General features: G+C 42.6%; 3 protein-coding genes across 5 annotated transcripts; 2 read left to right on the forward strand and 1 right to left on the reverse strand.

Moving 5' to 3' along the window:
- Positions 1-26,204: 26,204 nt before the first annotated feature.
- LOC147628300 (uncharacterized) lies at positions 26,205-83,153 on the forward strand. Of its 3 annotated transcripts, none has more exons than XM_086814134.1 (9): positions 26,205-26,412; positions 29,466-29,571; positions 29,828-29,908; positions 52,328-52,480; positions 52,902-53,006; positions 53,170-53,280; positions 57,081-57,269; positions 81,824-81,937; positions 82,090-83,153. In XM_086814134.1, the coding sequence occupies exons 1-9, from the start codon at positions 26,312-26,314 to the stop codon at positions 82,654-82,656; spliced, it is 1,527 nt and encodes a 508-aa protein (XP_086670260.1). In that variant the 5' UTR covers positions 26,205-26,311; the 3' UTR covers positions 82,657-83,153. The 3 variants fall into 3 exon arrangements, with proteins under 3 accessions (XP_086670260.1, XP_086670262.1, XP_086670261.1); XM_086814135.1 differs by lacking the exon at positions 26,205-26,412 and adding an exon at positions 26,601-26,789; XM_086814136.1 differs by lacking the exon at positions 53,170-53,280.
- A 3,691-nt stretch (positions 83,154-86,844) lies between these two features.
- LOC147628301 (extradiol ring-cleavage dioxygenase-like) lies at positions 86,845-88,796 on the forward strand. The gene is made up of 4 exons (XM_086813398.1): positions 86,845-86,972; positions 87,095-87,324; positions 87,793-88,163; positions 88,369-88,796. The coding sequence occupies exons 1-4, from the start codon at positions 86,933-86,935 to the stop codon at positions 88,553-88,555; spliced, it is 828 nt and encodes a 275-aa protein (XP_086669524.1). The 5' UTR covers positions 86,845-86,932; the 3' UTR covers positions 88,556-88,796.
- A 21,692-nt stretch (positions 88,797-110,488) lies between these two features.
- Positions 110,489-111,436, reverse strand: LOC147628302 (protein EXORDIUM-like 4). Its single transcript, XM_086813031.1, has one exon. It carries the CDS (start codon positions 111,434-111,436, stop codon positions 110,489-110,491), a length of 948 nt encoding a protein of 315 aa, XP_086669157.1.
- Positions 111,437-144,179: the final 32,743 nt, after the last annotated feature.

Consider the following 144,179-nt stretch of genomic DNA (forward strand, 5'->3'; position numbering starts at 1 on the left):
TGCGCTCTGACTGTCAGTGAAGATGGTGGTGGCAGTTGGCTGCCCAACACCCAAATCAGCCATAAGGCGTCTGAGCCACACACACTCAACCGTAGCTGTGAAAGCTGCCCTGTACTCAGCTTCACAACTAGAAGTGGCCACAGTAGGCTGCTTCTTGCTCAACCATGATATGCATGAGCTTCCAAGCATGAAGCAAAAACCACTCGTGGACACGCGTGTGTCATAACAACCAGCCCAGTCAGAATCTGAAAAAGCATGTAAATCTGGCGGCAATGATCCCCCCTTGGGATAAAACAACCCAAGATGCCGAGTACCACTCAAATAGCGAAAGATACGCTTCACTGCCTGCCAATGCTTAATGCCTGGGCTATGCATAAATCTGCTCACCTGTGAGACTGCAAACTGAATGTCTGGCCTCGTAATGCATACATAAATGAGGCAACCAACAGCTGTCTGATAGAGTGTGACATCAAAGTGATCTCCAGCATCATGAAGACTCAACTTCAAACCTGTCTCCATTGGAGTAGCAATAGGCTTGCAGTCTTCAAGGCCAAATCTCCGTAACAATGTTTCAATATACTTTGTCTGACACAAAGCAATACCTCCATCACACTGCTTAAATTGTATCCCCAAATAATGATGCAAATGCCCCAAATCTGACATCTCAAAAGAGGCATTCAAATCAGGCTTAAAATCAGCAATATGACTCTCATTTGGTCCTGTGAGCAGCATGTCATCGACATAGAGAGCAATGATTAGATGTACACCATCCACACGTTTAACATACAAAGTGCTTTCTGTTGGACTATTCTGAAACCCATGTGCAGTCAAATATGCATGTATTTTTTCATACCAAGCTCGTGGAGCTTGCTTTAAACCATATAAAGCCTTTTTTAATCTGCACACTTTGTTTTCCTGCCCTCTTTGAACAAAACCACGAGGCTGCGATACATACACCTCCTCATGCAAATCTCCATTTAAGAACGCAGTCTTTATGTCCAGCTGATGTACATTCCAACCATTATGAGCTGCTAATGCACAGATGCTACGAACAGTGGTCATACGACATGTGGGAGCAAAAGTCTCATCAAAATCAATGCCCTTCTCTTGAGCATAACCTTTTGCAACAAGCCTAGCCTTATGGCGATCCACTGTGCCATCAGGCTTACGCTTCAATTTGTATACCCATTTAGTGCCAATGGCCTTCTTGCCAGGGGGCAAGTCACATAAAGACCATGTACTATTCTTCATAATAGCATCGTATTCTGCTTGCATAGCAGCCATCCAATTTTCTGAACTTTGTGCCTCATCAAATGAAACAGGCTCACTTTCATCGCACATACTAGAAACAGCCAATGCATAACAATCTGACGCATAAGAGGCACCATGAGAGCCAGAACGAGTGCGACTAGACAAAGGGGCATCCAACTTGCTGTCACGCAAAGTCTGCACCAGCCATCTAGGCATGTTTCTAGAGCCCTCAATCTCTTGTCTCTCATCCTCAAGTGCATCATGCACATCTGCATCAGATATAGGCTGATCTGTGCCATCATTTAAAACCTGCATAGGCTGAAAAACTGCCTCATGAGGTATTGCACTTGACTGTGCACCACTGAAAAGAGGCAACAATGTATCATAGACATCACGTGAGCTGATATCTGTCTCCTTAGTACATGAAACCAAGGGCTGAACTGCATCTTCCACAAATACAACATCACGGCTAACCAAAATGCGCTTTGTCTGTGGATGATACAAACGATAGCCTTTGCTCTCAGCACTATATCCAACAAAAATACATTTGACAGCTTTGTCATCCAATTTTCTGCGATGTTGCACAGGCACTAATGCATATGCCAGGCAACCAAAAACACGTAAATGGCCAACAGATGGCTTGCGGCCATGCCAAGCCTCATATGGAGTGACAACCTGTAATGCTTTGGTGGGACACCTGTTTAGTACATAAGTGGCACACATGACAGCCTCAAGCCAAAAACCATGTGGTAGACTTTGACTCTTAACCATACATCTTGCCATTTCCATGAGAGACCTGTTTTTTCTCTCAGCCACACCATTTTGCTGTGGTGTATACGGCACTGTACATTGGTGTTTTATCCCACGCTCAGCCAGAAATGCATTAAATTCTGAAGACATATACTCCCCCCCTCAATCTGAACGGAGGGTGCCCATGTTACTTTCTGACACATTTTCAGCCATAACCAAAAACTGTTTGAAGCACAAAAACACTTCGGACTTTGCCTTCAAAGGATATACCCATGCATGCCTGGTAAAATCATCAATGAAAGTCACGAAGTAAAGGTAGTTTCCAAATGATGGAGTTTGCATGGGACCACAAACATCACTGTGAACAAGCTGTAATCTGCGTTCAGCTCTCACTGATCCATCTTTGGGAAAGGAAGCACGCTGCATTTTACCCAATATGCAGCCCTCACAAACATGCTTGACAGGTGCCTCAAGCTTAGGCAAAGAAGACACCATTTCAGATTTCTGCAGGCGCAGCAAACTTGCAAAATTCAGATGACCAAAACGTGCATGCCACAGTTTTGCATTTGAAATAGCCTGCGTATCCATAATAGCACATGCTGAATCCTCTACACATTTGCCATCCATATTGAGCTTATACAGCCCTCGACATAGTGAACCAGATGCTACAATGATGTCACCACAAGAGAGATCATGAACAGTACATCTGTCATCCACAAATTTTACAACCAAACCTGTTTTGGCAAATGCGGAAACTGACAGCAGATTCTTTTTGATCCCTGGCACATACAATGCATCAAAAAGTGTAAAGGTGTTGCCATTTGCAACATTCAGCACAATCTGTCCAACTCCTTTAACGGGATAAGAGGAGTTATTGGCACAAGTGACAGTATTCCCTGTGGGAGCAGACTCAAGGAAAGTGAATAAACTGCGCTGCGAGGTGATATGCTTAGTGGCACCACTGTCAAAGTACCATACATCTGAATCTACTGCAGACATACATGTGTCATGCAAAGATGGGTCATAACTGCACTGCGCATTGAATGCCCATTCTGTATCTAGAACAACATTAGCAGATTCATTGTTAGAAGGAGAGGCATCTGCAACAGCCATACCAGCCTCTTTCTTCTTAGCCTCTTTCGCAGCCAGCTTAGGACACGCTTTGATGACATGATCATTTCCCTTACAGTACTTGCAAAATGTTTTCTGTTTGTCACCCTTCTTCTCATCTTTGTCTTCCTTCTTTGGTTGCGCAGCATTTGCAGATTTCTGCTTACTAGAAGAAAAGCCAGCTTTACCTTTCCCGCTTCTCTGACCAGCAACGAAAGCTTGATCTGCGACACGCATAATATTCCTGTTTTGCCTTGACTGGTCTTCTTGCAGCAAAACAGAAACTAACTCCTCAAATGATAAGGCATTGGGATTGCCTTTCATCATCAAGCGAAGAGTGGAAGCAAAACCCTGATAAGAATCTGGTAGACCATTCAAAACAGTCTGCACAAGTGAACTGTCTGACAGGATTTCATCTGCAGAAATGAGCTGCTCTTTGAAATCCTTGATCTTTGTCAAAAAGCTATCCATAGAATCACCTTCGTTCATATGCTCACTCTCCAACTGTTTTCGGAGATAAGCAACACGAGCCTCATTTCTTGCCTGATACAATGTGGCAAGTACATCCCAAGCATCCTTAGAAGTCCTGCAGGAGCGAATATGTGGGATAATGGTACGTTTGACAGACAGCGCAATCAAGGCATGAGCCTGCGCATCTCTACCATCCCAACGAATCTGCTCTGCTGAAAGTGGTGGTTCTCGAACAGCTGCTACAGCACTTGTGCCTGCACCATCATCAACAGTACCTGTTTCTGATGTGTTTGCAGCATTCCCAGCCACAATAGGACGTGCATCAATACCCTGCACAATGTTCCATAACCCCTTTGCTACCAATACATGTCGCATCATATATGCCCACAATGGATAGTTGGTGCCATCCAACTTATCCTCAGCAGCCAACATGCGGAATACATCATTGTTGTCAGCCATGGCCAATGACTGTACTACTAGATGTAAATGCTGTCTGTAAGAGGTAAACCTGTATAAAATCGACCTGTGCTATGTAGCACAGCCCAAAACAGACGAATGGGCACCAGTCCTGCAGATTTTAATCTTGACAGAAAATCTGCACAGTAGGACGATTTTGCCTGCGCAGTACTTGGAATGCAAAAACGGAGGGCGAAATGACTTCAGATCAAAATTCTGAAATGACCTAAGCCCTACGGGCTCTCCCACGGCATATACTAACCTGCAGACGCTCGTGAAACCTCGTCGCAATCGGAGGAGATGAAGCGGCAGGTGCCGGTGATGCTGCCCGGGAGGAGGAAGCCTGCTCTGATACCAATTGTTGGAATTAGGGTTGCAGGAATGCACACACAACTTCAAGAAGATGAGGAAGCTTGAGCACAACACAGTAGTGTATTATGAGTGCCAAAAATGAAAGATCACAAGCCCTAGAAGATAATGGGCGTATATACAATGCACGGGGGAAAAAACCTCCTAGTGAGGGAAAAAGTGCCCCGGCGGTCCTAAGTGTGTTCACACACATCACTACTATAATATGGTAACAGAAAGCTAAGATTTAATCAATGTTTGAATGGGATTAAGAGATTGCCATGCATTGCTTGTTCTCTTGATTAGTGTAGTGGGTTTAAGGGATTGAGAGATTGATTGAGGTGTTGAATGGTTGAATCATCAAGTGGTGGTTCGTGTATGTGAGCTCTCCCACAAGGGATAAGCCTTCATGCACTAATCGGGTCGAGTCCTCGGATTGACATTGTGTTTCTCAACACATTTGTTGATCGGTAGTACTCTATGAGCACTATATTGCACGGTAGAGAGAACCGCTCTTCAATGGCGCCGCTGATGGGGAAACTAGTGCCTACATTAGTTGAGCACCATACACACACTACCACTCCTTGTTAAGCTCCAATTGGTTGCAAAACTGTTGGATAGGAGAGCAGGCATGGCAACACTCATCATTGAAATTTGTATGCTTCTTTGCATAGAGATGTGTGTGCAGTGTTGAATTTTTGAGTCCTTTTAAGAAGAGAGAAATTAATCGACTCTGGGTTGGGCTTTTCATCTTCTGGGCAACGATTAATGTACTACTTCATCCTATTTACACAGTCTCTAACACTCTCAGTCTCGCCTTGCTTGAAAGAGTAGATGTTTGCTACTGTGTCATGCTGAATCCCCATCAAGGAAAAAGCAGCAATGAATCTCTCTTCCAAAACTCGTAAAGAAGATTTGTCTGAAGCCTCTAGTGCGCCTAAAACCAAGCAAGGGCCTTTCCCCCTCAAGAGTGAGCCCAAATCCTTCAATTTGCGTATGCTTGTCAGTCACTTGCTCAGCTCGAACTACTTGCCTAAATGCTGCTACATGGTCATATGGATCTCCCGACCCTTCGTACTTCTTTACCAGTTTCTGAAGAGTTGATGGCCTTACTCGTCTTGAATACTCATCATCGGGCCTACGGCCTCTCACTCTCAGTGGGTCCTCTCTTTGGTAAGGTGGTCCATATGCATCCCAAATTGGTGTGGGTCCCCTATTGCCTGCCTCACCAACCCCCTCCAAAGATCTTCTTACCCGCATTTCAGGAGGTGCATTTATGGGAGGCCGAGTTTGCTCCCCTACCCTCCGATTGTCATAGTGAGAGAAACGTTGTTGTGGTGTGATCTGTGGTTGCACTTTTGGTGTAGGATAATATCTTGGTGCTAGAGTTGGGCTACTTGCAGTGGTCCACTTTGATGTTGAGGGTCCCTCTCTAGTGAACTCTTGTAGGGGAGGAGCAACAGTTTCTCCAAGAAAGGCTGTCTCTCTCCTGGTTTAGCTGTATTAGTTGAGAACACTTCTATGAATAATGGTTGTCCTCTCCACGTGAGCTCACAAATCTCCTTCCAATCTAAGGTTCGGTATTCATTGGCCCATTTATCAACGATTCGGTTCTTGTATCCTGCAAGCTTCTCGACTACCACCACAAGTGCTAGAGGAAGATCTAGCTCTGGCAATCGCGTTGTGGCATAATATCCTTCTAAAGAGTCCTTATAGACCTCTTGAAGTGGGTCATCCTGAAAGACCTTTGTCACTGGAATTTGTCGTACAAACTCCCATTGGTTCTCAGCCCCCTGATCCATTTTGCTCTTGCCTTTCCTGTCCCTTTCCAAAAGTAAATCATCTATGGATGGCTCTATGGATGGCTTTGAGGACTGGGCATTGGATGGTCGAGGCATGTCCGACTCAATGAGCCAATCATCTCTAGACTCCCTTGCTCCGGAAGGCTTCGATAAGTCTAGGAGCTCACTCTTAGAGAGTCCTCCTAATTTGTCTACATTCTCTGGATGATAGGTGACTTCGTAGTGAACACCATCTCCGCCCATGTACATGTTACCCTGGTCATTGACTAGAGGTGCTCTATCAAGCTCTGAGAAAAAGTCTGCAATCTTAACGAGATACTGTTGTTGTGGATCCCTAAAGATCTCACCTCCTTGAGCATTCGTGTAGACATATTAAAGTCTCACATTGAGTGGTAACCCCATGATGTCAGCTTCAAATGGATTAAAAGATCTTGTGGGTGTCCTATTTGGGGCTAAGGGATGACTATTTGACGGCCCTAGATTGTCCATAGACAATGAGCTAGTTGTCCTGGAAAGGGTATCAGATTGGGATTCGAAAAAGGTTTCAGCAATATCTGCCAAATTTCCTACCGATTGGGTCCCACTTTCCTGCGTAGGTACTCTAGAAGGTGCCCTAGACCCTATGGCAGTGTCTATATGATGTCCCGACCGCAAGTGCATAAGGTCAAATTTTAAGGTTGTTTTTTTTTTCTACCAAAAATTTTCAAGTTGGCTCAAACTTTGCCAAAACCCATTTTGAACCCCCTCGAACACATTAGGCCAAAAAAATAGCGTATTTTTTCAGGATCAAAAATCGCCTAAAAATTTACCAATTTTCCATAATGAACTCACTATGGGAAAATGGTTCCGGGACCAAAATTTCGATGAATGATGGGATCCTCTCGAAAAGTTAGAAAACCTCCCAATTTTTTGCGCTAGAAAATGAAAAATTTTCCAGACTCTTTTTTTTGCACCCCTTTATCTGGTGCGGTGGCGGTCTTTATGGTGCAGTGTGTGGGTCTCTCCGCGCGGTGCGCTGTTCACACACAGGCGCCCTCTTTTATTATTATTATTTTTTTCCTTTTTTGAAGTGCGTGTGCAGTGAACTCAATGCATGTGCAGCTATGAGATTTGCAGCGAATTCAATGTGTGTGCAGCTGTGAGATTTGCAACGAATTCGAAATGTTCAATCTTCATGTGTGTGTATAGATTTCAGTTTCTCTATAGGTGCAGGTTTAACAAAGAACTAAAATGCCCAAAATTATAGATGCAAAAAACTAAACTAAGCTAAGAACAGAAAATAAAACGAACATGCAAAAAATTGAAACTGTAAAAATTATCCTCAAACAGAATGACAGAAATGCAAAACAGGCCTCTCTCTTTCGCACACAAATTGAAATTGGCAGGCTTAGCGCCTACCTCCAATCCTTCCCGTGTATTGAATCCTTGTCCTGACATCAAGGAAGAAGTGTAGCTAGCCAATCACACTCAAATTGCAAGACAATTAAAGAGAATTTAACAACAGATTAGTCTTAAATAAGTACCAAAATTAGTCCCACTTCCTTTCCCAAAGATGGATCAGTGAGAGCTGAACGCAGATTGCAGCTTGTTCACAGTGATGTTTGTGGTCCCATGCAAACTCCATCATTTGGAAACTACCTTTACTTCGTGACTTTCATTGATGATTTTACCAGGCATGCATGGGTATATCCTTTGAAGGCAAAGTCCGAAGTGTTTTTGTGCTTCAAACAGTTTTTGGTTATGGCTGAAAATGTGTCAGAAAGTAAGATGGGCACCCTCCGTTCAGATCGAGGGGGGGAGTATATGTCTTCAGAATTTAATGCATTTCTGGCTGAGCGTGAGATAAAACACCAATGTACAGTGCCGTATACACCACAGCAAAATGGTGTGGCTGAGAGAAAAAACAGGTCTCTCATGGAAATGGCAAGATGTATGGTTAAGAGTCAAAGTCTACCACATGGTTTTTGGCTTGAGGCTGTCATGTGTGCCACTTATGTACTAAACAGGTGTCCCACCAAAGCATTACAGGTTGTCACTCCATATGAGGCTTGGCATAGCCGCAAGCCATCTGTTGGCCATTTACGTGTTTTTGGTTGCCTGGCATATGCATTAGTGCCTGTGCAACATCGCAGAAAATTGGATGACAAAGTTGTCAAATGTATTTTTGTTGGATATAGTGCTGAGAGCAAAGGCTATCGTTTGTATCATCCACAGACAAAGCGCATTTTGGTTAGCCGTGATGTTGTATTTGTGGAAGATGCAGTTCAGCCCTTGGTTTCATGTACTAAGGAGACAGATATCAGCTCACGTGATGTCTATGATACATTGTTGCCTCTTTTCAGTGGTGCACAGTCAAGTGCAATACCTCATGAGGCAGTTTTTCAGCCTATGCAGGTTTTAAATGATGGCACAGATCAGCCTATATCTGATGCAGATGTGCATGATGCACTTGAGGATGAGAGACAAGAGATTGAGGGCTCTAGGAACATGCCTAGATGGCTGGTGCAGACTTTGCGTGACAGCAAGTTGGATGCCCCTTTGTCTAGTCGCACTCGTTCTGGCTCTCATGGTGCCTCTTATGCGTCAGATTGTTATGCATTGGCTGTTTCTAGTATGTGCGATGAAAGTGAGCCTGTTTCATTTGATGATGCACAAAGTTCAGAAAATTGGATGGCTGCTATGCAAGCAGAATACGATGCTATTATGAAGAATAGTACATGGTCTTTATGTGACTTGCCCCCTGGCAAGAAGGCCATTGGCACTAAGTGGGTATACAAATTGAAGCGTAAGCCTGATGGCACAGTGGATCGCCATAAGGCTAGGCTTGTTGCAAAAGGTTATGCTCAAGAGAAGGGCATTGATTTTGATGAGACTTTTGCTCCCACATGTCGTATGACCACTGTTCGTAGCATCTGTGCATTAGCAGCTCATAATGGTTGGAATGTACATCAGCTGGACATAAAGACTGCGTTCTTAAATGGAGATTTGCATGAGGAGGTGTATGTATCGCAGCCTCGTGGTTTTGTTCAAAGAGGGCAGGAAAACAAAGTGTGCAGGTTAAAAAAGGCTTTATATGGTTTAAAGCAAGCTCCACGAGCTTGGTATGAAAAAATACATGCATATTTGACTGCACATGGGTTTAAGAATAGTCCAACAGAAAGCACTTTGTATGTTAAACGTGTGGATGGTGTACATCTAATCATTGCTCTCTATGTCGATGACATGCTGCTCACAGGACCAAATGAGAGTCATATTGCTGATTTTAAGGCTGATTTGAATGCCTCTTTTGAGATGTCAGATTTGGGACATTTGCATCATTATTTGGGGATACAATTTAAGCAGTGTGATGGAGGAATTGCTTTGTGTCAGACAAAGTATATTGAAACATTGTTGCGGAGATTTGGCCTTGAAGACTGCAAGCCTATTGCTACTCCAATGGAGACAGGTTTGAAGTTGAGTCTTCATGATGCTGGAGATCACTTTGATGTCACACTCTATCAGACAGCTGTTGGTTGCCTCATTTATGTATGCATTACGAGGCCAGACATTCAGTTTGCAGTCTCACAGGTGAGCAGATTTATGCATAGCCCAGGCATTAAGCATTGGCAGGCAGTGAAGCGTATCTTTCGCTATTTGAGTGGTACTCGGCATCTTGGGTTGTTTTATCCCAAGGGGGGATCATTGCCGCCAGATTTACATGTTTTTTCAGATTCTGACTGGGCTGGATGTTATGACACACGCGTGTCCACGAGTGGTTTTTGCTTCATGCTTGGAAGCTCATGCATATCATGGTTGAGCAAGAAGCAGCCTACTGTGGCCACTTCTAGTTGTGAAGCTGAGTACAGGGCAGCTTTCACAGCTACGGTTGAGTGTGTGTGGCTCAGACGCCTTATGGCTGATTTGGGTGTTGGGCAGCCATCTGCCACCACCATCTTCACTGACAGTCAGAGCGCATTGGCAGTTGCGCAGAACCCAGTGTTCCATGCTCGTACGAAGCACATTGAGGTGCACTACCATTATGTCAGGGAGAGACTCTCTGCAGGAGAGATCAGTTTGGCTTATGTGCCAACACAGGATAACCTTGCAGACCTTTTCACAAAGGCTCTGCCTCGTGAGAAGTTCGAAGCTTTTCGCAAAGCTTTGGGCTTACTCCCTTTTGTGGATTCGTCCACATAGCTAGACACTTCCCTATACATGAGTGCTAGCTCTTGTTCACCGCATCACTCCAGGGGGGATTTGTTACCATATTATAGTAGTGATGTGTGTGAACACACTTAGGACCGCCGGGGCACTTTTTCCCTCACTAGGAGGTTTTTTCCCCCGTGCATTGTATATACGCCCATTATCTTCTAGGGCTTGTTATCTTTCATTTTTGGCACTCATAATACACTACTGTGTTGTGCTCAAGCTTCCTCATCTTCTTGAAGTTGTGTGTGCATTCCTGCAACCCTAATTCCAACATGGATCAGCCTTTGGAGTTGCCATAGTAGTAAAAGTGATTCAAAGAGAAAGCAAGAGATGGCAAGGAGAGGAAAAAAGAAAGTAAAAAGAAAAGAGAGGGAAAACTTGTGTCATGCCCTATGCGAAAGAGAGAAGTATGATATGGATTCAAATATTTGAAATAAGCTTATTTTAGAAAACGTGTGTACTAAAGTAGTCAAGATCGCCTCCAAGAATAGGTGAATTAAAGACACTATAGATACATGATGGATGGCATATTAAAGACACTCTTCTCTAAATATAGGTAAAATAGATGCATTTAATACAACTATTTATCTCTACTATTTTAGTTAAATCACTTTGATTAAGAAAGTCAATCCAATCCTTACGTGGCCCTTTTTTTCCATTTTTTATCCTAATGGTTGGAGAGCCCATGTCCTTCTACTACCTCCTTGTAGGGCCTCCTCATAGGGAAGATCTAGGCTGGTCTCACTCACCCATGCTACGACTCTCCAAGTGATGGTGCACACCCCTTGTGGCCCCCTAAATAAGGACCTAGCTATGGGCGACTAGTTGTGGAAGGTGGAACAAATTGTAGAGACTCCTTGGCTGTTCTATCCTACTAAGAATCCCATCCAAGCATGGTGTCCTCTAGAAAATCCCAATCCACTCTATCATGTAGGCTTTCTCAGAGTTGAGTAGTGGCACTATCATATCCTCCTATCTTGGATACGTTATCCAAGATCCTCCTATCTTGGATACGTTATCCAAGATCCTCCTATCTTGGATAAACCATGTTTATGTGTCATGAAACAAATTTTGGAGGTGAGGCTAAAGGTGATGTGGCTAATGGCTTTGGCAAGGACTTTGCAGGCATTACTAAGAAGGGTAATGGGAACCACTGACATACCTCCAAATGGTCACCAGCCTCCTTGGGAATCAAATGAATGAAACCCTCTGGCATGCATACATGTATCATGATCTCATTGAAGGAAGACGGAAATCGGTAGGAAACTTGCCATGAATGGCAAGGCCCGAAGAGCATAACTTAGATCCTATCTCGTAAGGGGAGATCTCAAGAAACTCTGACAACTAGGGCAGACCACCTTGCATGCTCTCTCTCTCTCTCTCTCTCTCTCTCTCTCTCTCTCTATATATATATATATATATATATATATATATATATATATATATATATATATATATATATATATATAGCTAAGAGAATCCCTTTGGGGGGATCTAACTCAATAGAACCATCTAGTTTCCTCAGCCCCATCTTGATGGTGGGTGAGGACTTGTAATCTTGAAAAAATCTTGCATGACCTTGTCTCCTACTTGGAAAGATACAGGGGCATGATACTTGAACTCCATGCTCCTCTCCTTAATCGACATATCTTCATGCTATGGGCTATCTTCATATGTGACTAACCACGAGCTATCTAAGGTTTGGTCTTGAAGTCTTTGAATAGAGGCTAGGGTGCTCAAAATGCAATGAGTCTTGGGCTGAGTGAATTGATCTCTCTAAGCCCCAAGTCTAGATCTAATGTAGTTGACCCTTGCCTGAAGGTGATGGTGTCCCAAATCTCTACTATCTGTGTGCATTTGTGTGCTAATGTGGGTGTCCTAGACCAACCTCTATGGGATGTGCCAACACTTTGCTTTTGTCTCTCTAGCTACTAGGGCTACTCTAAGAAGGAGGACAAGGATGTGGTCTGAAAGTATGGTTCCTGTAATGATGCCAATCATGCCCCCCTACAAGCTCACTCATCCACATAAAATCTATCAATGCAAGAGAGGTTTGTTCTATACATCCTCCTATCTATGACTTGGAAAAGCAAAAGCCCACGTGGGTGCATCCAAACTCTAGGTCCTAGGGATTCTTTCCTCTCTCATGGTGGGAATCAGTTACTCTGTGGGCAGAGCTCCCTAGCATAGTAGTGTCCACTACCCTCTCTATCCTTTTAGGTCCTCTAGCATGTTCAACCACCCTCTCATGCACCAAAAATATACATGGGGTAGCTCTTAATGTATCTAGAAATCTGTCTACCCCGCCTCCCTATAGGGGGAAAATATTTAGGAGGCCCATCTCATCCTCCCCAATCCTAATGAACACCTACTTAGCTCTCCTCTGGAACAACAGTGCCTAAGTCCATAAATGATGACACCCACTGCTTGTTGTGTGACAGATGCAAACACCCCCTTGGTTTCCCTTAGGACCAAAAAGTGAGCAACCAAAAGGTGTGGCTATATCTTGGCAAGACTTTCTTGCTTATACAAGTACATCCTACAAGAGGTGGTGCTTATACAGGTACATCCTATAAAAGGTGGCTATATCTTGGCAAGACTTTCTTGCGTATACAGGTACATCCTACAAAGGGAAAAAGGATGTCTAACTGAGCCTCTTATCACAACTCTCTATAGCTCCTACAAAAGGACACCTCCCCACCCATCCCGTGAATGCTCCCCAAGATACTATATACATGGCCATGGATGGGGGGGAATAAGGCCTATTCATCAGCACACCCTCTGCATGGAGGGGGTCTTTGGGGATGTTTTAGAGGGTCTTTGGGGATGGATGGCTATATATCTACGACCGAGAAGGCAAGCTAAGTGAGTCCTAATCTAGCCTTCCATGAAGACCCACTCATCTCTTGGCCTTACTATATGCATACTTGGGGCTCCACTAATCATAGTAGGGGTAGTGATAAGTTAGTGTAAGGGGTATTGCCATTGACAAATGTAGAAAGACAATCATGACCACCTCTAGACTCAAGGAGGCATGTGATCCAAGCCAGTGCCCTGACCCTCCTAGCTCTATGTGTGCGATAGAGTACAGCAATTAGTGATTGACTATATCACTTAGTAATCCACCTCCAACATGGAGGGAGAGAGAGATAGCTTGAGAGTGGATATCAAAGGATGTCATCTCACATTACCACCTACTACCGAGGGTGACACTGAGGGGAGGAGGAGAAGGCCACTATGTGCATTGGTGTCAACCAGGGGTAGCACATTGAGTCTGGTAGAAGATCACACAGAGTTAGAGAGGAGCCAAAGTCTTTGAGAACTTACTTAAATCCATAGTGAGCATCAAAAGAGGCTAAGATCAATCCACCGGTGTGGTAAGACAGCCAACAAGTGTCATCTCCATTGGGTGAGAGAACTGGTACACACACAAAGCTAGGAAATGAGAATAAACAAGGCAGGCAAAGAGTGGGGGAGGAAAGGAAGGAAGATGGTAGGGAGAAGGAGCTAGGCGTTTGACTGAGACCCCTTGACTGAGACCCCAGAGAGGGCGAAAAATACTTGGGTACAGTGTAATTGCACCTTACAATTTTAAAAAAACCTTAAAAATTAACATTTAAAGGTATAAATACGTGTAAATTTTGAGAGGTTATAGAACAAAAACCTTCAAAATTTTAAAAATCTTTATTAATAATTTTTTAGATTTGTAGGTGAAGGTTTTGTAAGTTTTGGAAAAATAATTTTTTTCGAGCACAAGGGGCCTCAAGGGTAGGAGGGGATAGGGGGATCCCTAATCAACAACGTCATGGAGAGGAATCTTGAATCTCTTGTAGGGTGGGTGGGAACACTAGGTGGAACTAGTCCTATGATAAATGCTCATAGAAGAAATAAAGATATGTGTTCCTGTCCTCTATGCCTCTTGTGCTGGAACGAGGATCCTTCCTTGTGGTCTGACATGGATACAACATATTGTATGCCCGGTATGCCAAATAGATTTACAAGTGAGGGGTGCGTTATGTCCTTTCCATATGTATAGAAGGATACAATTAACTTTAGGGCTCTTGTTACTTCTTCTTTTTTCCATTTTATTCTACACCATCTAAGTCACAATGGGAAAATTACATGTCTTTCATGGAAGTCATGGTGGGGAGGATCCAGAGGCTTACCTTTGTGAGTTTAAAAGAGCTTACATTAGTAATGGGGATAGGAAGTCTATAGAATGGGTAGAACTGGGTAGAATTATTACCTTCATTTTTAGAGGGAAGGGATCTTCAGTGGTGGATAGAAGAGCAAGAGAAAGAAGTGGAAGTGGAAGAAGTGTTAAGTGATTGGAATAAGGTAAGTGTAGCCTTATTGGATAAATTCTTATTTAAGGAGAAGTATGATCAATTGCTTATTGAGGTCTCACATCTTTCTCAAAGTGACTGGAATAAGGTAAGTGTAGCCTTATTGGATGTATTCTTACCTAAGGAGAAGTATGATCAACTGCTTATTGAGGTCTCACATCTTTCTCAAAGCGTTGATTCTATGCAGGGTTATGGTGAATGGACCACTAAGTTCAGAGAGCACACATTGAATGTCATTTTCACAAAGATGGGGTCAAGAAAGACTCATCAATCATGGTAGGGATTGATGGGTTGATCTTGTGGCAATTCATCTTTAGATTGAAGCCTAGGTTATAAAAATGGTTAAGCATTAAGGTGATAAATACCTAGCTGGGGCCTTGAAGGTAGCCCTACCTTAGGAATCAAGTCTTGAGGAGGAGGATGTAGATCAACCAAAGCCTCATAAGTTATTTTTTATTTTGCCTACACCAATAATGTCATGCCATTGGATTTTCAAAGGGAAACATGTGATAGTTAAGTGGATGGTAATGTTATGGATGCCTTGGTTGTTGGTTTTATTGATGTGGTTGATACAAAAGAAGAAGGAGGTCACTTTGAATATGGTTCTATGGCTATCTATTAGAGGAGAATATTGAGGTGGTTCAAGAAGAATGTCAAGTATAGATGTTGATGTAGCAAGTGAAGCAACTTGGGACATCAATGTGTTTTATGAAGATCATAGTTATATGATTTAATGCAAGCAGTATTGATGACATGATGTGGACATTGAATGTGGTTCTATAACTATTCGTTAGAGGAGAATATTGAGGTGGTTCAAGAATAATGTCAAGTACAAGATGTTGAAGTAGCACGTGAAGCTACTTGGGACATTGTGTTGTATGGAGATCATGGTTATATGATTTAACGTAAGCAGTTTTAATGACATGTGGTAATGAAGGCTTTACTACAAATTTTCCAAAAGAGGTATGCTTGGAACAAGAATTGTCAACAAGTGCTTGCATTGATGTGAATTTGTTTTTCTTATGATGTCTTTGGTATTAATGGTAATGTTGTGGAAATTCTAGAACAAATCTATGGTAGTGATGAAAAATGTGGTGCCCTTAATCATGTTACAAGTGACAAAGGTTTGAAGGTGACACTTGCTTTATTAATGATATGATTAGAGTTTTTGACTCTTGCCTTAACAAGTAGATTTGTATATGTAAAAGGTATTCATGAGGATGGTGGTATTGATGATTATAGTTCTTGTGATAATGCTATTGGAAAAGACCATATGATGTCGACCTCATTGTGGATGATTGTGAAAATTTTGATAGAAGCATGATAATGTACGTTTTTATGATGAGCGCACACTATGGAAGTTGTGTGATGACATATCAAAGATGATGTGTTCTCCCATGATGAAGACGTCTAGAAAAAATGATGAATTCTCTTGGGATGGTATTTATATTGATAAAGATCACATGGATGTTATTGTCAATTTGTTTAAGGGTGTGATAAGCTTTCAGGGTTAGTTTAATGAATGGAGGCTTAAAGATGAGCAAGGGATACATTTTCTATCGATGTCTAGAGATTCTTACTTCAATAATGTAGTTCAAAGGACCTAGAGGATACTTCAAAAAGGGAATGGCTTACATGAGGGATCTTAATGCTAATTGGAAAAGAATACAATACATGGTCTTGCAGTCGACATAGTTCCATTTTGGTCCGAGGGAGATGTAATACCAAAAATTTCATATGATTAAAGATTCTTTATTATAATGAATAATATATGTGTGGTGATTATCCATGTGTAGGACCCATCATTTGGTATGCTAATAATGTTTTACTAAGAAGCAAAGATTATGTGAATACTTTCTCACTTAAGGTTTTAAGGGCATTTTGGGAAGCTTATATGAGCAGCTAGCCGATTATTGGCGGCATCTTGGTGAATTATCCTCAATGGCTTTATGATTTTTTAGCTCTAAATATCTTGTTTTACATGAAGGATTCCAAGGATTTATATGTAATATTATATATTGGGTGTGAGAATAATTGGAGTGTTCGTTATGCATACCATGTATATGATTTATAAATACATTAGTATGGGTTATAGTGCTAAATGTATATAAAATTAGTGATGAGTCATAAGGTAGGAGTGGGACTTATATCAATATGACAAAGTAATTCTAGTAAAATAAGATGCATAACACATGCCAAGCTTGTGGGGGCATGTGGAGGAGTGTGAAAGTATGCATAAGAGAAGAATCCTTCTAGAAGTCCTATGTGGACTAAGGAGATATTCGACATGTGTACTTGAGGGGACTTTGTGTGGGATCACGGTGGCATTGAGCCTATCTTCCAAGAAGTTAACAAGTTTTTGAATTAAGAAATCAAGAAGGCATATGTTAAAATTACGTTAGCCAAAAAGGACATGTGATAGTAGCATCCGTGCTCACGTAATCCAAAGTTGAATGCTTCTTCTATCTTTGAATGTAATTTTTGAGAAGAGCGTGAAAATTATTCTATATATAAGGAGAATTCTTCTATACAAGGATCTTACTCATTTATAAGGCATACTATAAATACTGCGTATATAGTAGCATATTACTGTATCTCATAAGCCACAGAGTTTCCCTAGATGCTAGAGCTACCCTCACTCTTGTAGGTTATTACTTTCCTACTTGAAATTCTAGTTTCTTTGGGTCTTGATGGGTGATGTTCTAACTTAGTAAGCTTGTCTACATATATGATGAGACTCATGCTTGTGTCAATGTTCTCCCTTATTGTCTACTCACATTACCTCTTCTACCATGTGTCTAATTGAGTCTTTTTTTATCACTTTTCATTATACTTCAACAATTGTGCACCCAATAAGGTCTTAAATAAGTAGCCCTAGCATTTAGATTGGTGATATAGTATGAAGACACCTCACTAGGTTGGCATTGTCCACTCTAGGTTGGCATTGTCCACTCTAGGCAAGGTTGACAAGCTAGTGTCACATGCTTGTTCAATAACCACACCCACATCTTCTTCTCCAAGAACTTCAAATCTCACTTCCTTAAAGGGATAGACCAAGAGAATAACTCTAGTGTCAATTCAAATGGTTTTGTCCTTGGACCATAGCAAAACACTTCTTTCCCTCTAGCTATCTCGCTAGCTTGTTTTGTCATCACGTTCCATGGTTATCTTAAAAAAAAATTGGTGCTTTTAGTGTCCTGCATATCCTTTGTAAGCATTATTTATCCCACTTGGACAATACCCCTAATCATTTCACATATCCGAAATGGCAAGGCCACATCCCTAGTAAAGCATTTTACTATCAGAAATGCTATTGATTCCTTGTCAAAGGTGATGAAATTTTGCAAGAATTTTTGAAGAAGTTAGAGCATATATATGCTAACTTCTAGCTTAATGCTTTTACCAAAGAAGGTGCGGAAATGGTAAACCTTCTTAGATCTTACTACGGGTTAAACCCCTTGTTCACTTCTATCCCTAATATTCTTGTTACCTCACCCCAAGGGTCTATTTTTGGAGAAGCAGCTATCAAAAAATTCTAGGAACAACTCTCTTCTACTTCTGATTTAGTTTTTTCTAATTTGGTCCCTAAGGTTGCCATTTCCTTCCCCTTTCCCCCTTCTAAGCTCATTGAAGTTGAAGGCAACGAACCCTATTATTGATCACCCACCATATTTGGCTAATGGGTAGTAAGAGCCTAGTTGCACCTTTACCCCCTCTGAGGCTTGGGTAACTCTAGCAAAAACATTGGAGGATCGCAAAGCTAATACCCTAGCTGGAACTCAACTTTTTTCTAAATGTGATTTTATCAAAGCCCCTTTTACTATGAGGGACGTGGATACATCCAAATGCACTTCTTCGAGAGGTATTTTCGGACGGACTAAGGGTTTAATGTCTATCCAAGATGGTGCGGAATACTGCAACACTACTATTTTGGAATGTCTTTTGCCCTTATCTCAAATGTTCTTGCAGAATATTGGATAGGGACTCCAAATGCGAGTTAGCCATTTTACGGTTGACCATGTTGTTTGGTACTGGCTACACCATCTACATTCTCTTTTTCCTAATCTACTTGAGCCTCTCTGTATGACTCTTCTCTATTCTTAGTTGAATAGCCAAGCCCTCAACTGTGTTATTTCTCATATTACTTCTCTCTTCTTTAGGAGCTTTATGTTGGATACTCTTAAAGAACTTAATGAAGGCAAACCTGATACTATGCTCACTTCACATTCTAGTTTTCAAGGTAGTAAAATTATACTTTCTCTTCTGCAACCTTCTTCTAATGATCCTACTTCTAAGAGAATTTTTTCTTCATCTCTTGTATTGGATGTTACTCATAGTGGGTCATTCACTAGCTTGTTAACACCTCCTTCTAGTAGTTTTAAGAAAAGTAAGCCCAGATTTTTTAATGGAAGAAACATTGGTATGACCCTGCTCATTTCTCTTTTAATGATATGTAGTGGAAGGAAATTTCTCTCAAATACTCTCTCTGATCACTCCAAGATCTTTGTGCATTGTCTTTTTGCCAACAAACTTTTGATTATGTACATCCTCTTGGCATTATCAACAAGGTTTGTTGCTCGATTAAACCCCACTTAGATTTATCCATATTTGCTTTAGAATGGAAATACTGTAGTAGCTTGAGAACTATTATATTAAATAATAATTTCTTGAGAACTAATGAAACCATAACTTGTAATTTTTTAAGTAGCGATTTGAGTCCCTTTTGTATGGAATTTAAAAATTTTGGAAAATATGTATATACTACTAATATATCTATAGTAAAGAATCAATATTTGAAAAAACTTATGAGTTCTGGTCTTAACCACAACCCTCTTAACCCTTTGAATGTACATGTAGCAATTGGTGCTTTACTGGAATTATGGATCAAAGTTTAACCTCACTTGCTTTTGACTCCAAAGGAAAGTCTTGAAATTGGAAAATAGATTCCTCATGTATTTTACAATAAATGCATGGATCTAAAAGATTTAAGGTTTAATAACAAAGAATTCTCATGGTTGAACTCTGATTTGGAACATGACATTGACGATTTAAATCATCAATTTCTTATTGTTGGGCTAGATAAGTTTTCTAATACCCCTAAACACTTAGCTAGAATCGTTGGCTTAGATAGATTAATGAGTGCTGATTTTTATAAAGTTAGTAACTTCCCTCTTGATTTTTCTCATATTCTAACCAATAAATTAGAAGATTTGAAGTACACCTCTCTCAACCCTCGATTTCCAATATTATTTCCCACTCCTTCGGTATATATGGATGATATTCTTTCAGTTAACAATGAACTTTTTGAATCCTTTTTGCGTGAAATTCACCCTTTAGACATTATCCGCATTGAAAACACCGGTCATACCTTTCTCCCTCCGGAAAATAAAACTTTTTATACTAATGTTACGTATTTGAACCTTAATATTAAGTTACTTCCGCCATTTGTTGGTGACTTTGAAATTAAATACTCCTAGAAAAAAAGATACATTACATGTAAAGAAAAAAAGTAACACAGACCTTTCAAGAATTGCAGTAACATGATACTTGGTAATCTTCACTTAATCATCTATGTATCCTCTCACACTTTTTTGGCAATTAAATCTATATTGAGCTAATTTAAAATTTTGAAAATAATGGCTTCACACGAAGAGAAATATTGACTTGTATTACGAGTTATCTATTGTATGATTATTTTATTGGTTCGAGAGTCGACTTCAAGCTGATCAAAGAATTAGTGAGGTAGAAGGTCCACACAGGGACCTTCTACCTCGCACCTTGTACTACTTGGACCTAGGATACGGGTGGGCGCACACACAATTACTATGTGTGGTGTGTGGCTTCCACTGAAGGATACTATCATGGTTCCCTTGGACATCTTGTAATAGCTAGTATACTCCTTGCTGGACACCTTGTAATTTGGCTATTTGAATGGATTTATGTTATCCTTTGGAGGTATTGATGCTTTGCAAAGTCCCTTTTTCTCTTTTTTTTTTATAAAACTAGTGCAAAAGAAATATTTAAATCTTTCCTCTGCACTTTTTAGAGTTACTTAAGTGCTTAATGGAATCAGTGCAAGCAGTGTTCTAGAAATGGTACGTTTGATTTGGCTTAGAACTTGTTCAATTTGAGAAAATGCATGTTCAAACTTGTGTAAGGAGGAGAATAAAACCCTTTCAAAATTATGGATCTTTAGTTATATTTATAAAATTTATACATTAAAAATCCTTCTCAAATATGAATACTTAATTTTCAATTCAAATTGTAAAGGTTTTATTTCTAGGTTCAATTAAAATTTATTTCCCAAACTATGGTCATAAATGGGCTCATATTTACATGGACATTGGTTCTTATGGTTAGACTTTTAGTCTAAACTCTTTTTAAGCACCTATTTTAATAGTAAATTATTCATGCTTATGCATATAAAAATAGAGTTTCTGTCCTCTTTTGTCGTGCATGGGTAAATGCATTATGCGCTTCTGTTTCGGGTACGCATGTGGGTAAAGCTGCTCCGTTTTCTGTTTCGCTACATGTTGCATATACTCAATTGGGGTGTCAGCTATTCAAGTGAGCTTTAATGAAGATGCAGGCTTTTCTGTTTATCTCTGCTGGGGCTGAACATGATTTCTGGCTATCTCTTATATCTATAGTGCTTGCTTCTATATAAAGAGAGCTTGCTTGGGCATTCTATACACACATCAATCTCTGAGTATGGGTATCTCAATGTTATTCAACATATAAGGCATACAATTTCTCTACTGAAGGGCTTCAAACCTCCTAATGGGCTTCGCTACTTGCACACATGGCCACTCTTGCATTAGCTACCCGAGAGCAACCACCATTGTCAAAGCAAGTTAGTTTTCTTGTTTTTCTATTCGTATTATCTATTTTTTTGGCCTCATCCTTATGATGCTAATACGATTCAGAGTAACAATCTTCTTTAGATTATTACTTTGTTGTCTATTATGGGCTTGCTCACCCAATATGATATACATGTTGTAGCATATTTGTAGGATTGAAAGATTTTTAAGTGGAACATATATTCAAAAATTGTTATTCTTCTAAACATGATTAATTTACAAACCAAGGCTTTGGTTCTTGTATAATTTTACTAACTAATTGCTAGCAACACTAACCCTTTTTGAGAGCTAGCTATATGAGCATACTTGTGTCTACCCAAAGTCTCCAGAGGAGCAATGACAGAAACTCCATACCATTGGTATTGATACCATAACCCGATCTTGGCGCCCTGACGACGTGATCAGGGAGGTCATGGTGGTAAAATAGTGCTTATCACGTATGCTCACAGTGATGAGACTGAAAGAGTAGATATGGACTCCCTACTCTTCAGCTTTTTGCTCTTTTGTTAGCAAATGTCCATGTGTTTGGTTCTATAATATATGGATGTTTGCTACAACTTTTTTCTACATTTTTGTTGGCTTTCGCAATTGGCATATAATATTTTTCATTAATGAAGGTTTTATCTCTTGATGTTAGTTAAAGTTACTATCAAATGGTTTACTTTGACTTATTGATTACAAGAGTAAGTGTCACAAATTAAAATGTGAAGGTTAAGTATAGATGTTCTAGTTTAGATCGGCAATAGGGTATTTAGGATTCAAACACACACACACACACACACACACACACACACACACACACACACACACACACATACATACATACCTTGGTCTAGTCTCATCATTTAAGGGATCTTGGGGTCTCTTCTTAATGACACTAAGGTTTTTTTTTTGTGTTTTGCATGCCAAGGTAGGGATCTAAGGCTAATGTGTGTTCAAGATCTTGGGAGTGTAGGGTTTTCCCCTTCTAAGCTAAGTTCAAGGCCAAAAAGATCAAAACTATGTAGTAGAAAAACTTTTTAAGAGGTCCCCCACCTAAGTATGTGCCTTTATGGGCTTTAAGTGTCACGCTAGGGGTTACCTAAGCTTAATGTATGTCCAAGATCTTGGGAGCGTAGGGTTTTCCCCTTCTAAGATAAGCTCAAGCCAAAAATAGCAAAACTATGTAGTTGGAAAACTATGTAGTTGGAAAACTTCCCAAGAGGTCTCCCATTTAAGTATTGTTCCCGGCCAATTCCCCATTAATTGTGTAGTTTTGAAAGGATGGCATCAACTCAAGGCATGTATACCTTCAAGTAAAAGCTTAGAGAAAGACTTTGAGGTGGTTTTTTTTTATAAAGAAGACAACTCACTTTGCTCACTCAAGAGTTAGGGGGGAGAAACGTTTGCCTTGCCTCCACAAAATCCCATTTTTGGGGGGTGTTTATAGATATTCAAAGGGTGATTCATGTGATATTTTTTGAGTTTCTCTTCATTCCCACCTTGTTCCTAAAGCCTTAAAGGACTTCAAAAAGGGGGTTTTTTCATCTAAGCTAACTTAACTATCTAAATTAAGAAAAGCATACTAACCTAGTCTTTAATCTCTCTCTCTCTCTCTCTCTCTCTCTCTCTCTCTCTCTCTCTCTCTCTCTCTCTCTCTCTCTCTCTCTTTGTGTATGATCTCCTTCAATCTTGACTATGTGCACAACGGTGATGGCCTTCCTCTTTGTCATAAGCTTTGTCATAAGTGGCAGTGTCCCGACGGGCAAGGTAAGGCCTCTCTCTCTCTCTCTCTCTCTCTCTCTCTCTCTCTCTCTCTCTCTATTTGTGTATGATCTCCTTCAATCTTGACTATGTGCACAACGGTGATGGCCTTCCTCTTTGTCATAAGTGGCAGTGTCCCGACGGGCAAGGTAAGGCCTCTCTCTCTCTCTCTCTCTTTCTCTCTCAGCTTCATCTCTCTCTCTCTCTCTCTCTCTCTCTCTCTCTCTCTCTCTCTCTTCTCTCTCTTTCTCTCTCAGCTTCATCTCTCCCTCTCGGCTCCCTCTCTGTCTCTCTATTAATAATTAATACTAAGTTTATTAATACAAATATATTAAGAGTAAAAATAATTATTATTAGGACTAATCACTTTATTATTAATATCATATCAATTTTAATATGATAACTTTAAATCTCACTTAAATAATTAAACATATAAAATAATTAACACTTTGTTGCATTATGCTTAATACACATATGCTTTAAAGTATTTTACTTACTTGTTAAACTCCTTATTCTGCTTTGTTGTGTTATCCTTTGTTGCAAATAGTTCCCAATATAGAATGGGGTATGTCTTCCCTCTTGGGAACATGGAGAGAGAATTCAAATTTGTAATTTTGGGAGAAAGATTCAAGATTTTAAAATTTGGGAGAAAGATTCAAATTTAAAAAATTTAGGGGGAAGGTTAGAATTCAAATTTTGGGGGGGAATCTCTAGGCATTGAGGAAAGATTTAGAGTACCGATTAGAGGATTTTGGCCTCAATGCTTATAGATTTAGACTCAAGTCCAAATCTATTCTAGATTAGATGGCACAGTACACACCAAGGCAAGAGGAGTAGCTTGGGATACCATTATTATTCCTAAGGAAGGGAGGATTAAACATCACATTGATCCTCAGGTGCGGTGTAAGGCTTTGCTTTGTAAGCTGATTGTTAGAGGAATTCTTCTTGGCAGTGAGCCTTGGAAGGACTTTCTTTTGTAGCAGATTACAAGGTGGTGATTGGAATTATAATCCACATTTTTATTTTTTTCTTTTGTAGCAGATTACAAGGTGGTGATTGGAATTATAATCCACATTTTTTTTAGATGTAGAGCACCGACCACCTTTTTTTGCCTTCAGTGAGATCTCTTTTGTGAGCCTAGGATTGCATGAGGAGTTTCTTGGTTCATATACCTCCGTGGTGAGTTGAGGAGGAATCCCATTGTGTGGAAAGACTTGATTTCATATGAGTATGGTAGACCTCTTGAGGCAACCATGCATATATCTACTGGGTTACCTCCACAACTCTTTTCCCCATACTGTTAGATTGGAAGAGGCTTAAGAGCCACACAGAGGATGAGAGAATGCTTCGCACACATCACTTGAGGGAACTAATTAGAGGATTATGCTGATTGATGTACCCAAGCATTGGATCATAGGGAACTTCGTGGAAGGGCCTCATCACTCATGGTTTGGGGTGTTTTCACGGAAGGGTACCCCTTTGGGTCATGTGCCTTCCCACTTCGGGTGAGGTCGATGTACCAGTTTTTTACTCTATTTAGGATAGATGGTTCTTATAGAGAAGCCTTGGGCAGGATATCTTTGAGGGTCTGATGGTCCCCGGTCAGTGAGAGTAGTGGGCAAAGCAGGGAAGAACTTTCATATTGATCCCCCTCAAGGGATGATTACATATTCTTGAAGCCTCTAGCTACCTAGTTAGTAAGAGTGGAGGGATGCTTTTAGCCCCATGAAAAGCATGCCCTTCTTTAGTTACACTATGCAGAATGCCAGGCACTTGGCTTTGGGACACATCTAGAGAGTCCCTAGTCTTAGGCCTCAATGGGAGGCTTATGGGATCACCCTTGACATTCAAAGAGATTTTTAATGGAGGTTGTGGCACTTGCACAAGGAAACAAAGATTTCCTCTTTTATTTGGCTTTCTCTACATTGTGGTCTTAGTAGCAATCAGTTGTTGGTGCTTGCACAGCTTGCCCGATATGCACAGGAGTTACAGAGAGACAATCTACCATTACTTATGGGAGTGCATGGAGGCACAAAGGCTTTGGATTACCATGCACACCTTTTTGGAAGGATGAGGAAGGATGCCTACACAGTCAGGTCTTAAACTTAGGTTTTAGGGGAACAATAAAGATACGATCATGAGGATTAGCGAGGGAGTGGGTTGATGGTGCCACCTTCAAGACCTCCTAGAGTCAGGCTACGTATCACCAGCACAGAGGTTGGACATTGCATGGGAGATCAACATCACAACGTGTCACATTGATAGGCTAGATGCATTAAGAACATGGAGAGCACTTTGTTTTATGATACACAATGTATTTGTAGGATTTGGTGTGACATTATCCACATGCTCATGGCCTCTTGCCGCCTGCATGCCTTATCATTACTTTTTTTATGTTTGTTTTCTTTATTGTTTTTTCATTCTACCCCATTTGTTTCTCTCACTATGCATCTGCACTACACCTTCGATTTGCAAGCTACTCAAGGGCTGCCGAGAGAAAGTGTGGTGAGCTCACGAGAGAGTGGGATAATGGCATCTTTTTCACTACCACTCATTTGGGACCTTACTAGCAGCACAAGGTGCCATATTGATTGAGATTTCCCCCCTACTTGATGTGAAGTCTCCCGTTTTGTAAAAGTTTTCATACTTAATGAAAGTCTCTTGTTCAAAAAAATCCTACATTGTTAATTTTATATTTTCCTCAAACATTGGGCACCTATTTTGATAGGGTCAAAAATTGAAACAAGGTGAGGAGTTCATTATTTAATACAAAAATGAAACAAGGCTAGGAGTTGATTAAAGTAAAATGTTAGACTTAAGCTCGTTGGTTTAAGGGACGTAATGGGGTGGCGTGTGACTCTTCAAACACAGCGGCAGAGAAGCTTTCGTCATCGTGGGCTCTGATGCGACCATGGGTTCTATCGTCAAGTAACATTTTTCTAGGGCTTTTTTAACGCGTGTTGGAAGCTGATGCTGCTGCACGCCAATGGCGAAAGCGAACGTTGCCCAGGAAGTCGTCTCTGTGATGCAGAAAATCGCCCATGTGACTGATGAAAAGGATGATAGCCGAGGCACCAGCATCTACACGTGAGTGACCTTCTTTGCTTTTTGCTTTTTCGCTTTTATGCCTTTTTGTTGCGTTACGTACATGCTTAGATTGCGCTGCAGTTCGTTTACATGATGATATGCCACTGCATGAGACACCAGATACATGTAGGATTAATTAAAGTTATCTGCCTTAATCTCTTTTACCATTCACATTCATGATTCTCGAGGGGGGCTTTTGGTCGCTTCAATTCAGCCATGACTAGTAACCTTGTGGGATATACCAAGATTCTCCAGAGTATCTTGACTACAAGGATGTTAAAGAGCCGATGAGTCTGCAACATTCTTGATGAAATTGGTGGTTTTAAGCTTCAACCTCATCTCTCCAACTATATCTCCATTTGGCGCATGATTAGACAGTACGGCCATGCTATCTTCTTGACCTAAATCTCTTCGAATTCTGCCAACCTGTTCAAGGAGGCATTTTCTTTGAGCTTCTTGTAGTTTTCTCTTCTTTTGAGGGTTGTAGTATGCATTCGACATATGCCTTTTTTAAAACTAGTAGAAGGAGCTTTTATTGGGAAAAAAGAGAGCAGAGGACAAAGGTTGTTTCAGAATGGAAGTGACAATAGGTTCATTCCGTAAGTACCACACTGGAACATTTGTGAAAGCCACTCGAATGAAGCCAAATGAAGACACTACATACTGTCATACCCTAGCTTTTGTAAGGTGTAGGAGGATTTCTGTGTTTTTTGCAAACGTTGGTTATCTACTTGCCCTTGTGAACTGGCAATTGAGGCAACCAGATACAAGCCCAGTAGACTCGCTTCTCTCGAGCACACTTCACTGATTTCCTCCTGCATCTTGCTTAGCTGAGTTGCCATGTATGCCTGCATGTCTGCCTTCCACCTATCCACTCCTCTTGCATGGAGGCACGCAACTCATGCCCAAGGTCATCACTATCCTTGTTCTCCCCGAGTTTCTTTTGTAGGTGCTCAATGTCAGTATCCTGCATTTTGCATACTTCTCTCATGGTGGTTAGGCATGTTTTGATATGGGGGTAGTCGATCTTCTGTGAGCTCGCCCAAATCGAGCTGTATTTCCTCTCCTTCTCACCTCTAGTCCTTGTTGCCGGCAAGCTGTCCATGTTGGACTGAAGGGGTCCCCCTTATGTTGCTGCCTTGGGGGCCTGAGCAAGGGTGGGCGGGCAGAGAGAGAAGCGAAGAGAAAGGGGGCGAAGAGAGAGAAGGCGGGTGGGAAGAGAGAAGGGAGCACAGAGAGAGAAGTGAAGCAGGTGGGGAGAGAGAAGGGAGTGCAGAGAGAGAAGCGAAGAGAAGGGAGCGAAGAGAGAGAAGGCGGGTGCGCAGAGAGAGAAGCGAAGAGAAAGGGGGCGAAGAGAGAGAAGGCGGGTGTGCAGAGAGAGAAGGCGGGAGGGAAGAGAGAAGGGAGCGCAGAGAGAGAAGGCGGGTGGGGAGAGAGAAGGGAGCGCAGAGAGAAGCGAAGCGGGTGGGGAGAGAGAAGGGAGCGCAGAGAGAGAAGCGAAGAGAAAGGGGGCAAAGAGAGAGAAGGCGGTCATCTGAGATCTGATGCACATATTGCCCTATCTCAATCCGCAGCTGGTGTGATGAGGTCCGAATCTGTCCAATGGCACAACGTATCCCATGTGATAGGTGTACATCTATGTATGCTGGGCGGGTGATAAAACCATCTCATGAGAGGTACAGAAAATGGCTCTTGTAATGAGCCATTTTCATGCCTAAGGGCTCAAGGGGAATAGTCCATGTCCTCTCTGTGTCCACTCTGGCGATATCCATCCTAATCATGCAGTTCTGCTCTAAGCGGGTGAGATCGATCCAAGTTGTACTGGAAAGGTGGGGGTGCCTCTATCCGCAAACCATGTAGGTCAAACCATGATCTCATCTGAGTATACCAGCAATGAGTATCTCCATCCTCTGCCAATTGTATGGATGAGGTCAATGCCAATCGGGAGTACCTCTGCTGAGGGAGCTCCCATAGCCACTGTAAAAAGGTAACTGCCTGGAATAGGGCCTTAGTCACTACTGGTGCGGCACCCAACTCAACTCGAACAATCTCGTGTGGTAGCGGTGATTTGCTCCGAATCACGCGGGCAGTCATCATAATCAGTGGTCTCTCCATATGCCTCCATCCCTCATCCGTCCCTCTCTGAGATCTGTGATGTATGTTGGGCCCCCAAATTGGAGCTCCATACAGGAGGGTCAGTGTGACAAGTGTATCAAATAGCCACAATTTGGTGCGCGGATCCTAAAACTGTATGTGTGCACACTGCCTCTCAAGCTCCCCCAAGGTTGCATGCCCTCGAGCTAATCTAGCTGCTGCTGCCTCCTTCAGGGAGAAGCGTGGTCCTGTTAAGGTAACTCCCAAATAGACATATGACCTGACGTACTCAACCGGCTCCCCTCGGAAAGTGAAGTGATACTCTGATCTCGTCACCCATGCCTATGTGGTGTTATGTGATCCAAGGTAGTAAATCCTCTCCTGGGGCCTGTCCCTGTGCTCGGTGACCATGCCTCTCTGCCCAGCGGCTCAGCTCCGACTCTAATATAGAGCCATATAGTTTGGCCAAGTAATGACCAATCATGATCGTCTTGTAGTTACCTGGTACCATGAGGTCCCCACTCTTAAAGAGTGGTACAATGGTATGCTCTGTCCAATTTGCCGGGAAACCCTCACCACTCCTCCAGATCCTCTGGTACCTTCCACTGTGCGTGGCTGAGGGCAGAACACTGATTCCCATCTATAACCGTGCACGTCAAGAAGCCTCTTGTTTGTGGATCGATGGGTCTCCATATACATAGCAATATCATTGTGCTTGAAAGTATCCTCAAAGTACAAAAGAAAACAAAGACTAGAGCTATGAGATGGGAATGTCAAATCCGAGCCATATGATACAAAGTGGGACCATCATTATCATTCAACCTATGGAGCTAACCCCCCGCGGTAGGGGGAGGGGACCATCAAGGAGGGAGGGGAGGGGGGAAGAGAGAGAGAGAGAGAGAGAGAGAGAGAGAGAGAGAGAGAGAGAGGCTTGACTAAGAGCTTATTTGAAAATGTAGTGAGGAGCAGAAAACTGCTTTGGAGGAAGCCAGAAGCTGCATAGAGAGGCTTTTGACAGAATACAATCAAGTTCAACTTGATCGGGATGTGATTCAACATGAAGCAGTAAGATTTTCAGTGTTTCTATAAACACGGGAAGGACAATTTTGTGTGTTGTGGAGATAGTCAAGTTTCATGAAGATGTGGGTCTTGTATAAACAAACTTTAATGTTTCTTTGATCACACATGAGAAGAGTGCATAGGTTGAAAAAAGATCTTTATATAGCAAGTCAAGCAACTTGCATGTAGCGAGGTCATTCATAATGCTTTGGTAGTTCTTTAATAGTATGTATGCTGGGCATATGTGTGTTTTTCAAAACAGTTTGCCACCACAGAGTTTTATGAGGAAGAACTTCGAAACAAGAAGGAATACATACATGAGCTTGAGCTGAATCTCGAACAGGTGAAAGTTTTTTTTTTTTTTTTTTGAGAGAGATTATACTTATGTGCGAGGGTTCATTGACAGGCCAAACTGTTACCACTCTATGTTGGCACAATAATGGTGTGGGAGTAATAGGAGTTAAGAAGGTTGGACAGTGTCATCTTTTGGAGCTTTGCTTGTGCTATGCTTTTAAATGCTCTCTTTTTAAAAAAAATTACTTTTTTGAAAGATGATTTAGCTGAAGTGAGTGAAATGTGTGCTATCAATGACTTGATTGATTTTTTCCATGATGTTTTTAGTCCCAAGCCCCACCTTGAACCTTGCAGCAGGTGTAATTTACTGAACCTGACTAAATGCTAGAATGTAGTGTTTTCAGGTTCACGGTGCCCTACTTGAATTTAGGGTTTGTACTATGCAATACCCACACAAGGGATTAACACAAAGTTGAGATGATTAGCATTAAGCTATACTCTCACAAGATTATGCACCTTGAGCAAGACTAATGAAACACTAAGCAATACTAATCAAAGAGTTACGCATATTTGAGAACAAGCATAATGGAGTTTGACACAAGGTATTCACGAAGTAAATACACAGCTACTATCCATGATTCACTTTACCTCCCTTCATTATCTTCACCTCCCTACATCAAGGGATGTGTGGCTTGATTCTAGGAGATGCCAGCTACACTTTAACCAAGATGCCTTTGACTATTACAAGGCTTTTAACCTTAGACTCACCACCTAGACTAAGGTTCACGTAGACTCATGTGTTCCACACATGGATACACAATAACACATGGATGTTAGATCATATAGGCTTTTCAACAGCCCTTAAAACATCAAACAAATTTCCTCACAGACTCACAAGGCCAAATTATCTTAAGTAGGGATTCATGTTGTGTTGCCTGGATAGGATGTGATCTGATATATGGAAATTGAGGTGAAGGTCTTGGGAAATTTTAAACATAACGAATCTCTTAAGCATGTGCAATCCTATGCCATATGAAGTCTTACTTCAATCCTCAAGAAGGATCTAGTTTTCAAAAGCACCAAGAAATCAAGGACTCTTATCTTCATACCTACTCCCTTGGAGTATTGTTGCACCTAAAGAAGGGGAGACATCTTACCTCCACATGTATTCCCTTGTGTCCATTGCACTTGTAAGGGATTGCCTTTGGCACATGCAGCCTTATTGATGATTTAATTCTTGATTGCTAAGTGGGGTTTATTGTCAGAGTAGAAGAAAAATGTTGGTTTGTTGTCTTCCAGAATCCAGGGTGCAGGTTTGCAATCCAGCTCTGCCCGTCTTTGCTGCTCCATCAGCCTACTCAAGGACTTCACAAACACAGCTTTTCTTCTGACCACGTGAGCCAGGCTACGTTGTCCAGTTTCTAGCCGCTAAAGCAGTCCAGCGTAGCAAAGTGCTGGCTTCTACGCATGCAAATCACTCCAGTGCTCTCCTTCAGCGTAGCAACCACATGCTAAAAGTTATATGTCTAGGGTGGCTCATATCAAATGATTGATTCCATAATTGAGGTCACTAATTAAGGCAACCAGATACCTAAGAGATTAAGCAATTAAAGTAGCCAAATCACAAAAATAATAAAGCGCTCATTGCTTATCAAACTCTTAATACAAATCAAGTTCAACCACACCATAATATAGCTCTATTAAGCTTACAAGCACCACACAATGATGCCACAAAGTAAAAAAATATCCAAGAAAAGATCCTTCCATTAGTTACCAAAAATGGAGCCGAATCAGCTAAGTACATGACCTAGTCTCAATCATAGAAGACGAGAAAAACAATAGGGGACACAGAGGTGCTATTCCTCACTGGCTGGCTGCTCTCGAAGGAAGGCTAACTCATACAATGGGGGGAACAACCAAACATGTGGCGTGTAATGCCAAGTAACCTTGCTGTCTTTGACCCTAAGGAAAGGACCGCTACTCCAAATCCGCAAAAAAGCCTCTCGGCGCTTTTGCCTAAGCTCAAAGCCGCCTCGAAGCTTCTCCCACTGGCCGCGGAGGGTGTGCATGATGTCCGTTGTCACCATTTGGTCCCTTCAGCAGTCTTGACTAGTGTTTCACACACTGAACAGAGCCAAGGTGCGAACGGGGATTTTCCACAGAAGAAAGCTAGAGCATTTTACTGGCATGGTTTGGCTTGAAAGATGGCCATACAGCATGAGCAGCATGGGATTTTATTCATCAAAGTGACTTATAATATTTATAAGTCGGTGTGTTCACATGTCATTAAAGACAGGCTGGACATATTATTATTTTGGGCATGGAAAGGTGGACAAGGAGGCGCCTAGATGAAACTTGGCCAATAAGCTTTGGAAAAGCATAAAGTTGATATTTTTGGGCTAAAACTCGAGTACAAGCCAAGAAAAGCTAAAAAGTTGATATTTTTGGCAAGATAAGCTATTTTGGGCAAAAAGAGGAAAGCACTTCAATTATAGCTAGTCGACTTCATTAAAGGGGCTCGCTCTCTCTTTTTTGGGCATGCGCATCCACTTTCGGCCATGTGCAGTCTCCCTCTCTCTCTCTCTACGCTGGTCAGCAGCCATACAGTACTCTTCTCTCTCCTTCACCCTCTTGCGCTGGCTGTACAAGGTACAGCTCTCTCACTCTCCGTTGGACAGGCCGTACAGTGCTGCAGAGTGCTTTCTCTCTTCTCTCTCCACTAGCTGGCCAGAGATTACAGCCACTGTATTACAGCCGCCGTCAGAAGGCTGTCCATACTGTCATATAGAGGCTGCATCAGCCCACATGTGTGAAAACACACGGCAGATTTGGGGCTGTTTTTCCGGGACTGTTTTGGAGAAATATGGGGCTCATTTGAGAGCTCTTCTGGGGTTGATTTATGGCTCTATTTTGGGGCTGTTTTGGCATGGAGTTCGGGGCTGTTTTGCGCTCCGTTCCGGGCTGTTTCGTGGAGCTGAATTCATGGGACTGTTTTGAGACAGTTTTTGGATGGCTTTTGGTGCCGTGTTTATATCTTGGCTCTAAATTGAGATCTGGGCAAGAGTTGTGCTGATGCTTTGTGGGAAATCTGGTGTTGATTGCACCCGCACCTTGGTATCTTGTAAAAGCTTGTCTATCAATAAAGAAGTTCATACGGGGGGCCGGCCATTCCGGCTCAATGTGGTGTCTTTATGTTATATGGTTCTTCTGTTGTATTATCATGCTCTGTTTGGTATTTGAAGTGTTGTTCTATTATTATCGTTCCGGGTGTCCCCCCGCCCTACTTGTGACAGTGGTATTAGAGCATAGGCTTTCTCAGAAGCAAGAGGCTTCCTTCCAACAATGAGAAAGAGAAAAGATCAGAAGTGGGGACTACACTGACCCCAACAGTTTTGCTATTGAGCTTATGGAAGCAGTCATGAACATGAGCAGTAGACAGATTTTATCCTCAGAATATGGAGTTGGTTTTATGTGCTCGTGTTCAGCACTCTTTCCATATAGACTATAGTGGATTATAAATCAAGCTTACGAGCAAGCTATATGGAGCTATATCTCAAGATGCCTTATATATATACTAAGGAGATATTTCAATTTGTTGCAAGTGTTTCTGGACGCTTAACCCTTGTATGCCTGTACAAGGAGAATTGTGTGTTGTTTGTTTGCCTTGAACTATTTTAGGTAAACAATATGGCTGAAAAGCCTGGTTTACATGGTTTTTCATATGGACATGACCAAGGACTATGGACTGAGTTTTTGGTTCCTTTTTGCTCGGATGGAGTATGTTTTTGGCTCCCTTTATTTGGGATGCAATGGATTTCTAGAATATATCTTATGAATCGAGGATTTATCTATGGATTTCTTTTATCGGCCGAAATGCCTGTAAAACTATTGGTAGTCGAAATGCCTATAAAACTATTGGCGGCCGAAATGCCTGTAAAAACTATCTGTCGCGGACATGCTGATGGAGAACTAGGATATTTATGCCTGTGGCTTATTCTCATCTTATCTTCTACACTTGAGCCCACCTCTCCTTCCAGGTCTATGATCGGGATACCACCACGGAGTGCACGTGGTAGAGTACACTTGAGCACACCTCTCCTCCTAGGTGTGTGGTCGGAGTACCAACACGGAGTGCATGTGGTAAGAGTGAACTTGAGCCCATCTCTCCTCCAAACTGTATGTTATGAGGACCGACATGGAGTGCATGTGGTAGAGTGGACATGACACCTTCTTTTGGCTGGGGACTTATGTCTGCGTCTAGATTCACTCATGAAAGGGTGGTAGCCCTGGTGAGTGATGACGTGAACTCATGGAAGGGTGGTAACCCTGGTGAGTATTCTCGGCACTCATGGAAGGGTGGTAGCCTTGGTGAGTGAAGTCTCGTGGAAGGGGAAACCCTGGCGAGCATGTTTATTCATGGAAGAGTGGTAACCGTGGTGAGTGAATTTATTCTGTGAACTCATGGAAGGGTCGTAACCCTGGTGAGTGTCGCATGAACTCATGGAAGGGCAGTTTTCCTAGTGAGTAAAGCCTCGTGGAAGGGGAAACCCTGGCGAGCATGTATGATTTCATGGAAGGGTTGTTGCCCTAGTGAACCATATGGCTTAGACATGTGTATGGATCATAGGGGTGGTTCCCTTATATAGTCCAATGGCATGGCAAGATGTTTTGTGGCTATGTACGCTCCTCCTTTATTTTTTTTATTTTTTATTTTTTGCAAGATAGAGACTTCTATTAAGAATGAAAAAGACATACAAAAGTCACGGTTGTAAGCCGGAAAAGAATAGAATCACCCCAATATGTAAGGTGATTTCAACCACCACTGAGGAGCATCATGATGCCATTGTTGAAATATACAAGTGAATAGGGTGTGTGCGGGAACAAGCCCTTAGCAAGAGGCTGTAAAAGAGAATCTATAAATGTGAGAGAAGCTGTGAAAAGGTGAGAAGTATCCACTGGGAGAAAATAAAGGGTAGCATGAGAAGATTTAGGAGGTGTGGAGATATTCTGGGAAGAGGTGGAGAGAATCAAGCAAAAGAGGTGGAGTGAATCAAGGAGAGATCAGTGGGATTAGATGCTTGGATGTAAACTCTATAAATTGAGGCATTGGCCTAATGAGAATTTGCTGGTTTTTGATTATCCATGCCTACATTAAGCTATCAGTTAATTGCTCACTAATCACATCTTAATTATCGTCTAATCTCTTTTCTAATGATGTTGATTCTAGCATTTGATCCACCATAGCTCATCACATCGCTGCAAATTCAACGTGGTATCAGAGCCTAGCCTAGAATCCATCAAATTTATGAGCCCATTATCTTGCTAATCACCTAGCTAATCAAAATTAGTAGATAATCAAGTTTTACCTCTTCTTTTCAAAGAGCTTCTGTACCCCCAGCTGGTGGAGGGGCTGGATCTCCCTCCAGGCTTAACAAAAGCCTTCAAGACTTTAGCCACAAGCCTCATGCTCCAGCCCATTCAAGCGATTCGCCAAACCGCCTTCTACAACTGCCAATTTTCGCGAATTCGCCGGTTCCTTTTTTCTGAAGAAGATTTGAGATCTTGTCTGCACCAGAAGACTCAACCTCCTGCTGGTGTCGAGACCGGATGGCCGCGATCTCTCTGTGGTGTAGCCGTGGTGTCTGGTAGCCGGCTAGTCTGGGTCGTCGCCTAGCTCGAATCTCCTCCGCTCTCGCTGAGATGTCACTCCCAATGTATGTGGCTGGGCTACTGGTGCCAATCTCTGGAAGAAGTCAGTCAACTGGGACTGTCTTCCTCCGCTATGATGTGCGGGTGTCTGAAGTAAGATCTCCCTGTGTCTCTGTAGTGCTAGTAGTAGTCTGCCTAGCTGTCTCTCGTCCGATCTCTCCCAGATCTGTCTAAGTGATGTGGTCCCTCTAAAAACCTCAGGATAGCATGCCCTGATCTCCTGCAAAGCACCACACTGGCAAACAAAATGCTCCTCTGTCTCTACCCCCTGTCTGGCATAATCTGCAAATGCGCTCTGCTCGAGGGATGCGTGCTGCTCTCCCAGTCTCGATCTCTAGTTGGTGTGATGAGACCCTTAGTCTCCCAATGGCTACTCTGGCTCCATGTGATAAGTGGACCTCCACGTATCGTGGTCGTTGGATGAAGCCGTCTGTGGAGGTGCTCAAGAAGTGGTCTCTGTAGTAGAGCATCTTCGTCGGGAGTGGCTGACTGGGAGATAGCCAAGTCTCCTGTATGTGGCCCTGCCAAATGTCATGTCTCATGACTGTTCCTCTCTGTCTGAGAGAGGCGTCTGTGTGGTGCAGCTAGGTCATACTGTAAGGGTGGTAATCTGTCAATATCAATCCTGTGTGATGATATCCACTGTACCACCTGGGAGTACCATGACCAGGTATGTCCCTCCTCAGCAAGCTGTCTGGATGCCTCAAAAGCAGCCCGAAATACCCGATTTAGTGGGAGCTCCCGCATCCTGTGTATAAAAGATATAGTCTGGAACATGGCCTCTACTAACATAGGTGGTACAGCAAACTCCGCTCGAAGGATATCATGTGGTACTGAAGGTTTGCTGTGGATCATCCGTGAGAGCATCAAAATCTGAGGGCGCTCTATCTGTGTCCATGAGGATGTAGCCAAACATGGTGCCCATACTGTTGCTGCATGCATCAATGCTGGAGTAACTAGTGTATCAAATAGCCACCCCTTAGTATGGGGCTCCTGGAAGTGTGCCTGGTGACACTGGCGTTCCAAAATTGCTAGTGCTGCGTACCCTCGTGTCACTCTGTCTCTTGTCTCTGGCTGCCTGTGCCATAGAGAACCCTGATGAGCTGGTACATGTGACCCCAAGGTATACATATGAGCCCACCACCTCTACCTGTCCCCGAGCTAGTGTAAGGATAGTCTGGCATCTGACTGCTGCTGCTGATGTATGAAAGACCATAACCTTGGTTTTCCCAAGGTTCACTGTGAGTCCTCGCTCCGCACAGAAAGTATTCAGAGCCTGTAGATGCCTTTGTAGCCCTGTTCGAGTAAACAACACAAGAATGATATCATCAGCATATAATAGAATGTGTACAGTCGTACCTGAGATGTCAATCCCAGAGCCTCCTCCGTGTATGATGTAGTCTGCTACCTCATCGATGTATAAGCCAAAGAGTGTCGGGGAGAGAGGGCAGCCCTGCTTCACACCAATGGTGCTGGCAATCATATCTGATAGTCCCCCTGGGCATCTAACTCGTCCAAACACTTGCTCATATAATCTGTAAATCCCCCACATCATGTCGGGGGGTATGCGCGGTGTCTTCAAGGGGTGGAAGAGGCGCTCTCTCGAGACTGTGTCGAAGGCTTTGCGGAAGTCCACAAAACAGCAATAGAGTCTCTGTCTCCGTGCCCGAGTTTGGTCAATCAGGCATCTCAGGGTGAAAATGTGATCAATAGTAGAGAAGGCTCGCCGAAAACCTGCCTGACCAGGGGCACGAAGCCCCTCCCTCTCAGCGTGTGTGCTCAATTCTGCCTCCAGGATAGCCCCATAGAGTTTGGCCAAGGTATGACCAATCATGATAGTCCTGTAATTACCGGGGTCCAACATGTCCCCAGCTTTGTGGACCGGTACAATAGTGTGCATCGTCCACTCAGCCGGGAAACCTTCTACCAGAGCCCTGTTAAAGAGGTAAGCAATAAAAGGAGAGAGTGTGTCATTTGCATAAATGAAATGCTCACCCTGTAAGCCGGTGTGATCCTCAGCTCTCCCATGTTGGAATCTATGTATAGCTCGAGATACCATATCGATAGTAAAGAAAACAGATGAGGTCGGTGGAGTCTCGGTGGGGCGAGGGATGAGTGGCTGGTGCGGAACATCATAAAGCCCTTCTGCATAACTCTGCCAGTGTTGAGGATCAGTAATCGGGGTGGGGGGGCATGGCTCTCTGAGTCGTCGCCAAGCAGTGGCTGCATCTTTGCTCATGAGCATGTGGGAGATGTCCCAGTATTGAGCCTCCTCATATGTGCGTCGATTACGGCGTGTAAGAGACCGCATCTGTCTACTGGCCTGCTGCTGTGTTATGTACCCTTTCGCTATCTGGGCTCGGAGATGTCAATGAAGCTCTCTGCACTCATTATCATACCATCTATTCTAGGGCATGTCCCCGGATCTAGGTGGCTTCCCTGTCTGGAGATGGTGTGGAAAGCTGTGGCTAGCTGCTGTGTGCAGTATGTGTGAAAGCTGGGCCGTCAGTACATCGATGGGTGCTGTAGGGTCCATACCAAAGAGGCCATCATGTACTTTTGAATCATAAACGTCTGCAAGCTCCCGGGTAAAGTGGAAGATGGTACGAGATGCCTGAGTGGTCGAGGGTGGCAGATCAAGAGAGCTCCTAAGAGAAAAAGCCAAATAAGTATGGTCAGCACCAATGGGGCATGTAGGGATAGTGAAAGAGTCTATCAGGTCTGTGCTCTCCCGCGAGCCCAATATGTAGTCCACAGTGCTGCTGCCTCCTGATGATGGGAAACATGTGAGTCTTCCCGATTCTGGCCATTGTGACATCCCGTTATAAATAACGAGATGGTGTCTAGCTCCCAGGTCCAGAAGGTGTTGCCCATAACCTGTACTGTCTGGCCCACTGTCCTCTGACATCCTCATGGTCCCTGCATCTACATCGTCTAGTGCCTCTAGGATGAGGGGATCTGTGAAGTCGAATGATTCACACTATCGATTCTGTGTGCGTGCATTGAAGTCCCCCATCAGGAGAACCTCCCCCATGGTCGAATAGTGTAGGATATCTGCGGATAGAGTGGCGTATGGAGACTCACTAGGAAGGGCCCCTCTCTCCTCTCCTCCTCCAATCTGGTCCTCCATGTGACCTGTGTTGAATCTCGACCCCTTCAGCGGGAAGTAGCATGTTGCCAAGTAAACTGTTCTCACCTCTGAGAGCTGTAGGCTAATCCACATGTAGCGTGCCTTTGGGTCTCTCGACACCACCCTGATACGCTGGTGTAGTGCTCGTCTGAATAGTATAGCGATTCCACCTGAGCCTCTGGAAGTGCCCTGTCGCATCCCTTGTCTATACACTGATTCCCACTGGTACCCTGCTACCCGTTGGTAGGCCTCTCTCTGGGCTTTCATGTGTCTCTGTCAGAAACATGGTGTCCCGGTTCTCCATAACCTCCTCTAGTCTACCTGGATGTGTCCATAGAGCCCCATTGAAGTTCCAAACTGCTGCATATATCTCCTTGTGCTTCTTGATAATTTCCTGTGTCCCATAGGCCATATGGCACTATGCCACCATCTTGCCCTCTATGTATACATGGCCGTCTCTGTAATGTGCCTTTTTCCCTTCAGCACGTGCTGCTTTAATTTGTTGCATGCATGATTTCCTATGTTGTCTCTGCATCCAAGTTAGGTCATCATCAAAGTAGATGGGGTCCCCTGGTAGGTTTCTCAGAATAACTCTCTATCTCATGAAGGTTTGCCTGCTCACTTCGTCTGCGAACTGTAGCACTAGGGCTTTACTTTGGGTGGGGTCCTTGGGTGGGGCTGTCCTCCATATCTTGGTGAATGGAAGTGGTGCATCCTCCGCATGGCCTATTTTTATGCATAAGTTTCGGCCGTCCGCCTCAGGGGTGCACCCCTCTGTCTCTGGAATACTTGTCACGCGTATGTTCAGGCGACGGATTCTCCTAATCTTCTCTTCATCTAGTGTGGATTGGACCATGTGTGTGTCCTCTTGTACTTCTTTCTTAATGTTTTTTTTTTACCACTTCCACCCATCCTTCTCTTACTGCTTCCATCTTGCCCTCCAGGGTTTTGGTAATCGTCTAGGTGAGCTCCTCCTTCATGGCTTCTTTGTCTGCCTCGAGGATTTCCCCTTCTTCTGGGCAAAAGCACGTGCTGCTGCCCAGCCCAGCCTGCCAGCCTTCCCATGAGCCAAAAGCGCTCCTGTGTGTATAGCTGCAGCCAACTCTAGCCAGAGAGAGCCCACGTGCTGTTCAGCCCTACCCTTCTTGCAGCCCACGAGTCGCCGAAAAGAGAGAGTCAAAGCTCCTGCATGTGCAGCTTCAGCCGGCGCTTCCAAGACAGAAAAGCACATTTTTTTTGCAGCCCGACTTCTCCAAAAAAAATGGTCTCCCCCAAAAATAATGTAACCCCTCCAAGGGGCCACGATTTCCATCCAAGGGGTCCTTTGTTTTTAAAGGTTATTACAACCTTTGTCCCCTCCCCCCACATGGGTTATGAAAGGGACTTTAATAATACCTTGAGTCCTCTTTGACCCCAAGTATGAACACTTGACAAATGTCCTACACACTGTCCGCCATGTTTCCATGCACACTTGCATAATGTCAAGAGAAAAATACAGGGCCGTAACATAACCCCCTCTTGAAAAATGGCAAGTGTCCTCGATTGCACGCAACGGCACAGTAAGGCATCCATCGAGCAGCGATGCCTCATATAACAAAAGCAATCGCCCTCAAGTGCATCTGGGTGATGGAACAATCATCCTGCACAATATGGCTATGCTCTCGTGTCAAAGTGACATGAGACTCTTGCTTGTTCCATAAGAACCTGCAGCAAAAGTCTAAAACCAAGTGGAAACACATAACCATGCGTCATTCCACATATGACACACACATCCATTCGCAAGCAATATGCTCCTCAAGATGCTTTACCCACTCTAAAGTAACAGGCTAAGGCCCATGGCTTGCATTCAAATAATACATCCACTATGTACTTTCCACGTATGTCCTTCCTGATGCTTTACCCATTCATTATATGGCCATCCCGCAGGACCCACAACATAGTGGTACACCATGAACATAGTAAAGTACCTGATGTATCATACCAACATACATTACTCACAAAACAGAATCCGGAGTATTCCCGATGTATTCTCAAGGGTACCAGGATCCAATGGCACCAGAATATAATAATACCTCAGAAAGTGTATGAATACATGCACAAATAGAGTTCGATCCATATATCCATGAACCAAACCAACTCTAGGCCTGCTCGCAAGACTCATGCCCTCCATAGAGTCTCGAAGTGTTAGCTCAGGTTGCTACAAACTTTGAGCACAACTAAACCATGCCATTCCAAAGGAGACCAGCTCCACAAATAGCATCATCTCAATATCCAATTGACCAATCTTGTGGTCAAGAATAGCCAGAACCATATGACAAAGATCAATGTTGCAATCTTCCTCAGTCATACCTTAGTTCCAAAGGCAAAAACCATCTTTGTTAACCATAGATGTAGACAAAGTTATCCATAGTTGCAGTTATAGTTCATGGCGCGGCCGACTGTGAACCATACCCAACTTTACCATCTCATGTGACTGGTACACAATATCATAGAAGTCCCATAAGCAGATGTACTGTTAGCTGTCAGTACCTTCGCCAAGCGACCTCTAGATGACATCCGAGTCTATCTGTAAGAAGGGAGCGGAGGTGCTACCCCCCTCTTGAGCATAAGGCAATGCTCCAGACCCCAGCTCTGCTGAACCTGAATGAGCCGTAGCAAGAGTCGGCTCTAACTCAAAGGCATCAAGATAAAGTTGCAATCCTTGAGGTGAATCTGCTAAGTCACCCTCCTCGATCCACTTTGCATCCATCGGTGAATAGTTCTTGAACTTCACAGGATAGCAAGCCTCATGTGATACATCCTCAAGCACATCCCCTCCGAAAGGTCTAAGTAGTCTCACATGAAATGCATTGTGAATCCTCTAGTGATCTAGTAGCTTCTAACGATAGGCCACCTCACCAATCTTTTCCAAAACTTGCTTGCACCCTACCCCAAATGGTAAGAGCAAGTCCCTAATTAAGCATAGTAGACCACCACTGCAAAACATAGAAAGAAACTGCCTTCCGAACCCATGAAGCCTCCGTGAAGATACTACCAATGTCAAACTGTCGAAAGCCATAGCCTTCAACCCATCTTTTGCTCCATAACACTTCAACTGCTTCTTGTTCCTGGCCGGCTACTTCTTGTCCTTGGTGTCTTTTCTCCTGAGCCTCATCTTTAACTTTTTCTCTTCACCTCATACAAGCAAAGACACACAATCCTGCACTGCCTCCTACACTTCCTTTTCACTTTCCACATGTTGAAGCTTTTGATGCGACTCTCATGAGACAACCACGAGCTCGCTCCCTTAGGAAAGTTGGCAATGGAACCTTGTAAACCGGCCTCGGCCTTCAGACAAACCCAAAGGGCGGTGCAAAACAAATTGGGACACAACACTTCCAACACCTTTGAAGACCTAGAAAAGGAAAACAAACAGGGGGAGCTAGAGTGCTCCTGCAAACAGCACACGAACACCAATTGACCCCAAAACGCAGTGGCGCCCCTTGCGGTATTTCTTTAATAGATTATAAGAGCTTTGATTACAGTAAGGCTAGAAACTCAGCGGTCACAGTAGAACTACTGAAGCGTGCAAAGACCTTGCATCATGGCTTCTTGTTCACTCGGCATCCACAAACAATTCCAGCTATTGTTCACATCAAAAGACTCTTTCACATGAGTCCTGCATACAGAAGCTTTCCCCTCAATCAAGGCTTCCACAACCATCCATAGGCTCTCACCCCATGGACAACATCACACCCTGACACATCCAGTGCTCCTGCATCACAACAAAGACTCCAAACTGTTTCCCAAAAGAGAACTCGCGTCACAGCATAGCATACCATACAGTCGACACACGTGTACCATCCCTCTCTGCCTTCCAAGGGTACTATCCATCTCATTCATGGATTCCCCGACGCTTGTCCAATCAGCAGAAAGGTTGTACCAAACATGTGTCCATTCCTATAACCACTGCCTACATGTGACCTATCTCCTGGAGAAACCAAAAACATGTTTCCTCGAGAAACCTACGACCTGTTTCCACATGAAACCCTTAGGTTTGTTTCCCCTTGAAACCTTTGTCTTGTTTCCACACACAACCATACGGAGCACCATCCAAAGACAGTGCCAACACGGCGCACACACAAAGGAGAGAGTTCTCACTGAATATGTCTAGCGGTAATTCTGCCTCGAAACTGAGATACATAGATATGCCCAAGACTGCAAGTCCCTCTGTTCCTTTCAAGCAGGAAGAAAGCAATCTGCCCCATGAACATGCACCCATGCGAGCTTGCATCACTTCCATGCCAAGAAACACATCCAAGTGACCCTGTACTTGCAGCCAGAAACCCATGCTTACAACTGTACTTGCAGCCAACCAAAACAGCCCATAAACAGTTTCAAAACAGTCCTCTGGTCCTCTTGAAGTTCTGCCCGCCCCTCTTCCAAACGAGAGAGAGAGAGAGAGAGAGAGAGAGAAATGAAACGAAATGAAATGATATATTAACGTCTCTAAGAGGCCATAGTGGCCTATGAGACCAAAACTGAGAGTACATCTGAAGTTGGTGTCTCATCAAAGAGAACAACTAAATGCGACTAAAAAGTACAATAAACTGATTGTCCTACAGTTATAAGAATAGAACTGTAAGACTCCGAGATGATACTGAGTAGAAAATACTCACAGAGAGAGAGAGAGAGAGAGAGAGAGAGAGAGAGAGAGAAGCCTGCACCCCCCTTCCAAAGGAGAGAGAAAACACAGTTCAGCCCGTCAACCCCTCCAAGACACGTGTGAAGCTCCAGTCCTGTCCGCCAGCCTTTTCTAGGCAAGAGAGAGAGAGAGAGAGAGAGAGAGAGAGAGAGAGAGAGAGAGAGAAAGAAAGAAAGAAAGATTTTATTAACATCTTCCAAAAGACCAAACTCGGCCTATGAGACAGATCAGTGTACCTGTGTGGGGTATCCTCTATCATCCCAACAAAATGAAAAAGTACTGAACTAAAAAGCTGAATCTGGGTGTGCAATAAGTACAATGAGTGGGGGAGGGGATGGAGCTCTACTACTAGGAGAATGCAAAGCTATATGCATGGAGTATACAATCATGATATGCAACCTAGCTAGCTCCATCCTGTACCATACTGGGGGTATAAAATGGTATGCATCAATGAAGGGGGTGTCCACAGCTCCGTGAAGAACATGCCTGGGTCTGCTCTGAAGCGTGCCAGTCGCTCCGCACCCTCTCTGTGAAACTGAGCTTTGATCTCTGTCATTTCTCTCTGGTATAGGCGTGGTGTCTGAAAGCTAGGTGTCCTCTGTCTCCTGCGGGCTCTGAGTGTCTCTGCTCTCTGGAGAGTAATTCCGTGCTGTGTAGAGCAAAAGCACGTGCTACAGCCCAGCCCAGCCCGCCAGCCTTCCCACGAGCCAAAAGCACTCCTGTGTGTATAGCTACAGCTGATCCTAGCCAGAGAGAGCCCACGTGCTGTTCAGCCCTACCCTTCTTGCAGCCCATGAGTCACCAAAAAGACAAAGTCAAAGCTCCTGCGCATGCAGCTTTAGCCGGCGCTTCCAAGAGAGAAAAGCACGCTTTTGCTGCAGCCCGACTTCTCCAAAAAAAAGGGTCTCCCCCAAAAATAACATTACCCCTCCAAGGGGCCGTGATTTCCATCCAAGGAGTCCTTTGTTTTTAAAGGTTATTACAACCTTTGTCCCCTCCCCCCACATGGATTAGGAAAGGGACTTTAATAATACCTTGAGTCCTCTTTGACCCCAAGTATGAACACTTGACAAATGTCCTGCATACTATCGACCATGTTTCCGTGCACACTTGCATAATATCAAGAGAAAAACATAGGGCCGTAAAAGCACTTGGCAAGGTCTGAAGCCACTTAAGTTCTTGGTGGTCTATTTTGACTGTGAAAACATGTCCATAAAAGAAATGCTTCCAATGTTTGAGCGTTGTGATCACACCCAAAAGCTCTCTGTTCATAAACCGAATAATTCCTTTCGGCGACATCCAACTTTCTACTATAGTTGGCCATGGGTCTATTGTCCTGCTGAAGAACATCACCTATGGCTACATTACTGGCATCGGTAATGACCTCGAAAGGTTCATCCCAAGATGCTAACTTGAAAACAGACGCTTCTGAGGCTGCTTTCTAGAGTTCACGGAATGCATCAAGTGTATTGCCTATAACTGTGACTTTTTGTCTACGAGCTTTCACCCCCTTGAGCAAGTCGGTGAGAGGTGCTACAAGGTTGGAAAACTGGTGAACATGCGACGCCTGGCAAAGACCTACGACTAAACGGATCTCTTGGGCAGTCTTAGGAATGTCCCAATCTAAGATCTCTTGAACCTTTGAGGGGTCCAATCGAATCCTGGTGGAACCAATGATGTAGCCCAAGGATTGAACCTCTGTAACGCACCAATGATGTAGCCCAGGGCCTATTGTCCTGTTGAATAACAGTACCTATGGCTACATTACTAGCATCGGTAATGACCTCGAAAGGTTCATCCCAAGATGCTAACTTGAAAACATACGCTTTTGAGGTTGCTTTCTAGAGTTCACGGAATGCATCAAGTGCCTTGCCTATAATTGTGACTTTTTGTCTACAAGCTTTCATCCCCTTGAGCAAGTCGGTGAGAGGTGCTACAAGGTTGGAAAACTGGTGAACATGCGAAGCCTGGCGAAGACCTACGACTAAACGGATCTCTTGGGCGGTCTTAGGAATGTCCCAATCTAAGATCTCTTGAACGTTTGAGGAGTCCAATCGAATCCTGGTGGAACCAATGATGTAGCCCAAGGATTGAACCTTTGTAACACGCCGAAGATAGAATTTTTGGCGTTTATGTAGAGCCCATTATCTCACAAAAGTTGCAAGACTTTCTCCACACCTTTCTCATGCTGCTCGGCGCAGTGGCTGAGAATATAAGTATGTCATCAAGAAATATGAAAACATACTTACCAATGAGGACTGCGAAAATCCTGGACATCATTTTATTGAAGGTTGCGGGTGCGTTGGTAAGCCCAAAGGGCATGACTACGAACTCGTACCACGCTCTATCCTAAAAGTTGTTTTTGAAATGTCAGCTTCAAAAATGCCTTTTGAGAAATGTGGGTGCGGAGACCAAGTATAAACACGTCCACATCCAAATGATAGGACATTAATGTATAGCTCATTTTGGTAGCCAACTGGGGAGAGATGGTGTCCTCAGAACTGCCCATGTCAAATAGGACTGCACATGTCCTCAGAACTGCCCATGTCAAATAGGACTACACATTGGCGGCCCTTGGCAGAGCCATAAGCTCGGTATGGCGATATATGAATGCACCCGATGTTTTCCTCCCCGCCTTTCCGGAATCCACGCCCCGCACAAAGTATGTTCCAAGAGGACAAGAGACAAGTATATTGATGATGCCTCTCTTCTTCCGGTCACTCCATCCGTCGGAGAGGATGCTACACCCATACTTGGACCATGCCGCCCGCACCGGATTGAGAGATCTATCGATTCTCTCCCTCTCATCCACAAGCCTCTTCGTGCGCATGTCATGATAGGAGACGCTGGTCCATCCTTCACATGGGCCCACATTTGCAATGGCTTTCACCATTGACTTCCATTGATCTACCTTGAGCACATGGAATGAGAGATTGCACTCAATAATGGTGCGTGCAATCTCTATATCCGCTAGCCGTTGCCGTTCTCGGAGATGTGATAGAGAAGAAGAGAACCCCCCGGTGGCTTGGGCTAGAGTGGCTTGCCTCATGGGAGACTCAAGCCTTTGTCTCTTTGAGGAGGCGGAGGCGGCACCGATGGAGGTGGCGGGGGAGGATGTATCACAAGGCGGGGAAATGACCTCATCATCCGCCCTTGAGCTTCTACCACTGTCATAGTGAGCACCCAATCCACCCTTGATCTTGTTGTAGATCTCATCGGGGGGGGACTTCCTTGCATGGCGCAACTTGCCCCCCCACCTTTCCAACATGTTGGAGAAGCCTAGTAACTCCACTTGTGTATTGTTTGCCACAATACTTACAAGTCCACCTATATGACTTGGACTTTCCATCGGCTTTCTCTACATGGATAGCATGCACATTGAAGGCTTCATTCTTCTCCCTTGTCATTGTAATAGAGAGAGAGAAGTTAGAAGATTCAAGAGATGGATAGGCTTGAGAGAGAGAGAGAGAGAGAAAGAAAGAAAGAAAGAAAGAAAGTTATATTAACGTCCACGGGAGGCCGAATCCGACCTATGGGACAAATCAGGTACATCCATTTACATTCCACTCTGGGTATCGATGCCAAAGAGGCATAAAACTGAAAAAAAAAATAACTCAAAATGAACTCTTAAGACTCTTAAGAGTTTAAATTACAATGGGTTCTATTGCATCTAGTTCGAAATTGAGGTTCAAAATAAAAAAAGCTATATTTCATCCATGGATGGATTTGCTCTTGAGGGGGGTGGGGTACGGAATTCTTTAATGATTGCTTGTCCTCCTCTGTATATTGCCCATTTGCCATTCTTTCTTGCTTCTTTAACTTTATTCAGCTCTGTCGATCTGTTCTTGAGTTGTAGCGGGGTGAGTTCATCAGCTATCCATACCTTTGTCCCTTGGAGAGACCTTGTTTGCTTCATCACTGCTATTTTCTCATTGTTGTCCATATAGGAGACTTTTGCATGTGTACCCTTTACTATAATAGAGATAGGGTCTCCTAAGTCCACAGGGGACTACTTTGCTCAGTTGTGCTGTAAGTACATCTGTATCTAATATGTAGTCTTCTCGAAGCTCTTGAGCTATGTTTGCCCTATCCCAGCCTTGAGGAAGACCACCGACTCTGATTACCTTTTTGTTACTTTCCATTCGTTCCTTTTCTTTGACTGCTGATATGACTTCTTTAACAAAATCTTGTGAGTTAACTGAATTTACCTTTGAAACATGGTTTGTCGTTTCTGTTTGTAGTGTTGTAGGTATGGGTCCTTCTCGTGCTTCCTCTTGCTTCGTCTTCATGGCTTGCACTTGCACTTTCAGTTCGTTGATTTGTTCATCTTTCTTGATAGTCTCGTGTTTCAGTGCTGCTAATTCTCCCTGGAGTTTCTTCAGTTCTTGCATGAGGTAGGCTTCCCATGGTGTCGGCTTGCTCACGGGTGGAGGAATGGGCGGTAATCGTGAAGCGGTGACCGAGGCAAAAGACTTCTTACTTCCCATGTGTTGCTGCTAATAAAGGAGAGGGCTGTTGGTGGAACGAGTCTCCCCTCAAGGGTACCCTCTCCCCTTTGGGAGAGACTCAGAAAATGCGACCTACAAGATGCTCAGTAGGGGAGAGTTATGTTGCTGCCTTGGGGGCCTGAGCAAGGGTGGGTAGGGAAACGAAGCCCGAGCAGAGACGAACAGGCGGGCAGGGGCGAAAAGGCGCACACAAAGAAACGAGCGCAGAGAGAGGGCGGGTGGGGATACGGGGGCGCAGAGAGAGAAGCGAAGCGAAGGAAAGGGGGCGCGAGCAGAGATGAACAGGCGGGCAGAGGCGAAAAGGGAGCGCGAGCAGAGACGAACAGGCGGGCAGGGGCGAAAAGGTGCAGAGAGAGAGAGAGAGGCTTGAGAAAATGAGAGAGTGAGGCTTGAGTCTTGACTCTTGAGAGAGAGAGAGGCTTGAGAGAGGGCCTATGGGGGAGAGAGTGGCTTGAAAGTTGAGAGTTGAGAGAGAGAGAGAGAGAGAGAGAGAGAGAGAGAGAGAGATGGGGGCTTGATGGTCACTTGAGCAAGACTCAAGAGAGGGGGGGGCTTGATGGTCACGACTCACTTGAGTAATGAGAGGCTAGAGCTTTGAGAGAAGCTTAGGGGGTGGGCATTTTATAAGCAATGAGCATGTAGCATGCATGTCCAATGGGCCAAGCAAACACATGGGCCACAAAGCAAGCCAAAAACGGCCAGCAAACGGCTACAAAACGGCTACAAAACAGCGAAAGAAACGGCGCAGGCGGCGGCGCAACGGCTAAAAACGGACATATCGTACCGTACGAATTCGTACGGTATCGTACTGTATGAATTCGTACGGTATCGTACTGTACGAACCGTACCGTACGAATAGGTTCGTATGCGTACGAGAAACAACTATGCCCGTGAAATAGAGCTAGAACTGCCATCCTTCTTCGTGTCTTTAGAAGACGAATACCTTTCCCCGACTGCGAAGCAGTTTGCTGCTGTTGGGGTTTGGTACTAGACTACGGTTGCTTAGACTTACCTCCGTTCATCTTCATTTTGAGCAAGAGTCAAATCCCGATCATATGTGTTGGGTTCAAAGTTACGAACTGTGAACCGGATGTTAGGATCTAATCCACGAATGAATTGATCCATCTTGGCCTGCTTAGATAACCCTAACTGCTATGCTAAAGTGATAACCTTACCGGAAAACTGAAGCACAGGTGACCCATTCTATTTGAGTACATAGAACTCATCTGCCAGGTTGGTCAAATACTGGGGAGGGAGAAATCTGGTCTTTAGGTCATGGACAAAGGTATCCTAGCGAAAAGCTGTGACACCTGTGGTCTATGTATAAACTAGACCAATGCTGCCACCAAGTGACTGCCTAACCCGTGAGGTGGGGAGCCGCTACGTGGACTTTATATTGAGGATTTGTTAGCTTTGCCAAAGAAAAATATACATTAAACTAATGAATAAATTGATTGACAGCTAAATGATCATACTTACTGAAATTTGGTTGAGTTCAAATAACGGTCGTTGATGTTGCGAGATTCTGGCGGGTGGCACCTATGGGTCGAGAAACTGAAGAGAGGGTGTGCTGAAATTTCAGATGCATGGCCTCCTTTTCCCGCTAGTGTTCAAGTAACATTCGCTCTCGATCGAGTTCTCGTTGGTGCTCCTGAGCTACAAATTCAGCCTAGCGCCGGTCCTCTTCATGCCTACTTTAGGCTCATAGTCCCGTCTTTTATCTTGTTGTTTTCTTGCTGCTATCTAGCCTCATCCTCTCGTCTTTGTTGTTCCATCTGAAAGAAGAGGGAGATGATGTCGGGGTTAGCTGGTGGAGTGGGTTTTGTTGCGGTTGCCTCCAAGAGTTGGAGACACTCCATGAGAAGTTGATTTTGTACTTGGAGTAGAGCTATGGTATCTACTGTTGGAGGAAGAGCACGGTCTCCTTCGAGGGAGACGTCTTCCTGTTCATGTGTACTCTCCTCTGTAGACATGTTACTGAAGTCAATGGTCATGCCAGGGCAAAGTATGACCATCCAAGGATGCTCTCACGCTACGATGCGGTCTGTGTGGATAAGCTGAATCTAATACCAATGTAACATGCAACGGAATTATGCGTAGATGTAGAATCCTGTCACACAAAGTCTCACACGGCCTTCTTTATCCTGAGTTTTGCGAGTCTTTAGCAATCCACTTTATCACTTCACAATTTAAGAGATGAGAGAGAGAGAGATAGATCTGTACACCTTGTTGGGTCCCAAATTACCCCTGAAGGGCCCCCTCCTATTGCTAGGAGTATGTGCTTTATTACTTTGAAGAGAATGACTGTATGCCTGACTTTGGGATTGTGGGTAAGCCAAACACAAGACCTTTGAAAGACTAAGAGTCGGGCTGAACTGTACACAGCTGTAGAAGCACCAATGATGTCCAATCTCAAGGCCATTGCACTCTTCCAAGGGGCTGTAGGAAGGCTGCAAACTGCGGCTGAGAGAGGGGCTGTTTTGGGACTGTTCTAGGTTGTGATTATGCAACATGAATGAGTATATATGCTGTGTTTACCTTCACCTTGATGGCTGAAGCAAACAATGAGGTGGATGTATGCTGAATTTTGCTGTAGGCTGAAAATGCGAGGGACTGAAGCGCTTTCTCCTTGGCTGAATGCTGTTGATGCGTTTTGTTGATGATGAATGCCTATATGCTCCAAGAAATGATGCTCCCAAGGCTGAGGGCTGAGTCACTTATGCTCCAATGATAATATGCTATGGAATGATTGCTATGGATGCTATTTATATGAACATGGAGCTCTTCGGCTGGCTACAAAGCTGGCCGACTGCACCATTAATGGTACACGACTTGTTATCATGTGATAAATGTTGAATAATGTGTATAAATACTAAAATAATGCTAGAAAATATGGTAAAAATGTGGAATTATGCTAAATAATATCCTAAGGCCTTTGCTAGGTCTATATCGTAGTAACAAAAAAACTCTAGCTTTCGAAACCTTGAAACCTCGAAACTTTGAAACGATTTTTAAAAAACCTCGAAACCTCTCCAGTACGACAGTTTCACCCAAATTTCAGGTTTCGTCCCCCCCCCCCCCCCCCCCCCCCGCGCCCGATTTTTATGGGATTTATTTATTTTTTTTTCTTCCATATCCTCCTCATCACCCTCCTTCCCACTTCTTCTCCTGCCTCCCTCCTTTCCTTTTCCATCTTCTGCCACTTCTTTCACCTCTACTCCTTCCTTCATTCTCTTCTTCTTCCTTTCTCTTCTTCTCTCCCCTTCATCTCCCTTTCTCTTCTTCTCCTCTCTTCTTTCCCCTTTTTCTTCATACACCATCCTTTAATGTCTTAAATCTTTCCCAATTTCTATCTTCTCTTCTTCCTGTCCTTGATTGAACCACTTGTGGCATCTAATCAAGCAAAATTGCCATAATGCCTCACCAAAATAAGGATGGTTCCCCGAGATGTGTGAGAAGGCATCATTTTTTCATCATTACACTATGTTTTTAGATGGCTACTATAAGTTCTTTAAGAAATTATTGATTTTTCGAAACCTCACGGTTTCTTAGCCGAGGGACGAAACCTTTTGAAACAAAACCCGAAAAACCTCGAAACGAAAAAATCCTCGAAATGTTTCTTGTGACTATGGTATATATGCATATGGGATGAATGCTATGCAAATGCAGACCATGAACTAGTGCAAACCCTAAGGCTTCTACCGACTCTACATGCGTGAATGATTCTCTCCAAGTGGGACTTGACTGACTAACTGACTCTCTAAGGCTGCGGAATGACCTACGTAGCTCGTGCCTAACATATTCTGGACTGAGTTACAATGGGGCCACGGCATACGACAATATCATATCCTAAAGTGTCCTACTCTATTGTATAATGATGCACTGATGATGAGCTATCTTGTCACCATGCACAACACTGCAGAGTTCATGTGACACATGTCCATAGGGGATGGCTAGCAGGAGTGTTCTATTCTTTCAAAAGCATATACTTGTGTTGCTCCAGCTTCCTTTGGGTGGCCATAAAGGTATATTTTATACCTCACCATATCCTGCAAGGGATATCAAGAAGCAAAGAGCAAGTAGATAATGAGAGAATATGTTTAGCACAAAGGGGGATTGTAATACTAAGATCTTCCATGGATGCTTATGATGTTTGGCTGGCTTTCCAAGTTGGTTGCAATCCAAGAAAGCTCCTCTTAGTACGAACAGTTATATTGACAATTTTTTCCTAGAAAATATTTTCATAATTAAGTGGTGAAAATTACATGGTCAGTATGCCAACCACATTTGGTATGAACGATAAAAAAGTTGTTATGGCAGAATCACATTCTAGAAAATTATTAATGCTATAACTTGAAGTACGACATCAAAAATACTAAACTATTTCGTTATGCTCAAAGGTTTGATATGTCTGGTGCTTGTTTGTATACAAGGCAGAAAGAAGAGTGTGTCACATCTCTTCAAAGAGAATGGCAGGAAAAAGCACGTGAACAAGCCTTGGCTCTCACAAAAGAAAAAGCTGAAATCATCAATCAACTGCATGCAACCCAGGATGAGCTCTCATCTCTCCAGAAGTTTCGTGATCATCAGGTGAAACCTAAATACAATTCTGAACAAATAAATTTTGTCCATTCTGTAAAGAAATTTTGCAACATTTTCATGTGGAAAATATGTCGTGGTCACCAGGTTGGGGGACCCTCAAACCCCACCATTGCAATCACATGAATGTTCTGATCGTGCTGACTTGTCAATCTAGAATTCTCTTGCCAGTCACACAATCGCATGAATTTTCCAATGGTGTTGACTTGCCAGCCTAGAACATGCTTGTCAGTCATATCAGGGAATGGCCAGCTGGTGAGGCATTCTTGTCTTCAAAATGGCAACGGCATCCCAGCGGCCATTTCCCCTCTTCAAAAGCATTTCAAGTCATTGTTAAAAGCAAGAAAGTCTGTTGTAATTTCTTGTAATATATATCACAAGACAAATGCCAAGGTAGCATGCCTTTTTTCAGATAGAGATAGAGGGAGAGTTTGAAAAAGCAAAAAAGCGGCTGATTGACCAGCATGCCAAAGAGCAGCAGCACCTGGTTGAGCTAGAGAGAAAGTATATTGAACAGGTAAGCACATGATAACTGACCAGTGTGCTATTTGGCTCTTAATAATCTTTATTTCTTGCATTTCTTCATAATAGTTAACAAAGACAACGTGAAGGCCTTGGCAGAAACTTTAAACTAATTGTGTGTTGAGCTTAGCATATGGGGTTGATTTATTATGCCTCAGGGAAATCATTTGAAAAGAGATTACGAGAAGAGCTTGAGCGAGATTCAGACTCAGCTTGAAAAGGAAATTGAGGAGCATGTCGGAACCAAAATCATGCACATTCTCCAAGATGTTGGTTTTTGTCCACATGCAAAACCTTTGTTGCAATACCAGATTAATTGTGGTTTTTTTGAATCAATCTCAAACATTTTCGAGACCAGTGACACTTAAGTATTTAAGTACTGTCTTTTTGTATTTACACATAAGCCATGCATCAAATCCAACATGGAGTCATTCTTCATAAATACACTGCAGAAAAAACTCATTTTAAGCCTCATGAGGGACCTCAGTAGGGTGGCTTGACCCTTCCACCCTCTCGCCGTCCCTTGTGTGAGCAATGCTCCTGGCTAGTTGGGCCTTGTAGTTGTCCAAGGTACCAGCTTATGTGGCTTTTAATGACCTTGTTTTTAGATGGACAATCGCTCTTTACTGCCTTTGAAGTTTGTATATCTCCTAGTTGAGCATTGAAAGTGCAGTTTGTATTACTTCGACCCAAAGAGAAATGGGGTAGCCCTCTTCACTGTGGCCATACTCATGGCATTTTACCCATGGCCTTGTTCTTTGCTGGGTGCCTTTGTTGTGCTGATTAAGAGCTGTGACCTGATCAGCAGCTAACCCATTATCAATCACCCCCTTAGTGACTTTGTTGTGCTGAGGAGTACGAGGCACGTAATCACACGTGATCAATCACCGGTGGATCAGTACTATTTTTTTATCAATCAGCACTTGAGAACTCACTATTTGCACTAAGCAGCAAATGCATCATAATTAAATCACTCACCATTTTGGGATCAATCAACATTTAAGCACTCAAAATATGCAATAAGTAGCAAATCCTTTCACCTCCACAGTCCATCTTGAGCATCTTAAGTGTAGTACTTGCCATTTTTTAAATTTTTTATTTTGCAGAAAAGAGACTTCTAATAAGAATGAATAAACCATACAAAATCACGGCTAGAAGCCGGAACAAAAAAATCCTCATCCCAAAATGTATGGTGATCTCAACTAGTCTGGGGCACAATGGTGCCAAGAGAGTCCTGTGGGGGTCAATGGAAAAAGGTCCTATGATCCCACTCCCTCATAAAAACAGTGTGCTTTGCTTGCACAGATCTGGATGGTCCCTGTATACGAGCCCATGTGACCATAAGAGTGAGTAAAATCTCCCCATATACTACAAATGCACTAAGGGTCGTATATCTGAATGCCCTTTATAGCCTCTATGCATCTAGTGCTCCGTATCCGCCAAGCTGTGATATTGGCAATGATCTCCCAAGTAGTAACAATCCTATGCAAAGGTGGTGTGTACCGTGTATTAGGAATATCCAGTAGCATGCAACGTTGGGCCACACCTCCGCATATCATTATGGTGGTGTCAAAATCCCTGCCCTCAAAAAGTATATGTGGACCAGACTGGCTGAGCCAAGCAATAGCACCCCAAGTAACATAGATGGTATCTCTCCTCAATCTGCTCATAAATTGAGTTATTGAGCCCCAATTCCTCTGACCGGGTGTACACCCCAATATGCAATGTTGTAATGTCTCAAAAGCTACCAGCACAGGAGTCGTCTGCACCAAAATAGCCCTCCATTGATTAATGGGGAGGCCACCGTGTAAGAATAACCACAAGAAATGGGAGATATGGCTCCTCCTGCATGAGTGCCAAAGTCTGTGCCAAAATCTCTTTTGAATCAATGGAGTAATGTCATAACTTTCCCAAAGTGCCACGTAAGTGTAGGAGTCCTTTGAATCTATCCAAGTAAAAGGAGCTTGGCATAATGGACAGTGTAACTGAAAAAAGGCTGACTCTTCATTGGATTGGATGCATATCAATCCAATCCCAATGAAGATATATGATAGGACATCCACCATACAACCATAAGCACTAAGACCCATGGGAGGGAAAGGGTCAACTACTCTCAGTGAATGAAGTGTAGTGTGTGGAATAATCTCCTGCATATCACATCTCATCAATCTTCATCCTAGCTGGAAAGAATAAAAACCACAATCTCCCTCCATATCTTGATCCAGCAAGGCTAACACCTGTAATGGCACTGCTGTCTTGCTGTCTTGGAGAAAACACCCAGCCACCTAGGATGATGCTGATTGTGAAATGTGCTAGTAATCCACTCCTGAGGTATAGTTGCATCAATCTGATCATCGATCCATCTAAGACGCCCTGTGAGGTGTTGGATGTACGCAAGTCTAACAATAAATGTCGACTCATATCTCTCCCAGCCTAGCCACTGCATATATCCAGACACACCCAAAGGTTGCCCAACTTCATCTCTAATGAGGTCATTCCACATAATGGGCTGTCTATCAGCCTCATCCTTTGATTTAGGAAGCTTGTGTCTCAAAAAAGGTCTCATGCTGCTCCAGGCTCTGATAGCGGCTGCTATAGCCTATAAGTGGAGAGGAAGGTGCCCTATACTCTGCCTCAATAAAGATGAAACGTCAACTGGGCATCCAATCTCCACCACCATGGGCGTACATCCGGAGATGTGAAACATAAAGAAATTCTTCCAAGGCTCAAAGCTTGCAAGGAAGCCTCTGATTGCTAACTTGTAAAGCAATGCCGTGCACTGTATATTTGGATCTACAATATTCAGCCCCCCTTCCTGCCTGGTGCAAATTGCCACGCTTGCAACTAGATGCCAGGCATCTGTCTAGAAGCATGTAGGTTGCATGTAGAAAGGGGGCAGCCCTTAGGGCTACCCCAGGAAGGGGTGTTACATCCCTTGAATGCGCAAGGAGTAGGTCTTATGCCACCCCAAGGGGCCCAAGAGGCCCATGGCCTTGCCCACCAGCCAAGAGAGGCTGTGGCCTTGGAGGGTGTGGGTCAGCATGTGGCGTCACATGGAGGGTAGTCTTCTTCTGCTGCACTTTGGGTCTGATGTGTTCTGCTTGTTGTCATCCGAGGGCATCTAGCGGAATCTAGGCATTTAGGCATCAGGATGGAAACTCCCTGCAGCTGCAATCTCTTCTCTATGTGTGTCCTAGTCTGGTGCAGTGGCATCTCCTCCTTGCCATCTGACTCTTGCACTGCATTGTCCAATGATACAAAAGAAAAATGTAAGGAGTGCAATACTGGCTCTGTTTTTCTTGCCTCCTCTATCCCTTCATGAGTCAGTCCTTGTGTCTCCGAATCTCATGCAAAAATAGTGCCACATACCTTTGGTTCTCACACTTCATGACTTAATGAAGAGGACAAAAGTCATCTCTAAATAGGCAGTGAAAGTCTCCTCTAATCTTTTAGTGTGGTGGGCATTAAAGGATGGCGTGATCCTCAGCCTCAACTTCATGTCACATACTGTGCATGCTCACAGCTCTTGATTCTTACCTGTGGATGGCACCTCTCCCCCTGGTTCAATGTGGAGCCTATGTGATTACACCTGGAGCTGCCCCATAGAGACCCCTAGGGCATGTGGTATATGACTCTCGGGCATCTAGATATACCCATCTGTCAACATTGTTTACTGATTTCACTTAGTGGGGATGTCATAGTATCTAGTCCATACTATGCATAATGGAGTTTATAGTTATATAGTCTTGTGGGTTGACTACCATGAGTATATAACATGCACGTTCCTAAAAGGTGAATTTGGGCATGTTCCTGGATTCATCTAGGTATATATGTAGTTGCTGGTTCCAAGAAACGGGACTCGCGGAGGGTTTGATGCTTTTGACTCACATGCATTGCATATGACTAATTGTTTTTATTTGACACGACGATATATTTTTTTGCAAAGAGATGGCTTCTTTATTTTTCCACTGTTACAATAAAAAAGGCGCTATGACTTTGCTTTGCCAAGGGCTTGGATATTGTATCATAAAACAAACAAATATTATAGCACTGTCGTGAATTTTGGCAGAATGAAAGGCTGCAAGAAGAGCTAAGGATGCATGTTGAAGTCACGAATGGTCTTCAAAAGGAAAAATCTGCATTGCAGTTAGAAACTGCAAAGTTGGGTCGTGATTTGGATTTACTACGACAGGCTGAAGCTCTCCACCTACAGCGGAGCTCTAGCCAAGCACGATGTATTGCAGAAAACAGCAACAAGGTACCTCTTTTATCTTCTGCAAGAATTTGAAGATTCCATATTCTATATGCCTGCATATAGCTACTTGAACATAGTTAAGCATGACAAGGGAATTGTAGAAGCTACAAGTGGATACAAAAAAACATATGGCATTTAAGTCATATATTTATTTGCATGAGCGCACACAAATTCACAGAGGGAAAAAGAAAACATCCATGAGGCCTTGAATATGCATCTAACTGGCCCATGACATACACGAACTCAGCCATGAAACAGTCCATAAACTCTTCCAAATCAGTCCACAAACTTGCCCTGTTTCCACCCTCCGAACTACCAAACCCTTCCTCTCACAAAGGGCCAGAAAAACGACCCCGAAACAGTCACGAGCCAGTGAAAAGAGAGTCTTAGTTTGACACTTCTTGTAGTCCCACCTGCTCACAAAGAGAGAGAAACTTACAGTCCTTGTGTCGCTTTTCACAAGAGAAAGGAGGCGTGAGAAAAGGCATGTTCTGTCTTGCCCTCTTGTCTTCCAGCCGCCTGCAATCCAGCACCTGATTCAACGTGAGAGTGAGAACACTTGTGGGTGAACCTGCTGTCCAGCCCTGCACTCCCTCCTACAGTCCATGCCTCTGTGTCCAGCTCTGCCTGTATGTACAGCAGTGCAGCCCGACATCCAGCCTCTTGCCAAAAACAAAGGAGAAAGAGAGATTCAATAGGTGCCTATGTGTACTATTGTGCAGCAGCCAGACAGTCTTCTCCCAAAAGCCACGAGAGAGAAAGAGGTTGAGTCTGCGCCTGTGTTTTCTGTAGCGCAGAAGCCAGCCAGTCTTCTCTCCCCAAAAAGCATGCATGTGTGTGATATTCAGGCAGTGTATAATCCAGCGCAGCCCGCCAACAAGTCCTTCCAAAAAGTGAGAGAGAGAGAGAGAGAGAGAGAGAGAGAGAGAGAGGAAGCGTGCTAGCCCCACTCTCCAAAAGAAGTGTAGGCCCCCAAATTAGCCTAGGGGCCACGATGCTTAAAAAAAGTTTTTATAAAGGTTATAAACCTTTAAACTTTTGTTCCTTTTTGTCCCCCATGTGTTCGATTGCATTCTGGTGATATAGCAAGACATCCAAAGCGGAACCACACTGATAATGAAGGCTGCCCAATATAGTAAGATATCAGCCATGTGATCCAACTAAAAATGAAAAGTACAATATGGCAAGATCAGCGTCCCAATCTCTCTAAGCCATGCATATGTAACAACATTAACTGCAAACCAATGGTGTAGTAATAGTCCAAGTTATATACTACTGTGAACCATACACAACCACAACATCCAATGTGACTAGTACACATATATCATAGAAGTCCCATAAGCAAATGTACTGTCAGCTGTCAGTACCTTCGGGTGAGACAAAAGGTGCACCAAGTGACCTCTAGATGACATCTGGGCATGTCAGTATCAAGGGAGCGGAGGTGCTACCCCCCTCTTGAGTATCAGGCAATGCTCCAGACCTATGCATTGCTGAACCTGAATGAGCCGAGCAAGAGTCGGCTCCAGCTCAAAGGCATCAAGAAAAAGCAGCAATACCTAAGGTGAATCTGCTAAGTCACCCTCCTCCATCCACTTCGCATGCATCGGTGAATCTGCTAAGTCACCCTCCATCCACTTCGCATCCATCGGTGAATAGTTCTTGAACTTCACAAGATAGCGACGGGAAACTTTACCTCGTACCTTTCTTTCCTTGTGTGCCAATATCTGCTCGAGAATAAGAACCTCATCAAGTTCCTCAACTTCTGGCTGAGCCTCATCTGATACATCCTCAGGCACATCCCCATGGAAAGGTCTAAGTAGACTCACATGAAATGTATTGTGAATCCTCCAGTGATCTAGTAGCTTCAAACGATAGGCCACCTCACCGATCTTTTCCAATACTTGAAAAGGTCCATAATAGCGCATGCTCAACTTGGGGAATAAGCGCTCTTTACCCTTCATCTTTTTGAGCCTAGCTTTCTCAAATCGCAAAAGAACCCAATCACCCAATGCAAACTCTAATGCACGCCTGTGACAGTCTGCTGCCTTCCTTTGCTTTTGTTGAGTTTTTGGAGTGCCAACTTGTGAGACCCCTGTCCTCTTTGCGCATCGAACTCTGGAGTGCTAGCAGCGGAAGTAGCAACCCCACGCGCAGGGCAGAGCTTCCCACTCGTTGCCTCGGCCATGAACGTCCGGGCAAGGGACTAGTCCGGCGGCTCCTCCAAAACCGAACTCGGAAAAACTTTCCTCGTCCAAAAAGCATAGGCGATTCCTCCAAGAAAATTTTCTAACGAAAATTTATCTAATGGGGTCAAGAGTCTAGGCTATCCTTCACTCGGATGACCGACTTGAAGGAGGAACAATCTTTACACTTGATTCATAGAAACCAACGCTTTTTTTCCCATCAAAAGAGGCACAGCTGTTGATCTGATATCTTAAAGCAGATTGTTCAAGTTTCTAAGCTACTGATCACATCCTAAACGAACTCCTACCGAGATTAACCTTTATTATTTAATTTATAAAACTTCCACCGTTCCAGCCTATCCAATCCCATGGGTTAGCCGACCGCCCAACCACTGTACTTGGTGGAATATTCAGTTACTCACACACCTATAATTGAATTGCTATTCTTAACTTTAGCTTTCGAAAACAGTTACGCACGCACACCTCGTACGCGCACACTCCTCTTTCAAAACATGGAAGAGTAACCAAATATCACACCAATACATTGATTACAAAATATCATAACTCAAAAATAATCCAGTTTCATTGATTTTCAATCAAGTGTCATCCGGACTCTCCGTTGAAGACCGGCTAGTCAACCAACGAGATCCAATTTCATAGTTTTCAGTTTACTTAAATAAATTTCTTGCCAATCCATGAAGATCTCCCTCGACATACGCATGGGTGTCATCAGTGACCACAAGCCCGAGCATCGCCTGGTCAGAACCCTCTAGGATCCTCCTTACGTGTCCTAGCACTTCACTCAAGGACCGCTTTGTCGACCCCTCGCCCATCGTACTGGAAGCACACCATTTTTAACCGTACTGAGGCTAGTCAAGACCTTGGCAAGCTTTACCCTACGAGAGACGTCCTTCACTGACTTTCCGCCGGCTGTTGCAACATAAACTCTCCTCAGGTCCACGACCTCATTTAAACAATAAACCAAATGCTTCCTCCAGCATTCTGGCGTAAGACAGTCCTTTACAAAAAAAAAAACAGAGTTTCTATGCAAGTAGGATTTTTCCATTGAGTTTGTTTTCATCTCACGAAAAGCTATTTCACAAGAAAACATCTCTAGTATTGGTTTCACAAGACCTTTCATTCAAAACCCAGACTTCCTCAATGAAAATCACGAATCTCGTATCTCGGGTGATCCATCCATCAAATACAAATCAAAACGAATTTCTAACTTATTTCTGGACGATTTCAGGTCTTAGGGGAAACTTCTGTAAATCAGGCGGGTATCCCTTCTTCGTACTGAAGAAATGGGAATGGTCACAAATCTTTGGCTTAATTTACGATTCAAGAGATGGGCAGGCATCTTACTGTCCCACCTTTCTCAAGTGGTCATGGTCTAGTACCAAAATGCTTGAATTTATTTCTAGATTTATTTTCTATAGATATGATTCCCTCGAAACCCTATTATAGCAAGAATCAAACGGCAATGGATGGTATTCAGTTCCACGCCATCATGTATTCTTCTTTCCAGTTTAATGACGCCCACCATCATTTCCTGGTTGATGACAATGTCGACGACGCTAATCGAGAGGGCGACCGGTCTAGTTCCTGCATGAAAACATTGTACAAGCTCAATTATGTACTGTACAAAGACGTTGCACTTACTCTTGCTCGGTGTAATGAACGCGTTTTCTTTGTTTTTCTCCATTTATCTCATAAAATAAATGTGAATTCTAATCGCATGGGCAAACATCCAATAATATGAAAATTCATTCTACTTTGGATATAAAAGAACTATAAATAATTCTACTCATGAATAATGGAATTTAAACATGGATATTTCTATTATCCATATGCATGAATATAATTATGGAAATATAACAAAAATTCCTCTTTTTGAAATCTAAACATTCATGCATACACATACTATGAATGTATACACAAAAATATAATGAAAATCGTTCTTTTAGTATTTAGAATATTTATACATAAATAAATATTTATACATAAAAGTATCATGAAACTTTCTCTTTTAGCATTAGAATATTTATGCATAAACATATATAAATATTTATACATAAAAATATCATGAAACTTCCTCTTTTAGCATTAGAATATTTATGCATAAACATAAATGCATCTAAACATCATTATAAACCTTAAAATAAAGTATTAAACATGAGGATTAACATCTTTACTAATATTAATCATCTACTTGATTTATGGTTTAAAGAGATAACCATGAAAATAACATGCTTCCAAGCATGTGGAAGAGAAGAGAAGAAGGAGATTGATCCTTCATGGATGCATAACCAAAAAGAAAGATTATCTTCATTCTAAACATGAGTATTAATCATAAATCATGACCATAGGCATGAAAGATTAGTATATAAACCAACTCCACATGGTTTAAGAGAAGAACCATCGATTAGAGAGCTTTCAAAACATATGGAAGAGAAAAGAAGAACTCCTAATACTTAAGAAGGAGATTAGACATTTACTTAATCCATATAACAAGACTTCAAGAAGAGAATCATGCAAAAGCATGTAGAGGAGAAGAAGATAATATAAGCATCATTATTTAGGCTTACCCTTGGTGTGAGCTTGGTTCTTTATCTTGCAAGGAGATGTGTAGCCCTCATTCAATGGTCCAATTCAATGGATCATGCTTAGCTGCTTGTTGCAAGGGATAAAGTAATTGTGAAGAGAGAAGAATTCCAAAACCAGCTGCCGTCCTCTAGTACTTTTGCAGCGGTTGATGGGGCAGTTGCCCGTGGAAGATGAGCATGATGCTCTTTTACATGATGCCCAGCACATGGATGTACATGTGGATGTTCAGAATGAGGTTGAGCAGCCATGGGTGGAAGTACGTGGTAAAAAGACACGATTTGTTGCCCCGCGGGGGGATTTCTCAGATGCTATTTGGCAGAGGCCTTTGCGTACTCATCAGGGGCCCTTACATACATATGCTCGTCGCCCTTTGGGTTCAGGATACCAGCCAACAGACCAGGATTGAGAGGCCGGGAGGCCAACTTTCTCAGGGTACATGGGCTCTTGGGGTGGATAGAGTAGAACGCTATCCTATTAGAAGTCGCCTAACAAAAGAAGCACAACAACAATTGCCTCTTGCGTTTGGTTCAAAGGGTGAGGTCATCTCGCCATGGGATGGTCATTACCCTTTGGCACATGCTCGGGAACTCCAAGGGCAGTCTGAGATCACAAATACCATGTCTAAAAATGCAATGCTTCAAAAGGTTCGTGATTTGGCAGATTGTCCTGGGCCTAGTACACGGCCTTGTTGATTCCTTTTCTGGGAAGGCTTATGAAAATTGTACAATGGAATGTAAAGGGTATTTCTTCGCGCCAAAAGCAGTTCAGGCTTTGGCGTACAACATTTTGTCATGGTTGGGATGTTTTGTGTGCAGTTGAACATAAGCAGCATAAGTTGGCTGGCAAAGCCTATGTATATAAGGGGTTTCATGTTTTCTACAGCGGACATCCTGCTTCGAAATCAGGTGTTATGTTTGCTGTTCGTTCGCAGTTTCAGCCTTCTCTTGTGATTCAAGATGTTCATGGAAGATTTCTAGTGATACAGATTGTTTGGGATGATACGCCTTTATGGTTGTTAGGGGTGTATGCTCCAAATAATGCTCATGCACGCCGTTTGCTGTGGAATGACTTGTGTGCTCTTTCAATCTCTCATCCTGGCTTTGTGATGGGAGACTTTAATATGTGTGTCTCCAGGGAGCAAGCCACGTCGCCTCATTCTGTAATGGATGGCCCGGAGAGAATGGTGTGGGAAGCTTTTGCAGCAAGGTCGCTAAAACAAGACATGTGGTCTTGGTTGCATCCAGATGAAAGGGGTTACAGTTATGCCTCACAACAGTTTCGGGGCACTTATGCTAGATTGGATAGGATGTATATTTTACATCAAGATCTCTTTTTGCCAGAGGTTCTTACTATGATGGTTGATTAGCAACAGGGTTTGTCGGATCATTGGCCGCTTGTGTTTGAAATGGTCTATCATCCTGTGGATGCATATAAAGGCTTGTTGGGACGCTTGCCTTTGCGCTTAAATCACACTTTTTTGGAGCATGAAGTTTTTGATGTTTATATGCGTCAGTTGATACGACATTTCTCCACAAGAGTGTCCATGGCTGATTATCATGCTTGGCCAGTGTTCCTTACCAACACTCGGAAATTAGTGTGGCATTATGGTCTTGCTAATGCCTCTATACAAAAACAGCATGTGGCTCTTCTTGAGTCACTTTTAAAGGGCTTGCAGGCGTTCATGTTTACTGACTCTATGGATGCTGAAGTTGTGGATGCCATAGAATGGCTGAAAAAGGAGCTATCTAGGGTGCAGGAAGCACAATATGTTCGCTTTAAACTACTTGCACGTCTTGATGCTTTGCGGGATGCTAACTGTCAATCTCATCGCTTCTATGATAAGTTGCATCAAAAACATATGCGTGAGAATATTGTTAGGCTGATGGATGCCCAGCGATCTCACTTATGGGTATTATGTATAAAATCTTTACAAAGATTTTTGCCAATCGCTTGCAGAGGGTGCTTCCTACTCTTATTCATCCATATCAATATGGATTTGTGCATGGCAGGAATATTTTGCATAATATTCTTAATGTTCAAATTGGAGTGGATTATGCCAAGGCAAAGAAGCAAGAGATTGTGATGGTGCAGCTGGATCTTGAAAAAGCTTTTGATCATGTCAGCTGGTCTTTTCTTTCTCAGTTAATGACAACCATGGGCTTTGGTCCCAAAATGGCTAATTTGGTGCATTTACTTGGCTCTGGCTCTATCACGTGGATTATGCTCAATGGAGGACTTTCGGATGGTATTTCTCTCACCCGTTCTCTCCGGCAGGGCTGTCCTCTTAGCCCTCTTTTCTTTGCCATTGCCACTCATCCTATGTTATCTCGCCTAGATGCTATGGCATCGCATGGTGAAGTGGTTGGTTTGCATCTCCCTCATGGTAAGCAATTGGTTGCTCAAGCCCTTGCGGATGACACTTTTATGTTTCGCAGGGCCGAAAAAACCAATATAGATCGAGCAATGGAAGCTTGGAATAATTTTGCATTGGCTTCCGGGCTGAAAATAAATTCAACAAAATCAGCCCTCATTGTATGCACGGAATTTGATCTTGAGGCATTAGGGTGGCAAGGCCGTGTGGTGCATACAGGAGACATTGTTCGTCATCTTGGGTATCCAGTGGGTGTGGATGTGGACCCCCAAGCGCTTCTTGCTTGGATTTCTGCTCGGATCTCGGATAAATTTGTGTATTGGAAAGCTCAAGGGTGGCCTATGCACGTGAGGGTTAAGGTAGCTCAGGTTATTATGCTTAGCATGATTTCCTATTTTTTGCCTTTGCTACCTTGGACGCACAAATCTCTTCTCCGTTTGGTTGCTCCCATTCGGTTTATGCCTTGGAAGAGGCAAGGAACTATTATGGGTCAAACATGGATAGCTTGGAATCACATTACGACGCCCAAAAGAATGGGTGGGGCTGCTCTACTGGATGTCCGCTTGCATATGGTGGCGCGTAGGTGGGCGCTTTTTCAGGATATGTGTTTGCAGGAGCAGCCTTGGGTATTCATGGCTCGTGACTTGATTGAGTTCGAGGGATTGTCACATGGACGGACACGTGCGCAAGCTTCATGGTGGGACCATAGTTGCAAGCATTCTTTGCATTCGTGCATTCGCATTCGAGAATGCCGAGTTTGCAAAAGAATGCATGGAGGGTGGATGCATTCGCATTCGTGGCGGGTAAAAAAATTATTTTTTTGGGCATAAATAGAATGTTCAAAGTCAATGCTTGAAAACACAATGAAAAACTTGAAAGCTTGAAACTTAAAAGATGTTAGAATTTAGAACTTAAGACTCAAGACTCAAGAGTGCTGGAAATGTACTCAATACTCATATTATCGCATAAAGAGTGAAGTACATAAGTCAGAGTACTAGACTGTAGTCCCAAGGCAAAGAGCCCAACACACTAAAAGTGAAGTGTGCTCACACGGGGAAAAAACCCTTGTCCAGCCAAGGTAAAAAGTGCCCGTGTATGAGAGGTCATGTACATGGTGAATCGTGATCATTCATCATCTTCCTCTTCAGAGGAAGAAGATGAAGTAGCATCCTCATTACTTCGGACAGTCACCTTGTGATATTCCATTTCCTTAGATGGACAGGACTTTGGCATATTTGGACTACACGGAATGGGTTCATCTTTGATTCCTTGTCTGGAATACATGGGCACATTCTACGTATCCGCGGTTTGCTGCTTTGGCAGTTTTCTTCTCTTCTCTCAGCTCAACTACTGGATGCAGATGTTATTTCGTTATGGTCTACAGCGGCTCGTCTGGCTCATCTTTGATGCTTTTATCTGGGATGCTTATTTGGCTAGGAGGCTTTCTTATCAGTGTACAGGTTTGCATGGTCATGATCCTTTAGAGGATCTTTTGTGGGGGTTTTTTTGGGGCCATAGGTTCTGTGTGAGCCATGTGGCTGATGTACATTTTTACATATAATATAAAACACCATTTCACGAAGAAAAAAAAAGAATTCCAAAACCACATGTCCTAAGAGCTTCACTCTTGGTTGTGCAAGGAAGCGTTTCTTGGGATCGAGCTGTCCACCATACTCATCATAACGCTCAAAAGCTACAGCCAACTTTTCACAATGATCTTGCTTGGAGCTATATATATAGAAATCATCAATGAAGTCTCTAACAAACTTAGCAAGGAAAGGAGACAGCACCCAATTAGCTCTCTTTTGGTAATGAGCAGGACCATTGGTTAGTCCAAAAGGAAGAACTTTGTAGCAGAAGCAATCCCAGGGTGTAATGTAAATGGTTTTCTTTTGGTCTTCAGGAGCTATCTTCAATTGAAAGTAACCAGAAAAACCATCACAGACACTATACCTTTGAAATCCAGCTACTGTGTCGAGGATCTCGTCAAGGAAGGGTAATGGATAAGGATCTTTCTTGGTAGCCGCATTCAAAAAGGTTTGAAGTCTACACAAACCCTCCATCTTCCATCTTTCTTTGGAGTGACCACTACTGGGCTCACCCAATCAACGGTGTCGACAAGAGTAATGAAACTTGCTCGAAGAAGCTTGTCTACCTCCTCCTTCAAAGCCTGCATCTGTTCACGTCCCATTCTTCTAAGCTTTTGCCTTACGGGTTTTGCACCTTCCTTTAACTCTATCTTCAACTCCTCTCCTTTGAATCCCCTTATTTCCTCATATGATGTGATAAAAAGATTAGGGAACTTACACAATAGCTCCATATACCTGCTTTTCTCCATAGGAGATAGATCTGCACTCAACATCTTCATCAAAGATCTTGTTTTTGGCTTGGTTCCACCTTCGGCTGCATAAGCTTCTCTATTACTTCATAGGGTCCAAGAGTGTCTTCTTCTTCCATATTAACCTGTGCCACAACCTCATCTTCACCTTTCTCTTTATCTACTAAGAGAAAAGCAATATCAACCTCCTCTTCGCTGGTAGAAGAGCTACTGGTTTCTGTTTCAGAATCAGAAGAGCTAGTAGATCCCTCATCACTAGAATCATCTTTATCTTCACCTGCATTTTTCAATGACTTCCTACTATGCATATCAAACAGCTTCCTATTCCCTTTTTTGTTGTAGAGGCAAATAGTGCCACGTCTCCAATCCTGTACAGCTCCTACTGCTTGCAACCAAGGCCTTCCAAGGATGATTGGATAGGCTCTTAAACTTGCTGGCATAACATGAAAATCCACAACCGCTTTAACATCATAGGCTTCTACTTCAAGGTCTTTCACCAATCCCAAACACTTGACCTTCTGATGGTTGGCCAAGCGTATACGGAAACCTGAAACACCAGAGATGGTAAGACCAAGCTGCTCCACAAGAGTGGGTAATGACACATATCTGAGCACCACCATCTACATAGGCATGTCCCATGCTCTTTCCTTTATGCCAAGCATCTACAATAGGGCAAATATCCGGGAGTTCTTCAATAGCGAGAGCCTTCACCGATCCCTTCTCTGGCTCCTTCTCAATTGGATTAACAAGACTTTTCCATTGCCTCCTTAACCTTGGCACCATTTCAATCAATTGTCCAAAAGTCACATCTGTCTTCCTGTCGATGATGTCAGACTTCAAGCTATAGCTTGATTGGCCATCCCCCAATGGAAAATCAGAAACATGGTATTTTCTACGAGGCCTCCTCTTTCTTTTGGCTTTGGCGTCTTCACCTTCATGAACCTTCCCTTTTTTCTTGTTGGACCCTGCAACACCTCTTCCTTCCCTCTCTTGAGTAGTCCTCTTTCCTATTGGCATTACCACAACCTTCTCCTGCTTCTTTGCCTTCTCTAAGGTCGCAATATTCACCACCTTAGTTTTTCCTTTTTCTTCATTAGATAACCCGCTAGGACCTGCTTCACCTTTGATCTCAATACCATAATCATTTGATCTATTAGGCAACTGCGAAGGTAAAGGATACATGTCACCTCCCATTCTTGGTGGCTTGTCACACAGTTAGTGCTTAGATGTCCCAGCTCTCCACAATTGTAACATGTGCGTATAAATCTACGTTCCCTGCCATATCCACGGCCTCCACCATTACTTGCTTGGCCTTCACCATCCCTGCAGCAAGTGTGTTCCACAACACTACTTCATGAGTGGTAAGCTTGTCCAATACTTCCTGCCCTTCTAGAAGCGAGCAGAATTTGGCATACATGTTCACCAATATGTTGCCAAAGAAAGGGTCTCTTTCAAGTCCCTTCTTGCATATCTCAGTGCGTATTTCCTGACCTTTTGCTAAAGCTCCGATGATGTCATAAGCTTTCAGGCTACAACAAACATGTTAGCATCAGTACACAACAATAAAACACTTCCCTAACCTCTCGCAGCCTCTTGACCAAAACCCCCTTGTGCTTGAGGATGCCCACTTGTCTCTGATAACCACCCTGTGTCTTGTAACCAGCACCCCATCTACCATAGTCTCAATCTCTACCTCATCCACCACCAATAAAATTCAAGTTTAGGTTTTGCATGGTAGCCATCGTGTCATTCATGCGTTTGTTCAAATCCCTCTCCTCTTGTGGTTTAGAACCCACTAGAGAATTCTGTACAATTGTAGCATTCCTTGTGAACAACATAAGCATCTCCAAAGCTTTAGGCTCCACCCTTGAAATAGCATTCATGCCTAACTAACTAAGTCATTTCCAATTTGCACTCCTTTTCTCTAGCCACTGCAATAGCATCATCAAAATTCTGAGGTCTTTTAACTCCACGTTCAACCTCAAGTCTCCCTTAAAACTAGAAATAAACCTACTTTTTTAACCTGGCTGGGAGAAACTCATCTCCTAAGGATGCCTTCCATCTATGTACAAAAGTGGTTCTTGCCAACCACAATGAGTGGGGTATTGGGCATTCAAGTGCTATATGAGCATGCATCCATATGTACATATGCCAGAAAACCAAGCTCAAAAAAACTCCTAACAACGGTCACTAATGATAGACGAAGGCATGCCATGATACTTGAAGATGTTCGCCATGAACAACTTCACCATGTGATCAACTTTGATCTTCTTACGCACGGGAATGAAATGAGCCTACTTACTGAACCTGCATATTATAGTCCAAATGCCATCATTCCCCATTTGTGTCCTCGGAAGATCAAATATAAAATCCATGGCAATGCTCTCCCATGGTCTATCTAGAATAGGTAAAGGCTGAAGTAACCCTGATGTCTTCTGACAGTCAAACTTCACCTTCTGGCATATGATGCATTGTCTAACAAAAGCATCAACATCTCTTCTCAAGGTCGGCCAATAAAAGAAAGCCTCAACTTGTTAAAATTACAGCAATGTGATGAGCTATGGTGGATCAAATGCTAGAATCAACATCATTAACAAAGAGATTAGACGATAATTAACACGTGATTAGTGAGCAATTAACTGATAGCTTAATGTAGGCATGGATAATCAAAAACCAACACATTCTCATTAGGCCAATGCCTCAATTTATAGAGTTTACATCCAAGCATCCAATCCCACTGATTTCTCCTTGATTCTCTCCACCTCTCCCAGAATATCTCCACACCTCCTAAATCTCCTCATGCTACCCTTTATTCTCTCCCAGTAGATTCTTCTTACCTTTTCACAGGTTCTCTCACATTACAGATTCTCTTTTACAGCCTCTAGCCAAGGGCTTGTTCCCGCACACACCCTATTCACTTGTATATTTCAACACCTCCTCTCAAGTGAATACTCCTAGCACACCTGGACCCTATACCAAGTTTCCCTCTTACTTGATAGTCCGCGACCAGTGCCTCAAGTCCCTAAACTCATAGTCCTTGACACTCTCTCTCTCTCTATGTGTCCAAGGCTACTACAAGTGCCCGTGACCTTGACTAAAGTGCTCACACATACATCTACCACATGGCCTACATCATCAGTGGCTCAGAGGTGGTTTTACTCTGTTGGGGCAGGTTACATTGGGTTGTGGGGTTTCTCTCTCTCTCTCTCTCTCTCTCAGAAAAGATGATTTGACTCCACTTCCTTAGGAGCCTCCATGAAGTTTGCCGATGTCGTTTCTTCTCCACTGGGTTTGCTGTAGTAGCAGTCTCTTGCCATGTGTCTTGGCTTTCCACAGTTGTGGCAAGTGAAGGTCCTTCCTCCTACTCTGCCTCTTCCTCGTCCTCGTCCTCGAGAGAATCCTCCTCGGACGAAGAATGTTTTTTCTTCTCCTGCTATTGAGTCGAGCCATTTCTTCTCTTTGCCTCTAGTCTCTTGCTCTAGTAGAGCTCCTTCTATCTCGTGTAGCTTCAATTCAGGTATATTCTTTAGTGTTGCTACAATGTTTTCATATTCACCTTTGTCCACACTCTTCAGAAGCATTGCTAGTGTCTCATCATCTTCTACCTTTTTGCCAATAGCTGCTAGTTGTTGCTTAATGCTTTTATATCTGTTCGAGTGTGTGATTAAAGGTTCACTTTCCTTCATATCCAATTTGTAGAATTACATTAACAGATTTATCTTTGAATTTTTAGCTTGTGTGCCAAATAATTTATTGAGTTCATCCCATGCATCTTTTGCCCATTGTATCCCTGTGATGTGATGAATGATTTCATCATTTAAACTGAGTGCGATAAGTCCCAATGCTTTTTCATTCATGCTCTTCCACTCATTTTTCCCTCTCATCTCTGGGCATTCATCTCTTCCCTCAACTAGCCCCCACAGATTTTTCCTCATGAGCAGATACATGGTTTTATCTGCCATGTGTAAAACTGCTCCCCATTAAATTTGGCTATTTCTTGTGCCGTACTCATGATAATGTGAAGGGGGTCTTACCTCTTGATCCAATTTCAAGATTCAAGGACAGTGTCTACCCTTTTACAACTCAATCTAGTGTTTAAGAGATAATTACAACAGATTTATCAGCATAAAATCACCAAAAATTACATTAAATCAAGGATAACCAATTTGTACGGAATGGTTGGAGTATCAAACCATCTCCGAATTGCAATCTGAAGTTATAGGGATCTGTATCAGATACCTATTGGTTAATTTGAACCCTCAATTGCACCAAAAAATAGTGATTAGCACTGATTAATCACTAATTAGTAAATTAATCCTCTGTTTTATGTACAGAAAATAGAGTATGCGAGGAGTCCAGATCTGAGGCCTTAGAGTTCAAATGAGCTCAAATGCTTTCAAGGCCATCAATAGCAATTAGTCTCATAGAGGATTAAGCCAAGAAACACAAGATTTGACCAAACATTGAATGCTTAATCTCTGTTTTATCAAAGTCACCTGCAGATTTGGTGAAGAGCTTGGATCTCACTGTAGACTTGATCAAATCAAATTCTGACTTACCAGCTTGTAGAGCACCCTTAAAAACCCCTAGGGCCAAGAGGAATCAGACCCATTGCAACTGGAGAAGAAGAGATGTCATTTTTTCCTCAGAAAAAAAGGCGCCTGCAGATAAGCGAAAAACGTGAGCTTTTGTAGGCGGTTTGTTGCGCTGATTCGTTTGGCTGGAGCACCAATGAAGTAGCTATATATACCTAGAAGGGCTTGCCCTAATGTTGCTCCTGGAGGGAGATCAAGCCCCTCCACTGGCTGGGGTACAGAGGGCTAGTTGAAAATAGCTAAAAAAGTGATTATTTCCTAATCATCTACTAATCCTAATTAGTTAGATAATGGACTCATAAACTTGATGGATTCTAGGCTAGGCTCTGATACCATGTTAAAATTACAACAATGTGATGAGCTATGGTGGATCAAATGCTAGAATCAACATCATTAACAAAGAGATTAGACGATAATTAACACGTGATTAGTGAGCAATTAACTGATAGCTTAATGTAGGCATGGATAATCAAAAACCAGCAAATTCTCATTAGGCCAATGCCTCAATTTATAGAGTTTACATCCAAGCATCCAATCCCACTGATTTCTCCTTGATTCTCTCCACCTCTCCCAGAATATCTCCACACCTCCTAGATCTCCTCATGCTACCCTTTATTCTCTCCCAGTAGATTCTTCTCACCTTTTCACAGGTTCTCTCACATTTACAGATTCTCTTTTACAGCCTCTAGCCAAGGGCTTGTTCCCGCACACACCCTATCCACTTGTATATTTCAACACAACTACCTTTACCGTGGCGTCAATGCCTCTATGACCTGCATACGGTGGAGCATGACTTTCAATCATAACCTTGAGTCGTAACTGCCTGGTAACACAGTCTACCATGCATCAACAAGAAGCCATCCTTGAGAGTATAATGATCATGCCGCTGACCCTCAGACATTTGAGCATAGACCCTACCAAAATCCTCATCCTGGGCATACTGCGCTTTCATCTCATCAAGCTCATGATGATAAGCACAAGTGAAACTGTTGAGACCTGTGGCTTGCGTGACAAAGCATCTGCCACAACATTCTTTTTGCCTTCCACATGTACAATCTGAAAGTGGAACATAGACAAAAAGTTGGCCCATCTCATATGCTTCTCAGAAAGTTTAGTTTGCGTGAAGAAATAACACAAGGTCTGATGATCTGTCTACACAGTGAAATCAGCCCCAAGCAAACAGTGTTTCCATGTAGAAAGAGCATGAATTACATTCAACATCTCTTTCTCATAGACCTGTAAATGCTTCTCGGCATTCTGTAATATACGACTCTCATAGGCTATCACATGTCCTTCCTACATGAGAACTTCCCCAATGCTGTTCCCACATGTATCACACTGGACAACAAAAGCTTTTCGGAGATCCGGTAGTACCAATATGGGATCCGAAGTAAGCTTTTCTTTAAACGTTTTAAAGGCTGCAATTTTTCGATCAGCCCATCGACACGGAGTTCCCTTCTTTGTTAAAGCATGAAGGGGCGAAGCAATCTCAGCAAAATACCGTATGTACTGCCTGTAATAGGAACACAATCCCAAAAAGTTGTGTACATCATGCACGGTCCTCAAATCTGGCCAATTGAGAATTGCTTCCACTTTCGAAGGATCCATACTACGGACTCTATCGTTAGACACGATATGCTTCAAGAAATGTATTTCTTCCAAGAAGAACTCACTCTTCTTTTGCCATTTATACCAACCTATGCTTCCGGAGTTCTTCAAACACAGTAGCCAAATTCTTCCTATGCTCCTCTTCTGAGCGTGAATGCACAACCATGTCATCAAAGAATGTGCCCACAAACGCTCTATGAGGCCGGAAAATCCTATCCATCATCGTGTTAAAGGTGGCGGGAGCATTTGTCAAGCCAAAGGACATGACCAAGAACTCATATAGCCCAAAGGTGGTCTGAAATGCTGTCTTATGCACATCCTCGGGTCTAATACGTATCTGATGATACCCGCTTTTCAAGTCTATCCGACTAAAGACTGTGGAGCCCTGTATAAGCGGTCCAATATATCATCGATCCTCGGAATAGGGAATCAGTTCTTGATGGTGTTCTTGTTTAGCACTCTGTAATCTATACACATGCGCCGAGAACCATCTTTCTTTTGCACTAAGAGCACAGGTGAGCAAAAGGGTGATGAACTAGGCTGAATCAACCCCTTTTTCAACAACTCTTGTACCTGGCTCATAATTTCCTCTTATTTGGCTGCACTAACACGGTACAGCGGTCTATTTGGTGGGGTACTCCCCGGAATAAGATCAATAGCATGATCTTATGGCCTTTCCAGAGGGAGTTCTCCTAGCAATGACTTGGAAAAGCAATCTTGGTACTCACGTAGGAAATCAGTTCTTTCTCTAACATAGACACACCTGTGTCAAAGAAAATCAAAGCATTCTGATCTCTAACTTTGCCCCATGCCCTACACAACTCAGTCTTCTCACCACTTGGTTGTTCGCCAACAAGGTCAGGAACTAACCCTACAGAAGGCTTTGCTTTCTTAGACTTGGGTTCCCCTTTAGTGTCAAAGTCCTTGTTGGACTTACGCTTGGGACAATTGAAAGACATATGTCCCTCTTCGGTACAGAAAAAGCATTTCTTGGCATCCAACAAAGCCTGTTTCTCCTCAGGAGTTCTCTTGGGCATTGGTAACATCTTATGCCGCTTCTCTGCAGGCACTGTTGCATCACGCAATGCATGCCCTGACTTCTCAGTTTTCTTGCCAGTGCTTTTGCTGCCCTTAAATCCAGTTGAACCCCCAGTGAGTAACGCATTTGCCGTCATGGCATTCTCTATCATCTGCGACATATTTGTCACTCGATTCTTAATGTAATAGTCACGCACTTCCTTGGGCAACCCACAACAATACTTCTCAACCTGCTCTGACAGTGGTACTACACGATAAGAAGTAACTGGGAGTAAAGCTTCCCAAAGCTTCTTGTTGTAATCCTCAAGATTCTCACATTTCTTATGTCATGTTGTCATTACATCCACCTCAAATGTAGATGTGGGACACACGGAAGAGAACACCTGTTTGAACTGTACCCAAGTAGATGGTGCTATGCCCTGCAAAAGAAGAGTGAATCACCACTGCAATGCATTGCCCTTGAGAAAAGTCGCAGCTTTTCTCACTTTCGAGGATTCCGTGTAATTTCCACCAAAAAAAGCAGCATCAAACTGCTATAACAAGGTAAGAGCCTTGAGCCTGCCACTGAATGTGTCAAATTTTACTGCACCTCCCCCTTCCTTATAATCCTTCGCCTCACCCATAGGCGTTAGATTATCGTAAGGAAGTGGTCTCACAAGATTGCTACCCCTTGCATTCATGCCCATAGTAGGGTCAACATTGCCAGTTCCCACACCTTGCATACCATGCAATCCTACTGATCCTCCCATGTTTCCAAACATACCACTATGCATACCAGGCTGCATGCCCCCATACATGTTTCCTTGCATTCCGGGCATGCCCCCATACATATTCCCTTGCATTTTGGGCTGCAAACCACCATACATGTTGCCTTGCATTCCAGGCTGAAAATTAGCTCCAAGATTCCCTTGCATTCCCATACCTCCCTGAGGGTAACCCCCAGTCATAGATTGGAACACGGAACCACCGCCAAAAAGGAACTCTGTGAGTTTGCACCATAAGTGTTCTGCATGTTAGAAATCTATCCAAAAGCAGTCCTGTGGGAAGGCACCACTATTGCCCTGAGGTGGGTTCCTAGAACGCACCTTCTTTTTCTTCTTCTTGGGCTCAGAAGGGGCCCTCATAAATTCAACAAACTTCTCACTTTGCGTGAGCTGCATAAGCACATCCACTGCCCCTGCCAAACGGGCTTTGAATTGGGCATCATCTTCCTCTTTACTTGGCATATCTTTTGGCTGCATTACATCCTCATAATGTGCATCTTCTGCAGCCTGTTCTCCTACAAGTACATCCTCAGATTCAGTCCTCTCAGGAGTGGTCTCTTGCTCTTCCTCATCATCATAATCATAGTCATCCTCAGAGTTTGACATCTTGCTGAAATTTTCAGCAACGAGTTTCCTCGAGACAACCACGAGCTTACCCCCTTAAGAAAGTTGGTGATGGTCCCAGCAACGGAACCTTGAAACCGGCCTATGGTAGAAACCAAAGTGCGGTAGACTAGCAGTCACCCAAACCAATTGTAGTCCAGCAGATAAAACAAATATATGTGAGCTAGAGTGCTCCAACACGAAAAGAAGAACGACACCTGTTGGCCCCAAAGCTTGGCGCCCCTTTCGGTATTTCTTTATTCAAATTCAATGGAAAAGCTTAAATGAGTACAACATGGCCATTCATGGCTTGTATGTCTACATGTCCAATCTGTCAATCCTCTGGACCTCTTAGCATAGAGGTTACACAAGCTTTGTGTCCCAAAAACACCACACTGTTATCTCCTCTAATCTACTAAGACAGTGCATCCATGAGGCCTTGAATATGCATCTAAATGGCCCATGCCTATAGCCACAAACTCAGCCATGAAACAGTCCATAAACTCTTCCAAATCAATCCACAAACTTGCCCTATTTCCACAAACCCTTCCTCTCACAAAGGGCCAGAGAAACAACTCCGAAACAGTCACGAGCCAGTGAAAAGAGAGTCTTAGTTTGACACTTCTTGCAGTCCCACCTGCTCAAAAAGAGAGAGAGAAACTTACAGTCCTTGTGTCGCTTTTCACAAGAGAGAGGAGGCATGAGAAAAGCCCTATTCTGTCCTGCCCTCTTGTCTTGCAGCCGCCTGCAGTCCAGCACCTGATTCAACGTGAGAGAGAGAGAGAATATTTGTGGGTGAACCTGCTATCCAGCCCTGCACTCCCTCCTACAGTCCACGACTCTGTGTCCAGCTCTGCCTGTATGTACAGCAGTGCAGCCCGACAGCCAGCCTCTTGCCAAAAGCAAAGGAGAAAGAGAGATTCAATAGGCACCTGTGTGCACTGTTGCGTAGGAGCCAGACAGTCTTCTCCCAAAAGCCATGAGAGAGAAAGAGGTTCAGTCTGCGCCTGTGTTTTCTGTAGCGCAGAAGCAAGCCAGTCTTCTCTCCCCAAAAAGCATGCGTGTGTGTGATATTCAGGCAGTGTATAATCCAGCGCAGCCCGCCAGCAGCTCCTTCCAAAAAGCAAGAGAGAGAGAGAGAAAGAAAGAAAGAAAGAAAGATTTTATTAACGTCTTCCAAAAGACCGAACGCGGCCTATGAGACAAATCAGTGTACCTGTGTGGGGTATCCTCTGTCATCCCAACAAAATGAAAAAGTACTGAACTAAAAAGCTGAAGGGTAGCCCCACTCTCCAAAAGAAGTGTAGGCCCCCAAATTAGCCTAGGGGCCACGATGCTTAAAAAAAGTTTTTATAAAGGTTATAAACCTTTAAACTTTTGTTCCTTTTTGTCCCCTCCACACATGGGGTTGTCCACACATGGGTTTATAAACCTTAGTTCCCTTTTTGTCCCCAAGTATGAGCCTTAAACATATTTCTTGCTCACCAACCACCATGCTCACACTTATGCTGCACAAATTCACAGGGTCATGACAGCTTCAGAGAGGAAGAAGACATCTCCAACCAAAGACAGTTTCCATCAAGATTGACTACTATCTGCACCCTTCTGGTGTTAGATGAATGTGAAATTATCTTTCCTTAATAAAAACCTGAAGCAGAAGGTTTATCTTGAGCAACCACTGCGTTTTGCAGTTTGCCCAGTTCAAATAAAGGTGTGCATACAGGCACACTGCACACCACCCTTGGGGAGGCTTGACACTACTTGGGAGATTATCACCAGCATCACAGCGTGGCAGATCTGGAAAGCCAGATGTAGAGAGGCGATTGAGGGCACTTTGATTTATGGGACCCAGTGCATCTGCACCATTTCGGGAGATATTATCCATACTCTTATGCCCACTTGGGCTCGTCTTCATGAGAAAATGGGATCACGGGATCTTCTTCTCATCAACTCCCACTGCACTTTCTTGGCATCACAGTGCCCCTGATTGGCTGTGGGTTTCTTACACTCTATGATGAGGATCTCTGGCTTTCTTCCGTGATTTTGTATTTGTTCTTTCTTGCTTAATAGATTTTTTTTTTTTTGTAGCAACAATAAATAAAAGTGTGCACGCTAAGAAAGTGTTCTTTAAGCTAAAGTAGGCCTTCGAGATTGGCAGCAACATTCCAATGCCAATTGATAAGCTGTCAACCAGCCGATCAGCAAGATTTGCATACCTACTGGAACAACTGATGTGATGCTTCCCCACATGGGCACCCTTAAGTTTTGAGCTCTAACATTTGCTCAGAGGTTTCCAAATGCAGACCAGAAAGCTTGTACAGCTCATTGCATGGTCTTGTGTGCCTCCTATCTTGCCATCATGTCCAATATGGCAGCAGACCTGCTAGAGGGAAGATCCGTGATCTTTGCAAGCCACTTTAGTTGGAGAGCAGAGCTACAGCACAGACATTCAGTTCTCTGCAATGGCTACACCAAGATAGAGTTTGACTCGGCTCCCCTCACAGACAAAGCCTTGCAGTTGAGCCCTGTCATGGCACACAGTGCAAGCATACTTTGCTTGACTCCATGGTTTCCTTCCTAGTGAGACTGTTTCCCCAGCCTCCCCAAAGAGTACCATTCTCTTCTCTCGACGATTGGATGCCACTTCATATTGGTGATAGAATCCCCCCAGACCAGGCAACTAGAGTCCACGCTCAGGTTGGTCATCTCCTTCGCCGAGAACATCCCACAGTAGCTTTTCATCTGGTTAATAGGGATCAATGTGTCTTCCACATCTGTGACCTCATACAAACTCTCTACATCCACTGCCTATGGTGGCGCGCTCCTTCCTGCCTGGAAGATCTCTCAGATTTGGAGCTATCACATGGAGGGTTGTCTCGGTTCAGGAGGCCTTGGAAATCTTGAACACTGTAACTAGAGTGCTCTCTCCAATGTAACCCCTTGGAGGCATGGAATTGAGGTATCTCTAGTGCTACCAGTATACACTTCTTCATCCGTCTGATGAAGTCATTCTCATGGTCGTGTGTGTGTACACAAGCATGCATGTGCGCTTCTATTACTCCTCACCAGGTAGGACATTATCTGTTCTAACCTTCTTCAATTTTAGATTTGCACCACATGGCTACTCCCCACTGCAGTTTCCTTCAAAGCTCCAATTCTACGGGGAGCACTTTTTACAGATGACATGATGGCTTCATCTTGAAGCCTGGCTATTCATACAGACACATGTCACATGCATGCAGATAGGGATGGGACAGATCCAAGTCTCATTCTACTGCCTAAGAGTGGAGAGAGCACAAGAGAGGACAAAGTTTGTTTGCTAGACTCTGGAGTTCGAGACATATGCCTGGTGTGGTATGAGATATGAGGAAGGTTCTGATATTTTTGGCCCATTGACCTGAATCATTGCCTTTCAAGACCAGCATTGCCTAGGACTATACCTGATATAGCTGCATCGAAATAGAGATCACCCCAGCCCCAAACACTTAATAGCCACCTATCACTACCCAAATGAAGTCACTCGATGAGAGGTGGTGCTCCTATTGAAGGCATGACTACACCTTTGAAGCATCTTACCGCCATGCTGGGTGCGTCCTATGGTAAGATGGTGCTCCTATAGTGTCAAGACAACGTTCTCACCAAGTCACAAGGAAATGCGGGGTAGGGATGGGTCAGTGACAAAGACTACTGCATTGGAGTGGCAAAAGGGAAAGGGTGGCAGATCAGGTGACGAGGCAGGCTGATGGGTTGGGGGGTTGGGAGGGACCTGTTTTAATTCTTGCTCCATTGGCAGCAGGTCTACCAAATCCTACAGAAGCCTTTGTCAGGGTTCCTGCGGTAAATGATCATCACACTTCTTATGCTTTGCGGATGCCTCAAATTGTTGGTGGTGGGTCCACCAATCTACAAAGGCCTATGTGGGGGGATCCTGCAATAAATGACCATAACAGTCTCATTGCTCGATGGGCACCTGGGCTGCAGGGAGGTCATTGCCTGAGGGCAGCAACGTGGGTGCCTTAGCCAGGCATGTTACCTGTCAGCTCTAGGGTCAATGGATTGTTTTAAACAATCTTTCTGGGTGCCTCTAGAGCAACACAATTCTGTTACCACCTCAAGGCCTTTTCTGATACTTTTGTGAAGTCCTCCCTGGAAGATAAACCCCTTGAAAAAGATTCGTGTGACCAAACAAACCATAGACACAAGCAGGTAAACCAGAGCAGAATAAACAATAGGGGTTGATGGGAGGGGACTTTAACATGATTGAGACCACAGAGGACTGGAGTGGTGGCAGCCAAGACACCACAGTGATGGTCGCCAAGAACCCGTTCTGGGAGGAGCTGATCTTTTGCATTTGTTGCCAAGACACCTGGCCCTGCTTTACCGCCGGTAGTCTTATCTTCTCCAAATCTTTTCCAATCATCTCAAAGCCCTAGGCCCAACTTGGCTAGGTTGGACCAATTCTATGTTTATGAGTGGGCCTGCAACCACAGCGGCACAGATGGCATTTTAGCAGGCACCACCTTCTCTGATCACGCCCCCATCATCCTCCACCTGGGCAATCGGTGGAGTCAGGACCGCAAGCAGACCACTCGCATCCCGGATTTCCTCATTAAAGACCAAGAGATCTGACCAAGAGAGATCTCAGAGCATTGAGGGAGCATGGGACTGTGGGAGGCCCTAGTGCCACTGTCCTCTCTTCAACACCTTGAGGAGAAAGTTCATGACAGCCCCTGGATTGGTGCACAGATGGCGGCTGTTCTTAGTGCTTTGGAGGACAGGAGTCAGAGTACAGATATCATGCCAAAGCCTCCTTCTACCATCTGGACCCTGGGAGGGGGGACTGAGTTTTAGGTGATTTCTTCTCGCCCACAGGACCACACCACAGGCTGGATGGTGTGCGCAGCCTCGGGCATGATGGGATGGTGGAGTCGGACCCACCTCGGGTTTGGGTCATTGCCTCTGAATTCTACTGCTCTTGCGTCTCATCACAGACCGTAACTGCCCACAGCGCAACAATGCACGCCAGAGCGTTGGCACAGGAGGGTGGTTGTAAGTACCTTGCTGGATTCTCCCTTCTCCATCGATGAGCTGGGGGAAGGACAGGCTCTTACTTGGGGGGGAGTACCCAGGCAAGAATAGCCTTCTGGTTTCTCTCCTCTTGCAGCACTGGGATCTTATGATGAAGACTAACTTGCAGAGTGCCTTCAATGAGATTATGACAGCTGGAGCCATGCCTGAGCAGCTTGTGGAGTACCTTTAATGAGATAATGATGAATAGAGCCATGCTTGATCGGCTTTTGGAGGGATCCCCAAGGAGGGGGGGGACCGGGGGGGTGGGGGGAAGGGGGAGCAACTGGAGGTGTGCCAGTGGAGACCCATCACTCTCTTAGTACTGCCTTCAAAATTCCAAAGCCATCAGCAGATGTCTCCAACCATAGCTCCCAGACTTCATACATGGTACACAGACTTCATGAGGATAGGAGCATCCTATCTAACCTTTTCACCTTATGGGAGGTGACAACATCAGCCAGGATCTGCTAGGAGGACTTGGCAGTGCTACGTCAGGACTTTGAGACCTACGACCAAGGGCGGACTGCTTGAATGCCAGATTTCCAAGTGCACTTTTCTCTCAGCATTTTTGGATATTTGACAGATACGAGCAGAGATTTGCACATTTGGCTCCGTTTTTCTAATGGACGCAATTTTGGGCTCTCTAGAGAGTTTAGATTGCTGGTTTTCCAATCTATGTGTTGTATTGACACCTAGGATTTCTTGCATAGTTTATCTGTGTGTTTGACTGCCAGATTTCCTGGTACACATTCCTCTAGGAACTTTTTGATCTTTTGGAGATATGAAAGGAGCCTAACAAGAACGGCTTCATTTTTTTAATGAACAAGATTTTGGGCTCTCTGGTCGCTTTGGACTGCACACGATCGACTGGCTTTCCAATCACCCCCAATTGACAAGTATTACATCATATTGTGCCAATCCTTATATGATTGCCATTAGCTCCAACAGCTAGATACACCTAGGTTTGTTTTCCACTGTTTTTAGTTTTGTGAATTAATGAGAAACACTCTCATGAGGGTGCTTCTCTCTATACAGAAAAGTAATAGAACAGTGGTTTTACAAAAAAAATTGTGTGTGTGTACGTGTGTACGTGTGCGTGTGCGTGTGCGTGTGCACACGCGCATGCCAGAGAGAAAGAAAAGAAAGAAAGAAAGATATATTAAGCATCTACTAAAGACCCAATGGACCTATGAGACCAAAGTGATACAATAATGTCCATGGCATATCTCATCATTAAAATAGAAACAAAACAAAGCTATCTCACTGGGGTGATACAAAACTATCCATGGAATCTCATCATGGAATACGAGAGAGAGAGAGAGAGAGAGAGAGAGAGAGAGAGAGAGAGAGAGAGTTCAAATTGGTTTCTTGATGCCACAGCTGCAAAAACTAGAAAAAAGCCTTGGTCAAGTGATCCGTCAATACAGTGCTGAGAGGAGAGACCTTGAAGAGGAGCATAAAAAGAGGATAGCAATTTTACAGGCTGAAAAACAGGTCTGCCTTGGCAAATCAACTACAATAACTTGGGGGAAGATTCATGGACGAGTCAATGTGTTAAAGAATCCCTGTATGTAGAGAGGAATCCTTCACTTGAAAATCCCTAAAGGCTTTCATGGCTAAGGTTCTTGTCTCTTTGTTTATGATAGACATTGAAGCGGCTGGCGCAAACAAAGATAAACGAGCTGAAGAAAGTGCGGCAGCTTGCACAGCAAGTGCTCAAAGAGCGTGGAGAGGTGGAAGGTTTGCTGACAGAGTCTTTGCATCATGCTGTGGATCAGACACAGAATTCGAAAAAGTCCCCAAAAAAGCTTTATATGAATTCCAATCATTCTCATCCCCGTAATCTAGTATCTTTGACAGCGGAAGGGAGAACTTCATTGCCTTCAATTCCTCACCTTCCATCAGTGGGTGCCTCATCGTCCTGGCCAGGACTGGGCTCACCCTTGAGATCCAAGACCAGTCCATTGCCCCCCAGATGCACGGCTCAAGAAGGACCAAAGAGGAACTTTGAGACGACAGCAGGTGAAAGGCATCTCCCCATCTTGCAAAACCTAGAAGAGGTACCAGTGAGGATAGCCCCCAAGGTTGACATCTCCCAATTAACATGGGAGGAGAGAGAAAAAGTGTTTAAGGCATTTGTTTCAAAAAATCCACAATGCTCATCAGAGTGTGGTTGGAGGATGCTACCCCATAGAGACAAAATTGTGGTGTGACAACGTGCACAAGGGAGAAAGCATTGAGCTCTCTATGAGAGTTGAGCTCTTGAGTATTTGTTGGGCTTAGCAAATCTCTATAACAAAAACAAGGGCAGGGAAAATTCAAAGTTTAAGCTCAAGATCAAGACCCAAAAAAACAGGACCAGGGATGACACCATCTTCAGCCAATCTTGGATGTCTATGTTGGTAGCATGGTGCCCTTGTTGAAGGCCCACCATTTTCCAAGACACACGACGCATACTTCGACAAGGCTAAGGTAAGTTCTTGACTTGAATATCTTCCGATTAAGTTCTAGTTTTTTTTTTCCAAACAAAAAGAGACTTCTCTCATAATCCAATTTGCGCTCAATGGCCTCAGTGCATCTAGCCTTTCGAATGGAGTACTAGGGACATATCTTGACTCTAGCATGTCTTGAAGACGACATCGCCCCTGATTGATCGTAATGACTAGATTCATGTCTTTCCCCTCATACCTAATTTTTAATCAATCTTGAATTGGGATCTAACTTTGGCTCTATTTTAATCCCAAGTTTTATTTAAAAATAGCAATTAGAGAGTGAAGATGAAGTCCAATTAGTAATGCACTCTCAATGCATGATAATATGAACCTAAGTGAGAGAAAATACATTAATTGCACAAGAAATTTAGAAACACAATACAACTAATTATAAAATCTATTCTATCCATAAATGGAGTTCGGAAAGAAAAAAAATAAGCTAATGCAACTCTAATATGTGGACAAATTAAGTTAATGCAACTCTAATGCATGGACAAATTAAGTTAATGCAACTCTAATGCATGGACAAAAGAAATGAGCAAAAATACACATATAATCTCACTAAAAAATAGAAATCGTTCCATTGGTTATCTTTATGCATCAAACTCGTTGATTTCCAACTTCTTTGCAACACAAATTATATTACAAAATAAAAAACACATAAAATAAATAAGCAAAAAACACATAAAATCACACTAAAAAATAAAGAATCATTCCATTACATCAAACTCATTAATTTCCAACTTTGCAACACAAATTATATTACAAAATCAAAATCAAAGCCTTAAGATTTAATTTGATTTTGATTTTCAACTTTACAACACAAATTATATTACAAAATCAAATTATATTACATTACAAAAATCTTAAGATGAAAATAAAAATCAAATTAAATTCATGAAAACTCTAAGATCACACATCTTTTGTGGTATGCCATTAATCAATACTGAGCAATGGGTGACTCTAATCGACAATAAGATTGGGGAAAATGACAACCAAATGTATCCACTTAAGATTACTTTCATTTACATGACAACATGATAATATAGATAGCATGATCGGAGAAACATGAGATCAACCAGACTGACTTAAGCATTACTAGTGCAAAGAGAGGTGTAAGAGCTATGTAGTAGTACAATATGATAATACGATAGTCTCAAAGTCTTCTAGAACTACACTTCAAAGGACACAACAATGCTCACAAGAATCCATCAATCCTCACATATATTACTCAAAAGAACAACCCTACTCATCAAAATGTTGCTCATGCATTACAACAGTCTCTATGCAACTTCTACACATTTCCCTACTATCCTTCTCTTTCTTCCACTCTTCTACTCTAGATCAAGTACTACCCATTAGCACAAGGCAATTACAAGAACTCATCTTCATGATGGCCCTATTAGTGTTGAGTTGGCAAACCATTGGTAGTGAACTTCTAGAGCTAGTTCACCTGCTAAAACTGTACATGATCGAGGATGATGGTGACAATGATTCTTTCAATCATGAGGTAACACTAAACAAAACTATTCTAACTACGAAGGTAAGGGTAAATCTCATTGTTGAAAATTAAATGAATCATTAATGGAAAAGATGTTACTATTTTGCATAATGATGCTAATGCTGTTACTATTTTGTATAATGATGGAAGCACACATGACTTCAAAGAAATTTGAGATTAGCACACATGACTTTAATGAACTTTGAGGCTAGCACACGACTTCAAAGAACTTTGAGATTGCTAAAACTCGAGTCTATAGCCTCACTATATGATTAAATCTATAATTGCACTAGAGAAGTGAAAGGTTTAATCATCATCAAAGCGCTAATCCATGTCAATATATATTGTATCTATGCTATCGATGTGTTTTTATGGTGCTTAGTCACCCCTTTTTTAGCAAACTGCTGCTTATTGATCGTGAACACCTACAACTTGCTCTTGCAGAGCAACAGCAAGGCATTGCAAGATACCATCCAAGCATACATGAGCTAGAAGGTAAATCTTCATCTGCATATTGCCTCACTTAGGTCCAATCTATCCGAATACTCTAGCTTCTTATAGGAGGATGTTGCTTATCGATAGAGAGAGAGGAGGACGTCTACATCTTGGTTGCAGCAAAGTAGTGCAAGATACCAATCCGAGCGAGCATACATGAGCTAGAAAGTAAGTTTTCATCTTTCTTGCTGAATATTGCCTCACTCAGGTCCAATCTATTTGAAAGGCCCTTTTTCTCCTATCTCCCTCCTAGAGTAAGTCATTTATGGTCAACGAAACTAGGGTTTTCAAAGCTTGAGCTTCCCCATTCCAAATATTTTAAGTAGCATTTTCGTCTTTCTACATTGATAAGATAGGAGAAAAAAAGGCTATCTCAATAAAGGATGGGGAAATCAAGGTTTCTAATCTTGTGATTCATCCCAAAGATGCAAGAGAAAAGGACTTGATAGGGTAGGAGAAACAGTCTAAGACTAAGCTTGAGAAATTCAGGGTTGCCTTAAGATTTGGTTGCACGGTTGAGTAAAATACCTCTTATGTGTACCGACTGAGATAATGTCGCATTGCTAGGTTTTGCTAAGTAAGTCACATGCCAAGCTCTATTTTTAGTCCATGATGGTAAAGTCTCCTTTTTTAATTCAACTCAGTGACACTGCCATCGTCACTTCGGCGTAGGTTCTTCAAAGACTCCAATGAGATGCGGAATAATCTCATGTAGAGAAACACATGAAGCCCTTGATTTGTCTTAATGGCCATTTATGTTACTTTTGAACCTTGGTTTTGCAATCTATTATGGGTTCTATAGGAGGATGGATGTGAAGTTTCTATATTGTTTATTTTCCAATGATGTGTGCATGTGACAAAAGAATACCGTGTGGTGGGAAAGTAAAGTTGCAATCAATTGTCATGCCACCGATTATAGATTTTAATATAAAGAATGATCAAGAGAAAGGTGATGCACTCTACATTATATTTTTCAAGCTACTCTTTTCTACATTGCTAGCTTCTCAAGGCCGTATATTGATATTCTCATATCCAAGTATCTCATTAGAGGTTAACATCCTTTGCAACAATGGAATTAGCCCTAGCATTAGAGAAGCTGATAAATGAGAAATTATTGTAACTGCCTTTATGTCTCTTTTGTTCACGGAGAAGACGATCTATGTTCCACAATAGCATGATAGATCTAGATAAGTTTTTGGAAGAGATCCTAGTAATGATTATTACCTGAATAATGAGGTGTTTAACCAAGTTACTAATTGAGGAGCATGGGGATTCTCAGATGCAAGACTTTATTGAAGGTGCGTTCCTGCATCCCCAAGTGTGTAATCTCACTGTCCTTTGCTTGGCATGGAAAATGTCATGTTTTTTACTTGGTAACAGTAAAGAGTGCATTAAAGACATTGTGTCACGTTCCTTTCCAAAGGTGACTCTGTCTTTGTCTAAGTTTAGTCTCCTTAATTGATAGGTTGAGGATATCAAGAAGGTATCAGAATATGTATCTCAACTTTGAGGAGTAGGCAAAGGTCATGAACGTATCACACAACTTACCTTTTAAGTGGTCGTGGGCTTTTGTTTCCTCCGTAAATTCTAATTATTGAGTCACTAGGCATACTTTAGAGGGAAGGCTCTGGCAACGTGGGGGTTGTATATTTGGATTTTGTTTTTTTGTTGTGTTATGATATCTTATGATGATGATTAATTGGCATTGTTCAGATGTAGAGAGAAAAAGAAAGAGAGGTTTTTGTACGTCGTAAAACAACTATGCCAAGAGCCCTAGAAGGGCTATCCGACGAAGCTGAACTCGAACCAAAGTGGATCCATGCCAACTTAAGGGCCCTTCTTGCATAGCCACTTGTTGCAGAAGGGTAGTGGGAGGGTCCCTTTTTATCACACACACCCGCCCAAGTCTAAGAGAAATAGTTCATTTTTTAACTATATGTCTCTTTTGAAGGTGACGCACTACTGGCGGGGAACTTGGAAGGGTCAAAGACGAAGGCGAGGATGCTGAACCTGCCGGCGCAGCGTCTTCCTCTTAAAAAAGGTAGCCCACAACCATGGCCATAGCCAAGCACTGACATAGTCTCTCTCTCTTCCTCTCTGTCTTTTTGCGAGCACAAGGTGCATTGCAATCCTTCTCCTTTGTTTGTTTGTTGATATATACAGGTATAGGCTCCATGGATACCTTCTACATATCGCATGGGTCTCCGATGCTGGCCTTGGATGACTGCCCCGCGCGGGACTTTCTGAGGCGGTGGCGGCAGTACCTGCCGGAGAGGCCGAGGGCGGTGCTGGCCGTGTCCGCCCACTGGTCCACCTCCCAACCTGCCGTCTCCAGCACGGCTCACAACACCACCATCCACGACTTCTATAACTTCCCTCCCGAACTCTACAAGGTAAGCAATCAAAGCACCCACACGCACCCACCCTCTCTCTACACAAACCCAGGGTTTTTCCTGCTAACGAAATCCGGGGCTTTTGCAGGAGGAATTATACCTTGTCCCAATTGAAAGATTGCTTGTTTTTGGTAGAAATATAGGACTGGAATCTTGGGTTCTCTGGCGTCTGCTTTGTTGCTAATGTCCCATGCATATATTTTCTCCTTTTTTAAAAGATATATAATATATATACACACCACCAGATGCAAAAAAAAACCTATAGTTCAAATCACCTTGGACATGAGCAAACAGTAAAGCCTTGATCTTAGCAGAAAACCCTAATCTTGAATATGAGCATGTCATGGATGTGTAGCTGCATTGGACAGCCTACACCCGCGGATGCCTATAACTAGTGGTGGGGTTGTGATCTTTTGTGGGTCTCATCAAGGCCTCTGTTAATGAAAGGTTCCTTCTCTCATTTTACAGCTACAATACAATGCTCCCGGTGCCCCAGAGCTCGCAAAGCGAGTCAAAGACTTGCTGCATGCTGCAGGCTTCATTTCCGTGCAGGAGGATACCACGAGAGGGCTGGACCATGGTGCATGGGTACCATTGTTTCTCATGTACCCAGAGATAGACATACCAGTGTGCCAAATATCAGTTCAGCCCTACAGAGATGGCCTACATCATTACGAGCTGGGAAGGGCTTTGGCATCTCTCAGGAACGAAGGTGTTCTTATTATGGCATCAGGGAGTGCTACGCACAACTTACGCACCTTGGCTTTCGACAACAGCCCGCCTCCTGCGTGGGCAGCTAATTTCGATGACTGGCTGAATGACTGTCTGGTCAATGGCAGGTGATCTTTAATTTGAGTTTTTGCAAAATTTGCTCTCCTCTGATGATCTGGGCTTGCCATGGCTTTTGAGGCAGTGCTGTACATCATGTTCTTTTCCTGCCAACACTTGGATGTGTTTCTTGTTCAAGGCTAGGTCAAGTTGAATCTACATGATGGGTGTAAGATGTATGTGTGGTCTGATGACTATGACTGACTGCTTTTCCAGATTTAATGACGTGATTCAGTTTGAGAACAAGGCTCCCAATGCAAGCAAAGTGCATCCAACACCTGAGCATTTCTACCCTTTACTAGTTGCGCTTGGGGCAGCTGGAGAAAATGCAAAGGCACGAAGAATTCATGCGAGCTGGGCCCATTCAACTCTGTCTATGGCTTCCTTTGCCTTCACACCATGAGCATACTCACCATAGATCCTATGCTCGTTGATTTCATCCCCACACCCAAAGTAATGCACGCCCTTAAAATCTAAGGCTACATCTCAATAAGCTCTTCCTCTCTACTAAATTTCACCAAGTATCATAAATTTGTTTAGAAGATAAGAATTTGGAACTATCAGGCCCTTGTGCCTAGCACTACAATGCTTTGTATTTTTTTTAAAATTATGTAATTATTTATAAATAAAAGCAGTTTTCCTTATTTGAAACTACATTGAAATGTAAACTCATCTCTTGGGTAGACCATAATCTCAAAGTCAAATTCTTGAAAGAGTAGTTATTTCCAGATCTTTCAGGCCATTTGGGCTTTATTCAACAAATACTTCAGTTCTTGATAGTCCGTGATCACCACAAAGTGATGCTGTAATAAATAGTGTCTGAATTTTGGAAATGAGTACACTATGGCCAAACCTTCCTACTCTATGATTGAGTAGTTTCTCGACTCTATTGAGTTGCTTACTTGCATAGTAGATATACCTATCCATCTTCAGTTCTATATCTGGTTACACAAGCACTTGCTCCTACTGCTATTACATTGGTATCCATGTGCACATGGAAGGTCAACTCTCAATTCGTGGTGATGAGTATTGGAGCGTACATCAGTATATGCTTGAGAAAAGTGAAGACTCTCTCTTGATCTAGATTCTAATAGAAGAGAACATCCAACTGAAGTATGCGGTTGAGTGGAAAATAGATATCTGCATATATGCGGATGAACCGACGTTGGTAGCTTGTATGTCCGAGCGATTCTTGCATACCTTTAGAATTGAACGAGGGCTTAATTTGAGAATAACAATGATCTTGTCAAGATTTGGAGAGAGAGACTATTTGTTGAGATGATGTGACCCAGCAAGGCACCATGATCCACCAAGAAGTGGCACTTGAAGGAATCAAGGCGAAGACCTGATACCTTGCACAATAGTCTTGAGGTGCTTTGCCCGCCTCTCTTTGTGAGTGCGTCAAGGAGGGGTTATAGGCACCTTTGATGACTCCTCTTGAGAGACCTTCTTTATAGGTTATCTAGAAAACTCTGGTTCCCCTAGAGCTATGACCTTTGTCTAGAAAATTGTGGTTCCCCTAGAGCTATGACCTTTATCGCTTCCCTGTTGAGACACTGGTGCAGAGGAGGAGGTCAGAGTAAGCAAGGATTTTGTCCAATCTCGTACTACTGCTTCTTCGGAGAGCTCTTCTTCTTGGGACACCTCTTGAGTGGAGTCTGGGTCCAACTCTACTATGTCCACCATATTGCACTAGAACCCCTCATAGGAATTTAACCAATTCCATAGAGGTTCTACCACCTCTCCTTCTGAGCCGAATGGATCCCAAGCCTCATCCAATGGTAAGCCTTGCCATTCATATGTTATGAACTCCAACCACCAGGGGTTGGCTAGCTCCTACTCTTCCTCTTCACTAGTTCCTTTCTCACGAATGAGAATTGTGTCATGTAGGGTAGTGTCCCTTGCACTCTCATCGAGGCCTTTTTCCAAGGACAAGGTCATTGTCTCCTCTTGGTTAGGGACTTGTGTAAAGAAAAGTGCAAGCTCTATGAAGGTTATATCTTTCATTAACACAAGCCTCTTAATATAGGCTTCATACATCAATCCCCTTTACAATCATTGGTGCCACTTGGACATTAGCTTCCTCCTATTGGACTCTTCTATTCCTAAAAATTGCTATTGGACCCCCCTTACAACCATTCTTTTTCCTTATGCACTAGTGCACATTTGCTCATCCTAGGCATGCTAACATCATTATCTCAACACCCCCCTTGATGTGTGCATGGTCATTACCATACTTGAGAGGTGAAAATTCCCCCCTTAGTACCCACTTAGGCCTTTAGCACTGTGGTGTTTCTTTCAGGTTTAGGATTCTTAAAAAGAAAAGGATTACAGGATAGACTCATAAGTCTTATAGCTCATAAGCTTTAAAATAACATGTCTTGGGGTACATCAATTGCATAATTGAATTGAACTTTCACATAATTTGCAGACCAACAATTGGATTCATCGTGACCAAATTTGTTACATTTCTTACATTGGGGCTTTCCCTTGTTGCAACAAAACTTCTCTATGTGGCCTTGCATGCCACAAAAGTCACAAGTGCTTCGTGATAGTGCTTGTCCTTGTCCTTGCTCTTGTGATGTTGATGCTCTACCTCCTCTTGAATAGAAGGCCTGCTCAATATTTGATGTAGAAGCTTCACCTGCATTCTTTAGTTTGACTTCTTTGTCAAGAAGAGAAGCCTCTATGTCATGCATTAAGAGGTTATCCATGTTTGATAGATATTCCACCAGATCACTATACCCTTCAATGTCGCAAACTGGGTAGGAGAATGGCTTTGGATTCATCTTCTTCAAGCTTTTTATCTATGGAAGTAAGTTGCTGCTTAATACTCTTGTACTTATTTATGTGACTCATCATATCATCATTCGGTTTAAGCTTGAGAATGGCTTTGGATTCATCTTCTTCAAGCTTTTTATCTATGGAAGTAAGTTGCTGCTTAATACTCTTGTACTTATTTATGTGACTCATCATATCATCATTCGGTTTAAGCTTGAGATTATATAATTGTATAAGCAGCTTAACCTTAGAGTGCTTAGATTTAGTGCCAAAAATCATCTCTAGTTCCTCCCATGCCTCCTTAGCATTAGTAATACCCTTAATGTTATGTATTGCTTCATCCCCTACTAATGCCGAAGCTATGGTGCCTAAGGCTTTCTCATTTCTCTCAACCCAAAGTTCTCTCGGTTTCTCTCCCTTTGACTAATCCTCCCCATATATTTTTTCTCATAAGTAAGTACATAAGCTTGGATTGCCAAGTGTGGAATCCGAAGCCGTTGAACCTATCAACCTCAATAGTAGGTGCCATAGCTTACGATAAGAAAGGAGTTTAGCAAAGGTAGTTTTTTTTAATTAACTTAATTCTTGAATTTAAAGGAGGGATTAACGAGGCAATGTAAGGCAACTTACTAAAATAAGAGAAGAAAAGCACTTTTTTGAAGACTGCAGCCAATCGTCGTTTACTTTTTTTTGAAGATGACAACTAAATGATCTCGTGCACCACTACCTTGGCCCTTGGGAGGCTCCTTGATTAAGCCTATCACCACTATGCATGGCAGTTGTTATTGTAGAGGTAGAGTCAAATGTTAGTAGAGTCGAGTGTTGCAGCAAGAACTCGACACACGACCAGCAGCAGCAAAAGTTGAGGAAGAGATAAGGTATCGACACGTGGTAGCAGCAAAGCAAGAAGTTGAGGAAGAGATAAGGTTTGCCTCAGTTATGCGGAGTACCTCAATACGCAGCAGCAAGAAATTAAGGTCGCCTTCTCCCGCTTCAACCAAGGCTCAAGAAGGACCACCTCTTGAGTGAGAAATGATGTGATTACTACAGCTGAGAGAGATGCGATGGACTGGGGTCTGATACCATGTAAAGAAAAGTGCAAGCTCTATGGCTATGGTGGGAAGAGATGTGTGTTGGCATTATCATCTCCAGATTGGTCATATATGTGCATATTTCATGTTGTCTTGGCCAGATTTATGAGGCCATGCATTCATCTGGCTAGATTTATTTCATGCTGTATTTGGCTAGATTTATGAGGCCATGCATTCATCTTATTTTAGATATTTTTTTGCTATTTTTGTCTATTTTTTAGACATTATTTTAGTATTTTTGCATAGTCAGCCAGCCCACTATTTTTATACTGGCCGACCAGCGCTTGTCCAACCTATAAATAGGTGGCTTGGGTTAGCATCATTAGCACTTCATTATTCAGCCATTGCTGTTGGTTGTATACACCTACGGGCAGCACTCATGCTCTACTTCAGCAGATAACAAGTTTTCTACTTCAGTTCTTTTGCACATGTGCTTCTTTGCAAGATCTATTTGCTGTTTTTCTATTTTACAGCCATTCTTTCATGGTATCTGAGCCCAGTGTTGCAAAGGGACCTGCGTTTTCTACATCTACTGCTGTAGACAAAGATCCACCGCATCTACATCTACAAAGGAGCTGTGTTTTCTGCTGTGGACCTGCGTTTTCTGCTGAGGACCTGCGTTTTCTGCTAATTACCTGCGTTTTCAGCGTGAGATCTGTATTTTCAGATCTCAGCCCCGTATTCCGGTGCTACAACAGGGTTTTAACCCAGGGGAGTCATTTCTTACCTCTTCTTTTGGTTTCCCACCCCCCCATCCCTTCTTCTCTTTCCTTTCTCTTGGTTGCACTCAGCTTTCGAGGAGGAGTTTTCTGATTTTCTGATCAGCTTTGTTGAAGAGGAGGATTTTGCTGTGTTATCAGAGATATGGCTTCTGGTCATAGTCATTCTTCTCACTCGGGGATTCTATTTTCTTCTCCCCACTCCCAAGCCCCAAATTCACAGGCTTCTTCTTCCCAGCTTCCTGTTTCTCTACCTTATTCCCATATTCCTGCTTCTTTTCCTTCCATATTCCCCACCACCACCACTTCTCTTGTTTCTCCCCTCCCACAAACCCTCATCCCAACCCCTTCCCATGTGCCATCCTATTCACTCCCTCAAGTGAGTGATTCCATGAAGCTGACTGCTACCATACTTGGTCGTTTTATACGCAATTGCTTCTTGAAGGAGCAGGTGTGTGGCCCTCTGTCACCACTCCTCACTTGGTGGATCTAGCGTTTCGTGGAGTTTTGGATGCACAGGCCCGTCTCATCATCATCCATTGTATGACACCATCTATCCATGCACAATTCATATCTTCCTGGAGTGATGCCAGTCAAATGTGGAATGAGATTCAGAGGAGGTTCGGGAGAGTATCTTCCGTGAAGATTGCTAAGTTGGAGGCGGATCTTGAGAAGATTACCATCAGTGACTCAGATAATATCATTGATAAGATTGGGGAATTCACAAGGATCAAGCGGTAGCTTGAGGAGTATGGGAGCTCAATCAACAACCCGATCCATAAACTGCTTGGTAAGTTGCCATCATCCTTTGACTCTTTCAAAGATCACATCTACTTCCGTGAGCCTCTCCCCCCCTTTTGAGGAAGTCGTCAGTTATCTCCACGACAAGTGCATGCTTCGTGGAAAAGGCAAGTCAGGGTCTGCATTTGTTGCCTCTAACAAGGGCAAGGACAAAGGCAAAGGCAAAAAAGGGAACTCCAACAACAACAAGCAGAAAGTCACCACAAAGTCATCTTCTGACGACGACGACGATTCTGACAGGAACAAGGGTTCCAGGATGAAGGAATCTTGTCAGTTTTGTGGTCGACTTGGTCATTCTGAGGCCAAATGTTTTGCCAGACAAGCTCCTTCCCGCAAAGCTAAAGCCAAAGCTAAAGCAAAACAGATGGCTCAAACACCACCCATGACAGATGGTTCAGATACTTTGCCAACGACAAAGGAGGGTACGAAGTCTCATGCTAAGATGGCTTCTCTTACTGTCTATGATCCCCCGGTTCTTTCATCTTCACAGGAGTAGGATGAGTCCATCTTGGTGGTCACAGAGGAGACTTCTGATTCAGAAGGCAGTGCCCTATCCGCAACAGAGGATTATTTACAGGAATTTCTGATAGAGACCTTATCAGTTCCTCTAATCCCTTTGGATAAGTATCTCCCTTCCCTTGTGTTGTTTCATGCTGATGCTATTCTTGCATATTTTCTCTCGTCTCTTTCAAAGGAGGATAGTGGTTCTTCTACTAGGCAGGTGGATGAGGAGGCATCTTCCACTATCTTGGAGCCTATCCCTACTTTGAATTTGACAACTTCTACTATCATTGATGATCAGTTTGTTCCAATGGTTGTTTCATTTCCTTCTTCTTTAAAGGAGAAGTCTACTTCGGTCCCAATACTTGTTGCAGATGCAGAGGAGGTACCATCTATGGTTCCATCTCCTAGGCTTCTCTCTTCAGATTGATCCTATTGTTTCATCTTCGATATCTTCTCGATCTTCTCGTGGCTTCTTTCGAAGACCTTCTCGGTATTGAGATGTACCATATCTTCGCGAGCTTTGTGCCTTTTATGAGGAGGTTGTTCTTTCAGACTCTTTGGAGGTCTTTCTTCAGCGTGCTGGAGTTGGTCCATCTAGCGGCGTTGAAGAGGAGGTGTTGGCATTATCATCTCCATATTGGGCATATATGTGCATATTTCATGCTGTATCTGGCCAGATTTATGAGGCCATGCATTCATCTTATTTTAGATATTTTTCTGCTATTTTTATCTATTTTTTAACATTATTTTAGTATATTTTGCATAGTCGGCTAGCCCACTGTTTTTATACTGGCCGACCAGGGTTAGCATCATTAGCACTTCATTATTCAGCCATTGCTGTTGGTTGTATGCACCTACAAGTAGCCCTCGTGCTCTACTTCAGCAGATAACAAGTTTTCTACTTCAGTTCTACCATTCATAGTTGATAAGCTAGATTGAAGATTGGGAAAGAACCACGCACTAGTCATCAGCAAGATGTGGACCAAAGAAAAAATAAAAGGTTATATCTTTCATCAACACAAGCCTCTTAATATAGGCTTCATACATCAAAATCCCCTTTACAATCATTGGTGCCACCTGGACATTAGTTTCCTCCTATTGGACTCTTCTATTCCCAAAAATTGCTATTCAATTTCCATTCTTTTTACTTATGCACTAGTGCACATTTGCTAATCCAAGGCATGCTAACATTATTATCTCAACAATATACAAGTTGTCCAGGCCCCAATCATGGATCACCCGAGCTGCCCTCAACCAAGTCCTTCCAATGAGCAAGCTGTAGGCCCCTTTAGTTGGTGGGAGGTCTAACACCACAAAATTCATTTCAAATACTAATCCCTCAAAAGAGATTGAAACTTGCCTGACTAGTTGCAAGGGCATCACTTCCCTTTGGTTTGCCACTCTCTGATGGGCGAAGGGAGGCTCGGGAATTCGAAGACCCAAGGTTTTCCTACTAGCTTCACGCATGATGTTAACACCGGAACCACCATCCACAATGACCCCTGTAATTTGAGTTCCTCCCATGGAAACTGTCACCCTTGGGCTTCGACGATCAGCCACTACTGGGGCGGTGATGCATACCCTTGCTTCCTTCATGGGCTGTTGCGCCTACTACTACTGGGGCGGTGATGCATACCCTTGCTTCCTTCATGGGCTGTCGCGCCTACTACTACTAGATGTGGTTTCACCTTGATTTGCCTTTGAATCCACCCAATGCTAAACCAAGCCTAGCAGTAGTTGCTCTCCTATTTCTTGGCTCAAACCACATAATTGAGGAAGGGTGATTTCCACCTTTGCCCTTGCCAACACTGGCCTCCCAAGGTAAATTACTAACCTTGGGTTGGGTAGACCCCCCTCACCCGCCTTTGAAGGTATGGTGGTTGGGGGAATGACCAAGGTAGGGACCGCTTCCATCTCCATGGGTGGTGTTTAAGTGAATTCCTCCGCGGCCTCCTTATAAGCTTGTTCCACAATGGATGGGTGGACTGCACCATCAAGGGGAGGAGTTGGTTTCTTTGGGGCTCCTTGGGACCGGGTGACTGCCGCCACTATTAGAGTGTCAGCCTTGGGAGATGGCACCACTATTGGTGACTACCGCCACTATTAGAGTGTCAGCCTTGGGAGATGGCACCACTGCTTCCACCATGTTAACCAATGGGATTTTAGGACAATTCCAGTGGCTCTCCAGACAATGTATGCATGGGAGTGAGCCCTCTGGTACAATGCATTGAGCTTGCATGTGGGTGGCTACTCCCCCCACAATAGTAGCATATAAGCGGTTGGGTTAAGTTGTTGGCAGGATGGCAATTGGGGAACCTTTGGTTAGTCTGGGGCCCATACGTGTTGTTAGTGTCTGGAGGTACTCGAGGAGCTGCCGCATAGACCACTAGGGGTGGGTTTTGAAAGACTTGGAGTGTTTGTGGGACTGGCACGAGTGGGAGGTACGGCTGATAGGCTAGGAGAGTGCCTACTTGATATTGGATTTGCATAGGCAGGGGGGTCGTATGTTAGTGTTGCTATGGGATGAGGGGTATTTGTGTATGCTACAATGGCTACTTGAGCTACCTTCACTGAGATGATGTGGCCTAGGGCAGTTGAGAGGTTGGTACATAAGTAACCATGGGGGGGAGGGAAGTGTGTGTGGGGGAGCTAAGTAGGTGGGGCCAATGGTGAGACAAGGTTAATATAAGCTTGGGATTGGGGGGTAGCTATTCATGCTTATTTGATGGTTCAAGATGTTAAAAAATACAAGTGAATAGGGTGTGTGTGGGAACAAGCTCTTGGATAGAGGCTGTAAAAGAGGAGATGTAATTGTGAAAGAACCTGTGAAAAGGTTAGAAGAATCTACTGGGAGAGAATAAGGGTAGCATGAGGGAATTTAGGAGTGTGGAGTTATTCTGGGAGATAATCAGGGAAAAGAGAAGAGGTGGAGAGAATCAGGCAAAAGGTGGAGATATTCTGGGAGTGAATCATGGAGAAATCAATGGGATTTGATGCTTGATGTAAACACTATAAATTGAGGCATAGCCCTAATGAGAATTTGCTGGTTTTTGAGTATCCATGCCTACATTAATCTATTTACTAATTATTCACTAATTACGTCTTAATCATTTGCTAATTACTTTGTTAATGATGTTGATTCTAATGTTTGATCCACCATAGCTTATCATTATGCTCAAATTTCAACATGGTATCAGAGCCATGCCTAGAATCCATCAGATTTATGAGCCCATTATTTAATTAATCAAGATTAGTAGAAAATTATAATTTTCCCTCTTTTTTCAATTAGCCTCTGTACCCCCAGCCAGTGGAGGAGCTCCCTCTCCTTGCACACTCAACCATTGCCCAAACCCTTCTAGCCCAAGATAGCTAACCCATAGGAGCTCCAGCCCATCAAATCAGAAGCGCAAACCGCCCACGGAAGCTCCCGATTTTCGCTGATTAAAAAGCTACGTTTTTCTGCAGTAAATCAATGATTTCTACTTCATCAAATCAAATGAGTCTAATTCCTCTTAGCTCCAGGGGTTTTCAAGCATGCTCTACAAGCTGGTGAAGACAGAATTCAGTTTCATCAAGTCTACAGTGAGATCCAAGCTCTTCATCAAATCTGCAGGTGACTTTGGTAAAACAGAGATTAAGCTTTCAATATTTGGTCAAATCTTGTGTTTCTTGGCTTAATCCTCTACTAGACTCATTTCTATTGATGCCTTTGAAAGAATTTGAGCTCATGTGAAGTGGAAGGCACCAGATCTGGACTCCCCGCATACTCTGTTTTTTGTACACAAAACAGAGCATTAATTTGCTAATCAGTGATTAATCAGTACTAATCACTGTACTTTGGTGCAATCGAGGGTTTAAATTAACCATTAGGTATCTGATACAGATTCCTATAACTTCAGATTGCAAATCGGAGTTGGTTTGATACTCCAACCATCCCGTACAAATTGGTTACCCTTAATTTAATGTAATTTCTGGGAAAATTGTGCTGATAAAATTGTGAAAATCATCATTTTGCATTTAACCCTTGGTTAATGCCAGTAAATCTCACTCAAATTCAAGATTATTCACAGCCAGAGTTGCATTTGGGAATGTGCATGAGAATGAATGCTATACGCATTATGTATTGGGCACATTGCATCAGTGTAAAAATGGGAACAAACACTGCCCTTGTCCAGAATAAGGCAAGTGGTAAGACCTCCCGCATAAATTTGGGTTTGCATTGCATAATGATACAAAATAAACATAAAAAGCCCAAAGGAACTGTCAGCAAAACATTGAAACATGTTGCTCACATGGAGCAAAATGACCTGACGGACGAGCTCATGGCCCCAGCCATGAAAGAAGAAGAATATCTCTTCCCAAGAAGAGGATCCACACCGAGAAGAAGATCTGAAGAAAGACATATACACGAGAAGAGAAGCTGCCCCACGAGAAGAGAAGCTGCCCCGAGAAGACTGAAAGAAGAGACGGACGCGTGGAGAGAAGCTGCCATGACAAGAAGACTGAAGACAAGAGAAGATGTGAGGCTCCAAAGAGTGAGGAGCCATGTGAAAATCTCAGAGAGAGAGAGAGAGAGACCCCACAACCCAATGTAACCTGCCCCAACAAAGTAAAACCACCTCTGAGCCACCGATGATGTAGGCCACGTGGTAGATGTATGTGTGAGCACTTTAGTCAAGGTTGCGGGCAACTATAGTAAGCCTTGGACACATAGAGAGAGAGTGTGTCAAGGACTATGGGTTTAGGGACTTGAGGCACTGGTCGTCGCAGGCTATCAAGTAAGAGAGAAACTTGATATAGGGTCCAGGTGTGCTGAGATAACTTGAGGGGAGGAGTAGACACTGGTCGCGGACTACCAAGTAAGGGGAGGCAAACTTGGTATAGGGTCTAGGTGTACTAGGAATATTCACTTGAGGGGAGGTGTTGAAAAATACAAGTGAATAGGGTGTGTGTGGGAACAAGCTCTTGGATAGAGGCTGTAAAAGAGGAGATGTAATTGTGAAAGAACCTGTGAAAAGGTTAGAAGAATCTACTGGGAGAGAATAAGGGTAGCATGAGGGAATTTAGGAGTGTGGAGTTATTCTGGGAGATAATCAGGGAAAAGAGAAGAGGTGGAGAGAATCAGGCAAAAGGTGGAGATATTCTGGGAGTGAATCATGGAGAAATCAATGGGATTTGATGCTTGATGTAAACACTATAAATTGAGGCATAGCCCTAATGAGAATTTGCTGGTTTTTGAGTATCCATGCCTACATTAATCTATTTGCTAATTATTCACTAATTACATCTTAATCATTTGTTAATCACTTTGTTAATGATGTTGATTCTAGTGTTTGATCCACCATAGCTTATCATTATGCTCAAATTTCAACACAAGAAGGGTGTTGGGTTTGGTTGGTGGTTAGGGATGTAAAGAGAAGTCGAAGCACTGTTGGTTGGGGTCACCATGTAGTCTTCGGCGGTGGCGAAGGGATTAAGTGGGGTGGCCTCTTGCTTAATTTGTTGTTGTATAAGTCGACGTCCCTTGAGGTAGTAACACTCCTTGTCCTCATGGCCCGCCCTTTGAGCAAAATGAGCAATATTTCTTGGTGGGACAATCACTTGGAAGATGGCCTTGCGAACTACATATCGGGCACCATGGACTCGTCATGGACTCGTCTTGGGATCTTTGGCCTGCTTGATCTCCTTTCTCAGCGCTGCCACCACAACAATCACTTGGAAGATGGCCTTGCGAACTACATATCGGGCACCATGGACTCGTCTTGGGATCTTTGGCTTGCTCGATCTCCTTTCTCAGTGCTGCCACCACGACCGCGTCCTCTTGCTATAACCTTTTGAAATCTTCAAGCTCTTTCTGAGCTTGGCAAGCTCATCCAAGGAATCGGATGTAAAAGCTACCATCAGGGCTAGAGGAACCGTTGGAGGAGCCGAAGACATGCCAGGAATAAGTGGAGACCAAGAGGTACTGCGCTCCACCACCATGAGAGGCGAGCATTCTCCAATTGTGTAGCTCTGTCTTGGAAGTCTTGTAGGGTGCCTTGGTGTGGAAAGGTCTCTCTCATCTTTATCGCCATTTGAGTAGGGAGTGCGCGAAGCACCCACTTGCAGCATCTAGTTTATCCAAGATCTTAGGGTAGCTCTTATGACAAGCTAGGCCATTGACTCCCCCGCCTTCATGGATAGTTGGTTGAGCTCTTGAGTAATGAGATCAAAGTGGTTCCTAGACTGAAAGGTAGCTAAGAACTGTAGTATGAGAGTGGCCCAGTCTGGGAAGTGGTTGGCGGGGAATTGATTGTACCACCGGTCTGCACTTTCTCCCAGCATTGTCGGGAACAAGACCACGGGTGCAGCATCATCTCGACGATTGAGCCCTTGAGTCACACATAGTGAGGAACCGCCACACATGGTCTTCCCCATCTTCAGTGATGGAACCTTTGAAGGTTGGTAGTTTAACTTACACACAACTAAGGATAGTAGCCAATGGCTCTGGCCCTAGTGGAGCCTCCATAGGGTTAGAAGAGGAAGATGCTAAGGTAAGAGTAAGGGAATGAGGAAGAACCCTATGACAACTATTTCAAAGATAACAAAGGGGTGAATTACCTCCAGAGTTGCAAATCATCCTTACAAACTTTTATTTCCTCTATTTTTTAAAATCCATAATGTCTTTCATATGAGTTTATTAAAGAAGTATGTTATCTGAGTCATATATTGGAGGATGAGCATGTTATTTTCCCCACTCAAGGTCAAGTGGAATTAGAACCATAAGCAATTTTGTACGTCAGAGAAAAACCCCTTAAGAATAGGATCTTAAAATAATATTAATCAAATGTCACATTTGGTCTATTTTTGTCGTGCAAGCAAGTGTAGCTTAAGGATACACATTTCTGCAAATCTAACCAAGAGTACAGAGGGCATAACTCTTTTATAGCAAGAAATAGAGGTCACTATTCCCTCGCTTTCCTCGATTCCATGCATGTGGGTATTACTTGTACCATGGCCACGACACCAAGTGTTGTCTGGCTCAGAAAGAGGATGGGTTCACTCATGTTTCAAAGGTGGTATCATGCAAGTGTGCTAAGCATACATGTGGGAAGATGATGAAATTCATTAACTCATTGTATAAAGCTTGTGATTGGCATTTAGAATCATGATAGAGATAATCACATGTCCCCTGAAAATAGGATCACGTGATATGCCTTGCTTGGAAATCTTAAATAAAAAATCCATAGGTTAATCAATGTGATAGAAAGGAAAATGATGAAGGAAATGGATAAACCAGAACTGATAGGGAAGTATTAGATGAAGAATCCAAGGTTAAGATGAGGAAGGCCAAGAGAGCCTAGAGGATTCTTTGAATGTGCCTAACCTAGACAATCTAACTTGCACTGATTCAAATTTGTGTATTTTGTCATGTACAATAGTAATATTTTTTAGATTGAGGATCCCATTAATGGGATCCAAATGAGATGATTTCTAATCATGTTATATGTGATAATGATGTGATTGCATGTAATGACATGATTTTTGATGATGTTATATGTGATTGCATGTAATGACATGATTTTTGATGATGTTATATGTGATAATGATGTAATTGCATGTAGTGACGATTTATGATGCTACTTATAATGACATGGTTCCTTATGAAAATTATGTTTCATGTGTGATGACACTTGTGTTATGATGATGCTATGGTATATGATGCCCATATGGATGATAGCATGTCACAATCGGATGATTTGACTGCTACCAGGCTCCCATTGATGATCAACCACATGATGACACATACTCTTGTCAAGATGCTATGCAAGATGATAATGGGGATATGGTTCCTCATTGATGAGAGTGCTCTATGTGCTGATGCCATTGCCCATGATGTTGTTGCTCAAGTTATTTATGATGGTTCACTAGATGAGACTCCAGTTATTTATAAGCAACCACATGATGATGCATACTCTTCTCAAGATGATAATGAGGATATTATTCCTCATGATGAAGAGAGTGCTCTATATGATGATGCCATTGCCCTAATGTTATTACTCTAGTTATTTATGATGGTTCACTAGATGAGGCTCCCATTGAGCCATATGATGTCGATGATCTTGTCTATCATGATGATATAGTTGTGTACATTCATGGTTAAATGTATGATAATCTTAGGGGGTTCACCTAAAAATATGTAAGTATAGCTCGTGAGTTCAAATAAAGAGGTTTTTTAATTCAAAATTTTAAGGTAATTTTATAGAAATAAATTTACGAAAGGGGTTTTTTTAACCAATTTTGAATTAAAAAACCTTAAGTCTATAAAGAAAAAGGGGTCATTTGATTCATGAAAATTTCACAGGTAAGGGGATTTTCAAATATCCCTTGAATGCATGTGATACATAGGGTTTCTTGCAGTACACCCTTGAGATGATAATGGTGACATTTGTGATGCCTTTTTTATTATCCATGTCTACATTAAGCTATCAATTAATTGCTCACTAATAACATCTTAATTATCATCTAATCTCTTTTTATTATCCATGCCTACATTAGGCTATCAGTTAATTGCTCACTAATCACATCTTAATTATCATCTAATCTCTTTTCTAATGATGTTAATTCTAGCATTTGATCCACCATAGCTCATCACATTGCTGCAAATTTAACATGGTATCAGAGCCTAGCCTAAAATCAATCAATTTATGAGCCCATTATCTTGCTAATCAGCTGGCTAATTAAGATTAGTAGATAATTAAGATTTTTACCTCTTTTTCAAGTAGCTTGTACCCCTAGCTGGTGGAGGGGCTTGATCTCCCTCCAGGCTTAACAATAGCCTCCAAGCTCTTAGCCATACATAGTCATATTCCCAAGGCTTCAGCCCATTCAATCAAATCATCAAACCGCCAAGCAGAGCTCCCGATTTTTGCTAATTTTCCAGCGTCGTTTTTCTGAGGGAAAAATGAGATCTCTGCTGCTCCAGATGAAATGGCTCTAATTCCTCTTGGCCCAAGGGGTTTTCAAGGATGCTCTACAAGCTGGTAAAGATAGTTTTTTATTTGATCAAGTCTACACTGAGTTTTTTATTTGATCAAGTCTACACTGGTGAGATCCAAGCTCTTCATCAAATTTACAGGTGACTTTGGTAAAACAGAGATTAAGCATTCAATGTTTGGTCAAATCTTATGTTTCTTGGCTTAATCCTCTACTAGACTAATTGCTATTGATGCCCTTGAAAGGATTTGAGCTCATTTGAACTCTAAGGCCTCAGATCTGGACTCCCTGCATACTCTGTTTTTTGCACACAAAATAGAGGATTAATTTGCTAATCAGTGATTAATCAACACTAATCACTATATTTTGGTTCAATTGAGGGTTCAAATTAACCATTAGGTATCTGATACAGATCCCTATAACTTCAGATTACAATTCGGAGATGGTTTGATACTCCAACCATTCCGTACAGATTTGTTACCCTTGATTTAATATAATTTCTAATAAAATTATGCTGATAAATTTATGGTAATCATCATCTTGCATTTAACCCACACACAAATTCAAGTTATTCACAGCCAGAGTTGCATTTGGGAATGTGCATAAGAATGAATGCTATATGCATTATGTATTGGGCACATTACATCATTGTAAAAATGGGATCAGACACTACCCTTGTCTAGAAAGGTAAGAGGTAAGACCTCCCGCATAGATTTGGGTTTGCATTGCATAATGACACAAGGTAAACATCAAAAGCCCAAAAGAATTGTCAACAATACATTAAAACATGTTGCTCACATGGAGCAAGAACAAACGGACAAGCTCGTGGTGCCAGCTGAAAGAAGAAGAACATCTCTTTCCAAGAGGAGGATCAACACCGAGAAGAAGAGCTAGAGGAAGCATTGAAGGAAGACATGGATGCGTGAAGAGAAGCTGCCACAACAAGAAGACTGAAAGAAGAGGAAGACATGGACGCGTGAAGAGAAGCTGCCCACGACAAGAAGACTAAATACAAGAGAAGATGTGAGGCTCCAAGAAGTGAGGAGCCATGTGAAAATCTCTGAGAGAGAGAGAGAGAGAGAGAGAGAGAGAGAGAGAGAGAGAGAGAGAAACCCCACAACCCAATGTAACTTGCCCCAACAGAGTAAAACCACCTCTGAGCCACCGATGATGTAGGCCATGTAGTAGATGTATGTGTGAGCACTTTAGTCAAGGTCACGAGAGCACTTGTAGTAGCCTTGGACACATAGAGAGAGAGTGTCAAGGACTATGAGTTTAGGGACTTGAGGCACTGTTCGCGGACTATCAAATAAGAAGGAAACTTGGTACTACAAGTGGAGCTTGGCAAATCCATATTCTCCATGTGGAGTACCCAAGGGATGGAGAAATCACATTATAAAGCAAGAGGGGTTTATTTCAAAAATACAAGACATGGAGGTGGAGCTTCTGCAGGAGGAACACGTACAAACTATCTACAAGAGATGTTCTCAATTGGTTTTATCGCACAACCTTTGGAAGGGTATTGGTTAGGGAGCGACCCCACAATCTAAGCTTGTGCAAGAGGCACGCAAGGCTGCAAAAAGTCATGCTCGGCTTTAATGGTTGTAGATCAATGCTCCCCATAGGCATGGTGCTTGGCGTGCACGAATGAGGAGACAAGGGAGGCGTTGGGTTGTGCTGCACGCACCAGCATAAATCTAGATGTAATAAGGCTAAGAAAATAAGTTTAGTTAGGTTTTTTTTTTGCCCTAAAAAAAAACTATTAATAGTTCCTTCTCTCACTTCATTTTCATTTCACTTTTTTAGAGAGCTTGAGCTTAAGATCTACGTAGACACCCACGTAAGGACACTAGCACATCACCACGTTAGCATAGTCGTACATGGATATGGCACGCACCAAGAACACCGCACGTGTTACCATGCCTTCACAAAACACAGTGCAAGGCACCCAACGACCACATACTGGTGACACCACGGAAGAGAGTGACCCCTTGGATTCTAGGACATGCCCAATGGGATCACCAGAGTCCAACCCTCCTCCCATAGCAACACCAGTGCACATACATGCAGGCCCTTCTAGTGGGAGCAAGCATGTGAAGAAGACCCCACAATGCAGCTACCCTAGAGATCAAGACAGAGAGGCCGATGATGAGCAATTCGAGTGGGTTGGTGAAAACATTCCTACATTGCGCAGCACCATAGGTGGCAAGACCCTACTACCAGGACACGGTCCTCTACCTACCCGGGAGGAACTTGATACACATGTACCACAGCAATAGGAGGAGGAGGATTCAGACTATGAGAGAGACCAAGAGGAGGTTCCTGCAAGTGCGCGCAAGCGTAGAAAGGTCAAGCTCTTCAGCCTACTATATGTTGGTAGGGCTATGCACCTTGCTGCTGAAAATTCAAGGTCCCCCATTTGCCATGATTCTGAGACCATGGTTGTCCCCTCCTTACGCTTTTCCAATCTGTAAAAATATAGAAAGTGGCACAATAACCAAAAAGTGTAAGGGTTAACTCTAGACATGTAGTGGAATCAGATATACCTTTCTTCTCATCAACTTGAAACTTGACTCTTCCACATTGTCAAAGCCCATGATGCTAAAGTGTTGACGCAGGTCTGCTAAGCTCCAATGCTTGCTTGTTGCCACTCGCTCATGGAATTGGCATGGAATTGAACATGTGCACAAAAACATGTAAAGGACAAAACCAATTTAGCCCTACTGACCTAGATGCCTTTGAAAACTTGAGTGATGTCTTGATATCACTTACCATCTTAAACTTTAAGCATAAGATGGTCCAAGCATTAGGTTTGGGCCATTCGGGATTGTTAAGAGGGGGGTTGGGGATCTCTTCTAGCTTGCGAAATAAACCTGGTTTTTTATCTACAAAATATGAGTGAGAAAAGATAAAGATATTGTTCTGTACAAGATCACTTGGGCTTTGAGATACAAACATTGCCTCTCCAATGGGATGCATGCATAGTATAGAAAACTCCAGTGAGGCTTTGGAGTGGTTGTTCCTCAATATAATTAGAGGGGAAAATATCTGCAGAGAGACATAAGAAAATGGAGAATTATAAGAAAATTTGAAACAAAAAATCCAATATTAGCATGTTGTTAAAGCTGTGTTTATGTTACACTGACAATTTGAAGGAAACCTTGGTTGTTGGACTTGAATGTACAGGTCTCCAAGGGTATACACATGTTGCACTATGGCAACCAGTCCTTCCTTCTTAGTATGCTTGAAGCCTTGTAGCCGCCCCTTCCAATGTGTAGCATATTCCCGAGCTTACGCACTCGATGTGGTCCCTTAGAGCTTGGCTGCATGTAGATCCAAGCCCCAACCCTGAATCTTGCTGGAGCCCAAACTCCATTCTCATCTCTTATGTTATGCAGCACAAGCTCTTCCACCTTCTCCCTAGGTCTTCTCACATTACTGGAAGAGGCCATGGTGGTAAGAAAAGAGAAGAAGGAAAAAGAAAAGCTTGTTTTACAACAGAAGAGTGGAGAGGAGAGAAAGTTCAGGGTTTTCAGTGCAGCAATGGAAAGCTTAAAAGAGGGTTAGAGTTTAAGAATAGGCTTCCTGAACCTAGAGTAGTAGACTAAAGAGCGATAGAGTTTCTACAGCAATGGAGAGGGAGGGAGCTTGAGAGAGAGAGAGAGAGAGGGAGATTGAGAGGGAGGGAGCTTGAGAAGGAGGGAGAGCTTGAGAGGGATGGAGTTTCTGCTGTAATGGAGAGCTTAGAAAAGGAAGAAAGAGGGAGAGGGAGCTTGAGACTGAGGGAGCTTGACAAGGAGGGAGAGCTTGAGAGGTATGGAGTTTCTGCAGCAATGGAGAGCTTAGAAGAGGAAGAAAGAGGTTCAAAATGAGCTTTCCAAACCTAGAGTATGTTGGGGGGAAGTTTGAGAGGGAAAACACACTTTTGGAAAAAAAGTAAATTTTTTTAATTTTTAGGGTTTTTCATCTGCGCGATTCTAGGTGGGGGGACCTCTAAGTTTGTGCCCAAGAGGTAGGGGGACAAGAGTAGTAATTAGGCTCCATTAGCAAACCAAAGCCTAGGCCCCCTAGGGTCAAAGAAGTCAAAAATGTGCACCCAGCCCTCTTCCTATTGGTCCATTCCTAATCAAAAGTTAATCCAAGAGGCCCTCTTTGGGTCTAAAAAATTCCTAATGTCAAGTTCTTTCATTGGGTGTACGATTATGACAAGATTCAATGCAAAAGCTCCGACTAACTCTCTGACAACAGCAGTCGTCAGGGGGGGGGGTATTATTCGGAATGACTGGGCGTAAAGGGCATGTAAGTAATGAATTAGGTTGAAAGTCAAAGGCACCACCTCAACTAGAAGAATGCATCAAAACCAATTCACTCGAGTGGGATAGAGAGGAGTGGAAATCAAACCTACCCACTTGGAAGCAAGTACATTAGTACATATTGGGCATTAGGATCTCAGACACGCTACTTGGGAGGAATATATAGGTAGACATGGTGAGGGTCAAAGGCACAAAATGATATTTACGATTCAAATGATATTAGAGTTAAGAAACCTGGAATGGCTATCAAACCAGGGTTCAACATCGAGGACTCTCGACATCGTTTGATAGCACGATGGGCTCGAATCTAGATCGAAAGTCAGGCCTTGCAAAACCAGTCTAGGAGTTGGATGAGATCAACCTATTTTTAGCAGCGTGCAATCCTAGGAATCTCAAAAGAGATCAAGGGATTATCATTTTCATGAAAAAGCAAGCTAATTCTCACAACCATGAGAATGCTTATAGAGCTAATTCTCACGAGCATGAGAATGCTTATACATGTTGACGTTTTTTGGTGTTTCTCATGTCTAAATGATTTATTTTGAATCATCCAACCATATATTTTTGAAATTTTCACTTAATAGGACTACATTTTTTGAATTTCTTGACATTTTTGAAAAGAAAAGAAAACACAACACAGAAAACTTGCAACTTTATGTGGTGAAGATTTTGTAGCCATAAATCATGAAAAATCAAACAAAAAAACAAGTGTTTGTGCTCCTCTATATCTTGAAGTACTTGAAAACTAAAAAACTTCCAAAATTATAACAATGGTAACCTTAAAATCCAAAAGATGAAAAAAGGAAGCTGAGGGAAAGTCTATCTTCAAGGGAGTTTATAGAAGAGATAGAGTAAATCAAGACAAGACTTAAAGTATTTAAAGAACTAGAAAGGGGTGGATTGGCATAGGCAGGTATAGAGAAAAAAGAAGAGCTTAGGGAGAAGAACTAGCAAACTAGCTCTTTGGTGATTTGTTAGTTCAAAAGAGTGAGGTTCTAGAAAAGTTCATAGAAGGATCCCAAATGTAATCCATAGATTTTAAAGAGACTCGAGTATATGCTTCGTTAAGATCAAACTACTTTAAAATGGGTTATATATTCTAGTGAACACCATTGATGGAAATCATCACAAGAAGCTCAAAATCAAGAAGCTCAAAATCAAGAGATAGGAATAATGTCCATGGCCCTACTTCAAAGATGAATTTGAAACAGAGCCCTTTGAGCATTTCTAAAGTTCCCTTGGCCACCCAATAGTTTGATTCCTATGTGGCTACATGAACCTCATGCAAGTAGAACTTACAATGGCTACATGGATGAACCTTATGCAAGTAGAGCTTACAATGAATACATGGATGGATGGTAGATTGGATGATGTTGAAAGAATATGTTGGAATGATGTCTTATATGTTTTTCTTGGCCAATTGTTGCAAGTTCCTTCAATGGGAAGGAAGCAATGAGTGAAAGAAGGTAATTGTTTAGGGCAAGAAAGAAACCTTGCTCAATCCCACACACATGTTTAGTGTAAGAAAGAAACCTTGCTTAATCCCAAGTGGTCAAGATTTACCACAAGATAAGCCAACTCCCCCAAGGGATGATGCTAAATGAATATGCTAAAAGAATGTCTTATGTGTTCTTGGACACTTGCAAGTTCCTTCAATGGAAGGCAATGGAAGGCAAGTGCAAGAAGGGTAATGGTTTAGTGTAAGAAAGAAACCTTGCTTAATCCCACATAGCAAGTGGTTAAGCTTTACCATGTACCACATACCAAGTGGTACAGGTTTACCACATACCCAGTGGTACAGTTTTACGACATACCAAGTGGTACAGCTTTACCACAAGATAAGCAAACTCCCCTTTGAGTGTAACAATTATTAAAAAGGTTTCCTTGTTCTCTACTATAACAAGAGAATGGATGATGCATCGGGACAATTTAAAGAATAGGCTATGGTCATGAATGAAGATCAAAACACCAATTGTTTTGGACAACAACGGGAGGACAACATAGGATATGCACTAGAAGAGGTCCTTATATAGCTACGAATATCAGACTTATAGTCACATAATTTTGAAGAGGTGTTATACATGATACATGATACATGACTAGCATTTGCATTTCAATGTTGGCATAGGTGAAGGATTCATAGCTAACCTTCAAACTCTAAAATTATCATAGAGAAATGGTAGACCTAAATTCATAAATTTGGTATTAAGATAAGTACTTTTTTAGCTTCAAACCTACATGGTGGTGGTAGTTAAATGTAGAGACTTAACAGACCCTTTGAATGCACTTAGTACATAATGAACTTGTTAGCATTTTTGGCCAGCACTCTTGACCATAGTTTACAAACCATATTGTTTCATACATGCACTTCAATAAATGAGTTTCTTGAAATTACAAGTATGCCAAAGGCACATGTGAAATTAAACTAACGTGTTTGATCACATCTCATTTGTTGACATACATAGAAGTACATTGACAAATCACTAATTTTACTAGTCAAAATAGTGTGGTGTGATGTGAATTTAAGAAGTGAAAATTGAAAAGTTCTCATTTTACTTGGTTCTTGCTCTTTTACATAGTTTTGGGTGGTGGATGGTGATGTTAAAGTAGCACTACACAATATCAAAGTAGCAATAGTTTGGGTGGATGGTGGTCTTAAAGTAACACTAAACATAAATGAAAAAACAATATCAAAGTAAAAATAGTTTGGGTGGACGGTGGTCTTAAAGTAGCACTAAACACAAATGAAAAACAATATCAAAGTAGCACTAAATACAAATCACAAAACAATATCATGAATGGAGTTGTGGTACCAAGTGGTGCTTTATTAATTTAGGATGAGTGGCTTGCAAATTGTACACAAAAGGTGCCATAATCTTCAAAGAATGCACATGAATGTATTCTTGGGAAAATTCATCTCGTACACAAGTAGGCAACTATTTGTTGAAAACAAATAAATTGGTAAGGCCCTCATATCTGATAGTGCGTATCTAGCTTGAAGGGGATGATGTAATCAAGATGCCATGTATGTGATGATGTAATCAAGATGCCATGTATGTGATGATGTAATGAAAATACCATATGTCAAATTGATAAAAAGGCTAATAATGTGAATGAAGGTTGAAGGTAGGATAAGAAAGTGATGGCATAATCAAGTGAGAGGTTTGCATTCATGAAGTTGAGGGTTCCAAAGTGCAGGAAGCAAGAACCTCCTCATGTTGATGCCAAATGCATTGTAAGAAGCTCCTGTACTGTCCGTGTGCAAAGCCCCAGGGTCACCAGGATAAGCCCCTTCTCCAAAAATGCCGGCGCAAGCTGTGCCTGCTTCAAGTGGCACATGTGGGTCACCTTCATAATAGCCATTCCCATTGGGGTTGGTAACAGCTCCAGCTAAGCTGGTGGCTATGTTGATGACCATCGCATCCATTCCGGGATCTCCATTTGGAGATCCTTTGGGGGACTCTAAGGAGTTATAGTCCATGAATTGGGGAAGTGCAAAGGGCCAAGCACACTGGCCCGGACACTGGGTGGCGGAGTTGCCCACCCATATGAAAGGGACAGTAAGGCCGGACACCTGTACAAGTGCATGGGTGGCGCATTGGCTTTCACAAAAGTCCTCTACGAGGACATTTTGTGAGGTTAGGATTATGTAGACGGCGGAGGCGTCGGGTGTGAAGGCGCTGACCGCTTCCTTGGCGATGGTTTCTATGTCGGTGGAGGTGAGGAGCTTGCCGTGTGGGTAGTGCGTGTTAGCGAGCTGGCCTGCGAGCTTGAGACTAGGCGACACAGGAGATCCAGTGTGGTCTTTGTAGAAGCTCATGGTGCGCCACCAGGAGCTTACGCTAGGGGTGTTTCCTGCGGTGGGCGTTTCCGGTGGGATGGAAGCGATGAAGTCGAGCACTATTCTTTTTTGGGGCTTGGAGAAGTGGCCATACCAAACAAGGTAGACGTCCAAGGTGGGCATCTTGGACAGCAAAGGGCCGCCATGGTAGGTTAGGACTGGGCTTGGCAGGGGTGCAAGCACAGCAAAGCTCAAAGGAAAAGAGAGAAGAAGCACAACACATGTGAGGATTGGGAAGAAGACGATGAAAAAAGACATCCTTCATTAATCTAACAAAACTCATCATACGTAATGGGATATTTATATTTGATCACACTCAAAGTGGCCTTGAGTTTGGCATAATTTGACCTCCAAACTGTAGACAAGCTTCTGTTTAGTATTAGATTATTCGGCCACCACCCTGGAAAGAAGAATAACGGTTAACCACGTACTATAAGTGATACTTAGTATAAATAAGTGATACTTAGTATAAATATTGAATCAATTTGACCCCCATATTTGGATTAATTAAACCATTACACTCTCATGTCTTGGATCTCGCAGATCCATCCCTCATGGGTTATCGTGTCTAGTGAGATTCACCAAGATACGTGGAGATCGATGCTGCGATTATCATGCGTTAAAGCTGCTAATCTTTCGCTTAATCCTTTCGCTCCGAGCTGATGATCGTTTTTTTGTTTAATTAAAGACACTAAAATACTTTTCATGACGGCAATATTAATAACTAAGCAACTGCTGTTTTGCCGTTGATGGTCACGTTCCAGATACGATCCTTGTTCTATGCTTGTCGAGTTTCACAAACATGTTGTGTGGAGATATAAGGTTCAATGTATTTGAGCTATACATAAATAGATACATGGAACATACATTGATACATTGGACCATCTTGCAATGTATGGTATAAACATGCAATTTTAAATACCTTCACCCCTCTCATTGGACAATATTGGTACATTGGACCGTCAATGGTGGTGCTTGATGTGCTCCAACCCTCGAGATAATGTGTCATATATACATCAGTTTTTCACATGTGAGTGTCATGTAGCAGGTCCCAGAAGAGGATACGCATGTGGCCCCACTATCATGCTTGTAAAACAAACAACCTTGGCTTTTTAGTTCTTCGAGGAGATGGTCCTTTTGCACTTACTGCTTTTCTTCTCCCTGCTTTCTTAAACGCATTGTTTGAAGAGTTATTCACTTCGTTCACTTACTACTTTTCTTCTCCTTACTTCTCAAACGCATATTGTACTGCTTGTTTGAAGAGTTATTTACTTTCTCAAATGCTATGAACTACATGCTTGAAGAGTTATTCACTTTGTTCTCCAAGAAAGGCCACTCTTCTTTTTATATAGAATATAATGAGAACTAAGGATGCTTTTAAAAACATTGTCAAAATTATGATGTTTAAAACATTCTATCTCCTTGAAGATTTACTCCAATCTTACTATTGTTCAATACCTCACTCAGATCTTGGTTCTTTCTTGTGGTACTTTTATGTGTTAGTGTTAAAAGTCTAACTATGTCCATATGATACACCATGCAAGTAAAGAGGAATATTCATGAAAAGGATACTTCTTAATTAAAAAAATTATGCTTTGAACAACTTTGAGGCATGGATAGGGTCTTCATGTCTCACTCTTCATCATCAACCCTTCTTTTCTTCCATGCATTTTTTTTTCTATCCTTACTCTACTAAGAAAGCTAGATGGCCTTTCCATTGAATGAAACACTAATTTACGTTTATAGTTTAAAAAATGTCTATCATGATTCTTTGCCTTGATTAGAATAGGTTGAGAGATCAACCCAACCAACCTTTAAATAATTAAAGGTCGCATCACTTAGTTTGCCTCTTCTACTCACATAGAAAAAAGAATGGGGGAAAGCATGTAATAGGTGTTGGAATAATTTAGTGGCCTAATAAGTGTAAAGATGTGAGTTGTACCTTGTCCATGGCATTCTAACTTGCCTTGTTTTGGCGATTTCCTTCTCCTTTTTTTTGTGCAATGTTTATCAAAATATATACACTTGTTTCTTCAAGTTTGTCAAAGGGTTTTTTCACATCATCTCCCCCTAATGAAGACCTTTTCTCCCTATTGGACATCCTTTTTCCCACTTTTTAAAGTGAGGCTACTACTTAGCCAACATCTATAACATAGTGTTTTACACTACCTTGAGCATTTATTTACTATTCCCACTTCATTTACCTCCCCTTTAGTAAAGATTTATTTCATTTAAAGATATTCTACTCCTTTTGGACACTCGTTTACCTCTTATTTGGGTGTATGTATTATGTTTTTCCAGTGTGTGAAACCTGTTATTTTTGATCCACTTCTAGAGATCTTTCACCCAAGCCTTCTTCCATGTGTTTGCACCCTTGTATACCTCTGTGTATACCTCTGTATACACATTCCATCTTCCATTCTTTTATGATATTAATTTTAGCCACTATACTTCATGTGGAACCATCCTAGCCACTTCACTCTATGTGGCACCACCATGTCCATTTCACTACTCGTCACCATCAACACCCCTTCTTTGTTTGAAACACCACTTCACTTTATGTGGTAACCAGTTCACTTCGCTAATCAACACCTTGGCCACTTCACTTTATGTGGTAACCACTTCACTTCGCTAATCAACACCTTGGCCACCTCACTTTATGCAGCAACACCATGTCCATTTCATTGCTCATTCATCAACACCCTACTTTATGTGGCAACAACCACCATGTCCATTTCACTATTCATCAACACCCCTTCTTTGTTTGAGACACCTCTCTAAAGGAATGCCACGTACATTTCCATTCCATCATCATTATTTTGGATGAGTTCCATTCTCTAGTTCAAGGTTTTAGAGCTTCATCAGCTATCTAAAGGAATGCTAAGTACATTTCCATTTCCATTTCCATTCCATCATTATTCCATTTCTAAAGGAATGCTAAATACATTTCCATTTCCATTTCCATTTCCATTTCCATTCCATCATCATTATTTTGGATGAGTTCCTCATTCTCTAGTTTAAGGTTTTAGAGTTTCATCAACTCTTTGTGTGAACATTCGTTGACATCCTCATTGAGTGTCCCGCTTCTTCTACAACATAAACTTTACAACATCAATGAAAATCCTCCTCCTTTTGGGTACATTTTTTTCCTTTCTCATTTTGGAAACATTTTTTTCCTTTCTATGAAATAGAAGGTTATAGCCTTTTGGTTAGCATAGAAGTCGAATTCTTTCCCAAGTTGCTTGTTGGAATTTTTAGTGTGAAGTCATGGATGTGTATTTATGGACTTGCATTTTTGGATTGATATGACATCTATGGTCATGCATGGCTATCCTTTGTTGTTAATTATCCATGCATGTTTGATATGAGTTTACATAATTCTTCAAGCATTCATCTTTCCTCCATTAATGTGGTATTACATGATGAATATTTCTATAAGCACAAGGACGAAGAGAGTATTAAGATTAAGGAGAAGGCTGTTGCCTTTGCTAAGGCCATATACTTTTCACTTGCCTAACAAAGGTATAATATTGATGTTGCACACAAGAAAGTGAAGAATAGGTTTTTGATTAAACCAAGCCTCATAAAAGAAGTGATAGTCTTTAAAGCTTTAGTGGGGCACTTTTTTAGTACATAGGTAGCATAAAGAACTACTTCCATCCAAAATTTATGTGTGGAAGTTGATGACCCTTAACCATTCATCTAACCATCTCCATGAGAGTCCTTTTTTTTTTCTCACTGACATCATTTTATAATGGTGTATAAGGAGTTGTACATTGATGCTTAATGCCTTTTTGTGCCAAAAATCTTTGAATGAATTGGACACATGTTCCCCTCCTTGTATGAATAGACAGTTTGAATTTTTAAGCCAAATTCATTTTTAACCATGGCAACAAAGTGTTGAAAATGAGAAAATACTTATGATTTTTCTTTCATATCTAGAGTAAGACCACTTGTATAAGTTTTCTTCCAAAGAAGTAATATGCATTAGACCACACACATCACCTCTATATTTGTTGTAATCATCAATGAATGTAACAAAGTATAAGTTTTCTTCCAAAGAAGTAGCCTGCATTAGACCACACACATCACTATATGTATGAGTTGTAATTTGTGATCACCTCTATCTCGTGCATTCTTTGGGAAAGGTTGATGAGCAAGTTTACTAACAAGGATGTATCCTTCACAAACATATCTTGGTGTGGTAGATCAAGACTTAGTGGAGGAAGATCATCTAACACCCCATGTTGCTAAAAAACAATTAAACCACTAATAGAAGTTTGATCAAACCTAGCATGCCATAATTGGGCACCTTTCACTACATTAGAAGTGTCTACTACTACCATATAAGCAACATCATACTTATCATACATGTCCAATTTGTACAAGCCACTAGTGGTTAAAGATCTAGTAAGCACAATCTGTTTGTCAAGTTCCATGTCACAAACAATGCATTTATCATCTGCAAATTTAACATAAAGCCCCCTCTTTGCTAGAGTTGGTACAAAAATTAGATTTTTTTTGAATACGTGTGGAACAAAAAGTACATTTTGAAGACAAAGATCCTCACCACTTGTTTTACAAGACTAGATTTGTGGAACAATAGAACTTTTAATTGACAAGGCTATCCATGCCAAAGCTTGAGTATTATGTGAATGTTATCTTCTTTGGTCAGCAGTAATTTAAAGAGCTTGTTGCTAGGTCTATTAGCCCTAACTACTTTGAGAAGTAGTAAAAGCAATTGTGCCACACCAAAGGCCATCACACCACTACTAACATGACCCTATAAGTCCTTTGTAAATAACGACATTTGTTCTATAAAACACCAAAGGGAGTAATTTGACCCATCTATTTTATCCTCTTTTGAAAAAATACAAAACAAATCATTTGTAGAGTTATCGGCCATACCTGACTACAAGTGGAATATGAGAAGGGAAGATGGAAAAAGGAAGCTTGTATTGAAATCAGCTTGTGATGATGAATAATTTGTAAATAGAATCAGATGATCCTTGAAGGTGTAGTCAAATGATCCTTAAAAGTAGAGTCAGGTGATTTAAGGAAAGTAGTCATTTTCTCTGAAAAGTTAAATTAGTCAATCCAAGAAGTGGAATCAGTCGATCCCAAAAAGTAGAATCGAATGATGCCAGAAGTGGAGGTAGGATCACTAGAGAAAGTAAAATCAGTAAAAAGTGGAATCGATGAAAAGTGGAATCATCAAAGTTAGATTGTTAGAGTTGATTGGTTGCTATAGAGAACAAGGAATTAGGAATAGTTGAAATCAGTCAATTGAAGAAATCAACGATGTAAGAATTGAATTGATCGATTATAGAACCTGAAAACGATTACAGAATCACCTGATAATATTATAAAACGATCTAAGATCAAAATGATTCGAGATTCGTGTGATTTTATTTGCCATGTGTTGAATCCAAGTGAAGCAGTGGAAAGTGGATTCGAACCATTTATCATTAGCAAGCAATTTGGACTCCAAAAGATTTCTAATTTTAAGGGATTAATGTTAAAAATGCAGAGGCTTAAGGGGACAAGGCCAATGATGACCCCTATTCTTGGGATCTTTTAAAGACTTTCCATCCCCCCTACTTGCCTCTATTCTTGGGATCTTTTATAGAATTTCCATCCCCCCCCCTACTTGCCTAGACTTTTCCTTATTTGTAGAGCCTAAACCAAAGATTCCCTATCATTACCCTCCCTCCCCCTACTTTTTTAATATACAAACATTCCTCCCTCTTTACTCTTTTGATTTTTAAACATTCCTTCCTATTACTTTTTGAAAATTTTTATCCCTAACCTCACTCCTCTCTCTTGCCACACATCACCAACTTAATGGGTGTTTTTAAATGGGGCGGCCTAAAAAATGTAAATTTTAACTTTTTAAAATTTTGACACTTTCTACCTTAAAAACTCCCCCCCCAACATATATCTATATTAAAAAGTCATTTTTCATCCTATAACTACTTACTTGTCACATCCAAAAAATTCAAATGGGCTTTTTAAAACAATTAAAAAAAAACCATAAGTTTATAAAGAAAAAGGGGTCATTTTATTCACAAAAGTATGTAAGTGTAAGTGGTTTTTTACATACTACTTGAACGCACATACATAGGATTTCTTTATAGTGCACCCCCAAGCTCGCAAAAGGAGAATTTATGCCACTAAGTAAGTTTGCACTACGCTTAAGCTTAATTGTTCTTAGTAACTTAGTGCCACTAATTTTTAACAATGATTACGGTTTTCTTTGTAGGGATTTTATTAAAGAGGCTTGTGGCAATACCAATGATTGATGGAGGCATTTGGTGTGTTCATGCATCAAGCGGTTGGACCTTATCACCCTCCATGATCCTACTTGCAAGTCCTTGCGCGTGAAGTAGTGACAAAGGAAGTATTAATGTTAGATCTCATGATGGATGGGAGGGATTTGGTGCATTCATGTATCAAGCCGTCGGACCTTATCACCCTCTTTCATGATCATACTTACAAGTCCTTGCTTGAAGTAGTGACAAAGGAAGTTATGTTAGATCTCACAGACTTTCTTAGCTCAACAAACATTCAAAATGCATGCCGATGAAGCTAGGATCAGTACCAAGGGCTATGAGGCAATACACCATCTAATCAAGGATGCCCTTTAGAAGCGTATAACTACAAGCAACTTGTTTCTTGTTTCTAGAAATGTTCGGGCTACAAAGAGAACTAATAATAATGATGTGAAAAGATGTGTGAGGTAGTATTTCCATGTGGAAGGCATATTGCACTACCAAGTTCCAAGGGGAAGGCCAATAAATCATCAATAGTCTTTTAATATGATGCCTTCAGTAACATTTTTATGGACTTACAGCAAGCCATGGTGAAGTTCTATCACCTTTCCTTGCATGGCAAGTTTTCTTTCTTGTTGCATTCTTTGGTTTTAGAATTACTACCCTACCTTCATTGGTAACAAGATACTCATTTGTGATTTATAGTGTTAGGAGATACACTAGAATTCGTACTTAAATTGGACAAGTGCCAAATTGTCAAAAGGAGAAGGTTCGAGCATAGGAGCATCACCCTAGTGAATGAGGTAAGGGACACAAGTGAGAATGAGACAATGCACCCTACTTCATTTATTATTCAATCCGAGAAGGAAATATGGTGGATTGGAGCCTTTGAGAAGCATCAAAAGAAACATATGAGGTCTTAGCTTGGATGTTCGAGCTGCATACATCATAGGGTCAATGCACGATCGGGTGTAGCCATTTCGTGAAACTATTTTTGGGGCACTTTTGGGGCCGCAGCGCGATGTGAGGGGGGGTGAGATTTTGGATCTAGAGCGGGCTGGCACTCTTGCCGATTTTTTTTTCGGCATACTAGCATATTTTAATGACTCTGCTTTGAACACCGCACAGACCTTAACACACGTAACCATGTGCATTTAATCTATGCGCATTTAATGGTTGAGTCGATGTCGCCATGCAAACGCAATCTACCAAAACTCCATGTTCTCAACACCACAGAGTTGGACACGTGTCACTATGCAGCCCGTGCACCTCGTTGGTCTCGCTCTTTGCTGAAAAAGACCATCGCAGTGGTCTTTCCCATCGTGCAAAGCTAGACACATGTCACTACATGGCTCTCTCCACCACGGTGGTCTTGCCCATCGCGCAGAGCTGGACACGTATCACTACATGGCTCTCTCCACCAGTGCACTGGTTAACTCTCTCCACCACTGCACTGGTTTTTGCATGAAATCTATAGAAAATGACCATCACGCTGGTGTTTGCAAGTAATACCACTACGCTGTTGGGTCTATTTTAAAGAATGAACTGCGCTGCTATTCCAACCGCACTGGTGATATTTTCAAGTATTGTTTCAACCCCACTGCGTGGTTCCACATATCTCCATCTCTCCCGCCATTGTACTTATAAATTTGCACTCAATTTGTTGTTCTACATTCGTTTAGAAACAAACTTCAACTTCTCTTCTCATAAATAAACTTTTGTGTTTTGTCGCGGGGGGGGGGGGGAAAAAAACTTTAACGAAGGTATCTTCTTTAATCAAAATTAAATCAATCAAAGATGGAGCCCTCTTTCGAGCACCTCCAATCACAGCACCTTCAATCAATGAATTGTAATACTGCACTCCTAAATTAATCAAATTTAATTCTTTAAAAATTGCACATGGTTGCATGATTCACCAGCACGGTGGCATTACATAGGGTCAAATAAATCCTAGCTCCTTCAATCGCCAGTGCGATGGCCAAGACTATACTATCCCTCGCACATGTGGACATGTATGAAACAAAAGATACAGATTCATCAGAAGTTAACAATTTGAGAGAACAAAAGATGCAGATTCATGAGAAGTTAACAATTTGAGAAATTCATTTAAAGTGAACAATTTATGAGATTACAGGCATGAAACAAAAGATGCAGCAAAATGCTGTCCTTTTTATATTATAGTCCACACAATTGGCCTTGTGTTTGTACATCAAAAAGGATTTACAGAGAAGGATTTACGATACAGTCTCATGATGGGAGACGAGCATAAAATGTATTTGTACACAAAAATGAATGTAGAATACAGTCTCATGATGTGAGACGAGACCACTCCTCCATGAATCTTGCTATCCCTTCGTCAACATCCATAGGGCATCCATACAAGACTACACAATAGAGGCCTGCTTCATGCATCTGCCATAGATGGGCGATGTAGAGTCCTGTGGGGAGTTGACCGAGAGTCCAAAGATGGTGCACAAGTGAATTTAGCAAAGAGCCGGTTTGAATGCAAAACGGCCACCTTGTAGGCGGCGGAAGATGACAAAATGGGGATGATGTTGATACGAGGAGTAGGAGGCAGAGTGATACGAGGAGCCATTTGGGTGGAGTTAAAAGGCGTGAGACAATGGTGGCGTTGAAGGGAAAGGGTGTGGTGTTGGAGGAGGGAGTGGAGGGAGCGGGTGTGGTGATGGAGGGAGCGGATGGGCGCATGGTGATGGAGGGAGACGATGAGCAATGAAGCAAAGTAGAGGAGAGTGAAGAGCAGAGGTAGCACAAAGTAAGCGATGCAGTATCGTGAAATAGCCAAGTAGGAGTCTCTTAAATAATACTAGTTCCACTGGGCTGGTTGTGTACTCTACTTAATCTCATGGAAATTGTTGGTCCGAATAATCATGCAAGCTCGATAGGATGGCAAATGTCCAAAATACTCATGTAGCCGATTGGAAATTTACTGCACCTTTGATGCAAATCCTAGTGGAATCTCAGTGGTCGTTTGAATAATCTGAGCGACTGGTCATTTACTACACTGAACTTAATCGCATGCAAGCCCGGTGGTGGTCTTCCTTCAATCAATCAAAATCCAAGCTGCCACTTAATTTCACATGCCAGCGCAGTGACTAAATCGACTCTACCAAAATGATCATGACTGGTAATTAATGGCACTCTAATCTTAATGAAATCAATCAAAATCCAGGCCACATGCCTTGTAATTAAGTCTTGAATGCCACCACGGTGGCACTTAAGCCCAGTGTTCTTCCTTCAATCACTCAAAATCTGAGCCGCCACTTAATTTCACATGCCAACACGGTGACTAAATCGACTCTATGGTGCCCTCCAAATGATCATGACTGGTATTATGTAATTAATGGCACTCTAATCTTAATGAAATCCAAATACTCATGTAGCCGACTGCACCCAACTACCTTTGATCCAAATCCTGTTGGAATCCTGGTGGTGGTCTGAATAATCTGAGCGATTGGTCATTTACTACACTGAACTTAATTGCATGCAAGCTCGGTGGTGGTCTTCCTTCAATCAATCAAAATCCGAGTCGCCACTCAATCGCATGCAAGCCTTGGCTGGTAATTAGAAGCTTGGTGGTAGATGTCCAAATAATCATGAGCCACCTTCAATCAAGGTGAGTTATATTCAATGGGCCTGTCCTCAATATGCCACCGCGATGTGGCTGGCTAAGGCCTAATTACCTTCCCCACTCTACTTAAGCATTTACTGCATTGAACTTAATCGCACATGCAACCCCGATGGTGGTATTCCTTTAATCAATCAAAATCCAAGCCGCCACTTAATTTCACATGCCAAATCTGAGCCGCCACTCAATCGCATGCAAGCCCGGTGGCTGGTAATTAGAAGCTTGGTGTGGCAGATGTCCAAATAATCATGAGCCACCTTCAATCAAGGTGAATTATATTCAATGGGCATGTCCTCTTTTTATTTTTATTTTTTTATAAGGCATGAGGGATTATATTAAAACAAAACCGAACCGATTACAAAATGCTTTTTACACCGATTATATTCAATGGGCCTATCCTTAACATGCCACCGCGGTGGCTGGCTAAGGCCTAATTACCTTCCCCACTCTGCTTAAGCCTCCACTCTTCCATTTCCTTGCTCTCTTGCACTCTTCTTGCAACTATCCTCTCTCACACTCCCTTGCACTCTTCTTGTAGCTTCTATCCCCTCTAACAATCGATCCCCCCCGCCGGGACGCACCGCGAGCTCCAAAACGTGTCAGTCCCCTCTACACAAGAGGCCGAGAGCTCCTCACACACAACCTTCAGAACCCCTTTGCATAGGCTGAGAGCTCCTCACACAGCCTTCAGAACGCCTCTTCACAATCTGAGAGCTTCTCACATGATCTCCCCCCCCGGAGTTATGGGAGCTCCTCCTCAGAGATCTCTGTCAACTTCACCAAGTTTTTGATATATTCAGTGGTGGACAACACGAAGGATGGATTCATCATCTGTAAAGGTAACATGATCAACATCGATGAAGGATTGATTGAAAATGTGCTAAAAATTCATGGAGGCGACTTGCAAGCACAATTCTTGGAGAAGAAGTGGAAGAAAAAGGATATTTGAGATTTATTCCCCGATGCTCAGATTAGTGCAAATGGTGGAATCAAGGTTTCGAGCTTGCCTGATGATTATTAGAAAGAGTTAAAAAAGATAAGGCACTTCTTTCTTGATATACGAGGCGAACAGTGAAATTCAGGCATGTTCAAGCAGCAGTAGAGATAGTGAATAAACGTCCGATCTCTTTCTCGAAGGCGATCTCCAAGAGCGTCCTACTTAACTTGCACAATTTCTTGAATGGCAAATCCCAATTGTCACCTCAAGAAATGAGTGTTGTAATGTACCTAATGGGGAATCATCTTTAAAAATGCGTTGAATAAGTCGAGAAGTAGATCAAAACTTTGAACATGAAAGCCACCAATGCAGCATACGCAGCCCAACATGAGAGAACCCTCAGGAAGGGTGCAGAGGCGAGGTTAGAGGAGGCAAAAGCGAAGGCGCTGAGGTCGCTGAAAGATTGGTAGAGATTGAAAAACAGAAAAGAGAAAAAGCAGAGAAGCACATCGAGAAGCACATCGAGGAGCTAAATCAGCAGCTTCGAGATATTTGAACGGATGGGGATGATGCAGAGGAAGAGCTAGAAAGAACGAAGCAAACACTTGCAAATCAAACAGCTGAAGGAGCTCCTCTACAAACGGCTCTGTAGCATGCAAAACGCATTGAACATTGAGAAAGATGATATGATAGAGAAACTAAAAAAGGAGAATGCAAAAACCAGGCTACTGATGCAAGAACTGCAAAATAATTTCAATGCCAGGAAGGATGTAGAAGAGGCAATGAGCAGCCATAGTGAACGACACAATGAGATTGCCCAATACTGGCGAGACAGGTTCAATTCCCTGCAATTGACCTATAATGTGCCTGCTGATGAGCTTGCCTTTTCTCTTTAGAGTTTTGAGAAGTTGTCTCGGACCTTGATTGAAACCCAACATAGAAATGATGTCTTGGAACACGTCTACACATACACTGCTAAAGAATTTGAGGAGATTCAACAACACCTGGTAGAATCGGATGCAACTTGTGCCAAAAGTCAGCAGTGGAGGTTCTAAAAAGGAGAACATCCGCACCCTCAGGATGAGAGGCAAGAATCCAGACGTAGATTGCTTGTCAAACTGGTCAGACTGTGATCGCAATAGTTAAAGCATATGAATATCTTGTGATGCGAATGAATGCTCCTACGTGCTCTGTGTGCAAAGAGCACATCATAGATGAATGCATGATCAGATGGCCCCAGTGCCACCATCCTCTGCATGTGTTTTGCTTTGAGGTGTTTGTGCATGCAAAATCAAGATGCAAAGTTTGTTTGATGCCAATGCTGCTATCTTGGGAAAAAATGATGTGCTTGCCTACTGCGAATATCCACAACAGTGAGAAAGTAGAAGTTGCAATGGCATTCCAAATTTCTCATACACATGAAAGAGAAAGGAACTTGACCAGGCTAAAGAAAACGAGCCTGAAGAGAAGAATTCCAAGCTCACGGAGCTCGAAGAAACCGAAGAAAAGAACCAACCCTGCTGGAAGGAGCGAGAAAGGCCGAAGGAGCTCGAAGAAATCGAAGAAAAGAACCCACCCTGCCCGAAGGAGCAAGAAAGGAAGAAGCCCAAGCGTGGAAGGCAATCTGATGAAAGGAGCTAAAAGCAGAAAGGAGATGTATAAGCTCTGAAATGTATTTCTATGTATAATCTATGAAATAAGTTCATTATTGCCAATGTTTATCCTTCGATTATTGGCCAGGATCACAACTTTCAACTTTCCCTTATTAAGCTAATTTAGGACCGCAACCAGCGCGGTGGTAGTACTAGGAAGTGGTTGGTCTCTCTTTTTAGGGATCTTAACTAGCATGGTGGTAGTACAGGATAAGTGGTCACCAGCCCAATGGTTTAACCAACACGGTGGTAATATTGGATAAATTATCACCAGCGCGGTGGTAGGTATCAGTAGACAAATCGCACGATATTTAATTTAGGACGGTGGTAGTCACCAACACAGTGATATTTAATTTAATTAAGCTAATTTAGGACCGCAACCAATGCGGTGATAGTACTAGGAAGTGGTTGGTCTCTCTTTTTAGGGATCTTAACGGTGGTAGTACTAGGAAGTGGTTGGTCTCTCTTTTTAGGGATCTTAACCAGCACGGTGGTAGTACAAAAGATAAGTGGTCACCAGCCTAGTGGTTTAACCAGCACAGTGGTAGTATTGTGGATAAGTAATCACCAGTGCGGTTGTTGGTATCGCACTAATCACACGATGTTTCATTTTTATGAGATGAATGCCATAAAAACATTTTCTGTGTTTCATCTTCGACGTTGTGCGTCCAAGCCATTTCTTCTTTATTTCTCAGGGATACCAGCATAGCTAATGTCGCCCTCTTATAGTTAGTTGATCTAAGTTATGCACCCCTTTCACTTTCTGTAGGCCATCTCTCAGGTTAGAAAGCAGTGTCTCTTGTGCGTGCATCTCCCGAGGTGTTGGCAGGGTTCTCACTCTATGAATTTTAGGGTGCAAGGTAATGACACGAGACTTGTACTCATCTGAATGGCCTGATGTTTTTGTCGTGAATTCTCCCACCAATCGATTGGCCACAGCTCGTGTTCTTTGCTTCGATGGCAATGTTCGAATGCGTCCATCTACAACAACTGCTTCTTGCTTCTGTTGCTCTACAAGGAGTCTTATGTCTTCTCGTTGTTTCTCCCTCCGCATATATTGCAAAAGTGTCTTGTGTTGCCGCTTTGAGCCCTCGTCCGTGCCATTGCTTTCCTCGTTGTCCTGCAATCTGCTCCTTGTGCCTTGACCAAGCTTTTTCGTGTTCCTATCTCACCACCTTTGTCTGGTTCTCTTGCAAGCCATGAAGAGCTGCATATTGCCATTGCCATCATGGAGATGATCAGATAGAGATCATCTAGCTTAAGAGGTGAGTAAAGCAAAGAAGATAGAGACCACTGAGCTGGTGAGGCCAGCAAAGCAAAGCGATCAGATAGAGACCATCGAGCTCGTAAGGTGAGCAAAGCAAAGAAGACAACTTACCAGGGTAAAGAAGACAATGCCACACTAAATCGTGCAGCTTGTAGGGCGGGGGACGAGTTGCATCTTGTCATTTCCATGGAGACGATCAGATAAAGACCATCTAGCTAGTGAGGCGAGTAAGAAAAGAAGACGTCTTACAGAGCAAAGAAAAGAAGACAAAGAAAATGAACACAATACCTTGCAATGTAGGAGGCGGTAGGTTCTGACACAGTGTGACAGGTTATGTACTTTATTCAAAACATTCGCTAGAGCGGGAGGCCTAAAAATTCGAAAGTCCATGGGGTATTGAAATTTTCACCCGCCGTGGTTTCCCCCTCCGGCGATACACGCCAGCAAAATCTTGCCCCCAAGCAAGTGGAATGTGGCCTAAAATGCTTCAAAGGGCATGCTATCAGATTTGATGGTGTGCAATGTGAAATGCAATGATCCTTGACATGCTTATGAGTCATACAGCAAGGAACTGCAGGGAAAAAGAAGCAATGAAAAATTGTAAATAGTGTTGGATTTATTAAAAGATCTTTGCACATGAAAAAATTAAACATTTTCAATTTCTTTCATTCCAGGGTGAATCAAGATACCGATATCACCAACTAACAGTGTTTTAAGACCACCATGCACTATTCCCACTATTGTGGATTCCATTTTTTCAATCCGTTTAGGTTTTCAAAACAAACCAAAAAAAGTTATGGAGCATGCCCTCAAATGGGTATGCAAAATTTTAGCACAACATTGGAGGTCCCTTAAACTATACTAGATGTTCTCAATTGGATGTGTCCTATGGTTGAGGAGAAGCTCACGTAGTGTACTTTAAAATGATTACTTGGTTGCATGTATGTGCATAACAAATTTTTAATGTTTTTGCATAAAGTGTTATAACATATGCTATTTAGAGCACATGCCTCACATGCCACATTGAACTTGTAACAATTTAATGATCAGATTATAAATGTTACTTTTATGTTTTTTTGGTTTCATATTGAAGACTGAAATGTGTACTACTGCTTGGTCAAATTCCATTGAGCAATGCATAAGTTATGGGTCGGGCAAGCTACCTATATACAAAAAATGCCCTGAACCTCACCAAAAATGGCTACACCCAAGCATGCATTGACCCCATAGAGGTAATAAAGGATAAGCTAAATGATAGACTCCTACATGTAGAAGAAGTGGGTACATTTAATGTGGAGTGGAATTTGGGTGGAGACTTGAAGACCGTCCTTGTTTGTCCCCAAGATGCCTCTACTTGCTATCCTTGCCCATTTTACATGGGTGTAGTAGAAAGCAAAGATAACAGCAAGGAAAAGGACAAAGGCAAGGAGAAGCATGTAGAGGATAAGGATAATCATGTGGCCACCACTAAGAAGGGAAAGGGTGCTATCGAGGGCAAGGTGCTACTAAGGGAAGGGCACTAGCATAACCAAAGCCAATCAAAATAGAAAGAAAAGATAAAGGCAAGGAAAAGGACAAAGGCAAGGAGAAGCGTACAAAGGATAAGGACAATCACGTGGCCATTGAGAAGGGAAAGGGGACTATCGAGGGCAAGGGTGCTACTAAAATAAGGGAAGGTCTCTAGCATAACCAAGGACCACCAAAATAGTGATGATGATAGAGAAGAGGAAGAAGCGGATGATGGGAAATGGATTGGTGGAGTCATGTCATGCAACATGTTAGCACTGCCCAATAGAAATAGGGTAGATCTAAGTTCAAAGCCCATCATTCCATTCCCACTATTTTCACGCTCCGTGCATGCATTCATGCAGGTCTTTGATCGGTTACTAAAGTGCCATATTTACTTTGCATTTGTAATGCCAATGGAGGAATGAAGGAATGCCAAAGTGGAGAAGTTACTTAACAACTTGGGATATGCCATGGAGGAAACATCAAGATAGCTATTAAAAAGTGAGCATCTGGAATGACCCATGAGGTGGCTCAACAAGTCTCCATAAGTGGAGTAAAAGCAATGCGATTTATCACAACAAGCCCACTAACAAGGAAAATTCCACTTTGTCTTGGGAGCTATGGAAGGACTTCTCTAAATGCAATATTCGAAGCCTTCATCTATAGTGCTCTAAACTTTTGTTTTGCTTCAATAACATTATCGCACTACTGAGAAAAAGTAGCACAATGGAGCAACAATGAACTACATTAAAAAAAGAGCTTGAGTTGTTCACAGAAGCTATGGTGGATATAAGTTGGGGAGAGACAAACATTACTCATTACATGGTAGGGTTTATGCAAGATTTACTTTTGGAGTTTTAAATCTCTCTGATGTTGAAAGGATGTAATATGTAGAGAATATGTATGATTGTTATTTCTCATGTTATTTGGTTTTTTGTAGCATATACTATATGCGCATCGTGCATATTTTAGAACAAATATGGCTCCTTGGACATGTGGAGCACTAAAGGAATGGAGAAGCCCCACTATCGAGCAAGAGACCTGTCTACATCAAAAACACTCATCATGGGAGAGGAAAGAATTATACAAATTATTTGGAGGAGATGTTCCATTGGTTTTTTTGATAGAGTTTTGATATACCTTTGGAAGGTTGTTGTCACGTAGGCTGTAATGCCTGTGAGTGACCGACGGCGGCAGACCGGATGGCCATGTCCGGGGTTCAGTGGGAGAGGACACCCATACGGAGTCATGGGCGGCCAGGCTAGTGTGGACGGCAGGCCACACACTATATAGCCTGGGGGATGAGGGGCAATCCTCATTCTTCCTCTATGGCTGGGTGGTGAGCCAGAGGCCGTCCCCTCTTGTGGTAACGCCCGTAGCGGCGTTACGGATATCTAACACTGGTATCAGAGCGTGGTTTGATGGGGTCGTCAGAGTCCGCGCGTGACCGGGGGATCGGAGCCCACTCGATGGTTTTCAACCATTCATCTTCTCAGCCTTATCTACAATGGAGTGTGTGGAGGGAGGCGGCCAAGACATTTGGAAGGGAAGAACTCTCTCTCTCTCTCTCTCTCTCTCTCTCTCTCTCTCTCTCTCTCTCCCCGTCACACACAGCAAGCAAAAACGCAGGTAAGCAAAGCAATTTTCGTTTTGTTTTTTTTCTCTGCGTTGAAATTGTCTGCGAAAGAAAACGTTGAAATTGTCTGCGTTGAAATTGTCTGCGAAAGAAAATGTTGAAGCCTGTGTGTAAGGGTGGGGGGGGCGAAGACCAGCCCCACGGCAATGGTAGCCCCACGAGCTGCGTTAAAGCTCCATGTGGGAGCTACTGTGTGTGGGGGGGCGAACAGCAGCCCCCTACCTCACGTAGCGCTGTTGTGCAAGGGGGGGCTTGCCTTGGAAAGGCGAAGAGTCTTAGCGTTGATGCCCAGCTTGAGATGCTGGAAGAATACATTGGCTAGCCTAGGCCCGTTGACTGAAATGCGACGTTTGAGTGGGGGGAGGCATGAACAAAAGCTGAAATGCGTGAACAAAATGGTTTGCGCTGGCTTGAGTTGAAGCCGGCCTGCGTGGCCAGCCAGGCCAGCCAGTCCAGCCAAGCGGCGACGGAGCGAGCCAGGGATGGGCGGCGGCGGCCAGCCATCAGCAGAGCGGGCGGCCACCAGCGAGAGGAGAAGAAAAGAAAAGAAAAATTTAAATTATATATATATATATTTCATTATTCATTTTTAAAAAATGAACTAAATTCAAACAAATCCTCTCTCTCGGATGGGGAGGAGGGATAATCCCCGCAAGGGATAATCCCGGCAAGGCACAACCTCTCGATCATTTTTATTTTTGTTATGAAGACTCTGGGAGCGTAGCCTCGCCAGATTTCAATTTCCACTTTTGCGAACGTCGTCTTGCTAGAGTCAAAGTTTTTGTTCGGACAAATTTGTGTTTGTTTTGTAGTGACAAACAAATGTGTTCTTCTGTAGACACACCTTCTCTGCAATGTCACCACTCAGGTCTAGTCCAGAGTGACTTGGTCCTAGTTCGAAGTGAATTGAGGGTAGCACATGTGGTGATCACACATTTGGTTCAGAGAGACTAAATTTAAGCTGAGCATAGACTTAGTATTGACCATCAAAGTCACGTAGTTTGGCTAAAGTGTAAATCTAAAACTGCGGTGTGTTTTACTTGGGCTAAGAGGACCGGCAGTGGCGTCAGTTATGCCCAAATTAGACGAAGTGCTTATCACGAGAAATCAAGGTAAGCCTAATTGAGCCGTAGTGCTCATAACCCTTAACAATCTTTTAACAGTTGCTAGAAGATTGTGATAAACTTTGGCAAATGAGAACCATGTACAAGCGTAGTCTTGATGTGGTTATGCCTTGTGTCCAAACAAGTTGCTTACTCTTTGTAGCAACAAGAGAGCCTTGGCCCATAGAGGCAAGCTGGCCCTTGTTGGTAGTAACAAAATAGTGTCACTACTTGGGCCTAGAGAGTAGTGACTAGTTTGATTTAGTCACGTAGATTGCCTTGTAAAAGTAATTCCTAAGGTGTGTATTACTTGGGATAAAGCTGCTAGCAGTACTCAATTGAATGGTTTATCTAGGAGTACTAATCTAAGGGATTAGCATACGCCTAGATAATAATAGCAAATTTAGGATTGATTTGTAGAAATCAAAGGTAAATCTGAAGGGGTATAGTCTTGGGATGTAATGCTCAATGCCCTTATAGAAGTTGATCGACGAAGAGAACTGTTCTTAAACTTACTAGCATGGTTTTCTCTTCTTTTTATTGCCATGCGTCGACATCCCACTGCTCGAGAGTTTGTGGTGATCTTTCGAGGGGGGAAAGAGCCTTTTTATATGTCACATCAATTGGTTTGGATGGTATGGGACATCAAATTCTCACGGAATCGATTGTAGTCTTGGTGGAATGGGACACCAAGGCTTGTGCATGTAACTTGACTCTTTGGCAAGTCTGTATGTACACTTGTCTGTAGTGATAAAGTGTACAAGATAAAATTTGAACTTTGAAAATTACCAAATATAGCCATAAGTTGGGATAAAACCCAGTTTTACAGAGTTCGGAAAAGCTCTAGGTAGCAAGACCATGATGGTGTACTAGTGCTAACAGAGTGATTTAGTTCCAGAGTGATCTAAATCTAGAGGTTAGCAGTAAGACTAGTTTGGTTGGACAGTTTCATGCATGGGGGACGCCCTATAGCATTTTGCAAGCGTAGTCTTGCCTATGTTCAACATAAGTGTGCGATTGTGAGCACATTTTAGTTGCTACCATATGAATTTGGAAAATATATTACTTTCCTACATAAGCAATTGTAATATTGCATGACAGGCTATTTTGCTTACAAGTTCATGTGCGTGTAAACCCGATAAGTCGTATGACCCTTGGGGAATGAGTGGAGCATTTCTAGGATTTAATAAGGTTTTACATGGCAATAGTGAGTAGTATCTCACTCCAGACGAGCCTGGTTGTTGTTAGTATCGGATCCGACATATGTAGTGTACATTAACTCGGGCTGAGTTAGGATAGGAGGCTAAGCCGGAGAGCTTAGTGGTAAATCCTACTGTATCTGGTGAGTTTTGACTTAACCAGAGTGTTAAGAAGTAAACTCAAAGTTTGGGGCTGAACTGGAGTGTTCGGAGGCAGACATATCTTTTGTTAAATCGGAGAATTTAGCAACAGATGAGCTTGGGGAACCATGGTACCCAGGAAAAAAGCTCTTCACACTAAAATAGTGCACAATAATTTTAGGGTGATAAAAGTCCATCGCAGGAATGTTTTACAACTTTCCATAGATGATAGATGAAGACCATGTACTTTTTTACGGAGTTAAAGTACATAGGTGGTGACTTCGGCGCCACATTTTTTGTAGGAAGTCACCAGTGGTGTGGTTAGGTCAGCCGAGACTCCACAAGACCTATGCACTAGTTTTTAAGTTGACCTCTATGATAAGGACGTCCAAAAATTCGTGTTGTAATACCAGAGATTGTACTGCAATGTGCAATGGAGGGGTCAATTTGTGTAGTCACTTCTTAGCAGCAAGTGACTTAAGCATCTTGTTATAGATGGTGTTGTATATGGTACTCCCACTCGGGGGAGGTACGCCATTGGGTACGGAGTTACTCACTGACTAGTATGGAGCTACTAGTGTGATGATAGTGGGTACGTAGTTACTCACTACTAATACATAGCTGCTAATAAAATTAAGATCCTCGAGTGAAAGATACTCTAGATCAACATTTTAAATTACCGAACCACAATCCATGAGTATCGAGGTACTCATAAATATGTTGACGTTGCTCAAATCGAGGGACCGATTTGTTCGATGGTATGGAATAAGCAAGGAGAGTGGAGTAACTTAAAAGTTACACATCACTAGTCCTAGTGAGTTGTCAAGGTCATCTGTAGTTTGATGATCCCCTCTACCTATCAGACAACATTCAATTTTGCAAGCCCTGGCATTTAATCCGTAGTGATTATGAGTTTGGTGTGAGATATGGTTATGAAGTTCTTACAAGAGTACTCATTTGTTTGCTTGTCATCGGTTATAGCTTGATAAATTGCCACCTGTGATGGGTAGGTAGCTTTGCCGCTATAATGAGGAGGCAGCAAATAATGTTCTCATAGTTATACTTCATACCAACACCAAACACGGATAGGATGAAATTCCTAAGTTCATCATCACGAAGTACTGTGATGTTTGCATTTATATTGAATGTATGATGTAATGAGACATTGGGTTTGTGTAATTACCATCAATTATCTAGCAACCTATGGCTTCGCAGCAAGCTCAGTCATTATCTGTGGATTGATAATGTGGTTATTAGTTTGGAATTTTTCTTGATAGATGGTACAACCCACCCAAATGATTCATAAGTGTGTAACCGCTTAGGAAGGGTAATAATATGCAACAATGAAGCACTTTGTTACAAGTGTGAAACCACTGATCAGTTGCAAAGCAGTTTATCAATAGTACCACCATATGTGCGTAGACACTATACCACATCTTCGTTGCAAGATGTTTAAAAGTTTCTTGGAAGGACTCAAGAATATAACATATGATATTAAACACGGTCTAGATTTGTTCTTGGACCTATGACACTAGCGCGTAGTCCGCTTGAGAGTAGAGTTTTTGAGGACAAAAACCTTTCTTGAGGGAAAGGAGGGATATCCTCAAATATCACATAAACTCGAATAGTTGTGTGAGTCCAGACAATACTTGAAGGGATGTGTCTGGTAATAGCAACAAAGAGTTGTAAGTGATTGGATGTAACTCCAGACACCCGTATAGTGGTGCAAGAATCTTTATCAAACATCTCCACATACTATATGGTCTGCCCCGCAGATATAGTATGGCATAAGAGATAGGAAGTTTGATTGTTATATTTGAAGGGAAATTTTCAAAACTTACATTTACTCTGAGTTTAGAGTGGAGTTTAACCATCCGTAGATTGATGGTAGTTAGAAACTCAACAAGATTCTAGAGCATATGCTTGTGCAAAGATGTTACTCTAAGAGAGAAAGTATCTCTCAGCTTTGGAACTAATCCTTGTGATGCATGATTAGATTGGCTCTAGTTTATTTCTCCTATGGCCGTAGAGATTTCCACAAGGAGAAGTTTTAACAAGTTGGTGATGCAACATGGTAGCGTAGTCTACAAATATCTAGTAGCATAGTCTAAGAACTTGCGCTACTAGAGTGCTCTCGAGTACATTAGCTTCTGTGCTAATGACATGATGCAAAATCAAGGCATGAAATTTGCCTTGGGGTTTTGGTTGAAATACCAAATCACGGCTTGCGTGAGTACTACTAGACATTTGCTTACCAATGACTTCCCCAGTTAATGGCACGTCGGATTGCCCGTAGTGGCGGTCGAGCTCGACCGGACACGTGGGAGAAATATGCTAATTACTCCATTGACGACGGGTACTTACTTTACAAGGGTAGAGTATGTGTACCAACTACTGGTGACTTTCGGGCCCAAATTCTTAAAGAAAGTTATGATAGTCCAAGTGCGGGTCATCCTGGGATTCAGAAGACCTATGCACTAGTAAAAAGACAGTTTTATTGGCCTAGTTTGTTTAAGGACGTCCAGACTTATGTGCTGAAATGCAGTAAGTGCCAGGTCAATAAACATGAAGGTCTTAAGGTTGGAGGACTACTCCATCCGCCCGCTGGAGATTCCTCAAGGGAAATGGGAAAGCATTTTCATGGATTTCATTACCGGTTTACCCAAGACGAGTCGAGGGAATGACTCGGTGTGGGTAGTAGTGGACAGGTTAACTAAAATGGCAAAGTTTATTGCCACAGAGAAAACTGTAAAAACGCCAGAGTTGGCAAAACTCTTTATTGGACATCTCTACAAGCTATATGGCTTGCCCGCAGATATAGTGTCGGATAGAGATAGAAAGTTCAACAGTCATTTTTGAAGGGAAATCTTCAAAAAGTTGGATACTACTCTGAGTATGAGTACGTCAGATCATCCGGAGTCTGATGGTCAAAGTGAAAGAGTTAACCAAATTCTAGAGGATATGTTGCGTTCTTATGTTAGTAAGAAGCAATCTAATTGGGAAGAGTACTTACCCTTATTGGAGTTTGCCTATAACAACTCCAAACACTCAGCGACTGGATTTACACCATTCATGTTAATGTATGGATTCCAGCCGAGATCTACGATGGCTGTAGGCCTAGAAAAGGAGAAGATTCAATCTGTCAAGGATTTCCTTGAAGATATGAATGATATGCTCAGAGCCGCACGAGAGAGCATTCGTAGCGCTCAGGATCGCACTAAAACTTATGCGGATAAAGGACGAAGAAAGGTGACCTTTGCAGAAGGTGACTTTGTATTCCTCAAGGTTCCTGCGCAGTCAGAAACCATGAAAACAGGAAAGTGTGATAAACTTTCTCCGAGATATTGTGGTCCTTTTAAAATCCTTAAGAAGATTGGGGACGTAGCATATAAACTTGAGTTACCGGAAAGTTCTCAAGTCCATCCTGTCTTCCATGTCAGTAAACTGAAGAAATCAGTTCACGGGTTAGAGAACACAGTTTCTCCAGAAATTTTGGTGGACTTGATAGAGCCACCAAAGATACCACATGAACCTGAAAAGATTCTACAGTATCGTGATAGACAAACCCGACATAAAGTGTACCAGGAGGTACTTGTTAAATGGACAGATAGGGATGAGGAGGTAGCTACCTGGGAACGCCGTAGTGCAATTTCCAAAAGGTTTCCCCAATTTGTTTTCGAGGACGAAAACTCTTCTTAAGGGGGGGTAATGTCACGTAGGCTGTAATGCCTGTGACCGGCGACGACAGACCGGATGGCCATGTCCGGGGTTCAGTGGGAGAGGACGCCCATACGGAGTCATGGGCGGCCAGGCTAGTGTGGACGGCAGGCCACACACTATATAGCCTGGGGGATGAGGGGCAATCCTCATTCTTCCTCTATGGCTGGGTGGTGAGCCAGAGGCCGTCCCCTCTTGTGGTAACGCCCGTAGCGGCGTTACGGATATCTAACAGTTGTTAAACATGGAGAGGGCACCAAGCATTCAAGCTTGCCAAGGCCGTCTGAAAATCCAAGGTGTCAAATTCTGAGAAGTGGAAGCGAACATTTGCCCTTATTTCCCATGCCACTTGGTGATGCCACTTGTTGACAATGAGAAGACATGGAAAGCGTTGGGTGAAAGTTGTCGTGTGTAGCTTGTACAATTGTTGCATGTGTACTTGTGTTGGAAAAAAAACATGTTTTTGTGCCTTGTCTTTTTTTAAAGTGCGATTGAGAATTTTATTTTTTGAAAAATTAGGGTTTTTTTGGGGTCATAACATTTGCCGTTTTTGGCCCCATAAATACCTATAAGAACTCTCTCTCTCTCTCTCTCTCTCTCTCTAAGAACAAGTATGCATTAATTTTTACACCCATCACCATGGCATGAACCAAACAAATTGCAAGGAAAGAGCCAGAATCTGCAATAAGACAAAAGAAGGAAGCGTGGAAACACAAGAGGCTAGGGTAGTGGCGACTGCGAGGGTGAATCACATGCACGAACAAGGCTTAAAAGCAACATTTGAAGTGCCATGCACTAGCTAGCACGACAGTTAAGAGGGGAGGGAAATTGTCATATAGCATGTAGCATGTAGCATCTACATGGGCTCGACCGGACTTCCAGTAGCACGCCGGAGAGTGGGTGGTGAGTACGTCCGGGGGTTCAGGGGTGAGACACCCGGGTCGGAGTACCGTGGGCCTCCAAGCATGCCACTACATAAAGCCCGGTGGAATGGGGGACTCCTCATTCTTACTCTACATCTAGGAGGTGAACACAAGCCATTCTTCTCTCATTCCGTGTAACCGGAGTGATTTTACAGGAGTTTGTAGTGATGGCATCACATTGGTATTTGAGCCAAGGTTACAGCCACGCCCACTAAGGTTTAAACACCTTATCCTGACTTTTTTGTAGGGTGGAAATTGGTCGACTGTGTGGAGGAGGAGAGGAGGCCGCCATAGCCATAGCTCTTGCTTTCTCTCTGCCTTGGCATGTCCAATGGTTTGGGAAGAGCCTATCTCTCTCTCTCTCGCTGGCCGACAAGTGCAGCCGGGAGCCCTTGAACACCATCGGCAGACCACGCAGGATCATCTCTCTGTTGTAGTTGACATGTGGAACAAAGTGTAGGCACCCCCTGTAGGGTCCTGTAGCATTCGGGCTATTGTGAGGGTGGCCGACGTAACCACCATAGCTGGCACCAATAACCCAACCGACAGTTCTAGGCCGCCACAGGCTACATGCACATGGCAGCACCGTCTTCGTCACAACCAATGGCCCTGTTCAAAGAAGCCCGTCGACCCCCATCACAAGGCCGCTTGACAATAAGCATGCACACGACACTTAAGGAGAGAGCATAGACATGAGGTGCATAGAGGGAAAGCCACACTAGCCAAGGCGATACACACATACCACCCCTATCCGCACAAGCAGCAGCCGGCACCATTGTCTTCGTCTCCTCCTCTTATGCTCTCCACACCATCATGGAGCACGTGTGGGTGGTAACTCAATTGCTAGGTCGTCTGTTGTAGTGTGCAGGTTTGACAAGCCACAAGCATGCAAGGAGGTCAACTGGGCAGCACAAGAGAGACACCATCAGGAAGTCCAACTTACGGTCCCTTGCTCGAATCTCAGAGAGCACCTTGTCAAAGATGAATCAAGCCCTAATAAAAGTAATGCAGCATTGAAATTATCAAAGGAGGCATGCACACAAGTCGTTGTGGGAGAATTTAGGTGATGCCTGCAAGAGGGATCAGAGCCCCAGCAAGAAGCCCATGGCAGGTGTAAATATGAGAAAGAGTAGCTATATGTAGCCTTTAGATCCTTATGGTCTGGCGTTTGACAGTAGATAACTAAGTTGCATGTAGAGAGGGATGTGATGTTCATGATGATTATACATGGTTGTATGCATCTGACATCCACATGGAATCTGTTCACATGGCAACATAGATTTGTTGGGAGTGCAAGTCTAAGAGAGGATGGTTGTGAATAATCATAGCATATCCATGATGTAGGAATGATGGGAAATAAGTGAATGGATGTATGATGTTATTAAGAATGACTCAAGGTTGAGCATGTGCATGGGGATGATGCATTGGTATGTACATCCAATGTCTATACATAGGTGGTAGTCCACTTGGCATAGAGGGAGGGCACCACCAATCAAGGAAAGGCTAAGAGAAGTGGTAGCTAAGTTAGGTAGTTTTTGAGTTGTGCCAATTTGGAATGCATGGTGCATAGCAACAGGGGACACAGAGAGGAAAAACGTCATGTTTTTTTACACAGAGTAGAGAGAGAGAGAGAGAGAGAGAGAGAGAGAGACGAGATTCTAGGTGATTAGAAAAGCTGGAGTAATGGTGAATTAAGGAGGAAAAAACTGTGTCAGAAGTTGTGGGGGAAACTACAGAAGGACTTGGACATCTTGAACTGGAGGAATGCAAAGCTAGAGCAGAAGTTGTGCAGGTGGAATGGAGGACCAGAGCACCTTCAAGGCATCTTCTATTGGAACTTGGATCCTTCCCATACTAATTGGTGATTGAAATTGATGTCAATTATGGGATGCTATTTTCTTGCTGAGAGCTCATCTCACACAGGGAGGCTGTTCTTCTTCAATTGGATTTAAGCAATTCAGCAATAAAAGCATGAAGTTGTCATATTTTTATTTCCTTCTTGCTGTTGAGAGCTCAATTGAGAATGGATTGCTGTTAGCTTTATATATATCAGAATGTAGTTTGGATATTTAAGGTATTTTATATCTGATGATTCATTATTTGGATAATTGACACCGATTATGAATTCTAAGTCTTGAGCTTGTGTATGTGTTGAGCCAAAGGAATCAATCTGTGGTTGTATTGGTTTTACCTTATTAATTTAGAGGCTTTGGATAGGTTTCAGAAATTAAGCATGGATTGCTAACATGAATTGGGTCTGTGAATTGTACGACTCATTTGAGGGAGAAGATCAAGGAATTGTTGGTTCTTAAAACTGAGTGGTCATAGGTTTGAGTTGGACAAGGGACATAGCAACAAGAAGGGCTGGTGTGTTTTGGATCTAGGTGTCATAAGGAGAAAAGAGGCTGAATTTCTTTGGACAGCTAGAAGGGAAGTCAACTGGGGATAGATTATAGGTCAGGAGGATTGGGAGAAGCAGGACAAATTGGTTTGGGAATAATGGAAGGTTTGGGATCAAATGATATGGTTTTTTTTTGTGGTTTGAGGAGAGTGAAAATTTCTAGACCTAGAGAGCTAGTATGGTGTCATAGTTTGGATCAACCACCTCTAAGAGGTAACAATAGGTGGTTTGGGTCTTCTGATTCACAAGGATTCAGGAGGTATCATTGAGTTGATAGATGCTTTTTGGAGTAGATTTTTTGTGAGTCCCCATTTCTTATATCTGTGTATCTCACTCTTGTGTGGTATTTGGTGTTGTTATAGAGGCCATCACCACCCAGATCCCTCACATGTTTTGGTGCCCCTACTAAGGATTGGAGGACTTTTGTTAAGGGCTTTGATGTGTAGGTTGGAACCCACTTGATCAACTGAGGAGGATGGCGCGTATTGGATATGAAGTGTTTAGAGGGCAAAGGGCTAAGGATGTCAACCAATTTCTCAGGAGGATTGAGCTGGCAGCTTTGAGTAGCAACAGGGATGAGGATGCATACAAGCTGAGCATGGGGAGTTTGCTTATGGAAGGACTAGCAATGGTATGAGGATGTTGTACAGATGTTGAAAAAGGGGATTGGGACAAGTTGAAAGTGGTGTTGGGGAGGAAATATGGTAAGGCATATAGTCATAAAGACCTATGGAGGGAGCTTAGCAAGTTGTACCGAGGAGAGGATGAAGAGATGCTAGCCTTTACGGGTAGATTTGAGGTTGTTTAGGAAAGGATACTTAGAGCCTTATTAGGAGAGAACCAGGTACCACCTGACTTCTTGAAAAAGGATAGGTTTATATGTGTGTTGCATGGGAGTATCAAGGAGAAAGTAGAGTTGAAGGACCTTGACACATTTGGTAAAGCTATAATGATAGCAACTAAACAATGGAGGAAGAAGATAAGGAAGCTAAAGCTTAAAAAAAAGGAAAGAGAAGCATGTATTGAGATCAAATAGGAGAAGGTACATCATGGTCCTGTAGTGTATCCTCTACCTATTAACATGCATTTGGAAAGGGGAGTTCCAATGGAAGCTCCAAGGTTGATGGAATCAAATAGGGATCAGGATGGATTGCATTAGGAGACCTAGAGACTTATTGAACAGATTGGCAATCTTAACATTGCTGTCCAAGGGATTCACAATCAAGTGAAAAGGACAGAAGGAGAGAGACAACCAAGAAATAGATTGGAATAGGTACAGTGCTTGAATTATGGAGAGAGAGGGCACATAGCACCTCAGTGTCTTCAGCCTAGAAGGGAGCTAGGTTGGATATACCCAGTGTCTCAGAGACAGGAAGGGGATAGACCTAGAAGCCACAAAAATAGGGGAAATGGAAATTAGGTTCCACTATAGGGTCAAGCTCAGGGTCCCTTGGGCAATGTGAGCATTTTGGAAGTTGTTGCAGGATGAGGTTGATGTGATGGCCAATAAAAGGACAAGGATGCAAAGGTCAAAATCTAAAAGTGACAGATAGGGAAGAACAAGCCAAGAGGAGATCCGAGAAGGGAAAATAAAGAGCCCAGAGGAGATCAGAGAAGGGGAAAGATCCCTTGGATCAGGGGGAATCTAGCAAACAGGGAAATGCTAGGGCCAAGAGAAGGAAGATTGGGATCGGAGATTTTTAGCTGGGAGAAGGTCAAGCAGCGTACTCTTTGTTGCCAGACGTAAAGCACAAGAAGGATGACATTACCTATGGTGGATAACTTCTACAATTGAATTCCAGTGTGAGAAGGCAATGACATAAACTTACTAGTATCACAAGGGTGAAAATTGTTAAGAAATGTGGTGCCAAATAGCACAAGGAAAAAGATAGGGAGTGAGTTGAGTAAGCCAAGAAAGTGCAAAGTCTAGCATTAAGCCACAAGAGCAAAGGGATTTATCACATATTGATGTACAAGCCCAAGGGTGTACCTCCTCATATAAAAGGGGGCCATTTCAAGCAATGGATCATATCACTTGTACTTATCGCAAGTATCTTTATGTATCCAAGATAATTCATCTTGGTGTCTAATTGTACTTGAGTGCATCTTAATTAGCACACACACTCATTATGAGTTTTCTTCATTTCTATCCACCTTAGATTAGTGATGTGATTAGTGTAGAATTAGTTAACGATTAGGTCAGGTATTGTCATTAGGAGAGCTTGATCCATAGTTTCAACATGGTATCAGAGCCTAGGTCTAGCTCTCCTCCTAGTTTTTAAGCATTTTTTCATAAGGGTGTATTAAGTTCCTATTAGTGGGTGGTTGCAAGATGAGGTTATTTAGTTTCATGTAGTGGGCGCCCTTGGCTTTAGCCTGAAAACAGGCATTTTTTCAAGAAGAATAGCCAATCTGTCCTAGTTAGCCAAGGAGTTTCACTTCAAGGTCTTCTAATGAAACATCATATGCAAAGTTCGGCACCTAAAACTTTAATATGATCAAATATCCAATAATTGCAAATCCCCTTTTCTTTGGAAACCAAAATTGTATACAGGCCCTGTGTCAAAGGTTTAGATAGGTACAGTGAATGTGAGTAAATTGTCTATAACTTTTACATTATTACTCATATGATGTTCCCACTTTGCATATCACAAATACAAATAACATAGAGCTTAACTTGATTTATCAAGTAATTTTTGATGTGTTTTACTATTTTTATATTATTTAAAAGGTGTTAGAATTATTAAAAAACATACTATTTTATCCTCCCACCACATCTACCATTTAAAATGCTCAAATTGTATGGATCTAGTGATGATTAGATTGGGAAAGATTAGTATAATGTGGGTATAAGGTAAAATTACAAATCTAACGGTTGGATTTTTGTAGATTTACTTTGAAAAATTTGTTATAACTGTCAGAGGCCCATTAAATCAATTGTAATTTAATTCTAGAAAATTAAATATTGAATCTTTCAATCTAGATCAGTACACTTGTTGCCATGAATTTATTTAAAAAAAATTGGCTTAATTTGAGTATGGGAAGGTCCATTTTCAATCCTCCCAAGTGAAAATTCCCATATTGTGTCCACTCTCCCCTTTTCTAGTCTAAAACCAATCCTAGTTAGGTTTGGAAATCTAGGCTTGGTAAACTTCAAAGCTTAGATATCATTCCATGTGTGAGGCTTGGGTAGGCTCAAATCTTATATATGCATGCCACTTTATGTCCACATGAGCTTCGAGAGGATCCACATAAGCAGCTTGCCACCTCACCTTGCCACCTCCACCCTCCATGTCAACATGGTCAACCTAGTTGACTCCCCATCTCATCATCCTAGTCATCATTAATGCCACATCTTCTTGCCACCTTTGCATGCCACCTCACACTTGGTGACATGGCATGCCACATCATGGAATTGCCACATCAACCATAATAGTGCCACATGTCAAGAGAATGCCACATGTCATGCATGCATGTGACACGTGGCACCTCCTTCCCACCTCCCCTTTTTTTTCAAAAATATATTTTTGAAAAAGTTAATTTAGTAATTTAGAGAAATAGAATATAGAATTTTAAATAATAAAATATATGTAACTTATTAAATAAAAGAATTCAAAATCACTAATTTTAAAGGATTATATTTTGGAATTACATCAATAATATTATTATTAAACTTCATATTATTCAATTTAAAAAAAATGAATTTTTAAGTTTAATATTTCTTGAAAATATTTTGTGTAGAATAAAACTTTGAATAAAATTTTAAAAAAATACATTATAAAAAAAAGACAGTTATATAATTATAAAATAAAAGATAAATTTAAAGATATATTTATATATCTAGTAATGATAAATATTAGACTTGTTAATAAATATTATTAATAATATTAAATTTTAAGCGGATAATAGTTTATCTTTAATTATCTTTATGTTTATCTTAATTATCCAATCAATCTTAGATAGGAAATCTAATGAGATTTGAAGTGGATAACCTATTTTTCTTATATAATCACACATCTCTAGTACTATTCCACACTTATCTCTAGTACTCTCCCATCATTGAGCCTTTATAATTTTTTCTCTCTTGCTTCCTTGAGAATGGGTTCTCAAAGTCGTAGGAGTCGGAAACGTGATAGGACTAGACTTCCCCCCGTCCACCAAGTTCAAGAGGAGGAGAGGAGAAGGGTAGCTCGTGAGAGAAAGAGAGAGTGGAGAGCACGTCAACGAGCAACACCTTCCGTTGGCGATGATCCAAGCCTTGCTCCTCCTCTTCCACTTCCTCTCCCTCCGCCCTCTTCCCCCCCACTACCCCTTAGTGTAGATAATCCACATGAACCTGCCCTTCCTGAGTCCCCTTCTCTTCTACAAGAACCCACCCCCCTCCTTTGGGCGCCCATGGTGTGGATAGGAAAGAACTATCAAAGTCAGGGGGCACATCGTCGTGCCCATGCAATCTTCCATTCCTATTTCAAAGACCTCACGCCTTCATCACAGGCATGTGTGCTTGTTTGATGCTTTGATTGATTTGCCCAACATGGCCAACTGCAGGGCGCTTTCCGACATTGGAGGTCGAAGAGAGAGGAGAGCTGGCATGGCGGTGCTACAAAGTGTTCATCATTCCTATATAGTTAACAAGAAGAGGAACTCTACGGACGCTTTGGCTACTCGACGGGCTATTGTGGCAGCCATAAGTAGCTCCCAAATGAAGGGTAAGGTTAGTGCCACATCTCGCATCCTTTCCATAGCACCACACGCACTTAGAGTTGGGTCTATTAGACGACAAAGTTTAGATGCCAATGAGGTTGGTGCTTTGTGGGCGAGTAGTGGTCGTGTAGTTAGGCATGATCGTCTACTAGATGAAACCACTAGAACCTTGATAGAAATTTTTTGGGAGGAGAATTGTCGTGCCTCGCCAGTTTTCAAGAAAGCTTTGCGTAAGAGAGTGACAAGAGGAGTGTTCATTGAGCACGGTGCTTGCTTTCTTGAAATGACCCAAACTGAGTTGTATTCTCAGTTTGTGGCTTCGTATCCAGAGCTTAAAATTGGGCAAAGGTCATTTGAGGGGTGTAAGCCTTGGTTTGTGAGGTACTCACGTCAGCGTGACACATGTTGTTGTCGCTACCATGTTGAGTTCAAACTTTTTTATGATGTGTTCCGTTCTCTTAGTGGGCATAGAGAGTTGCCTCGTAGTCCTCGTGATTTCATCCACTCTCTTTTGTGTGCACGCACAGAGGATGCCCAGTTCCATAGGATGCCTTGTGTGGAGAGAAATTGCACATCATGTGGTTCACTTGCACATCTACAGATGGTAGATCTTGATGCAAGTGACCAAGAGATAGTGCCATGGCAGCGTTATGAGTATGTGACACACCAGCTCCAGAGTGGTGGTCAGCAGTCCAGCTTGTGGACAAACATACACCACATTGTCACTTCACAGCCACATTTAGGGAGCAGATCTACCCCTATATACGGCACAATCATTGTGCCAAGTGGCAGGATTGTCAGAGCCTGGCAGAGTTTCCTATTGGTGTGGTCGTCTCTGTGATTGATTTTGCAGAGAACTACACCTTCACACCTTTTCAGGAGATACAATCTGAGTATTACTTCTTAGAGTAGGTAATGGTTATATTTTATAATATTTGTTTCGTGTTTGAGCTATATTACTTTACACACATCGACCAAACCCTAAAGCCCATTAACCCCTGAACCCCGCTAGCACTAATAATACTCTCGAGACTCCGAAAGCTATTAACTTATGCTAGGGTTCGACTTCCGTAGGACCATAGTCCTGACATTAGTGTAACGCCTCCGCTACGGCTGCGTCTTCCTCAAGCTGCCATAGCCTAGGCGTGGAGAAGAAGAGAGGGTGGAAGTCGGTTCACCTACCAAAACCCTAGCCTGTGTCCACACCTCCTAGCCCGGCCGCCCATCTTACTTAAGAGCCGTGCTAACTTAGATGTGTACACACATCGACCAAACCCTAACGCCCATTAACCCCTGAACCCCGCACTAATAATACTCTCGAGACTCCGAAAGGTATTTACTTATGCTAGGGTTCGACTTCCGTAGGACCATAGTCCTGACATTACTCCCCCCTTCGAAAAAAGTTTTCGTCCTCGAAAACAAAAGTGGGGAAACGTTTCCTCATCGCACTAATGTTTTCCCAAGTGGAGCCTTCCTCTGGACGGTCCTTCCACTTGATAAGAGCTTGTTTCTGAACTTGGTGGCAAGTACGTAACATGTGGTAATCCAATACTCTTTCTGGTTCATGAGGCAGTATTGGAGGTTCCACATATTCTACCAAGAAAGAATCATCCATCGGCCTTTCATGACCCATAAAGCGTTTCCTCAAACGGCTTACGTGAAAGATGGGATGAACCTTGGAATGTGCTGGTAACTCAAGTTTATAGGCTAATGGGCCCACCTTCTTGAGTATCTTAAACGGTCCACAAAATCGGGGCGATAATTTTGGTACGGGACCCGTTTTTCAAAAACACCCAATCACCTTCTTGAAAGTGAAGTGGCCTACGTTTCTGGTCCGCAAACTTCTTGTAAAGATCTTGCGCTTGACGAACATTTAATCGTGCAAGGCGCA

Source organism: Cibotium barometz, chromosome 19, assembly GCF_041138505.1.
Source record: "Cibotium barometz isolate CiBa-2024 chromosome 19, ASM4113850v1, whole genome shotgun sequence".
Classification (NCBI taxonomy): Eukaryota; Viridiplantae; Streptophyta; class Polypodiopsida; order Cyatheales; family Cibotiaceae; genus Cibotium; species Cibotium barometz.

Coding starts and splice junctions, on each gene's coding strand:
- LOC147628300 (XM_086814134.1), top strand. CDS start 26,312: ATGGCGAAAGCGAACGTTGCCCAGGAAGTCGTCTCTGTGATGCAGAAA. Junction 26,413..29,465: donor CGAGGCACCAGCATCTACAC/GTGAGTGACCTT, acceptor TTGAAAATGTAG/TGAGGAGCAGAAAACTGCTT. Junction 53,007..53,169: donor AGAGAAAGTATATTGAACAG/GTAAGCACATGA, acceptor ATTATGCCTCAG/GGAAATCATTTGAAAAGAGA.
- LOC147628301 (XM_086813398.1), top strand. CDS start 86,933: ATGCTGAACCTGCCGGCGCAGCGTCTTCCTCTTAAAAAAG. Junction 87,325..87,792: donor TCCCTCCCGAACTCTACAAG/GTAAGCAATCAA, acceptor CTCATTTTACAG/CTACAATACAATGCTCCCGG. Junction 88,164..88,368: donor GACTGTCTGGTCAATGGCAG/GTGATCTTTAAT, acceptor CTGCTTTTCCAG/ATTTAATGACGTGATTCAGT.
- LOC147628302 (XM_086813031.1), bottom strand. CDS start 111,436: ATGTCTTTTTTCATCGTCTTCTTCCCAATCCTCACATGTGTTGTGCTT.